At 36.2% G+C, this 144,179-nt stretch overlaps 2 protein-coding genes across 2 annotated transcripts; one reads left to right on the forward strand and one right to left on the reverse strand.

Annotated features, from left to right (window-relative positions):
• Nucleotides 1-491: 491 nt before the first annotated feature.
• LOC133814118 (uncharacterized) lies at nt 492-66,916 on the reverse strand. The gene is made up of 3 exons (XM_062247116.1): nt 66,691-66,916; nt 990-1,469; nt 492-796 (listed from the first exon to the last, which is right to left on the reverse strand). Exons 1-3 carry the CDS (start codon nt 66,914-66,916, stop codon nt 492-494), a joined length of 1,011 nt encoding a protein of 336 aa, XP_062103100.1.
• Nucleotides 66,917-67,202: 286 nt separating this feature from the next.
• LOC133817637 (xyloglucan endotransglucosylase protein 6) lies at nt 67,203-69,614 on the forward strand. Its single transcript, XM_062250209.1, has 4 exons — nt 67,203-67,494; nt 67,664-67,764; nt 68,414-68,607; nt 68,967-69,614. Exons 1-4 carry the CDS (start codon nt 67,218-67,220, stop codon nt 69,385-69,387), a joined length of 993 nt encoding a protein of 330 aa, XP_062106193.1. The 5' UTR covers nt 67,203-67,217; the 3' UTR covers nt 69,388-69,614.
• The last annotated feature ends 74,565 nt before the right edge of the window (nt 69,615-144,179 follow it).

The following is a 144,179-nucleotide window of genomic DNA, read 5'->3' on the forward strand; positions in this document are numbered from 1 at the left end:
ACATTAGGTACTTATGTGAGCTAAAAAAGTAAATGTTGAGGATATAATTGCTACAAAATAAATATTAAGAAACTAGGTGATAAAAGTTGTAAGGCTTGGGACCCCAAATGCTAATCACCCTTTGTTGAATTATACACATTAACTTATTAGTGCCAGACTTTGTTGAATTATACACATTATACATGGAAATAGTGAAAATTTGTAAGCTTTGGAGCCTTGCGCCGTGATTTCCCTTGAGGACAATACATTTGATTCATATCAAGAACATCAATATTGAACTTCATACAAAAATTAGAAACTTCTTCTACTAAGGAATCTCATCCATTGTCTCTCATCATTTGTAACTATTTCTTGCATATTTTGACTAAATCCATTGCATTCACAATATCTTGATCACCTTTTTGTAAGACTTGTGACAACTAATTTGTGATCCCAAGAATATTCTTCACCAAATGCAAGCTAAAGACAAAATCATATGTTTGCACCATTTGTTACATAATAGATGCTTCAAATTTTTTATCACTATTCAATCTATCATTTGTAATTTCCTCAAGCACATCAATAATAGATGAAAACATGATAGTAAAGCTTACCAAAGTACCAAAGTGTGATCCCCAACGTGTATCACATGGGCGCTTAATTCTGCTTTCTTGATTTTGACCTCTTCCACTCATAAGTTCTCCACCTTTTAAGGCTTTGATGACTTTGAGAGCTAGTTTTTCTCGGAGAATGTCACGGCGCTTAGATGAGGCTCCAACAACATTCACCACATTAGACACTACGGTGAGAAAAGTACCTATTTTTTCATAAAAATATAAATCGTTATATATATATATAAATTGTTTATGAAACAAGTATTAGTAGAACATGAATAAAAAGGAAAATACATATTAAATCATGTTTCTTTGCCACACCTAGGAATGCTAATTGTAGTTGATGAGCAAAACAATGGACAAAAAAAGAACATTCATTCTCTTTCATGATAATACTTTTCAAACCATTAAACTCTCCACTCATGTTACTAGCTCCATCATACCCTTGACCTCGTAATTTGGATATGCTCATCCCATGCTTTGAAAACAACTTATTAATTGCTATCTTAAGTGAGATCGCAGTGGTATTAGGAACATGTTCAATACCGATGAATCGCTCAATCACACACCCTCTCTTGTCCACATATCGAAACATTACAACCATTTGTTCCTTTATGGATACATCACGAGATTCATCAACTAAAATAGAAAAAACAATATCTCCCATATCTCTAATAATAACATTAATTGTTTCCATAGCACAAGCTTTTACAATGTCCTGAATCTTTGGCGAAGTCAGTTTAAGATTCTCAGGAGCATTTTTTAAAGCAACAGCTCTAACTTCCTCGTTATGATTAGCAAGAAACGTTAGAAGTTCGAGAAAGTTACCTTGATTATTAGACTCTTGGGACTTATCATGACCACGAAATGCAAGACCTTGTCATACAAGAAAGCGAATACAATCAACTGAAGCAATTAATCGAACACGGTACCTTATTCGATCTTTGATGTTCTTCTTTAAAAAAATGTGTTCAATTTGTTGTTTTCCATCCATTAAAGCTTCACATTTTTTGTAACACTTATAATGACTACTATTGTGATTTCCGACATGAGCTTCAAGTAGGCTCATTTTCTTCCAATTTGAAAAACCCTCACTAACAAATGTATTGCCACCAGCTTATTTTCCAATGCTTGATTTAAAAAGATAGCAACACAAACAAAATGCAAAATTCTTACTTATGATATATTCCAACAAAGTAGAAAATTGATCAAACCATGCAATGTTGAATCGACGTTTGTAATGCCCCAAATTTCCTAATAAGGTTTAGGACCTTGATTAGGAGGTCTGGAGGGCCATAATTGATTCATTATGCTATTTAATGTTAATATGCATGTTTATGTGAATTATATTATTATATGATGATAAATGCATGCATATGGGTTCGCATTTTATTATAAGAGCATTTTGGTAATTTGACCCGTTGAGGGCGTGATTGTGTATTTTCATGCATGTGGGTGAATTATAAATAATACTGCATTATATGTGGATTGGTTCGAGCCATTCTGCATGAGACGGTCATGGAATGCAAGTTATCGGTCTAGTCATAACGGGGCTAGTTTTGGGGCTCGGGGTGAGTCTCGGGGTAATTTGGTGATTAGAACGTTGCCAGGAATTAAAGGCTAACATGATATGAATTATTAGAATTTGAGAATATTGAGAATAACGGGAATTGGAGGGTGTTAATTATAATTAACGAGATAGGCAGGAAATGACAGTTTTACCCTTGGAGCTCTTTAGAGGGATTTAATTGACCTAGGGGCAATATGGTCATTTGGCAAAGGATATGTATCATTTAAAGGCTGTAGAAAATGTAAGAAAACAGAGCATCATCATCCTATCTCATCTCTCTCCCGTACCTCTCCTTCTCTTCTTTTCCTTTTCAGATTTTTGAACCTTACTTGAAGAACCAACCTAGGAAATCAAGGTTTGAGGCTTAGAACTTTGATTCTTCCATTGAAGAGGAGATAAATCAAGCTTGAGGTAAGAAATTCAGCCATGAAATTCTTGTTATACCCTGTTTTTTTCTAATAAGTTTTCAGTTGAGAATTCGTCGAAGTTTTTGAGTAAGATTGATTGGGTTTTGAAGAGGTTGTGATATGTATGAAGTTTAGGGGGTTGAATTGGATGTTTGGGATTGGTTTGGAGGCTTGGTTTCAAGGGAAATTGTAAGGATGGAAAACCCAAAAAGTTTTTGGTCTATAGTTGGCACTGCAGCGCCATTGCTGGCGCAGCAGCGCTAGGCAGGGCAGAGAGCTGGGCCTCTTTGACTTGAAATAGCGTCTCAACGCTATTTAATAGGGCTACAGCGCTGGTCCATTTTCCAGTAAGCTTATTTTAGGGCTCGGGATGACTTTTAAGGCTCGGGGATGGGTTCCTTTACCTCGTTTGGGTAGATTGAGATTCCCGAGAGTGCAGGATTGATACCGGAAGCATGGTTTTAGATTGTGAACCTCTTATTGATTTACTTTATTAATCGATTCTGATTGGTTATGACTAGGTGACCGCTAAGGGACTAAAAGGTTGATCGTTCTCAAGAGTCGTTCTTTTATTAATTCTCGCTCGAACCCGAGGTAAGAAAACTGCACCCTGTGTATATGTGACATGCATGGTTATTCTTGATGCATGTTGGATGTTTAAATGTGATGCATGTGATGCACGAGAAACATGTAAATAGGGCATGCCATGAATATTGATTATGAGATTGTTCAGAGCCTGAGACTCTATGTTTATGCATGATCCTAGTTATGCTAGCAATTGTTAAGTAAACATGCTGAATGCCTTATATTCAGATATTTGACATATGATACATGTTTGATAGCATTTCTTACTTGTGTATAGCACTGACTAGTCAGGGTCGGCATTGGTCGCATATCACTGACCTAAGAGCCGAAAATGGCATAAGCATCATGAACGCAGGGCCGATAAAAGATTAGATCTAATCGATATCAGCGTTGAATGAATCTAGGAGCATTAATGTTGGACCGACCCGAAGATCGATGAAAATTATAAGCGCTTGACTAGTCTAGGACTGTTTGTCAAATGGCTAGGGAGCAGAATCCCATGGTTGTGACTCTATGGTCATGCGATGGGTTATATTGGTGACTAGTTCATCGAGCACTTATTTTGTTCAAGCTAGTGAAATGATCACTTATCTATAAAGCCTCGGTGACCCTATCGTCACATGGCTAAAGGGAACGAAATCCACCTTAGTGACTGTTATATTATTTTATAATATAATGTTATATTATATTATATTATAATATAATGTTTTAGATTAAATAAATGTGACAAAGAGTGTCACATATTGCAACATATAATTGAGAGTTACAATATTTAGATATATGAGATATATCCAAATAATGTAACATATTTGGTGTTACAAATTTGTAACTTCCAAATATTACCCTATATTGTGTAAATTTTGTGTTACACAATATTGAGATGAATTTCATAAAGCCATATGTGAAATAGATGTTAGATATATGATTTTAATCCTAATAATGTGTTTTGGGAGTTACAAAATCATTTGGGAGGGTTTAGAACCGTTTGGAAAAACAGCACATTTTCAAGTGCTGAAACTGGGTTGTGGCCGTGGGCACTGAATGATGATGGCCGAGGCCTGGGGGACAGAGAGCAGTGGCCGCGGCCACTGATGTCGCTGGCTGCGGCCACAGGTGCATTTCAGGCCAATTTTTTAGTTTTTTTCAAATGTGTTGAACGGTTCCAAAAACCCAAATAACTCTCAATTCTCAATTTTAATTCTATATTAATCCAATTAAACATTGCTAACAGCCATGGGGGTTGGTGGAATTTGAAATTCAAAGGGTGTCTCTAAACTCTATAAATAGGAGCCTATAGTTCACTTGAAAGACACAACATTTCTATCCATTAGAGCACTTGGCTAGAAACACCTTGAGGCTTGACAATTCCATAAAGCATTTCCAATATCTGTGAGAGATCCCTTAGTGCTTGAGTTAGCGGGAAATAAGCTTTTGGACAAAGGTTTCAAACCTTGTTCAAGTTGGTGATCCCCAACACTCTTCACTTTGGTTGTGTGGGTGAGAGTTTATTGTTTTTGTTCTTATTTTCTTCTTTTTCTTCTTGCTCTATTTACTTGTACTTTTGTTTAAGAGTTGTAACCCTTTTATTTCCTTTGTTCAAACACTTCTAGTTTATTTGTATCTTTTGTAATATAGTTGTACTTTCTATTTCCATCATCTTACATCTCATTCTCCTTTTATTTGTATTTTCAGTTATAGAGTTGTAACACTCCTTTTAATCAATCATTATTTATTTGTAATATATTGCATAGAGTTGTATTTTCTTACCATTTCCATTTAGGCAATCTATTTTTTCCTAAAATTCAAAAGCTTATTCCTTTGTTTGTTTCAATGGAAGGTGAGACCATCAAAATCATGAATCAAGACCTAGTGAGGTTGGATAGGTTTGATGGGTCCAATTTCACTAGGTAGCAAGACAAGGTGAGATTCTTTTTTACCACTCTCAAAATCGCCTATATCCTAGAATCCACTCTAGAACCTCTCCCAACACCATCCGACAAGGACACTCCCGAGGAGGTGGAGTAAAGAAGGAAGAGGGGGGAGGACAATCTCCTTTGTAGGGATCATATCCTCAACACCCTATCTGATAGGCTCTATGACCTCTACACCGAGACCAAATCGGCAAAGGAGATATGGGATGCACTTGAGAAAAAGTTCAAGGCAGAAGAGGAAGGTACCAAAAAGTTTTTGATATCTCAATACTTCGATTTCAAATTTTTTGGTGATAAACATATTCTTCCTCAAATTCATGAATTGCAAATAATTGTTAACAAACTGAAAGTTTTAAAGATTGAGCTTCCCAAGGCCTTTCAAGTTGGTGCTATAGTGGCTAAATTACCACCAACTTGGATGAGCTACAGGAAAAGAATCCTTCATAAAAATGAGGATTATTCTTTGGAGGAAATCCAAAAGCATATTCGAATTGAAGAGGAATCGATATGTAGAGATAAACTTGTGGAGGGGCTAATGGAGAGACTTCCAAAGCAAATGTGGTGTCACAACAAAAACATCCCAAAAACAAAGGGAAAAAGGGTAACGAGAAACCTTGGGTCCAAAAACCAACCAAAACAAGTTTAAGGGCGAGAAAGGTCCTTGCTCTGTATGTGGGAAAAAGGGTCACTATGCTAGAGAGTGTAGGCATAGAAAAGACTAACAAGGACCTAAGGTGAACGCAACTCTAGAGGAAAACATAGTTGCTACCCTTAGTGAGGTGAATGCGGTCCAAGGTAAGGTAAAAGGATGGTGGTATGATACATGTGCCACCGTCCATGTCACCTATGACAAATCATAGTTCAAGACCTTTGAAGAGTCAAAGGGCAACCATGAGATTCAAATGGGAAATGAGGGCAAATCCAAGGTACTTGGCAAAGGTACCATTGAAGTCTTTTTACCTCCGGAAAGAAAGTTACATTAGTGAATGTACTTTATGTTCCCGAAATGAGTAGAAACTTGGTAAGTGGTGATTTGCTCGGCAAGCCCGGCATTAAAGCCGTTTTTTAGTCCGGTAAACTTAAACTTACCAAATCAAATGTATTTTTGGGAAAGGAGTACTCTTGTAAGGGTATGGTTAAATTGTGCACCAATGATGTAACTTTCAATGTTATCAATAAAAATACTAATTCCGCCTATATTGTTGAGTATGATTCTTTATTTTTGTGGCATCTTAGACTATCGCATATAGGTTTTTCAACCATGAAAAGAGTAGTTAAATGTGGTATGATTGCATGCAATATTAAAAACTATGGTAAATGTGAAACATGTGTGTAAGACAAAAATGATTAAGAAACAATTTCCTAGTGTAGAAAGATCATCTAATTTACTAGATTTAATCCATAGTGATCTTTGTGAATTAAATGGTGTTTTAACTAGAGGTGGTAAAAGGTATTTTCTTACTTTTATAGATGATTTTAGTAGATATACCTATGTGCTTCTTTTAAAGCATAAAGATGAAATTTTTTGTGCTTTTAAATTGTATAAATTAGAAGTTGAAAATCAACTAAATAAAAAGATTAGGGTGCTAAGAAGTGGTAGAGGAGGAGAGTACTTCTCTAATGAATTCAATACATTTTGTGAAGAAAATGGTATAATTCATGAGTGCACTGCACCTTATACACCACAACACAATGGTGTTGTCGAAAGGAAAAATAGGACTTATCTAGAGATGATAAATTCTATGTTGGTGTTTTCTATGTTGAAATTCAACTTATGGGGTGAAGCGCTTTTAACCGCTTGTCACATTCTTAATCGAATACCGATGAAGAAAAATGAGATATCTCCAAATGAGTTACGGAAAGGAAGAAAACCCAACATAGGGCACTGTTATCCAAAGAGCAGGCGTAGATGACGTGGCAAGCATTTTTTAACACGTGGTTGACACCTGGCAGAGGTTCTGTTCGACCATCGACCAGGGAGATTCCCCTAGCATAACATTTGGATTTTATATACGACCAGCTTGGTCGTATACTCTGTATATTTTGAGAAGATCTTGTGAAATTATAATCATATCTGAGATTATCTCCCATGATTCCTGAGTATTCGATTAATCAGGAAAGAATATCTGTAACAAATTTGTGTAATCTTCCTTGACCCTATATATAGAGAAAAATAGCTCAAGGAAGGAGGACACCTTTTGGCTAATTTGAGATTATGATTTACAAGAGAATTATAGCTATTACCTTTTGATTGTATTATTCATCCCTCTAAGGTTTGTGAAACTCGAAGAACCCTAGTTTTTTTATCACTCCTTTGAGAACTAATATCAATAATAGCTTAAGTGGACGTAGGTCATTACCAATTCGTGGGGCCGAACCACTATAATTCGTTGTGTCGTTTACTATTCTTTCCATTAGACCTATTTCAATACCTTCTATCACATCAAGCATTTGACTCCGTGTCAGTTGAACAAAACGAGGGTCAACAGGTACTTCAAAGTGTGGGGGTGTTTTGCATATTGCAAGAAAAACGAACCTTATAGAACAAAGTTAGGTTCAAGAGCCATAAAGTGTGCTTTTGTTGGTTATGCCAACAATAGTAAAGCTTATAGGCTATTAGACTTAGAGTCTAATATTGTGATTGAATCTAGAGAAGTTGAATTTTTTGAGAATATGTTATGTGACAACAATTCTCATGCTTCAACATCTCTAAAGGAGAATTTGTTATATGAGAATAATTCTCAAGCTTCTACATCCAAAGTTGATTCTCAAGAGGAGAATTCTCAAAAGGATGTAAAGCAACCCTTTGAACCTAGAAGAAGTAAAAGGCTTAAAAATCATAAAAGTCTAGTAGTGGATGAGATAGATTCTCAACGAATTTCATTCTACATGGTAGAAGGAAATAAAGAGGAAGTTATTAGGAAAATTCCTATTGTACTTCTCGTTGAGGATGTTCCTCAGACTTATAGAGAAGCTATGCAATCTAGAGATAGTGCATTTTGGAAAGAAGCCATCAATGATGAGATGGATTCTATTCTTTCCAATAACACTAGGGAATTGGTAGACCTCCCACCGGGGTCTAAGCCAATTGGGTGTAAGTGGGTATTTAGGAGAAAATACCACACTGACGGCACTATCCAAACCTTTAAAGCTAGATTAGTAGCTAAATTGTTTAGGCAAAAAGAGGGTATCGATTATTTCGATACTTATGCACTTGTTGCAAGAATAACTTCTATAAGAATTTTGTTCGCTTTAGCTTCTATACACAACTTGTATGTTCATCAAATGGATGTCAAAACGGCATTCCTTAATCGTGACCTCAATGAGGAGGTCTATATGGAACAACCCGAAGAGTTTGTCCTACCAAAATATGAACATAAAGTTTGTAGATTTGTAAAATCCTTATATGGATTGAAACAAGCTCCTAAGCAATGTCATGAGAAATATGATCAAGCCATCATGTCTAATGGGTTTAGACATAACAATGGAGACAAGTGTTTGTATTCCAAAACTTGTAAGGGATATGTGATCATTGTTTGCTTATATATGGATGACATGCTTATTCTAAGTAATAGCATGAAAGGGATAGAAGAAACGAAGAGGTTTCTATCATCAACCTTCAAGATGAAAGATCTTGGAGAATTTGACACCATACTTGGTATCAAAGTAAAGAAACATAGTGGGGGTTTTGCGTTAGGGCAAGCCCACTATGTTGAGAAAGTATTGAACAAACTTAACCATCTCAAGGTTAAAGATGCCAATACTCCATTCGATCATAGTGTAAAATTAGAGAAGAATGAAGGAAGAGCGACGACTCAATTGGAGTACGCTAGTGCTATAGGGAGTCTAATGTACGCTGCCCAATGTACTAGACCTTATATAGCATTTGCGGTAAGTAAACTTAGTAGGTTTACAAGTAATCCAAGTGTGGATTACTGGAAGGCAATTGGAAGAGTCCTAGGTTATCTCAAGAAAACCAAAGGACTAAGCCTTCACTACTCCAAATTTCCTTCAATTTTAGAAGGATATACAGATACAAGTTGGATATCTAATCTTGGGGACAACTTGTCCACAACTGGTTGGGTATTTACACTTGGTGGAGGTGCAATCTCTTGGGGTTCCAAGAAACAAACCTGTATATCTCATTCCACTATGGAAGCAGAGTTCATAGCTTTAGCTGCTACCGGCAAAGAGGCCGAATGGTTAAGGGATCTGTTGATAGATATTCCCATAATCAAAGATAATGTATCTATTATATCGATACATTGTGATAGCCAAGCGACATTGGCTAGAGCATACAACGGAGTGTATAATGGGAAGTCTAGACATATTAGTCTAAGACATGGATATGTAAGAGAATTGATTCAAAGAGGAGTCATCTCAATATCCTATGTGAGAATAAATGAAAATCTGGCGGATCCTTTCACTAAGCCACTAACGAGGGATTTTGTGGCTGCATCATCTCGAGGGATGGGACTTAAACTCCCTAAAGAGATTCACGATTGACGGTAACCTGTCTTAACACTAGTTATTCAACTAGTGTTAGGTTCAATAGGTAACAACAAGTCAATCAAGTTAATATTAGATGTACTCAAAACAAGTCCCATCTGAGATCTTGAGTACGTGTGTGTTACCAAGTTGAGGGTTAAAACTGAAAGGTTTTTTAATAGAATTCAGTCTTGTGAAGACAAGTATTTTTGGTAACAAAATATTGTAAGAATTCTACCTATATGGACCTAGGGGTGGTGCCGCCTCTCATGAGAATTGGGAGTATTCTCAAGAACGTCCATGAATGGAAAGTGCACATGGCCATTAATGGTGCAAAGCGAGACATAGAGGTCTCAAGTGAACATCGCAAATGTGTGTATGTTATCACCAATTTGTTATCATGAAAAGATGGTTCAATGCCTAGTGCAACCAAATTTTCGACAAATTTTGTGATAATTACACTATAGTAAAGTTCCAAGTTGAAAAACACTTTGCTTTATGCACTAATGCAATGACTCCTGTAAGAGATAGTTCTTATTTAATCAAGTGGGGGATATGTTATATTTCAAAATATAATGATTGATTAAATAAGTGTTACAATAGATTGCTATTTAATCTTGTGGGGGAATGTTATATTATTTTATAATATAATACAATGTAATATTATATTATATTATATTATAATATAATGTTTTAGATTAAATAAATGTGACAAAGAGTGTCACATATTGTAACATATAATTGAGAGTTACAATATTTAGATATATGAGATATATCCAAATAATGTAACATATTTGGTGTTATAAATTTGTAACTTCCAAATATTACCCTTTATTGTGTAAATTTGGTGTTACACAATATTGAGATGAATTTCATAAAGCCATATGTGAAATGGCTGTTAGAGATATGATTTTAACCCCAATAATGTGTTTTGGGAGTTACAAAATAATTTGAGAGGGTTTGGAACCGTTTGGAAAAACAGCACATTTTCAAGTGCTGAAACTGGGCTGTGGCCGCGGCCTGGGGGACAGAGAGCAGTGGCCGCGGCCACTGATGTCCCTGGCCACGGCCACAGGTCCATTTTAGGCCAATTTTTCAGTTTTTTCTAAATGTGTTGAACGGTTCCAAAAATTTAAATAACTCCCAAATCTCAATTTTAATTCCATATTAATCCAATTAAACATTGGTAACAGCCATGGGGGTTGGTGGAATTTGAAATTCAAAGGGTATCTCTAAACTCTATAAATAGGAGCCTATAGCTCACTTGAAAGACACAATATTTCTATCCATTAGAGAACTTGGCTAGAAACACCTTGAGGCTTGATAATTCCAGAAAGCATTTCCAATATCTGTGAGAGATCCCTTAGTGCTTGAGTTAGGGGGAAATAAGCTTTTGGACAAAGGCTTCATACCTTGTTCAAGTTGGTGATCCCCAACACTCTTCACTTTGGTTGTGTGGGTGAGAGTTTATTGTTTTTGTTCTTGTTCTTGTTCTTATTTTCTTCTTTTTCTTCTTGCTCTATTTACTTGTATTTTTGTTTAAGAGTTGTAATCCTTTTATTTTCTTTGTTCAATCAAACACTTCTAGTTTATTTGTATCTTTTGTAATAGAGTTGTACTTTCTATTTCCATCATCTTACATCTCCTTCTCCTTTTATTTGTATTTTTAGTTATAGAGTTGTAACACTCCTTTTAATCAATAATTATTTATTTGTAATATATTGCATAGAGTTGTATTTTCTTACCATTTCCATTAAGGCAATCTAGTTTTTCCTAACAGTGACTTGTACAATTGTCACTCTTTTATTTAGGGCTATAAAGCCCGGTATGGTTACCGGAACCACCAGTGTTAAATCACTATTCTGATTAGGATTGACTTGATAGTCATCCACTCAGGAGGGTAGGATTCCTTATCCTGGATACCCATCATTACGTGAACCTATTTGCCTGCATTGAATAGGGCTATATTTGATGACATGTTATTACTGTTCATGAGCATATTAAGTTTTCTTGCTGGGCTTCGGCTCACGGGTGCTATGTGGTGCAGGTAAAGGCAAAAGAAAGTTGGACCATCCTTGAGTTAAAGAGCTTAGGTGACGATGTGTACATATGCGGTTGCTCGACCACCACGGTCGAGGGTTGAAAGAGGAACTAGGGTTAAACCCTATTTTGCAGCTTAGATCGGCTGGTTGTACATATTTTCTTGTAATAGGCCTTTAAATTATATTTTTGGGATCCCAATGTATACAATAAACGTTCTAATGAAACGTTTTATCTTAACCAAAATTTTAAATCCCTAAACCGCTAATCATACTTAGTTACACAATTTTGGCCAAATGACTCGATTAGCAGGTTTAGCACTGTTTATAAGACACACCGTAACGCTCCCTGGAGTTTAGGGCATTACAACGTTCCTTTGCTCCATAGAATTTCTTAGGAAATTCATGACTTCCTTGTTGACAAGGCCCTTGCTATAGATAATGTCTACGAATTTCATCTTGAATATTTGGGTGGTAATTGGAAATCGGTGGTCGCAACCCAGGATTGGTAGGAAGATTAGTCATATCAACTGAACTTGAAGTACAATTTTTTTTTTTAATTATCAAAATCTACTTCAGGAAAATATGATATAATTGAAACTTTTTGTCTTTTTGAATTGTCTACTGACACATTTGAAGCTCTTTTATAATTTTTTTCCATATTTGTGTCAAATATAACTATAAAATATCAAGTTTATATCATTTGTATTCATGTGTATGTTATATATGCAAGTACACATATTTATATTAATTAAAATTATCAAATAAATATAGCTCAAATTTTTATATATAATTTGTATTCTTATGCATGCATGTAATTACACATTTATATCAATAAAATTATCAAGTAAATATAGAACAATTTTTTTTACATAATTTGTATTTATAAATTACACATTTATATTGATGAAAATAGCAAATGATTATAGGACAATTTTTTTTATGAACAATCACACATACATTTCTTACATAATTTGTATTCATAAATACACATTTATATTGATAAAAATATCAAATAAATATAGAGAAACAATTTTATTTTTACACAATTACACATACATACCTGAAGAGATATCTTTTCTTCAAATGATGAGTGAATCCCAATAATTCGTCTACTACAATTTTTTTAGATCATTATAATAATTTAAAATTAACTAAAATAAAATAAAAACTACACTTGTTAAAAACTATAAAAGTTTCAAAGAAGTGTTTTTGATAAGCTAAAACCGAATTTGGTGATTATATAGTTGAAAATTAGATCAACTTTAACTTCAAAAACAATGTGGGACTTTATAATTCTTTTTATTTTAGTGCTAAAAACATGTTTACATGTAATTAAATATTAGTTATGATTGTGTATCTCATAGAATGCAATTAGTAGGATGGCAAAATTGACTATATTTGGGTCCGCCCATGACTATATCTGTTATAAAATTGAAGTTTCTTTTATAATAATTGCTCTTAATAAAGTTTTAATAAAATATTATTAAGTAACCATAACTTAATTAGACTATTATACATATTTTGACATTGAACTTTCTTCTATAATAATTGAATTTTTCAAATATATCTTAATAAAATTTTATTAAATAACGGTAACTTAATTAGTATTAATAAAATTTTATTAAGTAACTGTATTACTATATTTTAAATCTTCAAAAAATATCTAATAACTATGTACTCACATTATTTTATTTGTTTTAATATATATCGAATTGATTTGAGAAGCAAGCTATTTGTACTTTCTTTTTTTGCTAAAGAAATTGTTGGATTGATACCAAATTTGTGGCGTTTCTTTAAAATAGTTGATTGAGAGTCATGAAAAGGAAAGACTAATGGAGTTTCTTACAGAAATTACAGAAAGACTTATAAAATGTATGGAGCTTCTTACAAAAAAGATTATAAAATGTGGCTGGAAAGATGAAATGAAATCTTTTTCTAGGTACAAATAATTCTCAATTTTTTTCTTTTCCAACTTTAATTAATCATTTAATTTGTGAGTTTTCAAAACGATTAAGGAATCAAACTATGCTATATCTATCTTTTTGTTAGGGTTAAATAAAATTTGAAGTGTGTTTCATGTGTTTATTTTAATGTATATATGTGAATGGAAATCTCTCTATAGATTTTATGAAGTTACACAATAAATATATATATATATATATTTATACATGACATGCTACAAAGTGACAATAATAGTTAATTGTGAACAATAAATTAGAGAAAAAGTGAGGAAAATGAAGAAATTGAAAATGGTAGGATATGTGTGAGCCAGCCAATTCCCTGTTAGCTTTATATATATTTCATGAACTTACACAATATAAAAATGGTTAATAAAACTAAATTAATATTATAAGGTATATATAATCACAAGCTTTTTAATTTGCTTGATTTCACATTATCTAATTTTCCCTTTCCATTTCACTATTGAATTCCATAATCTTTCTTCTTTAATATAGTGTTGAATTCTCTTACATTTAAATCTGTTTAATTTAAATTGACATGTTAGATTTTTAGTTTCGGTCTTATATATTTTTGTATAGTTGTATTCCATTCTCTTGTGGGTTCCATTTTTAATTAGTTTTACATCTCTAAATGATGCGTAATTAATTTAGGTGATTGTGTACCATATATTTGAGATTTATATATATATATAATGTGTACCAGCTAAAGGAACACAATAATTATCATCATTACTAATAATTTTTCAAAAGACCTTATGTGTAAATATATATTTTTGTAGTATATGTATCTATAAATATTTTTTTTACTTTGCTGATCTTTTTCTCTCTCTAGATGGATAAAGAAAAACTATGTATGTGTATTCAGAATCATCACTTTCATTGTTGTTTCAAGGAAATGATCAGGATCAAGGTACTTCGAATACCATTTCCATCACCATTTCTCACACAATAGGTATGTTCATTGAGTGTGATTTTGTATTTCATCGTTGTCTCTATACTTAGGATCAAGATCTCACCACTTTTATTGTTATTTCATTGTGATATTACTTATGATAGAAGATACAAGTATGTATAAATGTATATATTATCATTAACAATTAAGACTAAAGATCAATGAGGTTCACGAGTAGGTTTGTCATAAGTTTAGCAGGTTCTGGTCGAGAAAGAGGCTTTGTAGATGTGCAAAAGTGGAGGTGGTAGTGGAGGCAAAACTTTGCGGAGGATTCTGTATTTAGAGTTGAGGTGGAGAGGAATAATGGTATAATAAGATAATGTTTCACTTTCACGTGTATGATGCAAATAATGTATTATGTGAAATGTGTATATATGTTTCTCTCTTAGTAAGACAAAAAGAGAATTAGAAATGTTTGAAATATTTTCAAATATAACATTTACTTCTCAGTTCCTTGACTACCTTCTCTATGACTGTGAACCCATCTAGGGTATTATTTTGATCCATTTTGTAAAACACCTGGTCTGAATTGTCATTTAACAAAACAAAGGGGTCGATCGCTTATTCGGGAAAACATCAGGGCCTAAATGTTATTTTATCCAAAAAAAGCCATGCAAATTGTATAATAATAATAATAATAATAAATATATGAATAAAAGTATGTCTACAACAAGTTATTTTAACTTTATTTTTGGCACTTGAATTATTCATTTTACAATGAACAAAGTCATAAAAAAAACTGGGGTCAAGACGCGCCCACGTTTCCATATAAGGAGCATGTTATACGAGTATGGTGAAAAGACTCCTTACCACACAATCTCTCCAAAAAACTAATTTTAAAAATATATTTTTTAATCATTACAAAAAACTGCGCGAAGCGCAATTATGTTTTCTAGTATATATATAGAAATGGAAGATTTCTCAATGATTATTACCCATAGATGGATACCATAAATCACTAAATACGTTTTTTTATTATGAATGATTATAATGATAATGAAAATAAATAGATAAAATATATCAATAATTTCAAATTTTTTAGATTAATTAGACAATAAACATTAGTTGGAAAGATAATGGTCACATTAGTTGTTCCCATAAATTCAAAAATTATTTTTTTCCTCATGGAATGGATAAAAGGAATGAATCAAGAATGAAGAAGGAATATTAAATAAAATTCTTTTTTTATTTTTTAATTAATAAATATGTTACCACTATATCATCAGGTAACCTTCTAAAAGTTTGAAAAAGTCAAAATTTATTTTTAGAAATATTAATTAATAATTATAAATATGGACAATTGATCTTAATCTAATAGTTAATATTAAAGTAACAATCTATGGGGAGTAACCATTAAAAGTGCATCATATATATATATAATTTAAACAAAATTTCAAAGTCTTTTACATGAGACCTTTTACTTAAAAAAAAATTAAAACCTTTTTTATTGGAGTCCTTAGACATAAGTCTGATCCGTTATGCGGGATCTGACTTGGAGTAGGGTTAATAGTCAATTTTATGGATTGATTTTTTTTTTTTTTAGGAATAACAAGAAGTTAGTTTTTATTAAGATAAATTTAAACAAATTCAATGAGATATTTATTTCTTAATTTAAATTTGTTGGCGATGGACATGATAAGTATCTATACTCTTAGCTCTTTAAATACATAAAAAGATGAAGTGGACGAAGCTTCAGGTTTGTGTTCTTAGAGCACTCACAATAAATGAGGTAAGCTAGCTAATTTTCTAAAATATAGAGAAAAAAGGTAAAAATGAGCTTCTAATGAGATAGCTAAATTTGAGTTATTTTACATATATTTTACCTTAACGAATAGTCACTACAACAAAAAATGTTATTTGCGTCAGTTTCTAACTGGCACAATTGAGTTTTTGCGTCAGTTTTATGTGTGACGCAGAATCCCATGATACAAACTGGGCTGGTATTTGCGTCAGTGGGGCACTGTCACAAATCTGGCATTTGTGGCAGTGTCCCACTGACGCAAACGTCTAGCATTTGCGTCAGTGGAGAACTGCCACAAATGTCAGGTTTGCATCAGTTGGGCACTGACGCAAATGATATATTAAAAAAATTAAAAAACCACCAACAAACAAGACTATATTTATTTATTTCAAAACCAAACTCATAATATGAAAAAATACAATATCAAAATACAAAATAAATTTACAAACTCTAAGCAAATAACAATTTATACAAAAATAAGATATTCCCATAAATATTACAAGTCTTAATACCTCATAATTTTTACATTTTTTTTTCAAATATCAAGGGTTTACACAAACAAAAATTAAACAAAACAGAAAAATTTCTTCATAAATTGCCTCCACCGAGCACCCACCACCACCACCCAAATCATGAGCCATAACCATCACCACCATCTGCAACAGAAAAGATATTAGAAATAAAAAAAAATGAAAATGAGAAAATGAGATAAAGAGAGAAAGAGACCCACGAACCAAACTGTTGAGCCCAATCCAACCCCGCGACCCAACCCTTGTGTGCACCCAGCCTCGTGACCCCAACCCCCCCTTCGCGCACCCAGCCCGGACACACCCGGCCTCGCGAACCTCCCCCACCCCCCCCCCTCGCACACCCAACCGCCATACGCACCCAACCCCGCGACCGACCCCTCGACCCCCCTGCACACATCCAGCCCCGCGACCCAAGCCTCACAACCCCGAACCCAGCCTTGTCCCTAGTCGAGCCTCTATCGAAACCCACCACCATCAAAGCTGAAAAAACAAAGGAAAGAGTGAGATGAGATGAGAGAAATCCAAAAAGAGAGTGACCATGGAGAGAGACCGCGAGAGGGAGAGGCTAAGAGAGAGAGAGAGAGAGGAGATGGGAGCGGCTCATAGAGAAAGGGAGGAAAAAAGATGTTAGGGTTAAGGTTTTTGGCTGATAGGGTATGTGCCCATATTTAGTTAAACATTAAGAAAAAAATTAAAAATAACATTTGTGTCAGTTTGTAACTGACGCAAACAAGTTCATTTGTGTCAGTGCAAAACTAATAAATTTATATAATAAATTAAATTGAAATTTATATAATTAATAAATTTTAATTTATATAATTAATAAATTTAAATTGATATAATTAATCAAATAAAATTGTAAATCTTCATTAATGAAAATTTAGATTGTTTTACATGATAAGCAATATTTGTTAGACATATGCAAAATTAACAAATATTGCACTATATATGAAGAAAGCGATAAAATGTAAAAAAACCTAACAACGAGGTCGGTAACTTTGGATTATCAGTATCATATCTGTCGCCCACACTACAAGAAATTCGTCATTTACCTACCAATTTCTTACCTACCTATATTTATTGGTAGGTAAATGTTAATTTTACCTACCAATATTTAATGGTACGAACTAATAGTAGGTAAAAATTGAAAAAATGTTATAATATTTTAAATTTATGTTTAGCTGCCAATAAAAATTGGTAGGAAAAAGGTTTACCTACATATATATATTGGAGGGTGGAGCCTTTTTTTTCCCTGCAATTTTATTTTAATTTTTAACTTTTATTAAAATAAATGCTGATATGTCCTTGTGTCAATTCACATATCATTATATCACAATTTACAAAAACATTAAACCTTAACTTAAATATAATGTTTTAAAGCAAAACTTAATATAAACTTATCTCTCAAATCCCTCCTCACTTAACCCCTTCTCCGAACCCAAACCTCACTCTGCTCTTCTCTCTCAAACCCAGCCGCACCTCTAGGTTCTTGTTCTCCCTCAAACCCAGGCGAACCCAGGCGCTCTTGTTCTCCCGCACGAGTACTCTCTCCTCTCCTCCTCTCCTCAGCCGCACGAGTACTCCCTCCTCTCCTCCTCTCCTCAGCCGCATGAGTACTCCTTACTCTCCTCAGCCGCACCACTCTCTTCAACCGCACCTGCCACACCACCCATGCCGATGATTGCTCAGCCGTCGCCACCTCCAAATCTAAATAGTTGCCTTGGTTGCTAAGTTGTCTCAGCCCCTGCAGTCTTCTCCATCTTTGAATCGCTGCCTCCAAGTTTGAATCTTCATCTCAACCCCTGAAACAGCTACCCGATTTCAATTATTTTCTGTAGGTATGAATAATCTCTATTTAATCCTTAATTTCTATATTTTCTATGTTGTTTAATTGATTGAAAACTAATGGGTTTTAACACTTTGGCAAGGGCACATATTGTGATAGTGATTCTGTTTTGACAGAGGTACCATATTGTGATTGCTGTTCTGTTTTCTTGCTCGGGTGGTATGAAATTTTTGATACACTTGGCTCTGGCTTTGTGAGTTTCAGATTGTTGGCTTGGTGGTTTGGTGGCTCTGAGTTTCATTGTTTGCTGGTTGGCTTTGAGGTATACTGTTATGATTCGTTTTGATTAAATCCCCACTGTTCTGAAGGATTAATGATGATGCATTGTTTTGAGGCATTTTCAAGGATTAATTTGTATTTACTTGACTTAGATTTATGGTCTCGGGAATTCGTATTTTGACTGCTTTGAGTTTCATTGTTTTTTAGTTGTGTTTTTGTTTAGTCTTTAAGGGTGTTTCACTGTCTTAATCTGCTTTATTAGTTTCATAGTTCTTAGGCTTTGAGTTGTGATTCATTATTTTTGTTTTTTGTTTGATAATGATGCATTGTTCTGTGGCCTTTTGATTGTTATTTGCAGTGTGTATTTAGTATATGACTTAGATTTATGGTTTTGGGAATTTATGTTTTGACTATTTATGCAAAGTCTTTGAATTTCATTGTTTTAATACAGTATATGTGTTTCATTGTCTTAATGTGCTTTATTTTGTTTCATAGTTCTCAGGCTTTGAGTTTCATTGTTCTAATACAATATATTTTTTTGGAGTTGTGTTTTTGTTTAAAGACTTTGGCATTGTTTTACTGCATTATTTTGTATTGTACAATGTCTGCTGAATACATCATTATCTCATATTCCATCTTTTTTTTTTATGTTCAAGAATGAGTAATTTTTGGCTGTCATGATTTATGTTCCAAGGAATTGTCATTTGGTTTCAAGTTTTGTTTTTTGGTTTCATGTTTTAATTATTTTATAAATTTTACCATTGTGATTATTACTTCCTTTCTAGAATTTTTAAATGCTGAAGTTGAAAATTAGATTTTGGTCATTGATGTTCAATAACTGAGTATTTTTTGCCTCTGTCGTGTTTTATATTCCAAAGAAATGAAGCTTTCCTTTGTTTTATGCTTATCTTTTTTGGGCTATGATGTTAGAAAATGGTGATTATTATGTTGGTGATTATGTGACTTCTTGTGCTCATATTTATATATATATATATGCTAGTATATGAAGTCATATAAATGCCCTTAATAATCGATCTATTATAAAAATTCTGAAATCCTTGTGATGAATAAAGTGGAGATATTTTATTTGTAATAATTAAAATTATGATGTAGCATTGTATTAATTTTGAAGAACAATAAAGTTTAAATAATCAGAATATATATATTTTAAGTTTATCATTAGTTGTACAAGGTTGTATGTTTCAAAGGCCATCGTCATTGTCCACCTCCCAAAGCCATCATCGACATTCACAAGTTCAGTTAGAGAAAAATGAGCCTCTCGTGCAATAATCCCAAAGTGAAGAATAAGAAGAATATTAATAAAATGACATTATTGAGTTTGTAATGACTTGTAATAGACTTGTAGATATTTTTTTATGAAATGTTATTAGTTTAACACTCATCGTTAAGCAATGAATATTTTATAATATATGTTTGTTTATTTTATTATTAATGTTAAATAATTTATTTGAGAAACAATATTAAATATTTTTAAAATTAATTACTTTAATTTATTATTTATATTAATTTAATTTAAATATATAATTAAAACTACCTATCTAAAAATCTTTACTTACCAATAAATAAGTGTAGGTAAAAATAGGTATACCACACGTGGACCAATCATTTAGTGCCACAAAACCGATAAAAAGGGACAAATTATTGTTTGACACGTGGAGCAACCACAAGATGCCAAGTGGCGGTATTGACGTATGCCACGTGTATGCTACTATGGAAACCATGTCAGCAGACACGAAGGATGACACGTCGTCAAACACGTCATCTGATGACTCATCAATTGATTTATAACTTAGTGGGGACAGCTGATTCTTTTATCTACCAGTATTAATAAGTGTAGGTATCGACTCTTTCCCCACTAACTTTTACCTACCAGTCTCTACCAATTCAATATTGGTAGGTAAACAATATTACCCACCATTAGGCTAGTTTTACCTACACTTACAATTGGTAGGTAAATACCCTATTTTCTTGTAGTGTCATTATTGTTGCAACTCATCAATTTGTGCATCTGTATATGGCGTACTTGTTAGCTGCAAAAAAAATATAAAGTAAAATATATTAATTAATTATTTTATTAGATTTATATGTATGGCATAAAAAATCATTGGTAAATTTTAATTAATAATACTGTTCTCAAGAAATGTCTTAGACTCGCATGTTCAATCAAATCCTTCAACATCTTCATTATGTAGTATCCATATCTTCTCTTATTTCTATGAAAAACAAAAGAAACGACACTAAATAAGCACGTGATAAAGTTGAATGTCTATATAAAGCTAATTGTCTATAATCCTAAATAAAATCGGGCAACATTTCCCCTATAATAGTGACCTAACCATCTGCATGTGAATAACAAAACAAACAATTCAAACAACATACAATAATTTTATTCCTTATAGCTCCGCAGCACACAAACAAATTTCTCAGAACCTACTTCACTAAAACAACAAAGTTCTCAACCTTCCATTATCACTGCAACACACAATTTTAATCTCAGAATCTACTTCACTATGGATGAATATTTAAGGGCCTGATTGGTTGGGTATTCCAATACATTTTTATGATTTTGAAAACTTAAAATTTGTGGGTCCCACAAGAATACGCGATTGGTAGCTTGTTTTTGGAAACCAAATCCAAAACAATATCTGGATTTTGTGTTGTAAAATTGAAAACAGTAAAATCATGTTTTCTAACTTATTCCCCAAAACTCTAAAAACAATATCCTCTCTCCTCCTGTATCTCTCTCTCGACAGCACCCAAAGGAACAGAGCCCAACTCCACTTCACTTTGTATTATCCTATTCCTTTCTTTAAATTATTATTATTATTATTATTATTATTATTATTAATGTTGTTTTCGAAAGGGTTTATACTTTTTTGAACCCTGTGTTTTGTCTCATTACCTGTTTGGACCCTGTGTTTTGACAAATTACTTTTTGGACCCTATGTTTTGTAAAATAGTTAAAATAGAACCCTAAACTCAATTTTGATGAAGAAAAAATTGAATATAACAACACAGTTTTTAAGCTGAATGATTTTATTTTTGTTATAAATTGTTAGTTTGGTAAATTATTTGTGATTTTAGCTGAGAAAATATTGACCAAAATTGGGTTTAGGGTTCTATTTTATCGATTTTACAAAACATAAGGTCCAAAAAGTAATTTATCAAAACATAGGGTCCAAACAGGTAATGGGACAAAATACAGGGTCCAAAAAAGTATAAACCCTTTTCTAAATGATTATTATATATTGTTTGACTGAATATTGAATATATTATTATTGATTATTATATATTGTTTGACTGAATATATTGATGTTTTCAGTTTTATATATGGAGCATGGGTGATGGGTTGTGTTAGATTCATGCATTATTACTTTAATTTTAAAAAAAAAAACAAAATTAATGACAATGCAATATTATTATGAATTTAACTAATGCACTATTATTAAATTATAATTTATCAATATAATTAAATTTTAGTTAATTAAATATATTGATAAATAAAAATTTAATATTATACAGCCTATGTATATAAAATATATAAAATTAAAATAATATTCAGATTCAGCTGAACCAATCACGTACTTAGTTTCTGTTATATGTTCAAATTTAATACTGTAGAGTCCAAGAACTTTACTTAGCTAATTGTTTAGTAGTATTATAGTATGTTTAGTATTATCTTTGTAACTGTGGATTTTTTGTTCAGACCGGGAATTATTTGGACACTCATAGTAGTACTTGTAGATTTTCTAAGTTTAACCTATAGTTTAAGAATATTAATTTTAACCTAAGGTTGATTAATATGACTGATATTAATGATTATATTTATTGTACTATAAGGTTTAGATATCAACCAATAGGATTTTAAGCACATGTTATGAATGGTGATTAAGGATTAAGTATTTTTGAGGATTAAATTTAATAAGGAGTAAAGTTTGAATGTTATAGGGTCAGTCAGCAGCTTTGAATACGTTGAGGGCTTAGTCAAGGTTGTTTACTCCATTCAAACTTAGCTAAAAATGTGAAATTTCGTGTTTAAATATTCAGCGTGTGTCGATATATCGCAGCTATAGGGGGCGATATATCGCAGCACGTAGATACGGAAAACACGAATCGATGCACGGTCGCCTCGGGAACAATGGTCCAGGCTATATATCGCCTATAGGGGGCGATATATCGCCTCCTCCAGCATATGTTCAAACGTTTTTTAATTCTTTTCCTTTCAGCCATTCAAACTCCTTCATAAGTCCAGCATCTTTTGAACGAGTCTTCAGCCTCTGCTGAACGATTATTCAAATTATTTTCACCTAAAAAGCCATTATTTTTATTCAAGTAAAATCAAGATACTTTCATTCCCAAACTCTATAAATAGGACCTAGTACCCAGCCATTATTCACCTTTTGCTCTAAGTTCAGAAGCTGCAAGTGCTAGGAGAGTGTGAGAGTTAAACACTTGGGTGGGAAAGTCATAAGCTTAATCATCTTTAGCTTATCAAACACTTTGGGAAGTAAGGTTCTTTAGTATTTCGGTTGTGGTTAGATTGGTCTTGCAAGTCTTTGAGGTAAACCTGAAACTCTATTTCATTTGTTTCATGTTATTTTCTTTCTCAAAGCCTTCTACTCAGTCCCCTAACCTCATTCTTATTTTGGTTAGGGAATCCAAGTTCTTAAGCACATAAGTTGTGGTAAGAATATTTCTCAATGGTTTAGTCTTCCTATTCATTTTCATTTCTTCTTCTTCATAAGACTCACTCTTTCTCGTATGGTTTTAGGAGTGTTCCAAAAGTCCCAACTCAGTCCATCATATCCCGGTAACTTTGGTAAGGAAAATAGGATAGAATCTATATGTGTATTGCTTATGTGTTATGTTATGAAATATGATATGTTATGAATGTGTATGTTTGTAGGCTTGGGCTTATGCCCTATTTGACTAACAAGACCCCAAAAAGATTATGGGCATATGCCTACTTAGCTAGTAGGACCCCACTAATCTCATGGGCATAAGCTTGTTTAGTCTATGGGACCCCAAGTAATAATGGCCATTATAATAAGTGTATGTATTAAGTGTTATGATATGTCTTTACGTTTATTATGAAATTTATGTGTATGACTATGTGTTAGATTTTCCTTGCTGGGCATTAGGCTCATTCCTTTTTGTTTTATGTGCAGGAAAATAGCTTTAGAGGCGGTAATATTCGTGACGCTTAGAGGATGTGTATCGATGGTGAATGGAGTCAAGGGACCGAGCGTTATTCGATTCGATGATGTAGTCTCATTTTACCTTTTTATGGTTTTATATGTATTTTTCGCATTTCTTATGTAATTCTTTTCATTTAAATCATGTTTTTGTTTTAAAGACAATGGGATCCCATATCCTTCTTAGTATTTATTTGTAAGTAACTCTTATTTTACAAGTTACTCAATAAAATTATGGTATTTTCGTAAAAATGTAAGTTTATGTATAGTTTCGTTAATGGTCCAAAAAGTCTAGACTAGTGGGTCATTACAAATACTGTTCACAGATTCAGTTTTTTAAAACTCAAAAATAGTTCACTGACATTAAACCAATCATATTTTTATAAACATGTTTTTAGTCACTAAATTCATATTTTCATTTCAGAATCCCACTTTTCAAAAATACAGTTTTCTATTCGCGAACCAATCAGACCCTAAGATATTCAAACTTCTCTAACATTTGTTTAATAATATTAAAAGTAGAAGTAAGAGAATATATATGTATATCTTTCAATTAATAATCCAAGATAGCAAAATTACTTCACTTAGCAATCCACTTTGCTATTAAATCAACAACCAACAAAATTAAATAAATAAAATATCACTAAATATCTAACAATATATAACTTATTATTGTAATTTTAGAAACTTAATTACCTCAAATGTGTGATTGAAGTACAAATTTTGAGGCAAAAAATACCCTAAAATCTCCTCCAACAAAACCACAACCTACAAAATTAATTTAATTAATATATAAAAGAGTACTAAACAAATATCACTAAACAATTTCCAATGAGTCACTAATTAACCAAAACAAAAAATGTAGTATATAGAGCTTAAACATATAAACTCTAACAACTAAGTCACTAAAAATTCAATAATCAACAAAAAAACATATAACTTTTCATATATCTCAAAATTTTCAAATTATTTAAAAATTTTATTTTAACATATCTATATATAATCAACCTAGCTAAAATGTTAATAATAAAATTTAAAAATATATAAAAAATATACATAATTTTCAAATTAAAAAATAGTAAAAATTAAAAAAAATCATAAACATATAATCAAATCTATACACAACGTGATATGTAAAATTAAAACTAAAATTATTTTCTACATTGTCAACAAAGTTATTTTCTTAGAAACCCACTCAAAATCTCCAAATAATCACAACAAATCAAGAAAAATATCACTAAATGTCATTTTAACAATGATTTATACTTATAATTTTGAAAACTTACCTCAAATGTATGCTTGAAATAGAAATTTTGAGTCAAAATCTCAAGTTCCCACACCTCCTATATTCCCCAAGAAAAACCTAAAAAAATCTAATGAAAAAACTCATAATCATAAAATACTAACACAAAATCGCATATAAATATCATCTTAATACAAAACCTATAATTTTTTTAAGAAAATTGACCTCAAAACTTGATAATGGAGAGATTTTCGTAGGTTTTGAACCCTAAAAATTGTCAGAATTCTACCCCAATTCACCTCTTCCCACCTCTGTGTATCGCGCCTCTGGAAGAGAAGAAGTCAAGGGTAATAGTCAGGGAGGACTTCCAACGTCTCCCACTGGGAGACGTGCCACATGTCCTACGTCTCCAACCTATAATTTTTTTTTAAGAAAAATTACCTCAAAACTTGAAAATGAAGAGATTTTCGTAGGTTTTGAACCCTAAAAATCGCCAGAATTCTATCCCAATTCACCTCTGCCGACCTCTATGTATTGCGCCTCTGGAAGAGAAGAAGTCGAGGGTAATAGCCAGGGAGGACTTCCAACGTCTCCCAATGGGAGACGTTGGAAGTCCCCACTGGACTCGTGTTTAGACCCCAAGTTTTCAACGTCTTTCTGCACTTTTAATGTCTTACAATTTTAGTAATTAAAAAAAAATTCAATGTCTCCCAACATAATACATTTAAAATCCCTCCTAATTTTTAATGTAGGGAGTCATTGAATGTCAAAATTGTTGTAGTGCTTTCTCTTTTTATGTTAAATATATTTTTTTTTTGTTTCTTTCTCTTTTCTTTTTTTAGTAACTTAATGAATAAAAATAATACTATTAAAATGATGTAGAAAAAATATATAGAAATTAATTATGGGGTAATATAAATATTTGATATAAACTAGGAAAAGTAAGATTTTTGTGTTGCATTTGAAAAAATAGAGTAGAACTGTAGCACCCCAATTTGCTAATAAGGTTTAGGACCTTGATTAGCGTGCCTGGAGGGCAATAAATGAGTTAACATGTTTATATATATGAATTTAAATGAATATGTGATTAGAATGCATGTTTAGGTGGTATAAATATGCATGTGGGCCCCGTTTGCATGATAGGGGTAAATTGGAAATTTTAGCCCGTCGATGGCATAAATGTGATAATTGTATTATGTGATTTGTACGACGAGGGTGTGGTGATATCAGTGTGATGCACGTGCCGAGACGGTCCTAAGGAGCAAGTTAGTTTAAAAGTCACAACGGGATTAAATACCCGGCTCGGGAGGAGCCTAGGGGTATTTTGGGGATTTTGTAATTGGGTCCTTGTGAGTTAATGGTAACTGGTAATTTGGTTACTTGTCTAACTGTTAGTAACTACAAAGAGTAACAAATTTGGTTGAAAGAAGTGGTAGAATTGTAAGGAAATAGGAATGACAAAAAGGGCCTTGAGGTTTAGTTGGAATGAGAAATAGATGGAAGGGTAAAGTGGTCATTAGGCAGGGATTTAGATTATCTCAGCTGAAGGAAAAGGGGATACGTATTACATTTGGATATACTTTGGTTTATGCTGAATTTGGAAGAAAGAACTATAAAGAAAGGGGAAAGGAAGAAGGGGCTGAACTTGTGAGACCTAGGAAGAGAATTGAGGGAGTTTGAGGCAATCAATTCGAATTTGAGCAAGGATTGATCAAAGGTAAGAGCTTGAACTCTGTTTTTGTTGGAATTAAGCTTGAATTTACAGAGATTAAGTGTGGGAACCTAAAGGAAATATGGCTGGTTTTACCTGGAAAATTCAGTTAGGTTAACCAAAAAGGAAAGGGGCTTGAAGTTGGAATTGAGAAGAGTTCAAGCTGAGTTTGATTGAGGTAAGAATCCTTAGCATGCTTAATTTTCGTATTTGGTGTGGTTTAAGATTTTAGAGGCATGATTTATAATTTTCAAGCTATGGTTTAAGTCTTAGAAGCCATGGTTTAAGTTTCTGAAATTTGAAACTCAAGAGTGGATTTTTGAATATGATTGTGTGATTGGGGGTTGTTTATGGTGTTTATAGGTTGTTAAAGGGTTCATTTGGGGTTTTGAGTTGATTTTGGGACTTAGGTACTTGTTTGGAATGATTTGGAATGGTTTTAGCTTGGGGAAAACACAGGGGAAAACCCAGATTTCTGGGTTCGCGAAGGAGCGCCGCGACCCTGTTCTTGGGCGCCACGGCGCGAGGCTGTTTCTGGGCAGGGGAAGCTTTTTGTCTTGCTGGGCGCTGCGGCGCTAGGCCATTTTCAGAACATGAGATTTTGCAATTTTGAGCCTTTGCTCCGGGGGTTCGGGGGATGTCTTCGATGTATTGTTTTAGGGATTTGAGGGTTCCGAGAGTGTGGGATTGGCCCCAGAAAGTGGTTTTGGATTGGTTAGCATTAAAGGGTGTTTTGTATGTGTTGTGACTAGGTTTTCGGAGAGGCTCGGGATAGAGGACCGTGCTTGTGATCTTGCTGCATCGGAAGGCTCGGGGTACAGGTAAGAAAACTGTAACACCCGTAGAGCAGGGCGTGGCCCATAGTGTTGTTGTAGGGCACGGCCCTAGATTGTATTATTGCTAGGATATAGCTATAAATGTACAATTGTATGATTGATTGTTGATTGCGAATGCTATATGTGGTTATAGCTGAATGAACGGCGAAAGGCCGAGAACGGCAGTGGGGCCGGGAATACCACTTAGCACGTGGAGTTCCTGTGGTTAGGGTGAGACCCCAGTGGATACATGGGATATCCCTACGGTGAGGACCGAGATCCCGGGCTTTGGTAATGCCTCCGGGACGGCATGGCCGTACTTGTTTAGTCTGAGAAACTATCTGTGTTGTCTGTGGACTGTCTAATGTGTGGATTATATAATATGCATATGTTATGTGTTGTATGAGGTTTCTTGTTGGGCTTCGGCTCACAGGTGCTCTGTGTTGCAGGTAAGGGCAAAGAGAAGGTCAACCAGCCATGAGTATGGAGAGCGTGGGGGCGACGCGTACATGTTTGGCCTGCCCAACTGCTTTGGTTGGGGTATTATGAGAAATGGCTGTAAAAACCCTAATTTTGATAGTTAAACACTTGTAAACTTGTTTTGGAGTTGTAAATATTATATAAACTGTGTTTTGGGATCCCAGATGTAAGACACTTGAAATTTTCAATGAATTAAGGGATTTTCAAAGATTATAGCCTTAACTTCAGTTTAGTCACACTTTTATTCTAAAAACCTCATTTAACGAGTTGTTAGCACATTTTAAACTCACTTAGTAACGACTCTAAGGTAGTAGGGCGTTACAAGAACATCCTTTGAAAGTGTTCTTAAACTTCACTTTATTATACTAACTCTGTCTCTCAAATGTTAGAGATAATAAAATTGTCTCAATGGAAAATGTAAGATTCTTGCAACTCAAAGAAAAATAATACAATAGACAAAATTATTGATTAAATAAGTCATAACTCTATTGCAAAATGTACATGTAAATGTGAAAATATTTAGAAGAAGAGAGTAAAAGAAAATACAAATCTATAACAAAATGATACAAATAAACTAAAAGATGATGAACAAGAGATAAAGATGGAAATACAAATATATAGCATAAAGATACAACTAAAATGTAAATAGGCAAAATAAGAGATGAAGATAAAAAACAATAGAAAATGAAGAACAAGAATAAAACAAACACTCTCACTCACACAATCAAAGTGAAGAGTTTTGGGAATCACCAACTTGAACAAGGTTTACAACATTCGTCCAAATGTTTATTTCCCCTATCTCAAGCACTAAGGGAACTCTCACAATTTAGAAATAGCTCTCTGGAATAATCAAGTCTCTAGGAGATTTTCTAGCCAAGTGCTATCGTGGATAGAAAATGGTGTGTCTTACAAGTGAGCAATAGGCTCCTATTTATAGAGTTTTGTGACACCCTTTGAATTTCAAATTCCACCGACTCCCATGGTTGTTACCAATGTTTAATTAGATGTTTGTGGAATCTAAACATTATATTATAAATAGTATAACATTTCCCCACTATATTAAATGTTCACTATTGTAACACTAATTTAATCAATCAACATTATATTTAAAATATAACATTTCCCCCACTTGATTAAATAATAACTCTCTCATATAGAAGTCATTGCATTGGTGCATAAAGTAAAGTGTTCTTCAACTTGAACTTTACTATAGTGTGATCATCACAAAGTTTGTTGAAAATTTGGTTGCGCTAGTGTAACGTCCTAAATTTGCTAATAAGGCTTAGTGCCTTGATTAACGTGTCGGGAGGGCAATAATTGACCTAATTGTATTATTACATGATTAATTGTGATGTATGTGTATCAGTATGTGATTACTTGATTTAAATGATTATATGACTAGATATGCATGTTTAGGAGAATTAAATATGCATGTGGGCCCGTTCTTGTTAATAAAGGCATATTTATAATTTTGTCCCATTGAGAGCATAAATGTGATTATGTGTGTGTTGCGTTTGAGACCACAATATTGTGGAGATATAACTGAGATGTGTGGTCCGAGACTGTCCTAGGGAGCGGATTAGCGGAATAGTCACCACGAGGTCGAATACCCGGCTCGGGGTGAGCCTAGGGGTCTTTTGGGAATGTAGCACGTGTTCGGGGTTACCAGGTAACTGGTAGCTATTTAGCGATTATTTGGGTATGTCAGGATAAATTGGAGACTTATAGGACTACTCAAGGAATTAGCGGGAATGTGGCAAATGGAGGGATTGTCCTTTGAGACATTAAATGGCTAAGGGTTAACTTAGGGGTAAATTGGTCATTTTCTAAGGATAGACTTGGGTAAGACTCTAGACTCAATCAGAAGAGAAGCATTTAGTCACTCTCTCTCCCTCTCTCTCCACTCGGCTCCTTTTCTCTCCGTTGGTGTACTTGGAACCTTGGTGAAACCTTTGGAGAATTAGTTGAGGAATTGAGGATTTGAGGCTGGGAACTTGGAGAAAATCAAGCAAGGAGGAGGTCTGAGGCAGGTAAGGGTCAAAATCATCACTGAGGTAAGGTGTAATTCTTGATTTCTTGATGAAATTCTACTGTATTTTGAGGTTTTCTTGAGATATAAACTTTAGGTCTAATTTTTTATTTCGGTAAGTCTAAGGGATAGTTTTTGGGGTGTTTATACTGATTATGTTGCCTTGATATGAATTCTAGGCTAAATTTTGGGTTTAGGTGATGATTTGGGTGTGAATTAGTGACTTTGGCTCGAGAAAACGTAAGGGGATTTCTAAGTTTTGGAGCTCGATCTGCGGCCATGTTCTTCAAGCGACACAACCATCATGAACTCAAGAAGCTTGGGAGCCTCTGAAATCGTCTAGGAGCCACGGCGCAGGCTGAGGCGCGCCATGTCCCATGCCCCCCTAAAAGGAGCCTTGGGGCTCTCTGACTTGTAGCGCATCGCGGCCCTAGGGGGCTGCGTCGCGACTCAAATTAAGGGAAATGTCCAATATAGGCTTTTAAAATCGGGAACTCAAATTAAAGGGCTCGGGAAGGGTTCTACTACTCGGTTTAGTAGAATTAGAGGCCCTGGAGGCTAGAATATTATTTTGAAGATTTTAATTGGTTTAGGGCTTGATGGACTTTTATTATTATTATGTTGTGGCTAGGTTTTACTGTCAAGGCTCGAGTTTAGGGGATCGTGCTCGAGATCGCACTAGTCGGTCAGCTTGGGACACGAGCAAGAAAAATGTTTGTTTTCGTAGAGCAGGGCATGTCCTGATTATCTGTGTTTAATGCTATGTATGAGTATTTATAATTGTTATGCCATGTTTGTGTGATTATGACTGATCGGCGAAGGCTGGGAAGGACAACAAGCATGATGAATACAGGTCGAACGACAACAAGCATGTTGAAGGCAGGTGAGGGAAAGGGAAAGGCCGACCAAGCATGATTTGGAGGGCATGGAGCGGCACGTACATTTTTGGCCTATCTAGCCACCACGACAGGGGTCGCTTTGAGGGACATTGTAACACCCCCAAACTCCCTAATGTGGCTTAGTGCCTGGATTAGGGAGCCAGGAGGCAATAATTGTATTAATTATGTGTTTACGTGTTGTGAGCATGTCATTATGTGGATTATATTATAATATAATTATGCTTGCATGATTAGAACTAATAAATATGCATGAGGGCCCGTTTCTTATTAGAAAGGCATTTTCATAATTTTGACCGGTTGAGGGTATAATTGTGAATATCTGTGTGTTGTGATTGAGAACACATTATTATGTAGATATATTTGGGTTATTCGGCATGAGGCGATCCTAGTTAGCAAGTTAGCAGAAAAATCATAACGGGGTCAAATACTCGGCTTGGGGCGAGCCTAGGGGTATTTTGGTAATTTAGCGCATTAGCGGAATTTATCGGGTAATGGGAGAAAAAATGGTCATTACATGGAGGTAGTTGTGATTTATTTGGATATGTGAGTTTATTAGAAATTGGAGGGGTTGGTGATAAATGACCAAACTACCCTCATTGGCAATGGGGAGGAAAATTGGAGTTTAAGGGCATTTGGGTCCTTGGTAGGTTTTGACTTGGTTAGCCAACTTAGAAGGCTTTGGAAAAAACATGGGAAACACTCAGAAAATATTGAAGTAATTGAGGTAACAAAGCTTGGGAATTGAAGGTTTGGTGTCTAGGATCAAGCTAGGAGTAATTTGGGGCCATAATTCAGCTGTTGGAGGTAAGGATTCGTTCAGTTTGCTAATTTAATTTCTGGTGGTTTAAGTTTTGTTAGAATCTTAAAATTTGTTGGGTTTTGAGTTTGGGGTTTGGATTTGAGTTAGTTATTGGGATGTTTGGGCTGCATATGTTGTGTATTATTTCTTTTGGGACTCAGTTGGGACTTTGAGGAAACCTTGGGATGGTTTTTGGAGGTTTGGATTAGGAGAAAACACAAGAAAAACCCAGTTTCTCTGGGTTCGCGAAGGAGCGCCACGACTCTGTTCTTTCGTGCCGCGGTGCTGAGATGAACCAGGGCAAGGGGCCCTGGCTGTGCGCCGCAGTGCTAGGCCATTTTCAGGGCCCTTGGATTTTGTATTTTTAGAGCATGGGCCCAGGGGTTCGGGGGACGATTTCGCTACCCCGTGCGGGGATATTAGAGGTCCTGAAAGCACGGGATTGGACTCGAGGCTCTATTATTGAATCGAAGAATGTTTTTTGTGAGTTTTGACTAGGTTACCACTAGGACTAAGGAAAGGATCATTCTCAGAGGTCGTGCTTGCTTGTGTATTTGCTTGTGCTTAGACCAAAGGTAAGAAACCGGCACCTAGTATGTGTTATACATGATTAGGGCTTGGCCCGAATGCTGAACATAGTCTTGATTTGGGTGTTGGCTCTGTAAATGCGCATGAGTATGACTAGTCATGTGTATTTCTGTGTTAATGTATTGCATCTGTGTGTATCATGATTGTATTACGTGATTGTTTGTGATGACCAGGAAGCTCGGTTTATAAGCCGAGGATCTTTCTATTATATTTTATTAAAGTTTGACTTGTTAGTCAAGGATATATATATTTGGTTAAAATGGGGGATCGACTTATAAGTTGAGGGTTTCAATGACCCGACTTATAAGTCGAAGTTCTGTAAGACTCGGCTTATAAGTCGTGATTGGCGTTATGCACGTTGAACACAAGCCATTATGGCTCGGCCACCCCGTGAGTTCCTTATGCACTTGACTGGCTCGGATGCCATACGAATAAGTGGGAGAGCAACATGTACTTGTGTAACCCTATGGTCATTTATCTGAATAGTGAGCACGCATGGTGCCAGTTATTAAGATTAGGCATGATGTTATATTATGTGAACTGTTTGACTATGCTTTCTTGCTAAGTCTTTCGGCTCACGGGTGCTTTGTGGTGCAGGTAAGGGTAAGGAGAAACTTGGCAAGACATGAGTTGGAGAGTGATAGTAGTGACGCCTACATATGTAATTTTCTCGTTCGCCATGGCCGAGATGTCACAAAGGAGCTAGGGTTGGACCCTGTCTTGCCGCCTAAGCTGGCTTATTTTGTAATTCCTGGAGTGTAGCCAACTTTTAAACTTTTATTTTGGGATTCCATGTAAAGACAAAAGTTTCGTTTAATGGAAATGTGTATGTCTTGACCAAAATTTTAAATACCTGAACCCTTAGTAGCATAATCACATGTTTTTGTCCAAACAACTCTTTTAGCGAGTCCAGCACTAATTTAAAACACACTTGGTAACGAACCCTAATTAGCAGGGCGTTATAACTTGGTATCAGAGCTGTCAAGGTTTAAGGATTCTTGATGATGGACTAGGCATGTACACTTGTCGCTAAAGACAAGTTCGACTAAGGGTTGGGTAACTATGAATATAGTTATGTGTGTAATTACTTAAATGAAATATATATGCTCTACCTGCTTGTTTAAATAGAAAGCATGAGCCATTCTGATAGGGCTTGGCCCTTGACTGATGTATGTATGTTAAAGATGTGCTTATTAGCACAATAGTCGCTTGTAAATGCGGAAGGATTTCTTATAAGAATCATGGTTGCTTTCGAATGTCAGAAACACTTATTAGTGCTGCTATATGTGGTTGTATGCTAGAAATGCTTAATAGCACTGTGTTATGTTTATAAATGCCAGGAACGTGCTTAAAAGTGTTATTAATGCTTGTGAATGATGAGAACGTGTTTATTAGTATCTTGGTTAAGCATGAATATGATCGATATGCTTGATAGCATGAATGTTCATGTGTGAATTACTGGGATGCTTATTAGCATTGTCATTGCATGTGAATGCTTATTCGATCGGTTTTGAATTGTGGGTTGACATGAGATATTGTTATTACTGCATGATAAGTCGAGTCATTGATTGCAGATAGACTTGGAAGTATGCTTCTAGGGCAATCCAATGAGCCAGCCGACACTGAGAATGTAACGACCCAAATTCTCTAATAAGGCTTAAGGGCCTTGATTAGTGTGCTGGGAGGGCATAAATGGGATTAGAATGACTAATATTGATTTAAATGTGTGAATATGTGATTAATGATGATTATATGATAATTGATGACATTATGTGATAATATAAAATATTTATGTATGTGATATATGTGAGAACCACATTATTATGTGGGTAGGTTTGCAGAGCACGACTTGAGGCGATCCTAGTGTCAAATAGCGGGAAAGGTCACAACGGGACTTAAAATGTGACTTTGGACAAGTGAGGAGTATTTTAGGTATCGAGTATTGATTTAGACTATCGGGTCATGAAAATAAATATATGGAGATATATTTGAGGTTAGAATGTCTAGGCGGGAATATTGGGGGATTTTACCGTTTTGGCCTCGGGACGATTCCGGCACCCCGAGCCTCAGGATAAACTTAACAAGTAAGACAAACCTAGGAAGCCTTTAGAGAAAATTAGACCGACTCTATCTTTTCCCCTTAGCTGCTTATTCTCTTTCACTCTCAAGAAAAACAAAGGAACTAAACTAGAAACACACAAGGGAAAAAACAGAGGAAATTTTGGGAAATTGGAGCTGAAGGATTGCTGGAAACTTAGAGGAAATCAGTGGCAACTTAGAGTTAGCTCAGCAACAATCAAGGATTAAATCAGGTCTAAGGTAAGCATGAATTTCCTTCTTTCTGTGGTTAGAACTTGAGTTTCAGCTGGGTATTGAGGTATTGTTCAATTGATGATTAGGGTGGAATTGAGCTAGGAAAATCCTTGGAATCAGGTGGGTTTTGGCTAGAGGAAGGGATCAATCAAGAAAGTAAGCTTTGTTTCATGAATTGATGATTTGAGTTTGAGTTTTGACTGATTAAAATTGGGTGTTTATGTTCTTAGAGTTTCAAGGATTGAAAGTGAGTTTTCTATGGGTTATTGAGCTGAATTTATGTTGAATTGTGTAGCATAAGGTGTGTAATAAGTTGTGGTAATGTTGGGTGTTGAAATAGGGAGTTTAGGGGTGGTATTGGCTGAGGTTTTGAGCTTTGAAATGGTGGGTTTTCTGGGTTCAAAGGGAAGGGTCGCGGCTCTATTCTAGAACGTTGCGGCCCTAGGATGAAAATGAGCCAAGGAGGCTCGGCCAGGGGAGAGCGTCGCGGCAGCCATTGCAAGGGCCACGGCGCGTGTCTTTGCCAGGGTGACCTTGGTTCTGTTTTGAGGCTAGGGCCACGGCTAAGCTTCAAGGGCCGCAGTGCTTGGTTTCCTACTTGATCTTTTGGGGTTTGTAAGGACTTAGATCAAGCCTAGGAAGCTCGGGAACCATTCCACCACCGTGCTTGGTGGGATTTGTTTACCCAGAAGTTAGTTTTGTAATCGGAAACCCTAACTCGAGTTTTAATGAGGCCCTATACTTTGGTTGTGACTAGGTGATAAAGGCTTAGGCTCAGGAACGGATCGTGCTTGAGGGGCGTTGCTCGTAATTCAAAACCAAAAAGATTAGAGGTAAGAAAACTACACCCAGTTGAATATTTGAACGGGACTAAGGGCTCCCTGATATATATGATTGAAAGAATGGTATTATGCCATGAAAATTGTAAACCAACGGCCTAAGCGTGCCACGGTTAACTTGTGCAATTGGCACGGCTCAGACACTGGTATCCGAGGACAGCTTATTATGCACTGAGCTAGGTTTAAGCGGGCCGGAGTCAGTGGGTTAAATAAAGGGTGCGGCCTAAGGTGCCGGTCCTAGTAATTGTGTAAATTGAATGTTGTATTTGGCTATAGATGAGATTGTTGAATAATCTAAGTATAGATGAGGTTTTTTGTACTTTGGAGTATGCTTGTATGCTATGAATTGAGTGATTGAACACGCTTATTAGAATATCTGTTTGGTATTACTGTATATGTTGTGTATGTTGTTTTCTTGCTGGGCCTCGGCTCACGGGTGTTGCATGGTGCAGATAAAGGTAAAGGCAAGGTCGATCAGCCCTGACTGGAGAGCTCTGCATGGTGAATGTACATGACAGGCCACTCAGCAGCCACGGTTGAGGAGGTTACAGGGACAAGAGGACCAGAGCCTTGTATTTTGCCTTAGTATGGCTAATGTTTACTTTTAACTGTTGAATTTTGCAATCCAGCTTTTAAACACTGATGTATTGGGGATCCCTTCTGTAAACTGTTTATAATTTATAAAATGTATCTTTTGTGGCCAAAATGTCTTTTAACCCTAGAACACTTAAACTAATGACATGTTTTTAAGTTAATGACTTGATTAGCAAGTCTTGCACTTTATAAGTACACAGTGTATCGGTCCTGGCTATCTAGGGCGTTACAGAGAATTAGGTCGGAAGTAATGACCAGGATCAGAACCCACCGCCAATGTAATGCCCCAAAAACCCTAATGTGGTTTAATGGCTGGATTAGTAGGCCGGGAGGGCCATAATTGTTTTATTACGCCATTAAATGATTATATGCATGTTTATGTGAATTGTATTATAATATGATGTTAAATGCATGCATGTGGGTCCACATTTGATTACAGGGGTATTTTGGTAATTTGGCCCGTTGAGGGTATATTTGTATATTTTGTTGCATGCTTGTGATTAATTGTTGAGGCCACATTATAATGTGGATTTGTTCAAGCTATTCGGCATGAGATGATCTTTGAATATAAATTATCGGTTTGGTCATAACAAGTTTAAACTCGGGGCTCGGGATGAGTCTTGGGGTGTTTCGGTGTTTAGAGCGTTATCGGGAATTAAAGGGTAACGGGACAAGAATAATTGGTATTTGAGAATATTGAGAATAGCGGGAATTGGAGAGCGTTAATTATGATTAACGAGATAGGTTGAAAAGGGCGGTTTTATCCTTGGGAGACTTTAGAAGCTTTTAAATGACCTAGGAGCATTAAGGTCATTTGGCATGGATATATATGATTTATTGGCTGTAGAAACATGTAGAAATAATAGAACAAAACAGAGCCAAGCTTTCTCCCTCACGTTCATCATTTTCTCTCTTTTCTTCTTTGGAATTTTTGAAGCCAAATTGAGGAATTAAGCTAGGAAACTAAAGGTTTGAGCTTAGGAACTTGATTCATTCATTGAAAGGGATTCAAAACCAGTTTGAGGTAAGATTTTATCCATGAATTTCAAGAATTGCTCTATTTTTCTTATGGTTTTTAGTCAAGAGATTTTGATGTGGTTAGTTGGGAATTCATGGAGGTTTTTGAGAAAATTTACTTGGGTTTTGTTGTTGGTATGTTGATTGTGTTGTGGTAATACTTGGTTTTGGATTTGGAGATGTTTGAGTAAGTTTTTGGAAGGATTGAAAGAGGGAAAAAATGAGGTTTTAATGGGAGAAAACAGGGGATTTGGCTGCTGGGAGGCAATGCCGCGACGTTTGGGAGGCAATGCCGTGGCATTGGGTTCAGGAGCTTGAGGTTGTTGCCTCTGTTTTTTTTGGGAAGGGTCGCGGCACTTGAGGGCCATCTTGGCCAAAAGTGTGTTTTTGACTTAGGGATTCAAACCTTAGGCCTCGGGATTGATCCTACTACCCGGTTTAGTGGGATTCGATGTCTCGGAGGCTGGGACTTGGTCTGGGAATATTTTATTATTCATTTTATTGATGGAATCCCATAATTGGTTATGACCAGGTAACCACTAAGGGACAAAAAGACAGATCGTTCTCAAGGGTCGTTCTTATATTAATTCTCACTTGAACCAGAGGTAAGAAAACTGCACCCTTTGTATATGACATGCATGATTGTTGTTGAGGCATGTTGATTGGTAAATGTGGACATTGATTGCATCTTAAATGCTTAGCAGAGCTTGCTTACTTATGTATGGTACTGATTAGTCAGGGACGGCACTGGTCGCGTATTATTGACCTGAGAGTCAGAAACGACATAAGCATTATGAACCCAGGGCCGATAAAAGATTAGATCTAGTCGATATCAGCGTTGAATGGCTCTAGGGGCATTAATGCTGGATCGACCCTAAGGTCGATGAAACTTATAAGCACTTGACTAGTCTAGGACTAGTTACTAAGAGTCACGGCCTAAGGCCTAGGTGACTGCTTGTCACATGGCTAGGGAGCGGAATCCCACGGTTATGACTCTATGGTCATGTGATAGGTTATATTGGTGACTCGTTCATCGAGCACCTATCTTGATAAGCTAGTGAAAGGATCACTTATTTGTAAAGCCCCGGTGACCCTATCGTCATATGGCTAAAGGGAGCTGAACCCATCTTAGTGACTTGTGCGACTGTCACTCATCTGTTTTGGACTAAAAGTCCTAAATGATTATTATGATCATTATTGATATTATACTCATGGTTATTGTGTTTTCTTGCTGGGCTTTGGCTCATGGGTGCTATGTGGTGCAAGTAAAGGGAAAGAGAAGCTCACCCAGCCTTGAGTGGAGAGCATAGGTGGTGATGTGTACATATGCGGCCGCTTGACCACCACGGCCAAGGAGTTCTTAGAGGAACTAGGGGGTTTACCCTATTTTTGCCGCTTAGGTCGGCGGGTTGTAAAATTTAAATAGTAATGACCATTTTTAGTTGTAAATAACTTGTAAATGTTTTTATGGGCCCATGAACAGTTTAATGTATTGAATAAAATATATCATTTCCTTTTGATTGGTTTTCCACCTTAGCCTGTTAATAACACTTAGAAGCACGTTTTTAACCAAAGAACTCGGGTAGCGAGTTAAATTTCCGGTTCATCATTCAGTGTAATTGTTCTGGGGTAACCAGGGCGTTACAGGCAACCCCTGAAAACCGGCAACAGATGTTTGCTGATATGCAATCTAGACTGTAGAAACAGGATGAAGAGATTCGCCAGTTGAGGCAACAACATGTTCTGGCAGGGAACGCTACATCAGAGGCCCTATCTATTGCTCCAATACAGGTCGTACAGTAGCAGACAGAACTAGAGAACCGTTGGGAGTTAGTGTATGAACGGTTCAAGAAACAACACCCTCTGATTTTTTAGGGTAGTGCATATCCACTAAAGGCAAAGCAGTGGATGGCAATGATTACATCCACCTAGACTTTATGAGGGTGGTGGGCAACGAAAGAGTGGCTTGTGCCACTTACATGTTTCGGGAGGACGTCTGAATCTGGTGGGAGGTGGTGTCCTAGACTAGGGATGTAACCACAATCAACTGGGAAGACTTTAGAACTCCATTTAACAAGAAGTACTACAATGAAGCAATTAAACCTGCAAAGGCTAAGGAATTCAGTAGAATCTTGCCAAGGGAATATGTCAGTGACAGAATATGCCCTGAAATTTTAAAGATTAGCCAAGTTCGCTGCAGACCTGGTACCCACTGATGGGATGAGAAAGGAATTACGACAGTACCTGGAGTGACGACATATGCTCAGGTAGTAGAGAGCAAGCCCATACTACAGAGGATGCTGAGAACAAGATCTGGCGCGAGAACGCAACCAGAAGCGATATGAGGATGACGGGACCTCTTTTTATGGGATCGGGTAGGGGTGGAGGCCCCAGTGACCAGAAAAGAAAGACTCCAGATACTGTTTTGGCTTCTGGTCCTTATAAGAGGCCACGGGGTGTACAGATTGGCCGCCAAGGCAGCAATGAGAACTGGAGAACATATCCTGAGTGTGCCAGATGTAGAAGATGTCATCAAGGGGAGTGTCGGGCAAAGGCATGCTTTATATGTGAGATTGTGGGGCATTGGCATTGGAAGGAAATCTTTCATATCCCTTTATAAAGATATAAGCAGAGAGCATAATTGTGAAGCATGTAGAATGAATGGTTTTAAGAAACATGTTCCATTTGTTTTAAAAGGGCAAGTGGGAGTTTTTTGGGTTTCATGCCCTTATAAAACCATGTCGGACATGTAATGCAATTTTATATTGTCAGTAAAAGTAGTAGAAATCATTTAGTTTGACAACTGTGTTGCTTTCTTGTTTTATTACATGATTATTGAAATAATACAAACATTTATAAAATCACGAACATATAAATAGTTACAATTATAGTGACTAGGTCACAGTCGATTAAGATTGTAATTATATGTTCAAAATAACGAGTCCTAAGATTAAGTCAGTGCATTGGATTTTCATTGATCTGGTAATCTACGATATGATCTACTTACACATTCAAGGTGTGATGTCTTATCTAAGGCATTGAACAAGTTGATAAGATCGAATGTATATGGGTACATTTGACTAGGAACGATATTGATTATTGATAGATAAATAAGTATCGTTGTTATCGATTCTCATCAATATCACAACGTTGACCATAGGTCAAGTTGATCTTAATTCTGAGTGATAATATTCTGCTAATTATATTATTTAAATCTTTTGAATTATTCGTTACCAGCTTACCCTACGGTCTAGCCCATACTAACATCTTGGAGAGTTAGTAGTGTAATTGAGTGGGAGTATTAATCATAGATATGAAATCTATAGCTTCTGTATGAGAGGTGAAAAGATGACTTCCTTAATAGCTTAGTCTAAAAGGGTAAATGATTGAGCGCTCATATCTGTGATTAAGTTCACAGATTTATCATTTACAAGGGACTTAGTGGGAGTTAAAGATAAAATACAAATGAGGGGTATAACGGTAATTTGCACCCAACTCATTAATAAGTCATCGATAGAGAATTAACTTACTGTAATGGTTATAACAGTGGATAACGTATTTGTGGTTTGGATAATACGTTCTATGAATTCAAGAGCTCAATTCTGAATCTATAGTGGAGTCATGAGGAATTAATAAATTGTGAGATAATTTATTTAATAAATAAACTCACGGAAATTTATTGTCGATTGTATTCATGGATCCATGGTGTTAAGGTTTTATGCCTTAATTAAAACCAAAATTCTTTGTAATCTCATTTTATTATCAATAAAAAAAATAGAAATCATTTTTTGACTTGGTCAAACAAATTGCTCACATATTTTATTTTCATGATTATTTGTTTAATATAAACTTCTATTAAATCCCGAGCATATAACTAATCTTATTTATAGAAAGGAAGTATCATATTATTCGAGAATATGTGGCCAAGGGAGATGTGAAGGTTATGAAGATTGCAAATGAAGACAATCTTGCAGATCCATTTACAAAGACACTACTAGAAGCTACATTTGATAAGCATATCAAGGAGATGGGATTAGTAGAATTCAGGCATTAGTTTCAATTAGTGCAAGTGGGAGTTTGTTGGGGTTTTATGCCCTAATTAAAACTCAAATTCTTTGTAATCTCATTTTATTATCAATAAAAAGAATAGAACTCATTTTTTGATTTGGTCAATCACTTTACTCACATATTTTATTTTCATGATTATTTGTTAAATATAAACTTTTATTAAATCCCGAGCATATAGCTAATCTTATTTATAGTGACGTAATCACAGTGGAATATAAATATGATTATATGTTCAAAATAAATTAGTCCTAAGATTAGTCAATGCACCGGATTTACACTAACTTGCCAATCTACGATATGATCTACTTACACATTACAGTGTTATGTTCTTTCCAGAACATCAGAACATTAGCAAAGTAGATAAGATCGTATGTATTTGTTACATCGGGTAGGACCGATATTGACAGTTGATAAGATAAGTAAACATACCGTTATTATCTATTCTAGTCATATCATATAGTTGACCATAGGTCAATTCAATCTCAATTCTGAGTGGTTAGTATTCTAACTGATTGTATTATTTGAGTTCTTTGACTTGCTCGTTACTAGCTTACCCTACGGACTAGCCCATACTTTGTAGAGTCCAAGAACTTTACTTAGCTAAGTTAGATAGTAGTATTATAGTAATTATAGTATTATCTTTTTTACTGTGGATTTTTGGTTCAGACCGGGAATTATTTGGACACTCATAGTAGTAATTGTAGACTTTCTAAGTTTAACCTATAGTTTAAGAATATTAATGTTAACCTAAGGTTTGATTAATATGGCTGATATTGAGGATAATATTTATTATACTATAAGGTTTAGATAAGAACCAATAGGATTTTAAGCACATGTTATGTATGGATGATTAAGGATTAAGTATTTTGAGGATTTAATTTAATAAGGGTAAAGTTGGAATGCTCTAAGGTCAGTCAGCAGCTTTGAATACGTTTGAGGGCTTAGTCAAGGCTGTTTACTCAATTTGAATTAAGCTAAAAATGTGTAATTTCGTGTTTAAATAATCAGCGAATGCCGATATATCGTAGCTATAGGGGGCGATATATCGCAGCACGTAGATACGGAAAACACGAAACGATGCACGTTTGCCTCGGGCATAATGGTCCAGGCGATATATCGCCTATAGGGGGCAATATATCGCCTCCTTCAGCTTATTTTGAAAAGTTTTGAAATCATTTTCCATTCAGCCCTTCAACCTCTTGATAAGTCTAGCACCTTTTTGAACGAGTCTTCAGCCTCTGCTGAACAACAATTCAAATTATTTTCACCTAAAAAGCCATTATTTTTATTCAAGTCAAATTAAGATCCTTTCATTCCTAAACTCTATAAATAGGACCTAGTACCCATCCATTATTCATCTTTTGCTCTAAGTTCAGAGGCTGCAAGTTGCTAGGTGAGTGTGAGAGTGTAAACACTTGGGTGGGGAAATCATAAGATTGATCATCATAAGCTTATCAAACACTTGGGAAAGTAAGGATTTGTAGTATTTCGGTTCGAGGTTTAGATTGGTCTTACAAGTCTTCAAGGTAACCCAAACTCTAGTTCATTTCTGTACTTTTTCTTCAAAAGTTCTCATAGTCTTCTACTTATTCTAACCTTATTCTTATTTTGGTTAGGAAATCTAAGAACTCACACATAAGTTTTTGGTAAGTATTTTCCCAATGGTTTAGTCCTTCCATTCCTTTCATTTCTCTTCTTCTCTATACTCACTCTTTTTCAAATAGTTCTTAGGAGTGTTCCAAAGTCCCACCTCTGTCCTCTTATCCCGGTATTTTGATAAGGAAAATAGGATAGAATCTATATGTTATATGCTTATGTTATCTTATGTTTTTATGTTATGAAATTGTTAGGAACGAGTTTCCTAATACGCAGCGGAAAGGTGGTGTGGTTGGCCCAGTGTACAACAAAAATTTTGTAACATATTTAAACTACCTTTAAATATACGGATCCATTAATATACATACATTAATCATAAACAAGATACTAATAAAAATCATACCTCTTGAAGCCTATCAAGTGTCCTTGCTATCTTTTCGTATTTAGAACGATCTTCCTATCCAAGTCGCTCCACGTACTCACACCAAGATCTTCCAAAGCGTTCTCTACACCTCAAGAAATGTGTGGGCACTTAGAGAATGAAGGATAGTTTATTTGTGATTCTACTTGATGTACTTAACTCATGAGATCAAGAGAATAGGCCTGAGAATTGGTTCTTTATTTTCAGGGAGAGAGAAAACTATCGTTCTATTTTCACAGAGCGAATCTTCTGAGATGTCTCACACTCACACCTCTTATTTTCTTATCTGAATAATTTTCTGATCAGTCATACTTAACAGAAAAAATTCAAAATTTAAAAATTAAATCTGTAACCATTTTACAATTTAATTTTTAATTAATTAATTATTCCATTAATGAAAAAATCCAAAAAACCAATTTTTTGAATTATCCATTAATTAATTAATTAAACAAATAAAATTGAAAATCCCATCCCTGAAAATGCCAGCCCTTACACGCCACACACAGTCTTGGACTGTGTGTGAACGTGTAGCTTCCTAATTTCTAGGGATATTGGTTTTTCAAATTTTATTTAATTATTTATTCAAATTTCTTTGTCACATAAGATCTAACAACCTGATAGCTAATGCAAATTTGAATTCAAATTAACTATCTATTTAATTAATTATCAAATATAATTAATAATTTGAATAAATATTAATCTTTTAAATTCAAATCCAATTTGAACTTATCAGATTATTTTCTCCCACTCAAATAAAGATATTTAGTTAATTCTACTAATTAATTAAACCCAAAATTTTCGAAAATAAATATTTAATTAATCATAATTTCGAAAATTACAATTAATTAATTATTTAATTAAATTTCAAAAATTAATTTAATTATTTAATATAATTTCAAAAATTATATAATAATTAAATATTAATTAATTTGGTTAACTACAACTAATTTTTAATTAATTAATTAATCACTATTATCATATAATTGCATATTTGGCCTGAAGAACAAATTTCTTCCTAAATATGTCTTTAAACTATTTTCCCTTCATATCAACTCTTACCTTGAACAGTGTTGATAGAGCCGCTATGGGGACCTATGGACCTATAATTCCAAGCTCCAATAAATTTGAGATTATTAATTAAACTCTTTAATTAAATAATCTTAATTTATTAATCTCGTGATTATTCCACTATAAATATGAGATTGAACTCTTGTAATTATAGACATTTCATTTACTGAGTACTTTATAATCATAAAGCGTCCATTGATTTAATCATTGCATACAACTTGACCCTCTAATAATGGTTCATAATTAATCGGGAATAAAATTACCGTTTTACCCTTTTAATTATCTCTTGTTTCCTTAAGTATCATTGACTCTACTAGTGAAGGTTAATTCATAATAAATTATGAATTTGAGCTCAATAACCTTTCAGTCCCAAAAGTCAACCCTTAAGAGAACCATCATTCAATCTCTTGCGAGAAGGTATAGATTACATATCTGTATACTATGTCCCCAGCCATCTATATTAATGAGTTCCCAAAACAAAAGTTTTTAGCCTGATCATTCTGACAGACCCTAACAAGTGAATCAAAGAACTCATATAACATAAACAGGAGTTCATAGTAACCTCAGGATTAAGATCTATTTGTATATGATCATCAGTTGATATATTTAATTAATACTTCGAAACGGTATTTAACTAAGTATTAATAAACATATCTGGTCCAGTTCTATATATTCTCTAATATATAAAGCACATCCACTAAAGTGTCCTACCACACTAGTGATCCGGATCTAGATCACATGTATTCATAATACTAGTGGACCGTACTTGCAGTAATTAATCTAAAGATTCCATAACTTTATTTTACTGCGAACTATTCAAGTTCATTTATCTCAAACACAATCATCTCGTACTAATACGTGTTTGAGATTACATTCATGAACTTAGGAATTTTCCTGATATTTACATAATATTATCATAGAATAATATAGTCTATAAAATATATGCATAACAAATTCAATTTATTTATTTATTTCATAAAAACAATGTCTACTACATATGCTTTCAGGGCACATCTCCAACAGAAATGTGTTATGATATGTATGTATGTAGGCTTGGGCATATGACCCATATGATTAACAAGACCCCAAATAGATTATGGGCATATGACCTACTTAGCTAGTAGGACCCCACTAATCTAATGGGCATATGACTTGTTTAGTCTATGGGACCCCAAGTAATAATGGCCATTATAGTATGTGTATGATATAAATGTAATGTTCTGTTATGTTATATTATGTTTTTTTATGTTTCCTATGAAATTTATGTAAATGAACTATGTGGTAGATTTTCCTTACTGGGCATTAGGCTCATTCCTTTTTGTTTATATGTGCAGGAAAATAGCTATAGTGGCGGGTAAGATTCGTGGATGCTTGGGAGAATGTGTATCGGTGAAGAATGGATTAAAGGAGTCGAGAGTTCGATTTCGAGGATGTAGTCTTTTATTTATGGTTTATGTGTAACTTTTCCGCACCTATTTATGTAATTTCTTTTCATTTCAATTAAGATATGTTTTCTTTTTAAAACAATAGGATCCCATATCCTGCTTTGAGTTATGTAAGTTTTAACATTGGTTTTTACAAGTTTTTAATAAAGTATGATCTTTTTCACTTGTAAGTTCTATTAAAGGTTAGGGTCTATGTATAGTTTTCGTTAATGATCCAAAGTCTAGAGTAGTTGGGTCATTACATACTTACATCTTGGGAACTCGGTAGTATAATTGAGTGGGAGTGTTAATCATAGATATGAACATCTATAGCTTCTGATGAAGAAGTGAAACGATGGTTTCCTTTTAGTTTGGTTCAAGGTGTTAAATGATAGAGATCTCATTTCAGTAATTAAATTAGTTTACTGAAATATCATTTACAAGGAACTAAGTGTTTTAAGGATACAATACAATGATGGGTAAAACGGTATTTTAGTCCTATCTCATTGTAGACAGTCTATAGAGGATTGAGTGACAATTATGGTTGTAACAATGGAGAATTAATAGCATATCTATTTTTGTTATAGAGCGTTCTATGAATTCAAGAGTGCAATTCCGAGTCTATAGTGGAGTCACGAGGAATTAAAAAGTTCGTACATTTATTTGTTAGATTTATGATAACTTATTGGAGCTTGATTTCATAGGCCCATGGTCCTCATTGTACCTTGGATAAAATCATCTAGATAGTCTCAATTAATTGATTTAATTATCAATTAGAATTATCAAAGTTGACCAGGTCAATTTTGGATAGTTTCACAGAGTTATGTAATTTTGAGAAGAAAAGAGAAATTATGGCAGATTTATTAATTAAGATAAATTGGTATCTAAATTAATAAATAAGTTTAAATCAAGGTTCAAATTATAAATAATTAATTTGATAAAGGATTTAAACAATTAAATCAATAGAAAATAATACATGCATTGATTTTAAGTCCAATGAGCTTATAATAAAATGGGAAATTTCATTGGCCTAAAGCCCATGATAATTTCGACCTAGGGATTTAAAATGAATATTATTTTATTTATTTTTTAATTAAATTAAATGATATAATTGAGTCTATAAAAGGAGTGCTTAGAGAGAAGTCAAATACATAAGTCAGAAGTCCGATTTTCTAATAGTTTTAGATTCTCTCTAAACACAAGTCATTTTCTAAGCCTCTTTGTTATTTTTTCTTCTTCTCTCTATATCTATCTCATGTGTTGAAAATTTTCCACACTAGTCTAGGTGATTCCAAGGATACATTGGAAGACTGTGAAGAAAATAGAAGATCGGTTCAGTTTCTTGATAATACTCTGCGACAGAAAAGATTCAAGACTTAGAAAAACTGAAGGAATGACTCTTTCATTCTGCTGCGTATATTGTAAGTATTCTTGTCTTTGTTTCCTATTCGAATTCAATTTTAGAAACATGTTCTAGGTTATCTCATATTAATTTGTTTAATATTGATATACATGAAAATAAACAAAGATAATGTATAAGTTTTCCCAACAACTGGCCTCAGAGCCTTTGGTAATCTTTATTTTCATGCATGAACATGTTTAAAATTGGATTATTTGATATGTTTGAATAATTGGATGGTTTTCATATTTTTATGAAGCATATTGATTTTATGTGATTTTTAGCAATTTTTAGGTTATTTTGTTGTGTTTTCTATGCTATTAATTTTTATATATGATTTATTTTGTGTAAAACATGTTAAAAATTAATTAGAAAATTGTTTTGACTTGAAAAATTGCTCAAAAAAACTTTTGAATTTTTTTTTTGCATTGTCTGCAATGCACGCGCGACTCGCGCGCGCTTGTCCGCGCCCACGCGCACCAGCCACGATGAACACGGGTACTGTTCATCCTAACAAAAATTCATTTTTTTTAATTTTTGTGGAAATAAATTATTTATAATCAAAGCCAAACATATCATTTTTTTTATTTAAAATTATTTTTTTTAAATAAGATATTTTTGTTAGTTGAGATTTAAATAATTAAATATTTTCTACAAAGATTCAAATTCAAATTTAAAAATAGACTAACAACTTAATTTTAAATCTTTTAATATATTAAAATACTAGAATTAAGATATCAGATATTTTCATTTAAATTCTTGATTTTTTTTATTAAATCTTTATTTGAAAATATAAATTTAACTTTATTCTATAGTTTTTAATATTTGAATATTGTTAGTTAGATATTTTTATGAATATTTGAATTTGTTTAACTATTTAGAGATATTTTTGGATTGTTATAATTATTTATATTTTATTTTATTTTTTAATGGTTAAAATATTAGCTAATAGTTGTAACAACACAAGATATTTTGGAAAATAGTTAAGATATTGATTTTAAAATTTAAAATTGGTTAAATTTTGAAAAATATCATTTTTTCAGCCAATTATTAAAATATTTTTTTTATAAATGGGATTTAAATTAACTTTGGTTAATTGTTGATAAATCCTATTTAAATTAAATTAATATTTTTTTTTCAAATTAACCTAAACCAAGTTGATTGTTAATAAATGAAATTTAAATTAACTATTGTTAATTGTTGATAAATTTCATTTAAATTGACTTATTTTTGTAAAAAATTAAATAATTCGAATTTTTTGATAAATTCTAGATAATTAATTGTGGTATTTTTGCAAATGAAATAAATTGTGGTATTTTTGCATAAATTCATAGAATTGCTCATATAGTAACATGATTAGACCCATCCAATTATAATATATATGTTTGCACTATATGTGGTATTTTTGCAATTGGGCTTAGATGCATATAGTGACCCATATGTTTGTTAGATATATGGTATTTTGCCAAATAAAATATTCATAAAATGATAGGCTTTATTTGGGCCCATTAGAAAATATAAAGTTTAAATTCATCTCTTGTGGGTGGTTCCACTTATGAAGGCCCATTTGCTTTTGCATGACTATAGTGGGCCTAATCAATTAATAAAACGAATGTTTAAATTCCTGTCTTTTGGACCTTGTATGGAAGATAGGGGGCCTTCGTAGTGGGAACGACATACTGGATCCAGCCCTCCTCCATACAAGCTCAATTGTTAAAGCCCATTTACCTGAGTTGGACTTAATTGTATAGGTTCATTATATTAGTTAAACCTAAATATTGATTAGCAACAAATTAATTCTAAATTAATTGAATTTGTTTTAATGTGACACTTTAGAATTAATAGGAAATTATAGGACTTTGGTTTTAAAAAATTTAATCTGTTTAATTTTTTTTGGGAAAACCATAGTCATTAATTTTCTAAAAATAAATAATAAAAATACTATTTTTAATTTTATAATGAGCTTATTTTAAGATTTTTATTCGATCTCCACCGTTGGTTTAACATAGTCAATAGCTTAATGGGGCCTCGAGGCACTTTGATTCGTCCTCCTACGGAAGGTGTTCGTTAGTTAATTTGACAATGTTAGATTTCGAAAGATAGATAATTATAGGTCAAATTTTACTAGATTCACCCCTACGGTGACTACTAGGACTAAATCTATGATTATTGAAACCGTGGGTCTAGCTCATAAAATAAGAGATTTTATTTTCTTATTTTGATCGAATAGTAGGTTGTTAATAGTTGTGTCCATTATTAAATGAGTTTACAACTCTATTTTACTAGTGATATTTTTTACTCTCGCCAACTGGGACAAGGATATCATAGATTAGTTAAAAACCTAAAGAAATAGAGATATGATTGTTTTTTGTATTTTTTTCTCATATCTTACATATTTTGGTATATGTTGTGCTATTTCTTAAAATTTGTGTGAATAGAAGTTTTATTGAGCAAATGTGATTGATTTATATTTTATTGATAATTTGTAGTTTTAAGCTAAGTAGTGTCTGTGTCTACTTTCATCCTTTCTCAACTTTCGATGGAGAAACTCACTAGAGAAAACTTCCTTAATTAGAAGCAGAATATCAACATAGAGTTTATTGGTGACAACTCTGAATTCGTCATGATTGCGGAATCCCCAGAACGAGCACCGTGTCCGCACGTTAGTGATGGCACCGTCAATGCTCGTGATGGTACTGTAAATGATGCACGTTCGTGATGGCACTGTAAATTCTCGGATGGCACCGTGTCTGCACATTCGTGCTCAACTCAACTATGGTCTGACATAGGTCATGAATGAGCTTTAGATTATTGAACCTGTCATGGGTGGACCTAGTAAAGGAAGTGAAAATAAGACTACTATGTTGTTGCTGATCTAGCTAAGGTTGGAGCTTATCTGGCTTCGTCTTCAAAAGCTGGAAACAAGAGGAAAGGTGGACAAATAAACAACCCCAAGCCTGTAGAGGCTGCAAAGACGAGTGCACAACCAAATGCACAAACGCCTAAGGGGAAGAACAAGAAAAACAAGAAAGGTAAAGATAAGTGCTTTCACTGCAAAGAGAATGGGCATTGGAAACGAGATTGCCCTAAGTTTCTAGCAGCGAAAAACAAAGGTAATGATTATAGTTCATTTATCTTGGAAACATGTGTTTTAGAGAATGATAACTCTATTTGTATTATTGATTCTGGATCTACTAACTATGTTTGCAACTCTTTACAGCTTATTGAATAGTGGGAGGAAGTGAACGAAGGCGAATTAAAGCTTAGAGTTGGGAATAGAGAGTTCGTTGCGGGCCAAGCTAGAGGAAGAGCTCGTCTGAAGTTTGGAAATAAATTTTTAATTTTAAAAGATATATTTTTTATTCCAGATTTTAGTAGAAATTTAATTTCAGTTTCCATGTTTCAATTAGAATGATTTGTTATGACTTTCACAAGTTTTAATATATTTATTTCTTTCAATGGATCACAATTGTGTATTGCATTTTTGGAAAACAGGCTTTATATTCTGCGACCTAACGAACCCCTCGCTCTTAATAATGATTTATTCAAAGTAGCTAAAACGAGGACCAATAAACGTCAAAAGACCGATAACAATAATATGACGTATTTATGGCACTTGAGACTAGGTCACATTGGCTATGATAGGATTCGAAGACTTACAAAGGACGAACCTTTGAGGGAACTCACCTTAGGAGAATTACCTATCTGTGAATCTTGTTTACAAGGAAAACTGACCAAGCGTCCATTCTCTGCAAAGGGTGATAGGGCCAAAGAACCACTTGGTCTTGTGCATTCAAATGTTTATGGACCTTTGAATGTACAAGCCAGGGGTGGTTTTGAGTATTACGTCGCTTTCATTGATGATTACTCAAGATACTCATATCTTTACCTAATGCATAGGAAATCAGAAACAATTTCAAAGTTTCAGGAATTCCTAGCAATGGCTCAGAACTAATTAGGTAAAATGTTAAAGATCTTGCGATCTGATAGGGGTGGAGAATATTTGGATATGAAATTCCAAGATCATTTAACTGAACTTGGGATTTTATCACAACTTACTGCCCCAGGTACTCCGCAACAAAATAGTGTAGCGGAACGCCGGAACAGAACTTTATTGGAAATGGTTAGATGCATGCTTAGTTACTCAACTCAACCAACTTCGTTCTCGGGACATGAAATTGAAACCGCGAACGACATTCTCAATGTCGTGCCGTCTAAATCAATCCCCAAAACACCTTTAGAACGTTGGAATGGTCGTGAACCTAGTTTACGCCATTATAGAATCTGGGGGTGTCCCACTCACGTCCTGAGGAAAAAGGAGTGAAAGCTAGAACTGCGAACTGAATTTTGCATGTTTGTTGGCTATCCTAAAGGTACTCGGGGTGGACTTTTCTATAGTCATTCAAAAAATAAAGTGTTTACTTCTACAAATGCTACTTTTCTGGAAAATGACTATGTCCAAAACTTTATACCTCGCAGCAAAGTAGTTTTAGAGGAGATGGTTAAAGAATTGACTCCAACCAATGTTCCATCGTCATCAACGCAAGTAGATGATGAAATTCCCACTCTTTACGTCCAATCGACACAAGTCGATTTAAATGAAGAAAGTACCACTGTTCCTGAGCAAACAGTCACGAAGCCTCGTCATAGTGGGAGGGTTTCTAGGAACCCAGATCGCTATGGTTTGGATGGTGAAACCAATATGGTTGTTGGTGACACTAGTGATGATGATTTGTTATCTTTCAAACAAGAAATGGCTAGCCCTAAAAAGGAACTATGGCTCGAAGCCATGAAACAGGAAATGGAGTCCATGTACTCAAATTCCGTCTGGGATCTTGTGGAAGCACCTAGTGATTTTAGGGCCATCGGGTGCAAGTGGATCTAGAAGAAGAAACGAGGGGTTGATGGAAATATCGACACTTATAAAGCTCGATTAGTGGCAAAGAGTTATACCCAAAGAGAAGGCGTGGACTATGAGGAAACTTCTAGTCCGGTAGCCATGCTCAAATTCATTCGCATCCTCCTATCCATAGCAGCCGCTCTTGACTATGAGATCTGGCAAATGGACGTCAAGATAGCTTTTCTTGATAAAAAGCTTGACGAAGTCATTTATATGGATCAACCATAAGGATTTAAGGTATATGGACAAGAAGGAAAAGTTTGCAAGTTGAATAAGTCCATCTACCGACTTAAGCAGCTTCTCTGTAACGCCCTGGCTACCCCAGAACAGTTACGGTGAACGGTGGACTGGAAATTTGACTCGTTACCCGAGTCCTTTGGTCAAAAACGTGCTCTAAGTGTAATTAACAGGTTAAGGTGTAAAACCAATAAAAAAGAAATGGAGATTTTATTACAAACTGCTCTGCAGAGCTAAACAGAACATTGACAAGTGGTTCTCAGTACAAAATGGTCATTACAGTTTTAAATTTACAATCCCGCCGACCTAAGCGGCAAAAATAGGGTAAACCCCCTAGTTCCTCTGAGAACACCATGACCGTGGCGGTCAAGCGGCCGCATATGTACACACCACCACATCAGCTCCCCACTCAAGGCTAGGTGAGCTTTTCTTTCCCTTTACCTGCACCACATAGCACACATGAGCCAAGGCCCAGCAAGAAAACATAACATTTCTCATAAACATTATCAAACGATTATCATCATAATCATACTGAACGTAAAGCTTTCAACAAGCAAATGAACATCACATGATTTTAGCGGGAGAGTGGCTGTTAAGTAAGCCACTAGCCTCCAAGCTCTGTTTTCCAGCGGGAGAGTGGCTGTTAAGTAAGCCAATAGCCTCCAAGCTCTGTTTGTTCATCGACCCTCAGGGTCGGACAGGCATTAATGCTCCTTGAGTCATTCAATGCTAAAAATCGATTTGATCTAATCTTCATTGGCTTGCGTGAACCACGCTAAGTCCATCCTTGACTAATAAGTCAGCGCTAAGTGACCAGTGTCCAGTATCACCGCTGAACTTGACTAGTAAGTCACAGCTTCTCAGCTGACGCTAACACCTTTGCCAATTCGGACTGACAAGTCAGTGCATCGTGACCAGTGCCCAGTACCACTGCCGAACCTGACTAATCAGTCACAGCCTCACAGTTGATACTAGCCCCTTTGCCAAACCTGACTAATTAGTCAGTGCTATGCTCAAATGAACAACATATGCTAAGCATTCCATGTTCAAACCATGTCCATATTACATAACCAACATGCCTCACAAATATCCATGCATGTCACACTTGGGGTGCAGTTTTCTTACCTCCGGTTCGAGCAAGAACAAACAAAAGAGTGACCCTGAGAACGATCGACCTTTTGGTCCTTTAGCAGTTACCTGGTCATAACCAAATTATGGGATTCCATCAATAAAATGAATAATAAAAGGTTCCAAACCAAAACCTAACCTCCGGGACCTCAAACATTACCCAAACGGGTAATAGGTTCAATCCCGAGGCCTTAGACTTGAATCCCCATGCTAAAAACTCCTCTTTGGCCAAAAATGCCTTAAGGGCCGCGGCCCTCCTTGGCCATGCCGCGGCCCGCCCCTCAGACAGAGGCGCCTAAACCCAGCAGCTCCCAAGGGCTGCGGCTCACCCCTGCCATGCCGCGGCACAGCACCCATTTCAGCCAAAACCCCTGTTTTTCCTCCCTTACGTTTACCCTTGAAACCAACCCTTCAAACCCCATTTAAACACCACCCAAACCTCTCTCAAACACCCATTCAAACCTCCAAACATCACCCATAACTATCCCTCATCATAACCCAAGTAAAACACCTCAAGAACTCCCCTTAATTCCAACTTTCCACACCTAAATCAAGAGCTGAAATCCATGAACGAAAACAGAGCAAAACTAGTAAAACAATGGATAAAACTCACCTCAAACCTGGAATTGAACCCTCTCCAATGGCTGAACCAAGTCTATAGCTTAAGCCCCCTTGATCTCCTAGCTTAGTTCCACCCCTTGAGCTCAAAATCTCCAAAGGAGAAGCAAAGAAAATGAAGAAAAGGGAAGGTACGGGAAGGATGAAGCAAAATCTGTTTTGGGTTCTGTTTTACAGCCTTCCATACATCATATATATCCATATACCAAATGACCATTATACCCCTAGGCATAATAAAGCTTCTAAAACCACTCAAGGGCAATTTTGACATTTTCCACCTACACCGTTAATCATAATTAACGCTTCCCAATTCCCGCTAATCTCAATATTCTCAAACACCAATATTTCACATCCCGTTACCCTTTAATGCCCGGTAACACTCTAATCATTTAAAACACCCCGAGACTCACCCCGAGCCCCGAGCTTAAGCCCGTTATGACCAAACCGACATTAAACATTCCTTGATCGTCTCATGCCAAATGGCTCGAACAAACCCACATCATAATGTGGTCTCAGGATATATCACCAACATGTGAACAAATAATTAATTTACCCTCAACGGGCCAAATTACCATCACACCCCTGTAATAAGAAATATGGACTCACATGCATGCATTTTACAACATATCATAATATAATCAGCATATACATGCATTTAATCAATTAATAGCATAATTAAACAAGTATGCCCCCCCCCCCCCCCGGCCTACTGTTCACGCCATTAACTACATCAGAGAATTCGGGGCATTACATTCTCGTTCCTGGAATCTTAGGTTTGATGAAATAATCAAAACCTATGGCTTTGAACAAAATATTGATGAGCCCTGTGTTTACCAACTGAAGGCAAATCAAATAGTGGTATTCCTAGTTCTTTGTGTAGATGATATCTTACTCATTGGAAATAATGTTAAGAAATTATCAGATGTGAAGAATTGGCTGAGCACTCAATTCCAGATGAAGGATTTGGGTGAAGCAAGTTATGTTCTAGGTATCCAGATCATTAGGGATATAAAGAACAGCCTCTTAGCTCTATCTCAAGCAGCTTACATAGATAAAGTGCTTAAACGTTTCTCAATGACAAATTCCAAGAAAGGGCGTCTACCATCCCGCCATGGAATTCATCTTTCAAAGAAGTAGTCTCCCCAAACTCCTGAAGAGGAAGATGCAATGAGAAAAGTTCCTTACGCATCTGTAGTTGGAAGTCTGATGTATGCCATGTTGTGTACTAGACCAGATATCTGCTATGTAGTGGGAGTAGTGAGCAGGTATCAGTCAAACCCAGGACCGGAACATTGGATAGCAGTTTGATAACTCTACAAAATAGAGTTATTTTACCACTTTTTATGTGCTAATTGTTGCTTAATTCTTGAGTTTTTAATTGATTTATTAAGTTTTTAAGTAATTTTGAATTTATTAGTCTTATCATGATTTTATATGTTTTTGTGTGTTTTTATAGTTATTTTATTGTAGTTTAATTATTTGAATTATTGTTGTTTAGTTTGAGGTAAAAAAATTGTTGTATTATTGAATTTAAATGTAAAATATAAATTAAGTTATAATTAATATTTTCAAAGAATTAACTTGATTTATTTTATAGTTGAAAATATTTTATTATGATTTATTTTATATTTATTTTGTAGGAAATTGGTTTATTGTTGGTGCTTAAAAATTAATGAGAGCAAAGAAGAGAAAGATGTATTTTTGAAGGAAATAGCATGAAAATTGGCATTTGTCCTCCTGCCTCAGCCCAGGCCCAGCCATTCGGCCCATCAGCAGCCTCCAGGTTGTACACTCCTGAAGCCTTCAACTCTCCACCAACTTCTGAGTGACCTGCCCTTTCAGTTCTGCCCATCACCCAAGCCAAATGACCCTGCCTCCAACCGAACCATCACCAAAGCAGCCAACGCCTGGCTATCTCCAACTGCCGCCACCTGTCCCAGCTGGTTTCTCTCCATTCAGCAGCATCAAGTTTTCCCTCATCAACAAGAATGCTACTTTCAAGCAGCCCAGGCCCTTCGGCCAAGCCCGCCTGGCCCATTGCCTCAGCTACCTCTCACCCCAGCCTGCTCCACCAGTGCGCCCAAGACTGCCAGCAGCCTCCAACAGTCACCACCCCACGCATGCCTCAAATTCTTGAGCCCAACAATGTCTCTTTGTCCTTGTGTCTAAAAATGCCATATTTTTACCCTACTTTCTACACATTTTTACCCAAACTCATCATCACTCCTACAAATTTACCCCTATATGTCATATTATTCATTATTTCAAATTTAATTTAATCAATTTAAATTGATTATTTTAAACACTTTTTTTTGGCTATAAATAAAAGAGTTTGTGTCCATTTTAGGAGAGGTTACCATACCAAAAATTCTACACATTTCAAAACATCTCTATTATCTTCATCTTCTTCTTCTTTTTGGTTTCTTTCTATGTATTTTTAGAGGAGAAATTCGGGGGTTCATCCTCCAAATTTTCCTATTTATGTTGTAATTTTTAGTTTGTATTTGCTATTCTAGTTATGAGTTTCTAATCTTTTTAAGATTATTAAGGTGATAATGAAACAATATGTAACTAGATAATATTTATTTTGTATGTTGATTTCCCATTTTGTGCAACACAGTTTATGGATTTTTCTTGTTCAAATGTCTTCTTTCATCTTAAATATCATGTATTTTGGATTGTTAGCACATATTTACACTTTGTTCTTCATTAGTGCAAAAACATAATATTATTTGTATAAGATGTGTCATTAAATTGTACACATCCATGCTTAGAACAAAAATATTATGTTTTGCCTTATAAATAATGTTCATTGATTTATTTTTTATTTCATTAGATTGATTCACACTAAATACTTTGAAATTATAATTTTGAAAAGTGAAGAAAAATCCTATCTTTTTAGAAGTAATTTGTGCTTAAAATTATACATCTATTTGGAAAATGATAGTTTGATTTATTTTAACTATCACTAAAACTTGGGAATCAATATACTAATAAATATTATTAAACTTACATTTTGTGGATTCTAGTATCTTAATAATCTTTTCTTTTAACACTTATTTTCAAATCTTTATTGCTTTATTTTTATTCTCTTAAATAGCTTTATTTTTCAATCTTTTATTTTATGTTCATAATATTAAAACTCATCAATCTTTGGAGCTTGGTTAGAATTTATTACTTTTGATTTAAAATAGTTTTCTTTTTTGATTTTAGATAACTCCTTTGGGTTCGACCTCGTGCTTACACGAACACTATTCTATAAATACGATTCGTGCGCTTGCGAGTTATAAATATTTAAGACATACCCGTTTTGGGTCCATCACAGTTAAGCATATTCTGAAGTATTTGAGACAGACTAGGGATTATATGTTAGTCTACAAGGGTGGTGTTCTGAACCCTGTAGGCTACACCGATTCATATTTTCAGACTGGTATCGATGCAGGAAGTCTACTTCTGGAATGGTGTTTACTCTTGGGGGTGGAGCTGTGATTTGGAGAAGCGTAAAGCAATCTGCAATCTCGGATTCCACCACGGAGGCTGAGTACATAGCAGCGTTAGAAGCAGCTAAGGAAATAGTCTGGCTAAAGAAGTTCTATTCAGATCTTGGTGTTATTCCAGAAATGGATAAACCGCTTATGTTGTTTTGTGACAATACAGGAGCGATAGCCAACTCGAAAGAACCTCGAAGTCACAAGAGGAGTAAGCATATAGAAAGGAAGTATCATATTATTCGAGAATATGTGGCCAAGGGAGATGTGAAGGTTATGAAGATTGCAAATGAAGACAATCTTGCAGATCCATTTACAAAGACACTACTAGAAGCTACATTTGATAAGCATATCAAGGAGATGGGATTAGTAGAATTCAGGCATTAGTTTCAATTAGTGCAAGTGGGAGTTTGTTGGGGTTTTATGCCCTAATTAAAACTCAAATTCTTTGTAATCTCATTTTATTATCAATAAAAAGAATAGAACTCATTTTTTGATTTGGTCAATCACTTTACTCACATATTTTATTTTCATGATTATTTGTTAAATATAAACTTTTATTAAATCCCGAGCATATAGCTAATCTTATTTATAGTGACGTAATCACAGTGGAATATAAATATGATTATATGTTCAAAATAAATTAGTCCTAAGATTAGTCAGTGCACCGGATTTACACTAACTTGCCAATCTACGATATGATCTACTTACACATTACAGTATTATGTTCTTTCCAGAACATCAGAACATTAGCAAAGTAGATAAGATCGGATGTATTTGTTACATCAGGTAGGATCGATATTGACAGTTGATAAGATAAGTAAACATACCGTTATTATCTATGCTAGTCATATCATATAGTTGACCATATGTCAATTCAATCTCAATTCTTAATGGTTAGTATTATAACTGATTGTATTATTTAAGTTATTTGACTTGTTCGTTACCAGCTTACCCTACGGACTAGCCCATACTTACATCTTGGGAACTCGGTAGTATAATTGAATGGGAGTATTAATCATAGATATGAACATCTATAGCTTCTGATGAAGAAGTGAAACGATGGTTTCCTTTTAGTTTGGTTCAAGGTGTTAAATGATAGAGATCTCATTTCAGTAATTAAATTAGTTTACTGAAATATCATTTACAAGGAGCTAAGTGTTTTAAGGATACAATACAATGATGGGTAAAACAGTATTTTAGTCCTATCTCATTGTAGACCGTCTATAGAGGATTGCGTGACAATTATGGTTGTAACAATGGATAATTAATAGCGTATATATATTTGTTATAGAGCATTCTATGAATTCAAGAGTGCAATTCTGAGTGTATAGTGGAGTCACGAGGAATTAATAAGTTAGTAAATTTATTTGTTAGATTTATGATAACTTATTGGAGCTTGATTTCATAGGTCCATGGTCCTCATTGTACCTTGGATAAAATCATCTAGATAGTCTCAATTAATTGATTTAATGATCAATTAGAATTATCAAAGTTGACCAGGTCAATTTTGGATAGTTTCACAGAGTTATGTAATTTTGAGAAGAAAAGAGAATTATAGCAGATTTATTAATTAAGATAAATTGGTATCTAAATTAATAAATAAGTTTAAATCAAGGTTCAAATTATAAATAATTAATTTGATAAAGGATTTAAATAATTAAATCAATTGAAAATAATACATGCCTTGATTTTAAGTCCAATGGGCTTATAATTAAATGAGAAATTTCACGGGCCTAAAACCCATGATAATTTCGACATAGGGATTTAAAATGGCTATTATTTTATTGATTTTTTAATTAAATTAAATGACCTAATTGAGTCTATAAAAGGAGTGCTTAGAGAGAAGTCAAATACATAAGTCACAAGTCAGATTTTCTAATAGTTTTAGATTCTCTCTCAACACAAGTCATTTTATAAGCCTCTTTGTTATTTTTTCTTCTTCTCTCCATATCTATCTCATGTGTTGAAAATTTCCCACACTAGTCTAGGTGATTCTAAGGATACATTGGAAGACTATGAAGAAAATAGAAGATCGGTTCAGTTTCTTTATAATACTTTGCGACAGAAAAGATTCAAGAGTTAGAGAAACTGAAGGAATGACTCTTTCATTCCGCTGTGTATACTGTAAGTATTCTTGTCTTTTTTTTTTATCTTTGAATTCAATTTTAGAAACATGTATTAATTTGTTTGATATTGATATTGATATACATGAAAATAAATAAATATCATGTATAAGTTTTCTCAACACATGGTCCTCGCATTACCTTTGAGTAAATCATCTAGAATGTCTCAATTAATTGATTTAATTATCAATTAGAATTTTTAAAGTTGGCTAGGTCAATTTTGGAAAATCTTACAAAGATATGAGATTTAGAGAATAAAAGAGAATATTTGGGTAAATTTATTAATATTGATAAATTGGTGTCAATATTAATAAATAATATTAAATCAAGTTTCAAATTATAATGAGTTAATTTGAATAATGATTTAATTAATTAATTAAAACTAAATAAATAAAAGGTTTTGAATTTTGGCCCAATTAGGATTTAAATTAAAAAAAAAAAAAGATTGGGCCCAAGTCCATTTGTGGGAACTCAATGCTTTTATTTTTTTGTTTATTAATTTTAATAAATTTCAATTTAAATAAAGTCCATTAAGTTGCCTATATAAGGAATATGATATCTAAGGTTTTCAAATGTTAGTCTCAATTGATTCATTGGGTAAGTGAAAACATAGACAATCTAATCCTTTCTTGTCAATTTTCTCTCTTCTTCTTTTCTAGATCTCTAACTCATGTATTAAGAACCAGCACACACTAGTTCTAGGTTGATCAAATGCTTGGTGAGGAAGATTGTGTTGCTAATCTAGTTCAGTCTCTTGATAATACTCAGCTACAGAAATGAATCAAGGGTTAGAGAGATTGAAGAAATGAGTTATTTTATCTATTTCTGCTGCGTATTCGTAAGTTTCTACATCTTTGTGTTTATGTTAATTTATGAATCTGATGTTCATATGTATGTCATGTTATTCTATGTTTCTATTATGTTTTTGGAAAAATAATAGGAACCATACATCTAGATTTAAATTCCAAGATCCTACGTGATCTACTTGGGTTTGCAAGTTCTTTCTCAATCTTTTTTAAGTCTCTGTCAATCAATATTTTGTGTAGATTCTATTTGTTTTTGGTGGTGTTATCTCACTCTCCCCAAACATAAGCGTATGAAGAAAGCGTACAGATAAGACATCCATCTAACTCTGGAGTGAGCAGCTCAAGTCGAACTTAACATCTTACGACAACCACATAGTCTCCAGAACGCCTCTTGCGCCAACAACTTAGTTCGAGATGCGTGATGGTCAGGTCACCTTCTAGAAACTCTGAACGTGACATATGTTAGTTTAGGTTAGCTCTTCGACATCCAGTTCGATGGAAGTGTTCAACTCGCGGAAGCCTGGTCATAAAGTACAGTGAATGATCCCAAAAGACTCTGAGATTCCATATAAACTCATTAATGCTCATATATTATTTTGTATTCATTACTCGATTTTGGGGTTATAGAATCAATAGGCATTAATGTATTTATGTAAATGAGATGTTACCCAAAAATATATGTTACCATCTTTATGCACGGTTACGCAAAACTGTCCATGCAGAATTCTCTATAAATACATGAGATAATAGACAGAAAGGGAGAGAATATTTGATATACTGAAACTCTTGTGAAATTATGACAAACAATTTCACGTTGAGAAACAAGCATATTAGTAAGAGTGACTCGTGGACTAGGTGAATTTTAACTACTGAACCACGTAAAAAGTGTGAGTGATCTTAATACTTTTTTTATTTATCCAATTACGGTTTAGTAAAAGCGTAATATCTCTATTTTTCGGATTTTTTAATCCATTGTTGCTTAAAACCGCATCAACACATGTATAATTACATCTCGTCATAAACCTTAAATCACTCTAACAAAAAAAATGAACACACCGATTATACATTCTTACAAAAACAATTTATTCAAGCCATTATCATAATTTAATAGTTGATATTTTTTATAAATGTTAGGTATTTTAAGAAGTTTCTTATAAGTGGTAGGTAATTTATGGGACAAGTCTTTTTTTGTTTGTCAGATAGGATAAGTCATATTTGATTTTAATGCGTGAAATTAGTTATAGTTAATTAACATTATTTTAATTAATTTGGTTATATTATGTTTTTATCACAAATTTGTGACAATATTACTATATTAGTGGCAAGTTTGTGACAGCTACAAAATCGAAGAACTTGACATCTTCATATAATTGAAGTTGGACTTTTGGATTTAAAGTGACGAGAATAGATGATTATGATTATTAAATAGATTATTTAATAATTTTAATTAGTTGCTTAGAAGTCATAATACATCAAGGCTAATTGGCAAAATTGATAGATTTTGTCACCATTTGTAAATGAAAGGTAAAAGTGCTACAGAAAAATAAAAATAAAATAAATGATGTGATCATGAAAGATTACTATCCAAATCAAATTGGGAGATATTTTTTTGCGCACATATAAAAAATCTAACATTAGAATAGGTTAGGTGATAGATAATTTTGGAATTTTATTTGACACGGTTTTGTTTTTGTTGAATAAAAGGTCCCACCCGGAAACGAGAAATATAAGAAAAAACAAGAGTTAGTAAAATGCATTTCAAACAATGTTGGGTGGTTGGCTCTCATTTATTATAAAATGTCTTGGAGTAACTGTAGGTTTCCGTGAATTCTCAATTACCTAAAAGAAACTTCCATTACCATTAAATCCCACCTCATTTTAAATATATACATCAAAATGGGAGTAGTACTATTTAGTACACTGACCAACTACATCAACCAAAATACAATTACAATAAAAAATGCTGGAAAGTGAGTGATTTTTTTTTCTTCTAATTGATCGGTAATCTGTAAAAACTAACTACTCTACAATTTTTATAGATTATCAACCAATTGAAGAGTGTTCTGCTAGTAGTAAAAATAAAAATTATGCAATTTCCAACTCATTAGATCCAAAACGACACACGACCAATCCAATTATTTCACAAAACGGCAGACAATGCCACTTGATAGTGAGGAATAGGAGTGTGCAGCTTAGCGTAGTGTTGAGTAGCTAGTGTGAATGTGTGTTTAGTGTCAGCACGTGACCTCCTAATATATTGGGCATGAAATTCCACCACGCATATATATTTTATTAGAATCACGTGCGTGTAGGATTTTCGATTCAGTTTTGGCATTTTGCTTCCTGTTTTCAACAAAAACAGCCGTCACTCCCATCACCAATATCTCAAATTTCATCACCAAATTTCACGTGCTCCCTATTATTTTCATCTTCTTTTGATTCTGTTGTTATCCTATGCAAACCATACCATGTTAAGCCTTATTGAAGCACCATCCTAAGATTTTTGGGCTACGTGTACGTATCTTATTGGTTTGTCACAGAGCCAAATGGATGATGTTCCCCGAGTACACATACCAAAACAATAATAGTGAACTCAGACTCATAGTAAGAAATTCTTATCGAAAGCCATTCTGAAAAAGAAAGTAATAATTAGCTTAGGAGAGCTCAAATGTGTCACAGACTAAGAGAGAGTGAGTATTAAAGGTATCATCATGATGGTAGACATGTTAACGTCAACAATGCGTGTACTCTACTCTACCACCTATACTCTCTACATCTATGCACCTCTTCCATTTTTCATTAATTTTTTGTATTTTAATACACTGGATCACATCTAATTCAACTTTTTTCCTTTATTAAATAAAGTCAATAAATACGTCATCAATTATTGTAAATTATAATTCTATCATTCCTATCCAAATGAACCCACAAGAAAGGTTGTATATATATGGTCTATTTTATGACTCACATGCAAAATGTTATAGTTATGGGATACAAAGTAAAGTAGACATTTAGTCACATTCGAATTAAAAAATAAAAGACACTGCAGCTCACCCTCCTTAAAGGGGATCCAAACTAAAAAGAAGAACAAAATAAAATAGACAAAGTAATTAAATCACTATAATTAATATTTAACTTAAACTATAAAGATTTTAACCCTTAACCTCTTCATCTATCATTTATCATGTATTCGTGTTTGGTCATTATTATTGTTGAATGTTAATAAGATGTCGGCTAGATGCCAATTAGCGCTTATTTGTGTAAATCACAACCTCATTTCACAGTAAAATGATACTGAAGTTAAAGTGACATCTCAATTGAGTAGACAGAAAATGAATAAGGAAAAAAAAAGTGTAGATGAAATTTTGAAGTTTGTAGCATCAAATTTTGCCTTTTAAAACATTAGTTAAGTTATTTTTTTTCCGGAGAGAACTAACAATTTATTTATCATGTGGTGAGAACAATTCTAGATACATATAAGGACATATAATGTTACACTTTTAAAAGTTTGGTTATACAATCTGTTTGATTTCTTTGTTGATAATCCCTAAAAAAATGGTGGTCCATTATATATGTTGTATGGATTGGTTTGCTTTTATTTTACATGCAAGTCAAATTTGGCAGTAGATATTGGATGAACTACTCTAGTTAAAAATATATACCTATAAGATGAAGGTGTGACCCCACTTAATATTATAGAGCACTAGTAGTGTATGCACTATGTATATATAATTATTACATAGGCCCTGAAAATGTGATGAAATATGGTAATCATTTTAAGGCTTGTTTCATCATGATTCATGATTAATGATATATCCATCTATAATCATATCCACTGCAACTCAACTTACACAAGAAATCAATGCAATTTGGCTATACACTTATCAAAGTGTGTGGTTCAGTCACACCAAATTGACAGTCTGTAATGAAACCTGCTTTAAATGTTATCCCAAAAAGCCAAAAGAAAATGAAAGGAAAAAAGAAGTTTGGATGAAGGAGATTTAAACCAGCCGAGGCCAGGCTCCAGCTGTGCCAATTATATCCAACGGCTCACTGTACTGAAAATAGCCCCACAAAATAACCTCTCTCACGTGGGATCTTTATGTATTATTTTCCTCTCTCTTTAATTTTCAAAATTATAGCAGTGAAATGTTTCTCTTTAATTGTACTCTTGTTTTAAAAAAAAATATAATAAATATAAAAGGGCTTTCTAGGGGTGTGTGGAACACTTCTTCTTTACTCTCAACTTGTGGTACAAGTAATTCGTGCAAAACACCGTACATATTACTGATATTTTTAAACCTTTACCAGCTAAAAGACATCTTTTCCAGATATTTATGCATTATTTTCTTACGAGAGATATTTTTGCATTTGATAAATTATTACTCTAATATCTATGGTCTCTATGATATTATTTTCTCTTCAACTTATAGTACACCCAAATCTATTAAACAAGTTTTCTCTAAAACAAAATGTTATCCAAATTATATCCCCTAAAAGCTCTTGCAACTCCGGTGAATCGTTTCATTAAACAAAACATATTTGAAAGATATTAGAGTTACACTGAGACTGAGTTTGTGAGTGTCTTAACTGCTTAGCTTCTTAATTAGTTACAAATTAATTGTTAAGTACTTTTTGTTATGCACTATGTTGCATCTTCATTTCACTGTTTACATATATGACATTAGACCTATTTTTGTAACACACTAAATACTAGTTCAAAAAAAGCAAAGTCTTACTTTTTCTCTGTATTTCTCTGTTTCATTTTCACCCAGTGCTTGTGCACTAATAAAAGAAAGAAGTGGAACTATAAAACATATTTAATATTTAAAAAAAAAAGTAGAACGAACTATTCTGTAAATGAGATCTGAGATTTGTAAAATATATTTGATTGATAAAAAGAAATCTGTTAGTTAGAATTAGTTACGACGAGTTTATTTATTTATTGGTTGCCGAATCTTGCTGATATAGATTAATTTAAAAGAGTTTGATTGTATTTTATGACACTTTATTTTCTCTGGTCACGTATTTAATCAGTTCATGTTTTTATACAATTATTACTAACTTAATCATCTAATAAATTTCTGTACGTGCTTGGAAATTTACACATTCTTATATTTTGTTATTGTTTATGCAAGGAATTTTTTTTATTAGATTTTTAGACATAATATTAACTAGCCTGAAGAAGTTTTTTAATTGACTTGAAAAAATAGTGAAGTGTTATTTATTTAGTTATGCATTAATTTTAGATCTATACACATGCGGGTTCACTATAGGTATTTTTCAAAACAAATATACTAAAAACAAATTCTTCAGATAACCTCAAATTGGATGATCATCTTGTTTACTAATAATAAAATGTTTAGCTAATTTTTTTTTGCCATTTTCTTCTTTACTTACTATGAGATTGGAGGATTATGTAAAGAAATAAACTTTATTAATTTTGAGATGAAAATCCTATTGTTCAAAGTTTAGAAAATGTGAATTATTTTCACACATTCTGAGATGAATCATGCAAGCAAAAATATCTACCCAAAAGTTAATTAATAAATAAACAAAAGAAAAGTAACATTTTCATAATTTGGTGTGTGGACCATAACTTTATGGGTTGCCAAATCTGTCACATACCAATTTTGCAGACCCACTCACCAACTTCTCAACATCCTCGCAGTCTGCAAAATTTTCCATTGGTCTAGCAAGAGAATTGAAAAACCATATTCTATATTATAAATCTTCTCAATTATTTCCCACATCCCAATATATCATATTCTTTAGTAAATAGAAATTTTAAATTAATTTTTATTAAATGTTAATCTCAAGAAACAATTTAAAAAATATTCTGTTTTTTTTTGGCTTTAACAATAACAATAATAAATGTAAAAAATGTGTGGCTTTGTACAGTGCGATCCAACTATCCAGCTGGCACTTCCTCTCTCTCACTCCCCCAAAGTAAAAAACAAATGACAAAGAAGATAAAGCGATACGACACCGTTCCTGGCCCACCTACATCGCACTGCAACTGTTTCACCACTCGCCACAAAACGCTCGTCGTTTCCGCATGGCGAGTACACAACGTATCTCTACTCGCGAATGGATTGGTCGGATTATTCCAAAGCCATGCAGCAGAAGCTTTGCGAGGAAAAGAGGGAGCCCCTTTTAACTCGTATCGCCAGTGACAACTGGACAGCCTGGCCAACCAGCTGTTAATCGCAACGTGGAGCGTTATCATTGGTTGGAATCTGCACTCATTGTGCTGGGCTAAGTGCCGTACACTGTGACCACTCGCACAGTGCCCAGCTTTTGTCCAGCTAAGTGGGGAATTTGGTAACGGCTATATTTTTTTAATTTCATTTCTTTGTGACCCCTACTCGGATTTTTTTTCCCTCATCTTACGGGAATTTGTGTACTACGTGGTTGTCCAGCTGGGACATATCTTGATGACGTGGCCAATGAAATGGCCAATTCGAGAAGAGAGAGAAACCAAAGGGGCTTGTGAAAGAAGCCAATAGAATTGGCTATAAAAGCCGGTGATGTTGCTTGTCCCTACAGATCATCTTGGAGAAGTAGAAGAAACTCTTCTCTCTGCTCTGCGTTCTCTTCTTCCTCTGCTCTTCATTCTCTTCTCTCTCTCTCTCTCTCTCTGCGCTTCTCTTATGGCAGCTTTAGTTGTTTTGTTCGTGGGTCTTGTGGTTTTGGTGGGCTCGGTTAGCTCTGCAAAATTTGATGAGCTATTCCAGCCCAGTTGGGCGTTAGACCATTTCTCCTATGAAGGAGAGCTTCTCAAGCTCAAACTTGACAACCACTCTGGTACTTTGCCATAACCTATCAACACGTTATTAGTAATATAATCCATTTGGGAAAAGAATAATGCTTTAAGTATCGTTTAATGGTTTTATCTCTTGGTTTTGCTGTGTTTGTTTTTTGGTTTGATCACTCTTTAAACTGACGAAATTGTTCTATTTGGGGGTTTTTTCAGGAGCTGGATTTCAATCAAAGAACAAGTATTTGTTTGGGAAAGTTACCATTCAGATAAAGCTTATAGAGGGTGATTCTGCGGGAACCGTTACTGCTTTCTACGTAAGTATATATATTAACAAGTTTTTGCGTTCTTATTCATTTGAATCTTTCCTTAATGCTGTTATTACAAGTTAAGTGCTCACATTTAAGCTTAAGTACACTTAACAAATGTTGATGGCCTCTTTCATTGGTGTTACCATATTTGAGTCCGCTGATTATTCTTGAATAGACCTTCGTTCGTATTTTGCAATGTTGTGAGGACAGCTCAGCTGATAGTTACTTTATGTGGTCCCATGGCTGCCTTGGTGGGGTCCCCCAATTCAATTATTCACAAACAGAGATTACTCTATTGTTTAGAATCATTTTTTCCCACTTGCAGTCAATTTTATCTTGGATTTGTTTGATATAATGAGTAGGCTACTACCACTATCACTATTACTACTAGAGCCTACTTGCCTTGTATTTTTCTTCTTGTGAATCTCTGTATTGACTTAAATTCAGCATTTATTATAAGTTATTGTTTTTGTAATCGCCTGTAACTACCAACAACGTGTACCAAAATCTTTTAATGCTTATAAGATATATTAATATATATGTGATTATGAGTATGACTGAGATTAGTCAACCATCGAAAGATCTAATTAATACATTATTGCAACCTGACGATCGTATGTTAATCTTTTGTTTGTTGTTTTGTCTTTTGATACAGATGTCATCAGAAGGCCCAACTCACAATGAATTTGATTTCGAGTTTTTGGGAAACACCACTGGAGAACCTTACTCAGTTCAGACCAATCTCTACGTGAATGGAGTTGGTAACAGAGAGCAAAGATTGAACCTCTGGTTTGACCCCACTACGGAATTCCATTCCTACTCCATCTTCTGGAACGAGCGCCATGTTGTGTAAGCCCTTTGATTCAACATCTCATGTATGCATTTTGTGTTGATAGTTTTTCATTTGTGCCAATGTCACATCATGCGTGAATAGTGAGTTCCACTGCTTCAAATGCTAGTTTGTATTTTTAAAAAAGAAGCTTTAACCATGAAGAAAAGGCATGGAATCTTGTATCGCTGTCGTCTAAAAATGACTTAATGAGGTCCCCTACTATTGATCTCCGAGGCCTATCATCTTACCAGGCTTTACAATTAAAGCATTTATTTTTAGATGATTTTCACAGAACTAATACCGAAAATGGTTTAAAACTTAACTGTGTATTTGTTTGATATTTGAATCTAACATGTTAGCTTGATTTTCCTCTCAGGTTTATGATAGATGAGACCCCAATTAGGGTGCACACTAACTTGGAAGAAAAGGGTATTCCTTTCCCAAAAGACCAAGCCATGGGGGTGTACAGCTCCATATGGAACGCAGACGACTGGGCCACACAAGGGGGTCGGGTTAAGACAGACTGGTCCCACGCTCCATTCGTCGCTTCGTACAAGGGTTTTGACATCAATGCCTGTGAATGCCCAGCATCGGTTACAGCTGATGACATCGCTAAGAAGTGCAGGAGCTCAACCGAGAAGCGGTTCTGGTGGGACGAGCCAGTGTTGTCCGAACTTAACGTGCACCAGAGCCACCAGCTCATGTGGGTTCGTGCCAACCACATGGTCTATGACTACTGCTCTGATACCGCTAGGTTCCCAGCCGTTCCAACTGAATGTATCCACCACCGCCACTAGTCCATGTTGGTCTTGGGGCATTGTAAAAAGAAGAAAAAAGTGGAGCTGGGATCGAAGTTATGCATGTCTTGTGTATAAAAACATGTTTCTCCATGTTTTTTAATTTTTGGTTATGTTCGTTCTTTTGTTGGTTTACTCTTCCTTCTGATGGGTGGTCTATGTAGTTAAAAATTCAGGGTTGTATGATATGATTAGTTTTCAATATGATTTAGTTTCTACTTGCAAAAGTCTTTATTAACTTATTATCGTCAAGGGAAAATAATCCCACACCATTGGATAAGGAGAAAACACACAACAATATGAAATTTTGGTTAATGGGGTAGGTGGGAGATGGGTATGAAACACTTAAAGATTGGAAAAAATTAGGCGGAGTGGTCCTGGAATGTTTAAATGGATGTTTTTGGGGGGGACTTTGAGGATTTATCATTAAAGAGAACTTACTTTGGCAGAGATAATCAGAACCAGAGATAATCAGAACACAAACCCCACAACGATAAAGATAAGTTCATATATATATATATATATATATTTTCAGAGAAAGCAAAAAAAAAGAGGGGAAAAAGGAAAATTGTCGAAGAAATTATACGAGGCCTTGGAAAAGAGGGGACCCTCAAATCATCTAGTGATGAAAGAAAATGCTTTCGGCCATTCATATTTGATGACAATTGAATTGTCGTTTTAAGCCGAATAGAGCCCCCTTCTATTGTCTTAATATGACACTATCAATCAATGTGGTTCAAAGAAATATAATAACTAGACACTTTTTATGAGTAATAGATATAAATGTGTTGCACATTATTAAAGAAGAATAGTTATGACTGATACTAATTTCTAATTATTGCTTGAGTAATGTGATATGCCGCCACCAAGTCCCAACCCCATGTATTCTGTCTTTAATGACCTTTTATTGAGACTAAACACACCCACATAAGAAATGGTTTAATACATATGTTGATGTCATTAACTTTTGTATTTGTTGTGATCCCAAGTTAATTTAGCAAAATCTTATTACCTTTTTCATCTCGATGAAAGAATATTATTAAAGTAAGGGAAAATTAATTGATTAATGTGTTTCTTCAAAGATAATCACCCGACAACGCAAATTCCAATATAAACATGTGACATTTTGGATGTAATGTAAACTTATCACTAAATAATTTACTTAACACTGTTAAAAGGTATGCTGGACCATGTCGGTTGCTTTCACGATCGATCAATTAATTAGAGTTGATTTTGTTTTGTATTTTTTACTCTGTAGTCCGGTCTACTCTGCTTTTTAAATGCTTTCAGCTTCAATAATTCATTCCACATATTTCATTGAGAGAGAGATGAAAAGGGTGGTTGGGAAGGGAATCATGATTATCTTCAAACATCAATAAATAAATATGATGGGCCATCTTAAATGATGATAAAAGGAAAGTAAGACTTTTTCTCTTGGGGATTAAATTGATACTCAAAAACTAGCCCTCGTTAAAGTAAAACTCACAAAATCCCACCAAAAAGAATAATATATGGTATATTATTTGTTTGTGTAAATTTGTCAAACACAATGTATTTAGAAAATGGTGCCATAGCAAAGCCAATGAAAAGGTGACTCATGCTAGTATGCTACCATGCATCATCTAGACATTTTTCATGTGGCTTTAAACTAATAACTAGCTAAACGAATCAAGACATATACTATCACTTAAAAAAAACCTTCATGTTTGAGAGCTTTGAATTGAACCTTTTAAGGCCAAAAAAAATAAAAAAAACAAAAACAAGTGAAGTGTCATTGTCCAAGCAAGACACAATAATAATAATAATAATAATAACAATGAAGCTAATTAAAACCAAAATTATGAATGGCTGAGCGTAATGGGGAATAAAAAAACCAACTATGAATGGATAATCTCCTGTGCTTATCATATTTTAATTAGGGTCATAAACAAAGTGGTACTCTCCAATAGTGTCCAGCCGGCTGGAACTCCAACCAAAAGTTTTCAGCAAATCACTTTTTTCCACCTATATAAAATATCAAAAAGCAGTCATAATAATTATGATATAAATAACAATCATTAAGCGAGCAGTAGATTAAACTTTTTTCCTCATTAAATTTTCAATAAAAAAATTATGATCATGTATGATGTGTTATCATTAATGCTAATTACTACTCATTTTCAAAGTTTTGGGGACCTTATGTTATAATATGGGTAATTACATAACTCTAAGTAACAGGTACTCATAAGCTTCTGAGATTAGGTACGCATCATAATAGACTATAATGATTATGGTATGAAAGCTCCATGAAATCCATATGGAACTCTACATGGCAATGTAGTTTTGGCAATTGGATCACCAGAAAACTTCTCTGTGTCCATGAGCCACCAAAATTGACAATCTAACTAGCCAAAATTAATATTTAACATAAAATGAAAAGGGATCCAAGTAATGGAAAAGTTTATTACTTGGGATATGTCAGTCTCTTCATTGTGAACAAAAGTGATAATCCAACCATCATTGTAACGTCCTGGTTACCCCAGAACAGTTACAGTGAACGGTGAATCGGAAATTTGACTCATTGCCTGAGTCATTTGGTTAAAAACGTGTTCTAAGTGTTATTAACAGGCTAAAGTGAAAACTAATAAAAAAGGAAATGATATGTTTTATTTGATACATAAAACTATTCATGGGCCCACAAGAACATTTACAAGTTATTTACAACTCAAAAAGGTCATTACTGTTCCAAAATTACAAACCCGCCGACCTAAGCGGCAAAAATAGGGTAAACCCCCTAGTTCCTCTGAGAACTCCTTGGCCGTGGTGGTCAAGCGGCCGCATATGTACACATCACCACCTAAGCTCTCCACTCAAGGCTGGGTGAGCTTTTCTTTCCCTTTACCTGCACCACATAGCACCCATGAGCCAAAGTCCAGCAAGAAAACACAGTATTGTATGTAAACATCATCAAATGATTATCATTATAATCACATAGAGCTCATAGCTTTCAAACAGATGAGTGATTATCACTTGAGGTTCTGGTAAACCATACTGAGTGACTGACAAGCATGTCACTAATTCAAATGGAAGAGTGGCTGTTGGGTAAGCCACTAGCCTTCAACAAATGAGAGACTGATGGGTAAGTCTCTATTTTAACAAACGAGTGACTGATGGGTAAGCCACACAAGCGCTTATAATGTTCATCGAACTTGAGGTCGGTCCGGCATTAATGTTCTTTGAGTCATCCAATGCAGAAAGTTGATTATATCTAATCTTTATTGGCTTGCGTTGAACACGCTAAAGCCATCCTGACTAATGAGTCAGCATTATGTGACCAGTGCCCAGTACCACTGCCGAACCTGACTAATAAGTCACAGCTTCACAGTTGATACTAGCACCTTTGCCAAATCTGACTAATAAGTCAGTACCATGCACAAGTGGGCAACATTTGCTAAGCATTCAATATTCAATCCATGTCCACATTTACACAACCAACATGCCTCATGAATAACCATGCATGTCACACATGGGGTGCAGTTTTCTTACCTCTGGTTCGAGCTAGAATGAATAAAAGAACGACCCTTGAGAATGATCAACCGTTTGGTCCTTTAGCGGTTACCTGGTCATAACCAATTATGGGATTCCATCAATAAAATGAATAACAAAGGGTTCCTAAACCCAAACCTAGCCTCCGAGACATCAAATACAACTAAACCGGGTAGTAGGATCGACCCCGAGGCCTAAGACTAACATCCCCGAGCCAAAAAGCCATTTCTGGCCAAAAAGCCACTAAGGGCTGCGGCCCTCCTTGGCCATGCCGTGGCCCGCCCCTCAAACAGAGGCAGCCAACTTCAGAACTCTTCAAGGGCCGCGACCTTCCCTAGCCATGCCGTGGCCCAACCTCCAGTTCAGCCAAAATCCCTGTTTTTCCTCCCTTGCGATTTCTCTTGGAACCAACCTTTCAAACCAAGCTTAAACACCATTCAAACCTCCAATACAACCCTTAAACTTGATCTATAACACCCCCTCATCAAAACCCAAGTGAAACCCCAACCAAAACTTCCATCAATTCCAACTATTCACAACAAGATCACAAGCTGAAAACTAACATCAAAACAGAGTATACCAGAAAACTAATGGCTGGAAACTTACCTCAAACTTAGGTTGTGCTGCTCTTCAATGGTAGAACACTCTCCCGAACTCTCAAGGTCTACTTCCCAAGCTTGAATCCCCAACAAGAGCTAAAAAATCACAAAGGAAATGGAGGAGGGAGAAGGTACGGGTAAGCTCAAGAACTTGCTCTGTTTTTCTCATCAACTTTACTGCTGAACTCAGTTAATATCTATCCCAGGGGTAAAAAGACCATTATACCCCTAGGTCATTCAAGGGTTTCTAAAGGCTTCCAAGGGCATATTTGTCCTTTCCAACCTATCTTGTTAATCATAATTAACGCTCTCCAATTTCCGCTATTCTCAATAACCCCAAACACCAATAATTCATATCTCGTTACCCTTTAATGCCCGGTAACGCTCTAATCATTAAAATCACCCCGAGACTCCTCCCGAGCCTCGAACTTAAACTTGTTATGACCAAACCGTTAATTAACATACCATGGTCGTCTCATGCCGAATGGCTCGAACAAACCCACATTATAATGTGGTCTTAACATATATCACCGACATGCATACAAATATACAATTTACCCTCAATGGGCCAAATTACCATCACACCCCTGTAATTAAAAATATGGACTCACATGCATGCATCTAACATCATATTATAATATAATCCACATATACATGCATTTTATCAATTAATGGCATAATTAAACAAGTATGCCCCCCCCCCCCCCCCCCGGCTTACTAATCCCACCATTAAACCATATCGGAGAATTCGGGGCATTAAAATCATCTTCCCCATCACCTCCAATTTTAGGGATAAAAGTAGCTCCACTGCCAAATGTGTTCTTCTCGAACATTTTGTATACTTTTGTAGAAGAAAATCTTGATTCTTGCTCAAAATGCAACTTTGCTAAACCTCCAAATTTAGCACTGTTGACCCGAGTTTTGGTCAACGACACGGAGTCTAGAAAATGATAGAAAAATAATATATAGCTTGAGAAAATGATCTAATGGAAAATAAAGAACACAGAGAATTATAGTGGTTTGGCCCCAGTGATTGGTAATACCCTACGTCCACTTGATACTATTATTGGTATTGGGCTCCAAAGGTGTGATCAAGGAACTAGGGTTCCTGAGTTTCACAGACCTTAGAAGAAGAAAACAATACAAACAATGGATAATAGTAATACAATTCTGAAAAAGAGAAAAAGATCCATTCCTTGAGCTATTTCTTATGTATTTATAGGCTAAAGAAGGATTAGATGAATCGAATGATAATATATTTCCTTAATAAATGGATCTTCAGGTCATAATGAAGAGATATTCTCGTATATCATTACAACTGTACAGATCTTTACATAAATGTACGGAGTATACGACCAGTCTGGTCGTATATAAAACTTGATCTTCGTATGCAGAAATATTCCTGGTTGATAGGCGAGAAATATCTCTGCCATGTGTCGGAAATTCTTGCCACATCACCAACAACTGTTTTTTGGATAAACATTTTCCCCCCAAGTTTATTTATTGCGACCAGCAATAAGTAAACTTAGAAAACTAACTTTTCGTATGCCCCACGAAATCTGTCAGAGCCTCTCATGCGTTCTTGAAAACTGTGATCTAATCACGTCCAATCATGCCTTTTCAGTTTCCAAGTAACCTTTCTGACGGCTGTTACACTCCCCCATGCCTTGAAAAAGGTAACTCATGATCACCCATTTTCAACACATCTCAACTTCTATAAATAATCCTCTCATTCACCTTTTAACCTTTTACTCGCCATTTCCTGCAAGGAACTCTCAAGAACTCCATCCCAGAGCTCAGAACTTCGAAGGTCTCCCGTCACTTTGCTTAAGGGTTCTTTGTTTGCAAGCCCAAAGTTGTCCCATTTCAGAAACTCCAACTTTCATCCAGGTAAATTTCTTCATCTTTTAAACCCTTTGAGACGCCATGCATACTGCTTTTCAGTTCTGAAACTTTTGGTGTTCTTGGGTAGAAATCTGTGAGGATATTGTATATACCGTTTGATGCTTGATAAGGTAGTGTAGCGTTGCTCTGTAGAAGTTAGGAATCAGTTTTGATAGTCAGGATCATGGGTTTAGGGCGTAAAATCGAAGTAAAAATTCAATTTTTAGGCTAGCTGAAAAACTGGGTTTTTCCCGCCCCTTTGGAGTTGAAAATGCTTTTTTCAGAAAAAACTTTGTACTTATACTTTTTGATCCATTTTTCAAACTGTTCACATAAAACTTAGTGTTTCGGTTAGAATGCTGCTGGTCGTAGATGCAAGCAACGTTATTCCTACTTTCAACATAAGCTCCCAGGCTGTGCGTCTTATCTCCTCCTTTGTCTGTTTGCAATTTACATGCAAGACCCGTGGGGAGGAGAAAGACCCATCGACGACGATTTGCTAGCTCAACTGCTCGAGGACGAAGAACAACCCTCGTCTTTGATACCCGAAATTCCATTTTCTCGTACTAATCCAAACACTTCCCCAATCTTGACCTGAAATATGGCTCGCACCAAATCCAAGGCCTAGAAAAGGAAAACCTCTGACCCTTCTCATCAACCTGCTGCTTCGGCCGATTCTCCCTCGACCAGTGGTCGAGATGAAAATGCTCCCGACCTTAACATCCAAAGACATGCCCGCCCTCGACATGCCATTCAGCCGGATGTTGAGTGGTATGTAGTTTCTGAAAGCAGGGTGACGATCAGAATGATCGCCAACTACTTAAGGAAATACGGTCTCCCAGGGGTGACCTTAGTCAGACCCAAACCAGACCAAAGGGCGAATCTGCCTGGAGGTGCCTTCAACGCCTGGTCGAGGTTTCATATCGAGGCAGGGGCGACCTTGCCTCTTCACTCATTTTTTCAGGGGGTGGCCAACTGTTTTGGAGTTGCCCCCGTTCAAATAACCCCAAACGGATATAGGATGCTCGCTGCACTCTATATCCTGTACAACCAAAAGAAATGGCTCGTGCCATCGCCTCATGAGGTCAACTACCTGTTCGACCTCAAATCTAACCCCAACCAAGAAGGCACGGGGTTCTTCCACTTCTGTCATCAGGAAACTGGGCGCACCTTCCCGACTAACACAACCCACATCTCAAACGTGGGAAGGTACTACCAAGAGTACTTCCTTACTGCTGACATGGTTGCGGACAAACTGGCTTTCGCACGAGGAGGTAAAACTTTCCTATCACTGGCTGACCTCTTCACTTAGTGTTCTCCTCCACAATGTCTTACACTGTTAATGTTTTCTAGGCCTGTGGCTACGACCAAACCCAACTTCGGACATGGAGTTGAGATCTGCGCTCCTCGCCGGCATGCCTGATGCAGAAAGGAGTGTAATGCCCCAACTCTAGGGACCGTTACGGTGTGCCTTGTAAACAGTACTAAACTCGCTAATCGAGTTATTTGGCCAAAATCGTGTAACTAAGTATGATTAGCGGTTTAGGGATTTAAATTTTTTTGGTTAAGATGTAACGTTTCACTAGAACATTTAATATATACATTGGGATCCCAAAAATACAATTTCAGAGTCTATTACAGAAAAATATTTACAACAGGCCGTTAGATGCGGCAACACAGGGTTTAACCTTAGTTCCACTTTAAACCTCGGCCATGGCAGACGAGCAGCTGCATATGTACACGTCATCACCTAAGCTCTCCAGCTCAAGGATGGTCCAGCTTCCTTTTGCCTTGACCTGCACCACATAGCACCCGTGAGCCGAAGCCCAGCAAGAAAACACAATAAAGCATGATATAATATCAACAATGGTCATAATAATCATCCAGGACTATCAGTCCAAAATAGATAGGTGACCGTAGCAAAAGTCACAAAAGTGGGTACAACTCCTTCTTGCCATGTGACGATAGGGTCACCAGGGCTTAATTGATATGAGAACCTTTCATAAGTTTGAACAGGATAAGTGTATGGTGAATGGTCACCATCATAACCTTCCTCCCGACTCTAGAGTCGTAACTATGGACAGCGTCCCCTAGCCATGTGACAAACAGTCACCAGGGCCATAATCATCTGGTCTTAGACCAGGCAAGCGCTTATAAGTTCATCGACTTTAGGGTCGGTCCAACATTAATGCCATAGAGCCATTCAATGCATGTTCATCGACTTTAGGGTCGGTCCAGCATTAATGCCATAAAGCCATTCAATGCATGTTCATCAACTTTAGGGTCGGTCCCTGACTAGTCAGTGCCATACACAAGTAAGTCATGCCACCAAACATATATCACATGTTCAATATTCATAAACAAGGTATTCAGCATGCTTACTAAACAGGTACTAATACAATTAGGACCATGCATAACCCCAGAGACTCAAGCTCTGAACGATATCAGACTCAGTATACAAAGCATGTCCTAATCACATGTTTCTCATGCATCATATGCAATATATCCAACAATCCAACATGCACCAATAATAGCCATGCATGTCACGTTCAATAGTCAACCAACATGCATCAAGAATAGCCATGCATGTCATGCTTAATCATCAACCAACATGCATCAAGATTAGCCATGCATGTCATATATACACAGGGTGCAGTTTTCTTACCTTAGGTTCGAGCAAGAATTAGTAAAAGAACGACCCTTGAGAACGATCAACCCTTTGATCCTTTAGCGGTCACCTAGTCATAACCAAATATGGAAATCCCATCAATAAAATAAATCATAAAAAGGTTTATAATCTAAAACAACACTCCCGGGATCCATCTCGCACTCTCGGGAATCTCAATACACTCAAACGGGGCAAAGGAACCAATCCCCGAGCCTTAAGGATCATTCCGAGCCCTAAAATAGGTTTGCTGAAAAATGGACTAGCGATGCAGCCCTATTAAGTGGCGCTGCAGCCCTATTAAATGGTGCTGCAGCCCTATTAAATGGTGTTGCAGCCCTATTTCCAAGTCAGAGAGCCCTGCTCTCTGCCCTGCCTAGCGCTGCTGCGCCCAGAATGGAGTTGCTGCGCCAAAAACAGACCAGAAACTTTCTGGTTCTTCTTCTTTGCGATTTCTCTTAAAACCAACCCTCCAAATCAATCCCAAACACCACCCAAACATCCAATTCAACCCCAAATCATCATCTATATCATACCCTCATCAAAACCCAATCAATCTTACACAAAAACTCCCATTGATTCCAACTATCCACATCAAAACTATAAGCTGAAAACTATAAAGAAAAACAGAGTATGGCTTATATTCAAGGATGAAATCTTACCTCAAGCTTGATTTAGATATCCTTCAATGATTGAACCAAAGTCCTAAACCCTCAAGCCTTGCTCTCCTAGCTTGCTACCTCAAATTGGCTCTCAAAAATCAAAAGGAAGAAGAAGGAGGAATAAGTACGGGAGAGAAAGAAAGATGAGAATGATGATGCTCTGTTTTCTTTTCATACATTTTCTACAGCCTTTAAATGATACATATCTTTTGCCAAATGACCATATTTCCCCTAGGTCAAATAAAGGCTTCTAAAGTCATCCCGAGGGTATAATCAATATTTTCCACCTATCTCGTTAATCATAATTAACGCTTTCCAATTCCTGCTAATCTCGATAGTCTCAAACACCAATAATCCATATCTCGTTACCCCATAATTCCCGGTAACGCTCTAATCATCAAAATGACCCCGAGACTCACCCCGAGCCCCGAACTTAAACTTGTTATGACTAGACCGAACACTTACATCTCATGATCGTCCATGCTGAATAGCTCGAATCAATCCACCTTATAATGTGGCTATATTAATTAATAACAACCATGCACCCAAAATACACAATTACGCCCACAGCGGCCAAATTACCAAATTGCCCTTATAATTAAAAATACTCCCATATGCATGCACTTACCATCATATAATAATACAATTCACATGAACATGCATATGATCATTAAATAACATCATAATTCAATTATGGCCCTCCCGGCCTCCTAATCAAGGTCCTAACCCTTATTAGGAAATTCGGGGCATTACAACTATCCCCTCCTTACAGAAATTTCATTCTCGAAATTTACTCAACAGCTCGGAACAAGAATTCCACTCACTTGACATAAACTTCCAATTCTCCGAGTCGCTTCCTCGACTTCACCATCTCTATAGCCTTACCTTAACCCAAGGTACATTCTGTTCAATAAAACCTCATCACTTATGTCACAATCTGAACTGGATATTTCTTGCCGGAATACTTAACCTAACCTTCAGATTTTCATAACTCAACTCATAAGTTCCTTTAACCCATGTCCACTGCATGGAAGTACATAACTCGCTGTATACAACTGCTGATGCTAAGATACAACTGATCCAGAATCAGCCTACTCAGATCTATTCAGGATCCAACTGCTGAAACAAACTAGGGCTTAACTTGTCTTAATTCCTCACCCATTTTTCCATGGTGATACCTTAGAGAAGATACATTCTCCTACCTGGAATTCCACATTCCTACTTTCCAGTTCAATAACACTTCCATTTATTCTGAGAAATGAGCAACCAAGCTTCAATCTCCAGCAATCTCATTAATCCCCTGAACCACCTCAGGGTCCAGATATACATTAACACATTCATCTTATAAGATGTTCCTCCAATAATAATTGGATAACCCTCTCTCTCTGATTTTCCATCAGTCTGAGAGTAATAAACTGTACTGAGTGTTATCTCTATTCTCATGGCCTTCTAACCTTTCCAAAACTTGGAAGTCACAATAAAGTCTTCATCTAATAAGATAGACCTTGAATTCACGAAGGCATTCTATCCTTCTCACAAAGAGACTCGAATACTGATCAGCTGTACTATTTGCTTATCCTTGCTGATACAATAAACTCATGTGGACTACTGATCCACAATAACTTAATGCCAATTCATACTGATCCATCAACCTGGGAATCCCACCGCAAAACTCATCGCGATGCCCTCTTATTCCCACTATGAAATACCCAAAGGCTGTAATGGCCTTGCTGTTTCCTGATATTCTGTCTTGACCTGCTAACAAGCTAAGAACTTTACACACATCTCATTACTTCCCTCTTCATCTCAAGCCATCACTATAAAGCTTTCATAACCTGTTACATTCTCACGATGCCTGAATGAAAAGAATAGAAGAATATCACAAGATTCATCCGGAATCTCCCAATTAATCCCAATGTCCATCGGATTCCAAATCCGACCCTTATACCCCAGTAAATTCTTATCTGTCACTGTACAACTCTTAGCTAATCCAGCTAAAGTATCCCATCTGTGGCTCACTTAACTATCTCTTCTTTTATCTTTCTTGAGACGATAATCTCAACAATGAACTGGCCACCTGGCCCACTAGAAACTCTATTCCAGTCCTGGTCAAATCCTTTAATCAACACGTTGCATAGGCAATCTCTTCTCTCAATTACTGGAATGTCATAACAATCCACCAACTGATCTTGGTCTATAAAATACCCAACACACTATTCCAAGGCACCTGAAATATCTTTACCATCCATGGACACTCCTGTCCCCAAGGCACTCTTCATTCTTGGCAAGTCTCTGCAGAGAAAGTACCACAATATCATCGTCCAAGACGATCACAAATCCCATTAAAAAAAACCTTTGAATGCACTACTCATCTTATTCATAAACACTAGCATTAAATCAATTCTCAAGACATATTTAGCACTCTCAGTGCTCTAATCTGATACCAACACAATCCTTTATATAACTTCCTCTCTCTGACCTCTAACTGGTACTAACCAGATCCAAGATCCACCTTAAAGAATTCCATCTTACTCAGCAACTAAGCCTTTAATTCCTATAACTCCACTGAGCCACTCAAAACAGTGTTCACATCCAATTCCATCTCTGGCACTAAACCAGTCACCATTCTAATCTTCTTTTATAACAAGAAACCCTGGCAGACCACCTGGAAACACATTTAAAAACCCACAGACTAATCCAGTCTGTCCTGGTCTCACTAACACGATCTAGGTGGTATCCACCACGCTAGCTAAGAGTTCCATGCACCTCCCTGCACAAACTCTAGCTCTCACACCTGGTATCATAAACATACCAAATCCATGCACAGTGCCAATTGTCACAAGACTTTCCACTCACAAGCCCAAGAATTACTATACGTTCCTTGCCATTCAAGACTATTCTTTAATTACTTAACCAATCCATACCCTGGATCAACCAAAGCCAGTCATAACTAACTCATGAAAACTACTGATGAGTCCTTTTATCATAACCCAACTCACCTCTTAGATTGTCAATACCATACTACATTTCCCATCACAACATAACCATGTGATCTATATACACCATCCTTATACCCTTCTCTATACACATACCAACAAAAGAATAGCATGGCACCAAAGCCAAACAGCACAATTCAAAACTCAGAACTAGAAGACTGACATGTCACCCCCGAGGAACTAGTCTCGGCCTCTGACTCTGATTGCTCTAGAATAAATACTCAAGTTGGAATCGAGCTATCTATCCCCTTTTCCTCATCCTTTAACACAGGGTGCCTCTTCACAATATGCCCAACCATACCACATGCGAAACATGCCTTTGCTCGGCATTTTCCTAAATGATGCCTCTTGCACCGAGCGCATTTTGGACGAGTCTTCCAGCTTTCATTCTTACTTGCTCCAATAGATGGAGATACCACTGTCTGAGCTCCATGCCTCGTGGCACTCTTTTCCTCATCTCTGATGCTCTCAACAGCAAGAGCTTGCTCTACCACTTGAACATAGGTAGAGACTTCATACAAAGCGGCCAAACAGCTCGAGCTGGACTTGATCGCTAGCAGGTAGGAGACAACAACTCTGGAGGGTCGGGTTGAGGAGTTGGAGAAGACCAACGCTGACAACTTGGAAAGGTACAAGAATGCCACTCTGAGATGCTTCTACGATTTCTGGAAGCACAATCAGGGTGCCAACTTCGACTACCTTCCCGAGAATGCGAGGGATGACGAGCTTGCTCGCTGTGCGGCTCAGTTGGTTGAGGAAGAAAGATCAAGGGTCCCTGCTTCCCCCGAAATCTCATTGGCCGCTGGGATGGACGGTGCAGACACCGAGGCTGCGGGCGCTGTCGACCAGAACCTTCCCCAGGATCCTCCAGCTCCTCAAGCTCCTTAGTCTTTTCTCTTTATGTTTTTTTTTCTTTTTTAACTACACGACCTACGGGTCGTGATGTAAAAACAATATAATTTTTTGGTTTGCTGCATGGGCAGCTTTTACTTTTACTTGAACAATTACATCCAAGCAGTTACTGCTTGCGGTGTAAAAGGATTCGCTTTGATATTATAATATATTTGCATATTATTATAACATTTATCTGTTCACATGACTGATCTTAGCATAGCATTTTGGTTTGATTTAACAAAATATCAAAATTTTGAAAAATACTCTAAGTGCCCTAGCATGCTTTCACTTATTTTGCTCATGTGTTTTCATACCTTTTAACGATATGCTTTGGTTACTTGTACCTTGTATGCCCCCCAAGTGATCGGGGAGCTTTAGGTCCTTGGTCACTTGCCTTGACCAGAACCTGTTCGAACATTACTGCTCGTAGCAATATGATTAGAATTATAATTCAGCAAAACAACACACACAATGAGCAAATACTTATAATAAATACAATAGTTGGCAAGAAATGACTGGCTGAGCACAATCCCTTTTATTTCTCATAATAAATGGACTGAACATGTCTTTACGAGTGATCAATAAGATCTTACATTTTCCAAAACTTGTAAAAAGTAAAATTTATATAAGCCAATTCTTTAAGAAGAATTGTTCATTGATAATACTTGCGCAGGTGTTCTCCATTCCAATAGCGAGGAACAAGATCTCCGTTTAAGCGTGCAAGTTTATAAGTGCCTGGGTGAAGGACTTTGTCAATTTGGTAAGGCCCTTCCCAATTTGGCCCGAGTACTCCAGCAGCTTGGTCGCGGGTGTTAAGGAAAACCCTTTGGAGTACAAGATCTCTGACATAGAATTTTCTTTCTCACACTTTAGAGTTGAAATACCGGGCGACCTTCTGTTGGTATACAACTACTCGGAGCTGGGCTTGTTCACGCCTTTCATCAATCGAGTCCAAGGATTCCATCAGTAGCTGGCTGTTAGAGTCCTGGTCGTGTGCTAATCTGCGGTGCGAGGGTGGATCCAACTCAACAGGCAACATGGCTTCATACCCGTATGCTAAAGAAAATGGGGTATGACCTATTGCTATTCAGTGGGAAGTTCTGTACGACCAAAGGACTTCAGGCAATTGTTCTGGCCATGCTCCCTTAGCTTCTTCGAGTATTTTCTTTAGGGTATCCTTCAGCGTTTTGTTAACTGCTTCGACTTGCCAATTTGCCTGGGGATGAGCGACTGAAGAAAAGCTTTTGATAATATCATGACGTTTTGCAGAAGTCTGTGAATAGATCACTGTCAAATTAGGTGCCATTATCTGAGACTATCTTCTTTGGTAATCCATAGTGACAGATGATGTTTTTGACTACAAAATCAAGCACTTTCTTAGTCGTGAGTGGCTCAGCTTCGGCCCATTTGGTGAAGTAGTTGACAGCAACCACTGCATACTTTACCCCACCCTTTCCTGCAGGCAAAGATCCAATTAAATCTATTCCCCAAACTGCGAAGGGCCATGGACTCTGCATCTGCTTTAATTCGTTGGGAGATGCTCGTGAGATTTTAGAGAATCTCTGACACTTGTCACATTTTTGCACGAACTCCATTGAGTCTTCATTCATGGTTGGCCAGAAATATCCCTGCCTTAAGATCTTTTTTGACAGGCTTTGCCCCCCAGCGTGGTTCCCACAGAAACCTTCGTGCACCTCTTTCATTAACCCTTTGGCTTTCTCCTTTGTAACACATTTGAGAAGTGGCAATGAGTATCCCCTTCTGTACAGGATTCCATCAACCAGGATATACCTAACAGCTTGCCGTTGAAGGGTCCTAGCTTTGTTTCTGTCCGCTGGTAGCACGCCGCTTGACAGATACTCTTCAAATGGTGCCATCCATGTATCCGCCATCTGGATGACCAGAGTGGTATCTGCTGCTTGGCTCTGATAGTCGCTCGACTGGCACTATGTTCAGAGTATCAGCATCTTTTGCACTTGCCAACTTCGCCAAAGAGTCCGCGTTGGAATTCTGATCGCGAGGTACTTGTTGGAGACTATATCTGTCGAATTGGGCTAACAGATCCTTTGCTTTGTTCAGATAGGCGACCATCTTCAAACCTCGCGCCTGATACTCTCCCAAGACTTGGTTCACCACTAGCTGAGAATCACAATAGACGTCAAGCGCTTTTATGTTCATATCCTTGGCCAATCGTAGTCCAGGGAGCAATGCTTCAAATTCAGCCTCATTGTTAAAAGCAGTGAACTCAAATCTTATTGCACAGTGAAATCGATGCCCTTCCGGTGTTATCAATATCACTCCCGCTCCTGCGTGGGATTCGTTAGATGATCCGTCTGTGAACAATTTCCAAGAGGGTGCTTGGATTTGACATTCAGGCTCGCTGGGCTTCTCAATTGGCTCGCCACCCGCGGGCTCTGTGAACTCGGCGATGAAGTCTGCTAAGGCTTGTCCTTTTATCGTTGCTCGCAGTTCAACCGCCCACTTTAGTAATCTTCCGGCAGCCTCTGGCTTCTGCAGAACTTGCCGAAGAGGCTGGTCAGTCAATACCGTAATCGGATGAGCTTGGAAGTAAGGCCGCAGCTTCCTTGAGGCCAAAACTAAGCAGTAGGCTAACCTTTCAATGGGGGGATACCTCAATTCTGATCCGATTAGCCTTTTTCTTACATATTAGACAGCCTTCTGCACACCCTCTTCTTCTCTTACAAGAACAACACTAGCAGCGTAATCCGTGATTTCCAGGTAGATGAACAAAGTCTCCTTATCGACCGGCTTTGACAGGATGGGTGTCTGCGCCATATGCATTTTTAGTGCTTGAAAGGCCTGTTCGCACTCATCTATCCATTCAAATTTCTTATTGCCTCTGAGTAGATTGAAAAATGGGACACACTTGTCTGTTGATTTTGAAATAAATCTACTTAGAGCAGCAATCCTTCCGGTTAGGCTTTGGACATCCTTAATCTTCACTCGCGACTTCATCTCGATCAGGGCTTTTATTTTCTCGGGATTAGCTTCAATTTCTCTTGAGTTAACTATAAATCCCAAGAACTTCCCTGATCCTACTCCGAAGGAGCATTTAAGGGGATTTAGCTTCATCCTATATTTATTCAGGACGTTGAAGCATTCCTGCAAATCCCTTACATGCCCTTCTGCTTTCTTTGACTTAACCAGCATGTCATCGACATAAACCTCCATGTTTGCACCGATCAGCTCCTTAAACATGTGGTTGACAAGTCTCTGGTAAGTCGTACCAGCGTTTTTCAAACCAAAGGGCATCACTTTGTAACAGTAGAGCCCTGTATCAGTTCGAAAGCTAGTGTGATCCTCATCAGGGGGATGCATACTGATTTGATTATACCCATAATATGCATCCATGAATGAGAGGATCTCGTGTCCTGCAGTGGCATCGACCAGCTGGTCGATCCTTGGGAGTGGGAAACAGTCTTTGGGGCAGGATTTATTTAGGTCTGTAAAATCCACGCACGTACGCCACTTGCCATTCGACTTGGGCACGAGTACGGGATTGGAGACCCATGATGGATAAACCGCCACCCTGATGAACCCCTTCTCCTTCAGCTTCTCGACTTCCTCTTTCAAAGCCTTTGATATGTCTTTGTCAAGTAGCCTTCTTTTTTGTTGCACAGGTGGAAAGCTTTTGTCAATGTTCAGGACATGGCTGATGATTGCAGGATCTATCCCGACCATGTCTTTATGCGACCAGGCAAAGACATCCTGGTTCCTCCTTAAGAACTCCACCAGTGCTTGTTTCGTTGTTGTCTCTAAGTTTTTACCGACTTTCACAACTCTGGTCGGATTTTCCTCATCGAGTTGGACCTCTTCAAGGTCCTCGATGGGTCCCACTTCTTCTTCAAAATCCCCAAAGCGAGGATCTAAGTCTCTATCCTCACTTTGGGCAACGCCCTATTTGGTGAGATTATCACCTGAGCGGGCTTGAACATCAGTTGCCATTTGCAACTCTTTCCCGGTGGCATCTCTCAATACACCCTTCTTTGCCTTGGTGATCGAGGCGTTGTAGCACTCCCTCGCTTCCCTTTGGTTTCCCAACACGCATCCTATCCCTGCATCCGTTGGGAATTTCATGGCGAGGTGCCATATAGAAGTGACGGCTCGAAGGTCGACTAGAATTGGTCTCCCTATCACAACATTGTATGATGAAGGACAATTAACTACTATAAAAGTAGTGAGTAACGTCCTATTAGCAGGCGTAGTTCTTGCTGTGACTGGGAGTTTAATTGACCCTACTGGGGCGAGCCCTTCTCTGGAAAAACCATAAATGGTTTGGTTGCATGGCTCTAGGTCCTTTATGGACAATTTCATCCTTTCCAGCGAGGACTTATATAGGATGTTGACCGAACTTCCTGTATCGACCAACACCCTTTTCATCATCATATTCGCGATTTGTACATCCACGACCAGTGGATCGGAGTGTGGGAATTGCACATGCTGGGCGTCGTCGTCAGAGAAGGTGGTCAATTCCTCCTCTGTTCGAGTCTTTTTTGGTGTACAATCCTCGACACTCATCATCTCGATGTCCTGGTCATGGCGTAGGGTTCGAGCATATCGTTCCCTCACTTTCCCACTATCTCCTGCAAGATGTGGGCCTCCGCAGATGGTGAGTAGGGTACCTGCCACGGGAGCTGGCTGTAAAGGTGGCGAGCGTTGGCATGCAAGCGCCGACTCATTGCCACCTTGAGCCTCTCGCTGAGAACCTCTCGTGGCTCGTACATGTCTCCTTAAATGTCCCTATCTTATCACGAACTCAATTTCGTCCTTCAGCTGGTTACACTCATTGGTGTCGTGCCCATAGTCGTTATGATAACGACAAAACTTTGTTGAATCTCTCTTGGAGATATCTTTTCCTATTGGTGCGGGTCACTTGTAGGGCACGCTCAAGCTGGTCGCTTGGTAAACCTCGGCTCGGATTTCAACAAGGGCGGTGTAATTGGTGAATTTCAGTTTGTACCGATTACCTTTGGGGCGCTTACTCTCGGAGGTCGAGGGTTCGTTGATTGCCCTCTTTCCACCATTCTTACCATTGCCATTCCCATTGCCTTTGCCGTTGCCATTGGGCTTAGACCCGTTGGCGGCTTTGGCGGGTTCTTCCTTGGGCCCCTTGTCTTTTGCTGGCGATTTTCCTTCGTTGGCAATCGCGTCTTCGAGCTTAATGTACCGATCAGCCCGATCTAAAACTCCTGAGTACTTTTAACCCCATGCTTTCTGAGGCTACTCTAGAGGGGAGAATGGTGCCTAACCACAGCGGTTAGGGCCATCATCTTGCCTTCATCGCCCACAGTCTTGGCTCCTGCTGCGGCTCACATGAAGCGCTGAACGTAATCCTCCAAAGGCTCCCCCTCTTTCTGGCGTATCTCGACCAGTTGGTTCGCCTCGGTGGGGTTCACACGACCTGCGTAGAACTATCCGTAAAATTCCTTCACGAACATCTCCCAGGATACTATACTTGTAGGAGGGAACTTAAAGAACCACTCCTGGGCGGCATCAGAAAGTGTTGCTGGGAAGATCCTGCAGCGAGCATCTTCAGAGACTTTTTGTATGTCCATCTGTATCTAAAACTTATTAACGTGAGATACCGGGTCTCCATACCCGTCAAAATTTGGCAGAGTCGGTATCTTGAACCTGCTGGGGGTTTCTGCCACAACAATAATTTGTACGAAAGGGGTGCCTCTCCTCCAATCGTACTCGATATGCGATGTACGCCCCCCAACTAGCTGCTGCACAACCTGGTTCAGGGCATTGATTTGAGCCTGAACGGCTTCTGGAATTGCTGGGGCCTCTGGTGCCGGGGGAATGTACTCATGTGCCTTTCTCGGCGGTCATTGAGTACATCCCTCAAGTTGTCGTCTCTTCGCCGCTGCTTGCTGGCTCCGAGCCGGCTAAAGACATTATTTTGTCTGGGCTGCCCCTCAGCGTTATGTCCTTCTTGTCGGTCTTCTCTAGGAGGGGGGCTACTGCCTCCTCCTCTTTCTTCGTTCCTCCGACCAGCATTTCCTCTGCTTGAGTCGGCCTCATTGTATCCGTGGCCATCTCTGAACTGTGACTAGCTATGATGCGACCGACTATTTCCTCGGTTACCTCCTTGGGCTGGCATTTCCCGAGTGTTAAGGGGAGACCTGCGTTGGTCGGTGGGTCCCCGTGCATTGTCATGTCGTGGGGGCCCCTGACCGCAGAGCGTGTCTCTGAGTTATTTCTATTGGCAGAAGGATGCTGCCCCCTGCTCGGTGGATTCGGCTCTTCACCCCCTGGGCGTCTAGGGCTGCGGGGCTGTTGCCCGGCCCTATTCTGCCTCGGGTGCGGGGGATTGCCTCGACCAGCCTGGGACGGAGGTTGCGTCTCAGGATCCCTAGGCGGGTTATCATCCTGAGGCATAGGCGGCTGCTCCGGCCTCTGAGGGCTTGTTGGCTGGAGCGGAGGGCTAGGATTCGGACCCCTTTGAGGTGGCCCACTTGGGGGTTGATCAGGCTACGAGGCTAGCGCGGCCTGATTCCTAGCCAATTGGAGGGCTGCTTCAAGCGCTGCCATGGCATCCCTCTGCCGACAGTCCATCTCCGCCTGCCGCTCGCTCAGCTCTTGGCGCTGGCGCTCTATCTCCATCTGCTGCGACGCCATTATCTCGGTAGCATTCTCCTGGTTGGCCCTCAGATTGGCCAACTCATCTTACAACTCCCCCAGTGTTGTCTTCATGGTCTCAGAGTCCAACTCCTCCTCATCAAACTCAAAATGAGGTTCGTCTTCAGCCACATTTGGGGGAGGAGGCTGGGATGGTGCAGCGGTAGCCTGTCCAGTCTTCTTGGTAGTTTTTGCCATTAGATCTTCTTGAGTTCAACTCTCTCAACGAAAGCACCAGAATGTTGACCCGATTGGCCCAAGCAAATGCTCAAGAAAAGAGCTTAGACAGCAATAGGAGGAGGTCAACCGGAGACATCGTGAAGCAGCACTTGCTCTAGAAGCGGCTACCCAATTGGCCCAAGCAAATGCTCAAGCCACAGCACAAGCAGCCACCCAGGGAGAAAGAAATAATAACGTTGGTCGGAGGACCACTGACAGAGACGATTCTCGAGGACCGAGCAGAAGTAGGAGTAACCCTCCTGGTCAGGACGATGATAGGGACCGATCCAGAACTGCCTTGACGCAAAGGGAGCACTCTAGAACCCCCTCCAGGAGCCACCGATCAGAGACTTCTAGATCAGGGAGTCACCGGTCGGGCAGTAAAAAGACTCCACCCAGGCATGATCAGACCAAGACTCCTCGAGAGAAGAGGACTTCACAATTCAAAGATGGGCACGGTCGTGATGAGGCTGATAGTCATCACACCGATCAGTCAAAGGAAAATGAGGGCAATGACCAACAAGGAGGAAAAGACTGTCCGGGGCGTACCGAAAGGCCTCCACTGCACCCTGGCCAGCAACGTAGTGGGAGAGAGCAAGTCCTGCGCAGTAAGCCCTTTGAAAAATCGAAAAGTACGGTGTTTGAGCGGGCAAGAAAGCATGCTTCCTAGAAGGATCTGAGAGACGTTATCACCAACAATAGGAGGACCGTCCCGGTTGAAGGGCAAAATCTGGACCGCCTTGCCAGTCAAGTAGAAATACTTGACGATGGCGCGCCAGATGGTAATGCCCAACCAGGCGGTCAAGACCTTGGAACCTCATTAGTTGCACCAGCCATCCAAGCCCAGCTTGACATGCTAACAGCTGCAGTGCAAAGTTTGTCAAAACGACCTTCCGAGATAGATGCGATAGACCACCGGAGTGGCAGCCCATTTTGTGCCCGGATTAGAGCAGCTCAGCCACCGGCAAAATATAAAGCACCGGTTCTGCCAGTATATACAGAAAAGGCAGATCCCATCAGACATATTGGGAAGTTCGAGGACCAGATGGAATTGCTCGGAGTAAGTGACGATTATCGGTGTAGAGTTTTCCCAACTACATTGACGGATATTGTGCAGGAATGGTATTGGAAGTTTAAGCCAAACTCCATTACCTCTTGGGAAGCATTCAGGAAGGAGTTTTATAGACAATTAAACACTGCCCGGACTCCACCAGTTTATGCCAACCACTTGGCAGATATCAAACAAGGAAAAGATGAGTCTCTAAAGAACTATATACAGAGATTCATGAGAGAAGCCAATAGAGCAACTACTGTAGGAGACGAGGGGAAGATGGTTGCCATATCTGCTGGGATAACTTATCGGAGCCCTTTGTGGGACAGTATACATAGAAATCCAATTTCAACACTTCAACAATTTCTTGACCGGGCGGACAAGAATATGAAATTGGATGATGCAATAGAGAAAGAGGAGAATGGCATAAACAATCCAGGCGGATCAATTGACTCTAGTGGAAGGAAACGTGGAAATAACGGGTCTGACCACCATGTGGAAAAGAAAGCAAAGTTGAATTCAAGTGAAAAGTCAACCAAGTATGAGCCTCAATTCACTAACTACACCACTCTCTCGGCCAATCGAGCAGAGATATATCTTGCTAGTCATGAAGAGGCTCCCTACAAGAAGCCTCCCCCCATCAGGAAAGAGATGAGGAAGAGAGACTTGAATAAGTTTTGTCGTTTCCATGGAGATTATGGTCACGACACGAATGAATGCAATCACCTCAAGGACGAGATAGAATTTCTTCTCCGGTCGGGCAAGTTGAGGAAGTATCGGGCAGAGGCACCCCAAGGAGAAGGAGGTAGCAGCAATCCAGGTTTCAAGCGACAAAGATCTCCACCCTTGCAGCCCGGACCTGTGGACTTTAATTTAGACACTATATGTGGAGGTCCACACTTGGCTAAGGAAAGCAACAAAGCAAGGGAGAAGCATGCTGAGCGGGAGTACTAGGATCAGGAGCCACTGGAGCGACAAGCATCGAAGGATATATTATTTCTAAATACTGCTTTCAGAGTGGTAGCTTGATTTCGAGTTGTTTGACTTGTTATTTAAGTTTGGTTTATGAGCTGGTTATTTGCTAACCAATCATTTTATTTTTGAACAATTTTGGTTGTTTAAGACTCGTTATTAGACATGTTTTGTCCTTTTTAATTTACGAGTAATAAAAGAGACTACGCGTAGCGTGGTCGATTCTTGCTACAAATATGCATGTGTGTTAGTTATCCGAGCAGTGTTCAACTAGTCGGTAAAATCGAACAGTGTTCAACTGGTCGATACGTTCAAGCAGTGTTCAACTGCTTGAATATTTTCCATATATTCTATGTGTTTCACGAGTAATTATCTGCACGAACAGATTCGGTCAAGTAGCAAGTGACTAAGGATCTTTCAACCCTTGATCACCTAGGGGGCACATGGTGTATACTGGTATATAATTTAACACAGGCAATAAGAGCACGAGTTAATATATCTGTTTTTAGGCTAACTTGTAAAATTTTTGAAGTCCAAAAAGGCCATTAAGCTAACTTGTTTGACAAAGCTTAAGTAACTTGGAATTTTTTTAAATTTCAAGTTAAAAGCAGATATTCGTGTGACAATAAACATTATGCTCATAAAATGTTAGAGCAATAAGAGTGTGAGAAAGTATACTTAGTATGGACTTATGAAATGTATAAAATTTCTAAGTTAGAAAACTAAGTACTCATGCGAAAATATAAGGCACACGTCAGAGTGACTTTACTATTCACAAAAAACTTATAACTTTTTAAGTCTAAAAAGACTTAGAATGTTTTAAGTTAACAAAGAAAAGTAAAGTATAAATGCCAACAGCTCGGTTGTACGAGAAAATATCAAAGCTGCTAAGCAACAATTGTCTTCACAACAAAAAAGAGTAAACTACTGGCAAGGTACAAAGTCTAGCTGATCAGGTGCAACGTTTTCCTGGTCGGGAGGGATACAACTTCCCTGGTCAGCTGAGCATGTATCACTAGTCGAGTAGGAAACGCTATTGTTGAGCATGACTAACAGCGAAGAGTCGCTACTTGGAGGAGTATCACTTGATTGCGGGATGAAAGTATCAGAATGCGTGTGGTTATCACCTCCCCTATAGTCGAAGCGATTCCTCTACAAAAAATAAAAATGGGAAGGTGAGTAACTATACAAATATAATTCAATAGAGCAGTGTTTATTTTTCTACTTAGAAAAAATTTATCTAAGAAGAAATTTTTTAGCATGCATGGGAAAAAATAAATTTAGTGCCTAAGAGTGCCTAAAAAGTGACCCATGTGCGTGGTGTCTGAGCGAACACCTTAGGATGGCCCAGCGTGTATGAGCGGCTTGCATGGTGTCCGAGGGGCACGCTGAAGGTGTCCAACCAGCAGCACTTGTGTCTGAGGGGCTGCGTCTGGGTGCCGAGCTGCTGCCGCGCCTGTCCGAGCGGATGCTGCGTGCCATCCGAGTTGCTGCCGCACTTAGGTCTGAGGAGATGCGCGCCTGCTATCTGAGGAGCAGCGTGTGGTGTTCGCTCGGAGCTGTGCGGCTAGTCCGAGGAGATGCGCGCCTGGGGTCCGAGGAGCTGCGCCTCATCTGAGTTGTGTGCCTGGTCCGAGGAGCTGCACACCTTGTGTCCGAGGAGCCAAGGGCCCTAGTCCGAGCCCATGCTTAGGCATCCGATTGGACTAGAATTTCCGAACAATTCCAAGAACAATGGCCAATCGGCCATACCCCAACATACCATAAACCCATTCCGAAAAGCAAAGCCCTAAATTCCATCTAGCACAAACACCATTTCTCATCCAAAACACATACTGCAACAAGATCAAAAAATAGAATTTGAAGAAATCAAAAGGCAAGTTCAATCGTGGGTTTACGTGAAAGTTATTGACCGGATAGAAGCTTTTGAATGACCTCAAGAACATTTTGCTAGAAGAAAATTTTATCACACGAGAAAATCGTATAATAAACTTGGGGGGCAAATGTTATCCCCAAAAATTGAAGATCAATGACGTGGCAATAGAAGTGACAAGTGGCAGTGCATGGTCCGTAAACGACACATTAATAGTCAATAAATATATTGGCTCCTCAGAGTTGTGATAAAGTGATCTGGCTTAGGAGTGACCCGATAGACAAATGAAGAATTTTGACTGGCCAGTCAAATGTCATGACCGACCAGGCATGACCTTATTCGACCAGTCATATGATTGTCTGCCTAGGCATGACCTTGTCTGCCCAGGCATGACCTTGTCTGCCCAGGCATGACCTTGTCTGCCCAGTCATGACCTTGTCTGCCCAGTCATGACCATGTCCAACCAGTCATGACCATGTCCGACCAGTCATGACCTGGCTGCCCAGCCAAGTGCATGTCTGCCCAGTCAAGTGCATGTCTGCCTAGTCATGACCATGTTCGACCAGTCATGACCATGTCCGACCAGTCATGACCTGTCTGCCCAGCCAAGTGCATGTCTACCCAGTCATGACCTGTCTGCCCAGTCAAGTGCATGTCTGCCCAGTTAAGTGTGTGTCTGCCTAGTGAAGGTTTGGCTGACCAGACTGAATGTGATATGGATCGACTAGATAGAGCAGGACTACGTCAAGATTCCCAGAAACGCCTTCAACAAGAATCAGTCTTGGCATACGCGGGAGTCTCTCAATTTATTCCACAAATTTAGTGTATTGTTATATTTTGAATATTATTGTAATTTTAATATAATGAGAATAATAAAATATCCCGATTATGGGGGATATCATCTGTACGATCCTGAGCCTATAAATACAAGGCTTATGGCATCATAGAGAGGACTTTTGGGATTTTTGAACTTTTGATCTGAATTTTCTAGAGAGAGAGTATTTGTATTTGAGAGAATTCTTGTATTCTTGTAATCTACACTGAAGAAACTTAGTTGACTCAGGTTCATCTGATCTTGAGTGTAGATCTATAATCACAACTCTAAGTTGATTAGGCTATTACCATCACATTGGGGCTGAACCACTATAAAATCGTCTGTGTCGTTTATTTTCTCTTGAAGGTTTTATCGTTTTTGACGTTCACACGTCGTTGGCCAAAAACGCGGTCAACAATTAGAAATAAAGATAGAATAAAGTATGATGTAACAATAGGTAACAAATAGGAAGGATCAAGAGTCACCAATATGCATACTTATTTATTTGGATCTTTGATTCACAAAAATTACACAAATGAGTAGTATACATCCCAACTATTCATTTGGAAGATTTAGCACTGATGCACAAATATGTTTCACAAAAGGGTATTCAAGTGATTCGTATTCTTTACCATGAAAGGATGAGGTAAATCTTATGAGAAATCTAAAAATGACATTATACCATTGGCAATAATGCAATAAAAGATTGGACATAAAACCTAACACAAATATTACTTTTACTATTTATAAAATACATAGAAAAAGCATGACTAATTCTATATAGATTTAGCGAAAGTAAATATATATGAATGAGATGGAAAAAATGATAAAGATATTATCTATATTATTTTCACTAATTTGATAATACATAGAACATGCTTGACAAAATCTATGTACTATTAGTAAACATAAATAAAGATAATAAGATGAAGAAATAGAGATGAAAGAAAATAAATCACTCAAATATATGAACTTTAAGCACATGGTGAATAAAAAATATCAAACAAAGTCATAGTGCATATATGATCATCCTAACCTTCCTAAGAAGGTTAGCCTATTATGCTAGACATTCTCATGAAATTCTAGAGAGAAAATATGAGAAATGAGACTAAAATTTGGTAGAGTTTTGCTACCTAAAAATTACATACAAAATATGAAATGAGAGTCCCTATTTATAGAGGGAGAAAATGACTAAAGAGAAATTAAACAACAAAATGGGGTTTACAAAATAAATCTGAAATATTAATAATAAAATATGATTTTGAAAAATTAAATCTTATTATAAATATTAACCTAGTTATTTTGGTGTATGGTCAATATGCCCTTTTTCTAAAATACCACAAAGTGTGAACTTTAAAGCTCAAAATAGCAATTTTGCAAGGCTCAATACCCACAAAACATGGGTTGAAAGTCGCTGGTGGAAGAGGAGGGTTTTGACCCATTCCCAGCCAATGGGGATGCACCACGTAGGCACTGGCTGGGAGGGTTAGGCTTGCTATGTTGGAGTTTGGTTGAGGCGTTGGCCTGCCTGGGTTTGGTGATGGGCTTCAGCTACGTTGAAGGAGGAGCTTTGTTGCTTTGGGCCTAGACGCTGCATTGGGCGTTGGAGAGGGACGAAAGGCTTCAGATGGTTGAAGGGGGATTATGTTGGGCTATGGAGGCTGACAGGTGGCAAGAAGCTGAAGGAGGACACATCGCACACGCTGGAGTGCTGCTGGGATGCGTGGCACGAGGACAAGGCACCACATGGCGCTGAAGGTGGAGAAATAGGCCAGCTGGCCTGGGCTAATTTGGGCCGAATTTTTCAATGTTTAAGTTGCAAAAATGCCAACTTTTCCTCATTTCTTCAATTTTATTTATTTATTTCTTCTTTGTTTCCAAGTGCCAAAAATATCAATTAAATCCTACAAAAAAAACAAACTAAATTAAAATTAAATATTTTCATTTATAAATTTAATCATATTAATTTGATGAAAATATTAATTAAAACTTAATTTATTTTGACTATTAAAAACAATAAATGTGTATTTTTGAGCACTAATCACAACCCCCAACTAGCTTATTGCTAGTCCCTAGTAATTAAAGCGGATAAAAATTATTACCAAGATGAATTAGTGAACTAAATTATGCAAAATCACTTAGCAAAATGTTTAGTGAGAATTTAGAAAATGTTATTTAAAACAATCAAAGTTGTAATTCAAGAGTTTTGTGTGTGCACCAAACCATATCGTTCTTTCCAAAATTTATAACACGAACAATATTGAAAAATCACCAAAGAATAAAGTCTCAACTCTAAATCCTCACAAAGGTATTGAAAGTATTTTTTATGGGAGATGGTTGACACTCTTGGAGTTGGAAATTTATCAATTAACACTAAAAAATGGATGTTATCGTTTTAGGACAAACAATGTTAACGAATATTGATCAAAAGATAGGTTAATCAATTAATTGGAATCTAAATGACATAGGAACCTTCGAGATTTTACAAAATAATATTAAGAGCCAAAATAAAGAATAAAAATAAAATACACAAACTTTTTTATTTTTCTTTTTCTGTTTTTTTATGACATAAATTGAAAATAAATGTAGTAATGTTGATTTTTTTTTATTTGACAATTTTTTTCCTTTAACAAAACTACAAAAGATGAAGATGAAAAATGTTGCTCTTGTTCTCTTTTTTTTTTCATTCATTTTTTGTTAATGTATTTCTTCTTTTTCTTTTTTTTTTCTATAATTTTTTTTTGACAAGAGACAACATAAAAATACAAGAAATTTAAAAGGAAATTACAATACAACATAGGCTCTTTAAAACAAAAATTATCCCTGTAGTAAATGTCATGTTTTAAATCCCAAAAATTAATTTTACCAACTCAAATGATCAATAGAAGTTTTCAAAGTTTTTTTCTCATTCTCACATCTCACAGAAATTAAAAGCTTTAAACTTTATGATTTTTCTCAATTGAATGTGTACGTTTTTTTTCAATGTTTGGTTGTGCATGAAATTACTCTTAAAAATTACTTTCTAATAGTAAAAATAGCAAAAACTATCTCACCAAGATTTTGTTGTCATGAATTTTGCAAAAATTTAACTCAAAATTTCAAAATGGTAATTAAAATATATTTCAACGCATGAATATGCATACTACCCCCAACTTTAAATGAGATATTATCCTCAATGTCTAACGTTAAACTAATTGTGCGAGAAAAAAGGAATATTATAACCAACAAAACTTTAAAAAGTAAAATTCGCAACATAAAATAAAGACACAAATTAAAATAAAACATACTAAAATGAAAGATAAAACCTGATCAGTCTTTGGTAGACAAAAGTATCGCTCTCAGGTAAGTCTACCAACTGCATGTTTGCGTGCTATCCTGTATCGAAAATGAATTTTCTTTTATCCTGCATCTAAAAAATAGAAGCGTTAGTAACATTTTCAGGATAAAGAAAATGTTTGGTATCAAAATTGTGGAGGAAATTGGGTAAATGTTTCATTGAAAATATGTGTATGATTTCCTCAACGATTAAGTCTATCACATCAGTATGATAGCTCTCATTTTTCATTGGAGTGGTTGGAAGGATTTCGGTATGGGAAAGAGGTTCACTCCAAATGCTAATAGCATCATCCTTATCAAGTTTAGAATTGAGAATATAGGATGGTGTTATGGCCTCAGGTTGAGACGAGAATTGACTTAAATTATATAAAATAATAGCGTTGGTCAATGCTGAAAGTTGAGTACTAGTTTCCCTCTATAAATGTGTGTAAAGTGTCCTCTAAGGAATTCGTATTAGTGCAAACATTATATGGAGGTTCATGTGGGAATTTAGGAAAATTTTGCTCAAAATTCATGTGAGGGTGCATGGTAGTTGTACTCAGGCTTACAACTAAAATCTACGGGGTTTGGCCCAACTAGAATTATGATTCCTATGGTCAACTCTTTCAAAGTCACAATAACGTTTATCATAATTTATCTCGGGAACCTCGTAACTTTCTCTTTCAAACTTAGTTTCTAAGACCTCAAGTTCTCGGTATTCTCTTACACTAAGTTTGCATACACCTCTAAAACGGCTAGTACCCTCAGTAGCACTAGAATTATGGATGTTTCTAACTGAAGGATAATACATTGACAAATACAGCTCGAAACATTTCTTCTCTTCATCATTCATTTTTTTTTAAAATTTTGTTTTTATGGTTTTTTTTATTTTGATCTTTTGATTTTTTAATTTTTTTTTGTTTTACTTGTTTCTAGGTCGATTTGAGGTTTTTAGAACGGTCTCACTTAAGATCCACACTTTATCTAGAACTCCCTGAGGTTGCTAGATAATTGTGGAGGGGTAACAATTCATAAAAACGGTCCTCTTACAACCAATACTTACTAGAACTCCCCGATGTTACTAAGTAAGCATGGATGGAACTTTACTCAAATTGGCCTTTAAGCAAAAATTGCTTATGTTGACAAAACAAACTTTGTTTTTATTATTATGATTATTTATTTATTTTGTATTTTATGATTTTTTTTAAGATTTAAAACCTAAACATAAAAAAAAACTAATAACAAAAAAAATAAAAATAAAGAGACAACCCTAGAAATAATAAATAAAAAAAATTATCTAAACACAAGAAATAAGATACTCACAAAGCCTAAAAAAATATTATAGAAAAAAAATTAAAACAAATGAATAAAAGGGCTAAAAAAAATCTAAGTAATATTTTTTCAAAGATCAAGGAAAAACTAAGTAAACAAAAAAATTAAAGTAATCTTACAAACACATAGAAAAAATAGTACCAAAGTAAGACAGAAAATAAAAAAAATGTAACTAATCCTAAACACAAATAATTAAAATAAAAAAATAAATGAAAACTAAACTAAGAAAATATAAGCAACCAATTTATATCTTTTTTTTTTAGTTTGTTTTTTTTATTATATTTTTTTACTACAATAAAAAAAAAGAGAAAAATAGAATAAAATAAGATACCAAAAATAAATTTAAAAAAAAAGACAAGTTTTTTTTTTTTTAATTTCAACATTAATAAAAAAAAGAAAAATAACAACAAAATAAAATAAAATAAGTTACAAGAAATAAAACTAAATAAAATAAGCTACAAGAAAAAAATAACTAAATAAACACACAACAAGCTTTTTTTTTGTACAACAAGCTTAAATTAACAAGGAAAGAGAGCACCAAAAAGAAAAAATGAAATAAGTTACCAAAATTAAATTAACAAGAGAAAATACACCACAACAAGCTTTTTTTTTTACAACAAAAATAAATAAAAAGAGAAAAAGAAAAATAACAAAAGAAAAATAATAACAAAATAAACCAAGAATAATACTAACAAATCCTAGAAAATAAATTATAGCAATTTTTTTTTTCTTTTAGTATAACAATGACAAAAAAAATGACAAACTAACTAAAAATGAGCAATAAAAAAAATGATAGTGATTTTTTTTTTTTACTTTTTTTTAGGGTAAATAAGATAAATCTAAAAAAAATCTTAGAGAAATATACAAAAAAAGACAAGGATAGAATTACTTACCTCTTTTACAAAATTTATTGAAAAACTTTTTTTTTCACTATTACCTCCACGGCAACAGCGTCATAATTTGTTTAACCCCCAAACGTGACTTCCACTTGGCGGTAATCATAGTATAGATGGGCGGTCGATTCCACAAAAAGGCAAATAAATAAAGTTAATCAATAAATAAAGTTTAGAGATAAATAATATGATGAAAATAGAACAAGTGATATTTTTGTTGTTTTTTAGATTTAAAGATTATAAATAAAGATAGAATAAAGTATGATGTAACAATAGGTAACAAATAGGAAGGATCAAGAGTCACTAATATGCATACTTATTTATTTGGATCATTGATTCACAAAAATTACACAAATGAGTAGTTCACATCCCAACTATTCATTTGGAAGATTTAGCATTGAGGCATAAATATGTTTCACAAAAAGGTATTCAAGTGATTAGTATTCTTTACAATGAAAGGATGAGGTAAATCTTATAAGAAATCTAATAATGACATTATACCATTGACAATAAAGCAATAAAAGATTGGACATAAAACCTAACACAAATATTACTTTTACTATTTATAAAATACATAGAAAGAGCATGACTAGTTCTATATAGATTTAGCAAAAGTAAATATATATGAATGAGATGGAAAAAATGATAAAGATATTATTTATATTATTTTTACTAATTTGATAATACATAGAAAATGCTTGACAAAATCTATATACTCTTAGTAAACATAAATAAAGATAATAAGATGAAGAAATAGAGATGAAAGAAAATAAATCACTCAAATATATGAACTTTAAGCACATGGTGAATAAAAAATATCAAGCAAAGTCATAGTGCATATATGATCATCCTAACCTTCCTAAGAAGGTTAGCCTATTATGCTAGACATTCTCATGAAATTCTAGAGAGAAAATATGAGAAATGAGACTAAAATTTGGTAGAGTTTTGCTACCTAAAAATTACATACAAAATATGAAATGAGAGTCCCTATTTATAGAGGGAGAAAATGACTAAAGAGAAATTAAACAACAAAATGGGGTTTACAAAATAAATTTGAAATATTAATAATAAAATATGATTTTGAAAAATTAAATCTTATTATAAATATTAACCTAGTTATTTTGGTGTATGGTCAATATGCCATTTTTCTAAAATACCACAAAGTGTGAACTTTAAAGCTCAAAATAACAATTTTGCAAGGCCCAATACCCACAAAACATGGGTTGAAAGTGGCTGGTGGCAGGGGAGGGATTTGACCCATTCCCAGCCAATGGTGATGCACCACGTAGGGGCTGGCTGGGAGGGTTAGGCTTGCTATGTTGGAGTTTGGTTGAGGCGTTGGCCTGCCTGGGTTTGGTGATGGGCTTCAGCTACGTTGAAGGAGGAGCTTTGTTGCTTTGGGCCTAGACGCTGCATTGGGCGTTGGAGAGGGACGAAAGGCTTCAGATGGTTGAAGGGGGATTATGTTGGGCTATGGAGGCTGACAGGTGGCAAGAAGCTGAAGGAGGACACATCGCGCACGCTGGAGTGCTGCTGGGATGCGTGGCACGAGGACAAGGCGCCACATGGCGCTGAAGGTGGAGAAAGAGGCCAGCGGGCCTGGCCTGATTTGGGCCGAATTTTTCAATGTTCAAGTTGCAAAAATGCCAACTTTTCCTCATTTCTTCAATTTTATTTATTTATTTCTTCTTTGTTTCCAAGTGCCAAAAATATCAATTAAATCCTACAAAAAAAACAAACTAAATTAAAATTAAATATTTTCATTTATAAATTTAATCATATTAATTTGATGAAAATATTAATTAAAACTTAATTTATTTTGACTATTAATATCAATAAATGTGTATTTTCAAGCACTAATCATATAAGATTGCTCATATGCATATATTTCATTTAATCTAACATTTGGTATCAGTCGCCATAATTATCTCTGGCTTGTTAATTTTATCTACATATATATTTATTTGCTTTATATATGCCTTTATATTCATATTTATATATATATATATTTCGTTTTAGTTTGCCATATTCATAACAGTTTTTTTTTTTTTTAATTTTGATCGAGAGTTTTAATGCCTCAAATTTTTTGAATTTTTGTTTCAAAACTAATTTTCAATATAAGTGCCATTAGAAATCCTTCGATTATTCTTTCTAATGATCTATGTTTCCAAATCAATTTTTGAGAATCCAAAATCAGTTTTGAAACTTTCATGTACCTGATAATGGCCAGAAGTTTTCTTTGATATTAAAGTTCGGTTTCTATTTGTTTTTAAAGCAATAAAACGTCTTGAATCTCTTTAGACATTGTTTTAGATCAAATATGGGCGAATGTCTATGCATTTGGATGTAAAAATCGTTGTTTTCCATCGGGTTTTTTTTCGTTCGGACCCGTTTATGGCCGATTTTATTTTTTGAAATTCAAGCCCGATTTTAGTTATTGTTTATGCAAAATAATCCCATGAATATCTTCATATAAGTTTTTCTAATTGATCTAGGCTTTAAAATCTTGAAAATCGACGTCAAAATGGGGTTTTCCAGTCGGGTTTGTAGACCGGGTCACGTGACCCGTTTGCAGGAAACCGGGTCAAAACGACCCGGATTGGTTGAAGAAGATGACCAAAACGACATGTCGTTTTGGTCTTTGCTGCAGAAAACGACCCGTCATTTGACGGGTCCTACGACACCAAACCGGGGCCTACTACAGAAAAATGACTCGTCGTTTGACGGGTCATACAACAATTCTAAGGGCTTGTCGTTTTCCCGTGGCTGATTTTAAAAAAAAAAAAAGAAATTGAAGAAAATTCTGAAAAATTACATTTTTTATTTATTTTGGGATTTTATTATTTTCTTGATATTAATGCTTATTTAGACACTAAATTTCATTTTTAATTCTTTTGCCAATTTAATTCAAACATATAATTTTTTTATATTATATATATGGAAATTAATTAAAATGTGCAATTACTTGATTTTGGTGATATATTTTCATTATTCATGCAATATTAAATAATTGTGCTATTTTAATAATATAATTACATTTGTATTTTACAATTAAGTTTGTGCAATTATTTTATTAATGCACCAAATCAATAAATGATTTTATTATCTTATTTAGATTTTTCTGCCATTAAGTATTTATATGGAATTATTGTATTTATTTTCGTACAAATATTTAATTATGCTAATTTGTATGATTATTTTGTTACTATTCATGCAAAATTTATTATTAGTATAATTATCTTTAATTTTATATGTGTGACTTTATAATTTTAAATACATTATATATATTCCATTATTGTGCTAGATATATTTAGATTATATTCAAACTTTAAGATAGGTTGAATAATATTTAGCACATTAATCTTCATAATTTATTCATAAAAAATTTAGGGTGAATAAAATTATGAATAATTCATAAATAATCTTGTGGTTGACATAAAAACGCATGAAACTGAGACAAATGCTCAATCTAGAACGGTTTTTAATGATCTTCGGACGACCACACTAGGAGCACTACTCTCTGTGATTGCCTATTATGTTATAACGAAATTGTTATTAGCTCTTCCTAGAGCCTAAAACATAATGTCTAGTGAACCATATAATTTTAAATAATTAGGGAGTAGCCACAACATCTTTAATTATATAAAATTATATATTAATTTGAAATGATCACATAATGGACATAAATTGTGATTGATTAAATAGATATAATAATTTTACCCCACGGGGAATTTATTATATTTATATAATTAATTAGGATAATATATTAAATTAATTTTCTTAATTAAGCCACAGGAGTTATGAAAATTAATTTAATATTTTTATCATAAAGTTTAATAAAGATAGAAGTATCAAACCTTAATTTATCCCAAATAATTCGTTTGAATAATCTATCATCCTATACATCTAATTTTATTAAAAATTTAGCTCACAGGCAATTTTTGTTCAATAAAATTTCATTCTTCAGCATGTTATACATTGGTAAAACATGACTTCATTAAGCCTCAATCTTCAAAATCTAAGTTTGTATCCTATTCATGCAGCTTCTTCATCATCCTCTAGTTTCGCTGAAATCCTTACCGAAATTCTTGAGCTTAGGGGTGATAATTTCAAAATCTGAGTTCTTCTTCATTTAGGCTGCGCCGACATGGACTATGCAATAAGGAAGGATGAACCTGCTGCAATCACTGCAACTAGCACAGCTGCTCAGATCGCACTATATGAAAAATGGGAGCGATCCAATCGCCTCAACATCATGTTCATTATGTCCAAGATCCCTTTGGGAATGCGTGGATCGGTGGAGCAACCTGAGAAAGTCAAAGACTTGATCAAACTGATCGATGAGCAGTTCGACACTTCGGACAAACCACTTTACAACAACCTCATCCACCAGTTCTCATCCACAAAACTCACTGGTGTCAAAGGAGTTAGAGAACATATTTCAAAGATGAGGGACATTTCTGCTCAACTAAAGAAGCTCGATGTAGTCATTCCTGAAACCTTCCTGGTCCACTACATCCTTAACAATCTTTCACCTCAATACGGGCCTTTCAAAATTTCCTACAACACACATAAGGAGAAATGGAGTATCAATGAACTGATAACCATGTGTGCTCAAGAAGAAGCAAGGCTACTGTAGGAACAAGGTGAAAATGCTCACATGGCCACCCAAGGCAAGAAACGTAAACCATCCAAGAAGGACAAGGGGAAAAATAAAGTGCCTCCCCAAGGTGAAATAAAGAAGGATTCCATCAAGTGTTTCTTCTGCAAAAAGAAGGGACATGCGAAAAAGGAATGCGCCAAGTTCAAGAAATGGATGGACGACAAAGGTAATCCAATTTCATTCGTATGTTATGAATCTAATATGGCTAATGTTCATATTAACACATGGTGGATTGATTCTGGATCAACAATTCACATTTCAAATTCCTTGCAGGGTTTACAAAACCTAAGGAAGCCAGTGGGAAGTGAGCAAAACATCTTATCCAGAAACAAGATGGGCTCACATGTGGAGGCTATTGAATCGTGTCGTTTAGTTTTAAGTAGCGGTTTTGTTTTAAAGTTATAAAAGACATTTTATGTACCAAGTTTCTCTAGAAACTTGATTTCCGTTTCAAGACTTGTACCTTTTGGTTTTTCTTTTACATTTTCAGACAAATCTTTTAATTTATATAATAAATCTGAATGTGTTGGAAATTGTATTTTGTCTGACGGTCTTTACTGCCTTAATTTACAAAATAATACTGCTTATAATAATGTGTACGTTCACGCTGGCAATAAAAGATGTAAAAGATGGGGTACTCAGTACCTTAGATTTTAGTGATTTTGATACTTGTGTGGATTGCATTAAGGGAAAGCATACCTCCAAGTCTAAGAAAAGTGGTGTCCATAGGAGTTCCGACCTATTAGAAATCATACATACTGATATATGTAGTCCATACATGGACTCATATGGTCAGAAATACTTCATCTCTTTCATAGATGATTACTCACGCTACATGTATATCTACTTACTTCATAACAAAAGCGAAGCGTTAGATGTATTTAAGATATTTAAAGCTGAAGTAGAGAAACAATGCAACAAGCAAATTAAGATAGTGAGATCAGATAGAGGTGGAGAATACTATGGTAGATACACTGAAGATGGACAAGCACATGGCCCTTTTGCAAAGTTTCTTCAAGAAAATGGGATTTTTGCCCAACATACCATGCCCGGTACACCCGAGCAAAATGGTGTTGCAGAAAGGAGAAACCGAACATTGATGGACATGGTGCGGAGTATGCTTAGCAGCAACCCTAAACTTCCTAAATCCTTGTGGACTGAAGCTCTAAAGACATCCATGTACATATTAAATTGAGTTGCAACCAAGGCAGTCTCCAAAACTCCTTTTGAATTATGGAAAGGTTGGAAACCGAGTTTGCAACATGTACGCATTTGAGGATGCCCATCTGAAGTTAGAGTATACAATCCACAAGAAAGAAACTGGACCCAAGGACCATAAGTGGATACTTTATTGGATATGCTGAAAGGTCTAAAGGTTACAAGTTTTATTGTCAATCTCATAGAACTAGGATTGTGGAATTAAGGAATGCAAAATTTCTTGAAAATGCCTTGATTAGTGGGAGTGATCAATCCAAGGACTTAGGTTCTGAGAAAGATCCTTTAGAACCCTCTACCTCAAGAGCAAGATTGATTATGGTTCATAACACCCCTGAAGTTCAAATGGATGTTGAACCAGCACATCCAATTGTTGAAGATCCACAAGTCAATGTTAAAGTTCAAATGGATCAAGTTGTTCAGGAGTTGCCTATAATTGTTGAACAACAAGTTGAACCACCCGCTCCTCTAGAACCTACTGGTGTAGCCTTAAGAAGATCCACTAGGACAACAAAATCGGCAATACCTAGTGCATACATTGTGTATTTGCAAGAATCTGACTACAATATTGGAACCGAAAATGATCTAGAAACGTTTTCACAAGCTATGAATAGAAAAGAATCGAAACTATGGTACAATGCCATGAATGAAGAAATGAATTCTATGAAGAGCAACAAAGTCTGGGATCTTGTTGAGTTGCCTAATGGGGCGAGGGCTATTGGGTGTAAATGGGTCTTAAAAACAAAAAAAAGACTCATTAGGCAACATTAAGAGACACAAAGTGTAATGACCCGAATTTGCTAATCGGGCTTAGGGCCTTGATTAGTGTGCCTGGAGGGCAATAAGTGGTTTAATTTGCCTATATGTGAATTTATGTGTATATGATTATGATGCATGTTTAATTGAGTTAAATGTACATGTGGGCCCCATCTGGATATTGGGGGCATAAATGTGATAAATGAAATATATGTTGTATACGTGTGATATGTCTGTACAGCACGATCCGAGACAGTCCTGGGGAGCGGTTAGCCAGAGAGTCACAACGGGGTTGAGATTCGGACTCGGGGCGAGTCGAGGGGTAATTCGGGTATTAGTTGAGTTATGGGATTATCGGGACATGGAAATAAATATTTGGAGATATATTTGAGGATAGAATGCCTAAGTGGGAATATTTGGGGAATTTACCATTTTTGCCCTCGGGGACGTTTTGACACCCCGAGCCTTGAGGTAACCTTTAGACTTAAGTTATATAAAACAATAAAAGAAAGGAACTGTTTAGAAACCTTGAGAAACCGACTCATACTCTCCTAAGAACTGAAGTTAGCTTTTTGCTCTCCTTTCTCTTACACTCTCTAAGGTGGAATTCAAGAGGAAACCTAAAGGAATTACCAAGGAATTGAAGGGATTTCAGCTGGGATGCTTTAGGAGCTTGAAGCTCTGGGATTGAGGATCAAAATTCTGTGATTAAGCTCAGCAAGGTAAGCTCTAAACATTAAAGTCTAGTCTTTAACTTTCTGCTGGTTCTAGAGGGTTGCATGTAGCTAAGCTTGCTTAATCTTTGGGTGTTTTAGCTAAGTTTTGGAGCATACTTTGATGAGGTTTTAATGTTGTTTCTGTGCTGGAGTAATTATGTTGAATATCTAGGAGTCTTAACTTGGTTTTGGTGGTAATTGGCGTTAGGAAGGGATGAAAAACGGATGGAAAATCTGGGTTCGTCGTATGGAGCCGCGGCCCTAGGAGGGGTGTGTCGCGGCCCGCATGCACGCGCAGCCATGGGAGGCTGAGAAAATTCAAGCGCGCCGCGGCGCACCGCGACCCGCGTAGGGGTCAATGGAGAGCTAGCTTCTGTTTTGAGGCTAGCCGCGGCTCTAGAGGGTGGGGCCGCGACCCTTAGTGTCAGTGAGGATTTTAATGATATTTTTGACTTGGGAACTTAAAGGGTAAGGCTCGGGATGGATTTTATCATTCGGATTGATAGAATTTAAGATCCCGAAGGTTAGGGTTATGGATTGAGGTTATTTGTTGGGTTGGAATTTGATGGTCGGATATTGTTATGTGTTGTGACTAGGATTTCGGCGAGGCTCACGTTAGTGGACTGTGCTCGGGGCATCGATGCTCAGGAAGCTCGGAACTCAGGTAAGAAAACCCCTGTATCCATAGAGCTTGTGTGCAGGGTTGAGCCCGATATACTGAATAGAAATGACATGCAGGGCCGAGCCCTATATACTAGAATTGCAGAGCATGGCTCTTTATCTGTTTATGCTTGAATTCTGTGCTTGTTGCTATATTGTGTTTGATATTATATGTGTGATCGGCAAGAGCCGGGAACGGTGAAAACCGGAAACGGCATCAAGCACGATGAGTGCAAGGCCGAGAACGGCTTGAGGCTGGTAACGGCGTTGAGCACGTGGGGTGCAAGTTGCCAGGGCGAGTCCCTAACAGGATACCTGGGATATCCTAATGGCATGGTCCGCGAACCCAGGGTTTGGTAAACGCCTGTGACGGCTAGGCCGTACATGTTTAGCCATTGGTGGCCTGCCTATATGTTTGATTCATGTATTGCATATCTTATCTGTTATGGGTTTTCTTGCTGGGCTTCGGCTCACAGATGCTCTGTGGTGCAGGTAAGGGTAAAGAGAAGATCAACTAACCATGAGCACAGCTGGCGTGAGGCGGTGTGTACATGTCTGGCCAGCCTGGCTGTCACAGCTAAGGGATTTTGGGAGATGCTTGTAAATGAACTTAGATTTTGTCGTCTAGTCGAATCTGATTAGTTTTGTGTTGTAAATATTTTCTAAGCTATGTTTTGGGATCCCAAATGTAAATTTTTATAGTTAATTGTGAAAAACTACTTTCTCTAATGTTTTCTTTTTAAGTATGGCTTAGTGACACGTTTTGAGTTAAAACCTCGATTAACGAGTTGATAGCACGATTGTAAACACACTTAGTAACGATTCTAAGGAGGTAGGGCGTTACAATTTGGTATCAGAGTGAGCCAAGGTTATTGGTTCTGGAGATTGACCGAACATGTACACACGCAGTCAGTGACAGGCTTAACTCAGGGTTGGTTGGTAAGAATGGTTGGAATGTCTGAATATGTGTTTAAATGCCCTGCATACCTGTTTATCTTGTATAAAGTATGATAAATTAGTTAACATATGCATGATGCTAGGGCATGGCCCGCTGTGTGTTATATGCTATATGAGTTGTTTTGCGTGGGTTACTGATGTGCTTGGGAGGTGGTTCTGGATGTTGTTATCTTGCCTAATGAGCGGCGTCGTTGGTTGCAGGCATATTTGTTGAGATGCCTCGTCAATCAGCTAGACTCCGCGGCAGTAGGGCCGAGGATGACAACCAGGGTCAGGACCCTCCACCTACCCCACAGAACTGGCAACAGATAATGGCTGAAATGGAGGCCAGACTGCAGAGAACAGAGGAAGAACTGCGACAGATGAGGCAGCAGGTCCCGCCTCAGGTTACTGGGCTGCCAATGCAGCAGGCTGCAGTGCCAGTGCCTGTTCAGTCTACTTTGGAGAATAGGTTGGAACCTTTGTATGAAAGGTTCAGGTGTTGACCCAAACTCTTAAGTCTCCTTATTTTGATGATTAACAAATATTTGATTATTATTTGTTACTAATGATTTGTTGATTTTGTAGCAAAAACCAAAGTGAATTAGTACTTCAAAGTCAAACTTATGACTAAGGGCAAAATGGTCATTTTACCAAATTTTCCGGAAATGACCCGAAATGGACTTCAAGACTCAAGAAACTCAAGATAAAGGTTTAATTTCATTTCTTAGTCTTGTAAAGTGATTGCAAGTATACTTTAAGTCATAAGTATAAAATTTGGCTCACTCACGTACTAAAAAATGGTGATTTTTTAAAATGAGAAATAAATATCCTAAATTCACTTTTAATAAAATACATCCCGATACGGTCGTAACGCAATTGGAATTTTTGAAATCGGATAAACGAGCTAAAAGTTATAAAGAATTGAAAAACGGGAAAATAGGCATAATTCGGATTTTGCTCTGTGTTTGCCATCCGGAATTCCGGATTGGCAACTGGAATTCCGGTTCCCCATCCGGACTTCCGGTTCGCGGCAGACAGCTTCGAAAATTAATCCCTAACGGCTATAAACGGCTAGTTTTTTCCCAAACTCTATATAAACTCGTTTTTCACTCAAAGTTGGAGGTTGGCTGAGCATTTATTACATATACCAAACCTAATCCATTGATTTCAAAGAGCTCTCAAAGTTTAACTCATCCAAACACATATTCACACACTTGAGCCAAAATTTGTATTTATTTCTTCTAAGTGTGCTTGCTAATCACTCTAGGTTTCTCATTGTATCATCATACTTCTAGAGTGATTTTTGCTTGTAATATCAAACACATTCTCATATTGTGATTGAGGTGAGGTTGGCACTGGTTTTGTAAACAACCCGGTTAAAGTGAGATTGGCACTTCAACAATCCGAAAAAGAGGTTGATAGTCCTTGGTGGTGGAAAACTATTGTACGAGGTTTGGAAATACCTTGGTGAAAAATTCCCGGTTGTAAGGGTTAGTCAAGCCCGCTAACTTGGCTCGATAGTTGAACTCAAAGCTAGGTCTATAGCTTTGAAGACCAAGGACGTAGGTGGCTTAGTTCTACCGAACCTTGTAAAATTCGAGAGTTTGCGATTTCTTAACCTTCAACTCTTTACATTACAAATTTGATTATTTGCTATATATATATTTGATTGCCATATTATTTGCTTTTACTTGATTAATTTGATTTATTGCATAATTTGGCATATTAAGTTTTAAATTTCCGAAATTAGTTTAAATTTCCAATTCACCCCCTCTCTTGGAAACATATCTTGGGTTAACAATTGGTATCAGAGCAAGGGCTCATTTATTTGATTAGATTTCACAATCTAGAGCATGGCGTTTCCAAGTAATTCACAAAATAATATGTTAGAAGGTTTAAGCACAACTAGAGCACCATTCTTCAATGGAGTAGACTTTCCCTATTGGAAAATTAGGATGGAAACTTATCTTCAATCTATTGATTATGATTTGTGGCATATAGTGTCTAATGGTCCTTACATTCCTAAACATGTCATTAATGGTGTAGAAGTTATTAAGACATATGAGGCATATGACGAAGAAGATAAGAAAATGCTTTCTAAGAATGCTAAAGCTAAATATGCACTTATATGTGGTTTGGATAGAGATGTGTTCAAAAATATTGAACAAGCCTCTACCGCTCATGATATGTGGAAAATGCTTGAAGTCACTCATCAAGGAACAAATGCTATGAAGGAAACTAAAATTCAAATTTATTCTACTCAATATGAGAACTTTAAGATGAAAGCGGATGAAACTATTGCTAACATGTATACTCGTTTCACTACTATCACTAATGGTTTGAATTCTCTTGGAAAGGTACTTTCACAAAAGGAGATGGTGACCAAGATTTTGAGAAGTCTCACCAAAGCCTATCAAGGCAAAGTGATTGCCATTCAAGAAGCCAAGGATCTCTCAACACTTCCCTTGGAAGAACTAATTGGTTCACTCATGAACCATGAAATTTTCATGAGCGCACAAGATGAAGAGGAAGTTGAGAAGAAAAAGAAGACTATTGCATTCAAGTCTTCCTCCTCTCGTGCCATTAGTGAAGATGATGAGGATAGCCTATGTAGTGACATGGAGGACTTGGCACTCTTCTCAAAGAAATACAAAAAGTTCATGAAATTCAAGAAGAACTTTGGGAAGAAGCCACAAAGAGGAAGTGATTCAAAAGAAAAAGAAAGAAAGAGCAAAGATGATCCACCAATTTGCTTCGAATGCAAGAAGCCCGGTCACATGAAAATGGATTACCCAATGAGGAAGAAGAATAAATACAAAGGAAGGGCAATGTTGGCGGATTGGCTCAATAGTGATGAGGAGGACTCCGACAATGAGGAGAAGAATGAAGTAGCAAACATGTGCATGATGGCACTTGATGATGGGGAATCAACAAGGAAGAGCAAAAGCTTGTGGTTCTTGGATAGTGGTTGTTCCAAGCATATGACCGGTGACCCATCAAGATTTTCGAGTTTTAAGAGCAAGGAAAGTGGCTTTGTCACTTTTGGAGACAATTCAAAAGGAAAAATCTTAGGCATTGGTGATATCAGTAACATATACTCTCCATGTATTAAAAATATGCTTCTTGTTGATAACCTTAAACATAATTTACTTAGTATTAGTCAACTATGTGATAAAGATTTTCGTGTTGTTTTTTAATCCTCAAAATGCTCCATTGAAAATGCTTCAACCAATGAAGTTATTTTTGTTGGAGAAAGGAAGGATAATGTTTATGTTATTGATGTTGATTCCTTTGATAGCAAAAATAAATGTTTAACCGTTATGAATGATAATTCTTGGTTGTGGCATAGAAGATTAGGACATGCTAGTATGGATTCTATTTCAAAGTTGGTTAGAAAATATCTTGTTGTTGGTTTTCCATCTATTCCTTTTATTAAAGATAAACTTTGTGATGCATGCCAATTTGGAAAACAAATTAAAACATCTTTTCATTCCAAGAAAGAGATTTCAACCTCTAGACCTTTGCAATTGCTTCATATTGATTTATTTGGTCCTTCAAGAATTGCTAGTCTAGGTGGTAAATACTATGCATTTGTGATTGTCGATGATTTTTCTAGATTTACATGGGTTATATTTTTGAAACTCAAAAATGATGTTTTGGAAAATCTAGTTAAATTTTGTAAGAGTGTGCAAAATGAAAAAGGGTATTCAATCACCTCCATTAGGAGTGATCATGGTGGAGAGTTTGACAATGATGCCTTAGAATTGTTTTGTGATGAACATGGTTTTAACCATAACTTTTCGGCTCCAAGAACTCCACAACAAAATGGAGTTGTCGAAAGGAAGAATAGAACAATTCAAGAAATGGCTAGGTCAATGCTCAATGAAATCTCATTACCTAAATATTTTTGGGCCGAGGCCGTTAATACTTCTTGTTATATTTTGAACCGTGTTTTCATTAGGCCTAACATGAATAAAACCCCTTATGAGCTTTGGAAAGGGAGAAAACCCAACATTGGATATTTTAAAGTTTTTGGATGTAAATGCTATATTTTGAACACCAAGGACAACCTTGGAAAATTTGATGCAAAATCCGATGTTGGAATTTTTATAGGTTATTCAACACATAGTAAAGCTTATAGAATTTATAACAAAAGAACTAATGTTGTTGAAGAATCTATTCATGTTGCATTTGATGAGTCTAACCCTCCTACAAGCAAAAGTGTAGATGATGATGTTGTAGGTTTGGGAGAAGAGGTTCAAAAGCTTGACATTGGAGAATCATCTAACGCTCCATCACAAACTCCCAAAGAGGAACCACCCGAGGAAAAGGTAAATGAAAGCAAAGGTATGGATTCTAACCTTCCTCATGAGTGGAAGTTCAAAAGTGCTCATCCTATAGACCAAATTCTAGGTGATCCTTCACAAGGAGTCACAACTAGAAGCTCCCTTAGAAACTTATGTAATTTCATTGCTTTTATTTCTCAAATTGAACCAAAGAATTTTAAAGAGGCTGAGTTCGATGAATCTTGGCTTCTAGCTATGCAAGAAGAAATAAATCAATTTATTAGAAATGATGTTTGGGAGTTAGTTCCAAGACCGTCACACCAATCGGTGATTGGAACAAAATGGGTCTATAGAAATAAGGTAGATGAGCATGGGGTCATTGTGTGTAACAAGGCTAGATTAGTGGCCCAAGGTTACAATCAAGAAGAAGGAATTGATTATGAGGAGACCTTTGCCCCGGTAGCAAGACTTGAGTCCATAAGAATGTTATTAGCTTTTGCATGCCACAAGAATTTTGTCTTGTATCAAATGGATGTTAAAAGCGCTTTCTTAAATGGATACATTATGGAAGAGGTTTATGTCTCTCAACCCCCCGGTTTTCAAGATCACAAACACCCTAACCATGTTTATAAATTAAAGAAAGCTTTATATGGTTTAAAGCAAGCTCCTAGAGCTTGGTATGATCGTTTAAGCACTTTTCTTATCTCAAATGGTTTTTCAATGGGAAAAGCGGATAATACACTTTTTATTAAAAGGAAATCAAAAGACATTATTATAGTACAAATATATGTTGATGATATTATTTTTGGTGCTACTAATGATGCTCTTTGTGAAGAATTTTCAAAGTGTATGCATAGTGAATTCGAGATGAGCATGATGGGAGAGCTCAACTTTTTCCTTGGACTTCAAATAAAGCAACAAAAGAATGGAATATTCATAAGTCAATCTAAGTACATCAAGGATCTACTTCAAAAGTTTGACTTGGCCAATGCAAAGTCCATGAAAACTCCTATGAGCACCTCCATAAAGATGGACAAGGATGAAAGTGGTAAGGATGTTGACATCACCAAATATCGAGGTATGATTGGTTCATTATTATATTTAACCGCTAGTAGACCCGATATTTTGTTTAGTGTTGGACTATGTGCTAGGTACCAATCATGTCCCAAGGAATCCCACTTAAGTGCCGTTAAGAGAATATTTAGATACTTGATAGGTACAATGAATCTAGGGCTTTGGTATCCCAAGAACTCAAACTTTGAAATCATTAGTTACTCGGATGCGGACTTTGCCGGTTGTAAGTCGGATAGGAAAAGTACTAGTGGAACATGTCACTTTCTAGGAAACTCTTTAGTATCATGGTTTAGCAAGAAACAAAACTTGGTAGCCCTATCCACAACCGGAGCCGAATACATTGCCGCCGGTAGTTGTTGTGCTCAAATACTTTGGATGAAACAAACTCTTAAGGATTTTGATGTTGATTTTGAATGTACACCCATAAAGTGTGACAATACTAGTGCCATTAACCTCTCTAAGAATCCAATCTTGCATTCTAGAGCCAAGCATATTGATATAAGGCACCACTTCCTTAGAGACCATATCCAAAGAGGTGACATTATGCTAGATTTTGTGAGCACCAATTTCCAACTAGCGGATATTTTCACCAAGCCTCTTAGTGATGAGAGATTTAGTTTTATTAGAAGAGAGCTAGGAATGACCAACATAAATGAAATTTAAGGTTTACTAGCTACTTGAATATCATATCTCTCCTTACTTACTTATGCATGTATACTCTCACTATAATATGATTCTAATGCATAAATAAGCAAAGTCTTTTAATACTTGACCTATTAGATATATGTCTTCGAGGATAACAAATTATAGGTCATGGTATGAATTTTTGGTGAACTTTGAACTCATTTTTGATTCAGTAAATATGTGAATTTTTTCATATGTGTTTAGTATATGTGTTTATGTGTTTGAACATGTCTAAATAAGTCTATCTAGTATGCCTATAGGGTTTCTATGTTTGAATTACTCTTTGAACAATTTTTAGGTATGCTAAGTATTGAAAATTGGTTAGTTTTTGCCTAAATGAGTGTTTTTCGCCAAACTTACTCAATTCTTAACATTTTTCAATTCCGTCAGTTTGAGCACCTCACATTTAACACATTTGAACTATTGCAAAAAGAATTTTTCGATTTGGTTGCATAAAACTCATTTTGGGCAGATTTCCACTTTTCAAGGCCTTTTAAGGCATTTTTCGAAAAATCTACCCTAAATTCTCAATTTTCAATATTTTTTGATTCCGTCACTTCACACACCTCATATTTAATATTCTTGAACTGCTGGAAAAAGAATTTTGCAATTTGGTTGAACAGATCTCATTTTTGGTAAGTTTTTAGCTTTCTTAAACTTTTTTGAAAAGCTTACCGTAAATCGTCATTTTTCAACATTTTTCAGATTTTCTTGTTTGAGCATATTCATTTTCTCATATTTTAGGTGTTAGAAAAAGTTTGGGGTCAATTGGGTTAAAAACGGAGATTTTTGGCACATTTTTGAAAAGGGGGCTGGGCTGGTGCACCAACCGGAATTCCGGTTGGCTGTGCACAGACCAACCGGAATTCCGGTTGGCGCCTGACAGCAGCCCATAAGTTTTTTTTTGGCCTTTTTAAAATGCATTTTTTCCCCATAAAAACCCTACCCACGAGTTTCATTCCCCCATTCTTACTTTACAACCTAAAATACCAGCCACCACTCTCTTCCCTCTCAAAAATCACTCCCTCAAACCCTCACTTCATCCTCCATTTTTCCACAAAACTCTTATTCTCTTCTTGTTTCCACCTAAATGGCTTCATCATCCAACCCAAGGAAGAGCAAGAGGGTTGCCACTGCTGAACAAATCAGGCAGAAGAGGGCTAAATGCAGAAATGAACCTACTCTTTTCTACAACCAAGAGGACTTCACTCGTTTCCATGATTCTTTCTCCTCTAGGCCTATTATCAAAGGTAAATTTTGTGCCCTTCCAAGCCTAGCTTGTGTCAAATTCAGCTATCATTTTGAAATGTTAGGGTGGAAATCCTTTATCAATATTAAGACACCCATATACCCTAGGTTGGTTAGAGCTTTCTATGCTTGCATCAAACCTAGCAATGCACCCTTAGGAGTTAGAGGCACTCTTAGAGATGTCCCATTTGAACTTGATGTAGAATCTCTCAATAACTTGCTAGGAGCACCAAATGAGGGACTCTTGCTAGAGCCAAAAACCACTCTTAAGAATGATGAACTTTTTGCCATGAATGAGTGTTCTAGAGTCCTTTGTGGAGAAGGCCCTATTTTCATCAAACCAAAGTTTCACAATCTTACTTTGGAAGCCAAAATTCTCCAACTATTTATCATCAATAACCTTGCTCCTAGGAGTGGTCATAAGGATGAGGTGAACAACATAGATATACTCATTTTATACCTTATCCTAACCAAAAAGGCACGAATCAACCTAGGCCATCTCATTCTTCGATTTATCGTTGATGTGTATAAACCGAACATGGTCAAGTCACTCCCTTTTGGCTTTCTCCTTAGCTACATCCTACCTCTCTTAGGAATTCCCATCTCGGATGAAAAGAAGGTTGAACCTACCGAAGGAGATAAGCTAGGTTCTAAAACTTTCACAAGCTTGGGGTATGCCCTTATCAACAATAAGTGGGTTTTCACTCCCAAAAGAGGCCAAAGAAAGCAAGAGGACCTTGAAGTAGGAGAAGAAGACGAGGAAGAGGAGAGCTTTGGGTTACCCGCTGGTGAAAGTGAAGAACAGGAGCAAGCCAATGAAGAAGAAGAAGCTCAACCCTCTAGCCTTCCAATGCCTCAAGCATCTCAATTCAACCTTGAGGAGGCCTTTGCTCGTCTTCACACCGACATGAACACTCAATTTACCAACTTGCGGAGTGACATGGAATAAGGCTTCCAAAATGTTCGTAACGAAATGGAGGAGATGAAGGCCTACATGAGGCGTTTTGGGGGGCCACCATCTTAGGCATTTGCATACTTTCTTTGTTTTGCACTCTTTCATGTTTTACTTTTTCTTGTGTACTTGTGTATTTGCATAGATTTATGCCTTATGTATGAATGCTTAAAAATTTTAATCTATGTTTGATTGTGTTTTATTTTGTGAATTCCTTTGCCACCCTTTTTGATGAATCAAAGGGGGAGAACTAATTGAGATTATTTTAACTTTGGCAAAAACCTCAATTTTTGGACTAACGTTTCTTTCACTATGAGCAATAAATTGAGGGGGAGTTTACAAAATCATGCAAGGTAAAAATCAAAGGTAAAGTTTAAATTAATTTAAACCCTTGCACACATTAAGGGGGAGCTAATCTAATACTCATATTTAAAAATATCTTCTTTCCCTTTTAAAATAATCAAATATTTGATATCATCAAAAAGGGAGAGATTGTTGACCCAAACTCTTAAGTCTCCTTGTTTTGATGATTAACAAATATTTGATTATTATTTGTTACTAATGATTTGTTGATTTTGTAGCAAAAACCAAAGTGAATTAGTACTTCAAAGTCAAACTTATGACCAAGGGCAAAATGGTCATTTTACCAAATTTTCCGGAAATGACCCGAAATGGACTTCAAGACTCAAGAAACTCAAGATAAAGGTTTAATTTCATTTCTTAGTCTTGTAAAGTGATTGCAAGTATACTTTAAGTCATAAGTATAAAATTTGGCTCACTCACGTACTAAAAAATGGTGATTTTTTAAAATGAGAAATAAATATTCTAAATTCACTTTTAAGAAAATACATCCCGATACGGTCGTAACGCAGTTGGAATTTTTGAAATCGGATAAACGAGCTAAAAGTTATAAAGAATTGAAAAACGGGAAAATAGGCATAATTCGGATTTTGCTCTCTGTTTGCCATCCGGAATTCCGGATTGGCAACCGGAATTCCGGTTCCCCATCCAGACTTCCGGTTCGCGGCAGACAGCTTCGAAAATTAATCCCTAACGGCTATAAACAGCTAGTTTTTTTCTCAAACTCTATATAAACTCGTTTTTCACTCAAAGTTGGAGGTTGGCTGAGCATTTATTACATATACCAAACCTAATCCATTGATTTCAAAGAGCTCTCAAAGTTTAACTCATCCAAACACATATTCACACACTTGAGCCAAAATTTGTATTTATTTCTTCTAAGTGTGCTTGCTAATCACTCTAGGTTTCTCATTGTATCATCATACTTCTAGAGTGATTTTTGCTTGTAATATCAAACACATTCTCATATTGTGATTGAGGTGAGGTTGGCACCGGTTTTGTAAACAACCCGGTTAGAGTGAGATTGGCACTTCAACAATCCGAAAAAGAGGTTGATAGTCCTTGGTGGTGGAAAACTATTGTAAGAGGTTTGGAAATACCTTGGTGAAAAATTCCCAGTTGTAAGGGTTAGTCAAGCCCGCTAACTTGGCTCGATAGTTGAACTCAAAGCTAGGTCTATAGCTTTGAAGACCAAGGACGTAGGTGGCTTAGTTCTACCGAACCTTGTAAAATTCGAGAGTTTGCGATTTCTTAACCTTCAACTCTTTACATTACAAATTTGATTATTTGCTATATATATATTTGATTGCCATATTATTTGCTTTTACTTGATTAATTTGATTTATTGCATAATTTGGCATATTAAGTTTTAAATTTCCAAAATTAGTTTAAATTTCCAATTCACCCCCTCTCTTGGAAACATATCTTGGGTTAACATCAGGAAGCAGCAACCTCCTACCTTTGAGGGTGGTTCGGATCCACTGCTGGCGGAGCAGTGGATGAACCTGATTTCTGTGATCTTGGATTTTATGAGGGTCGAAGGACACGGCAAAGTTGATTGTGCAAGCTATATGCTCAGGGCTGATGCTCGCATCTGGTGGGATGTGGTGAGCCAGCGGAGGAATGTTGCGGTTATGACATGGGAGGAGTTTAAAAGTGTTTTTAATGAGAAATATTACAGTGTGGCAGTGCAAGCTGCGAAGGTAGATGAGTTTATCAACCTGACTCAGAATCGATCGACAGTAACAGAGTATGCAATCAAGTTTGATAGATTGGCGAAGTTTGCGCCAGATCTAGTGCCGTCAGATGCGGCCAGGAGGGATAGGTTTGTGCGGGGGTTGAATGTTATGATTGCCCACGATGTGAACGTTACCTTGGATCCAGCGACTACCACTTATGGCCAAGCGGTGGATAAGGCCCTTACTGCTGAGAGGGCTGAGGATCAAATATGGAAGGACAGCGCTGTTAGGCTCGATGCCAGGAGGACAGTGCCTCCTTTTGTTGGGACCAGTCGGGGCAGTGGCCCCAGTGAGGAGAAAAGAAGAGCTCCAGATTTATTTACTCCTCCTAGTACTGATAGGAGAGTGCGGGGTGCTACCACCGGCCGACAGGGTGGCGGTGATAACTGGAGGAGTTTTCCTATGTGTCCACGGTGCAGGCGTCGACACCAGGGTGAGTGCAGGATCAGGGCCTGCTTTGTTTGTGGGAGTGCCAGCCATTTGAAGAGGGATTGCCCTCAGGTTAAGAAGGAGGAGCAGAAGCAGAGTGACAGTCTTGCTCCTACCAGGGTATTCACTTTGATACAGACTGAGGCGGAGGCTAGCCCCTCAGTGGTGATATGTCAGATCTCTAGTGCTGGTTCTTTGTATTCTGTATTGTTTGATTCAGGGGTTACCCACTCATTTGTATCTACTAGGGTGATAGACCAGCTTTGTAGACCTAGTGGTGTGTATGCTAGAGGATTTCAGACTTTGTTGCCAACAGGAGAGTTGGTAGTCTCTAGGAAGTGGATTAGGGCATTGCCTGTGGAGGTAGATGGTAGGGAATTGTTTGTTGATTTGATTGAGTTGGAGATGGATGATTTTGACATGATCTTGGGAATGGATTGGCTATCCAAGTATGGGGCAACGATAGACTGCAGGCGCAGGATGGTGACTTTTGAACCAGAAGAGGAGGTACCCTTTGTGTTTGTGGGGACAGTTAGTGGACCGCGTGTACCGATGATTTTAGCCTTACGGGCGAGGGACCTGATACAGAAAGGTTGCATAGGATTCCTGGCAAGTGTTGTGGATACTTCTAGGGTGGTGTCGGTTGGACCGGGTGAGACAAGGGTGGTGTGTGAGTTTTCGGAGTTGTTTCCAGCGGATCTGCCAGGGTTGCCGCCTCAGAGGGAGATTGACTTTGTTATAGAGTTGATACCAGGAGCGGAGCCAGTATCTAGGACACCTTATAGAATGGCTCCAGCGGAGTTAAAGGAGTTGAAGATTCAGCTGCAGGAGTTACTTAATTTGGGGTTCATTAGACCGAGTTTCTCGCCATGGGGTGCTCCAATGTTGTTCGTTAAGAAGAAGGATGGGTCCCTCAGGATGTGCATTGATTATAGGGAGCTGAATAAGTTAACCATAAAGAATAAGTATCCATTGCCTAGGATCGATGATTTGTTTGATCAGCTACAGGGGAGGACAGTGTTCTCCAAGATAGATCTCCGATCAAGTTACCATCAGCTAAGGATCAAAGAGGAGGACATACCAAAGACCATTTTCCGAACGAGGTATGGACACTATGAATTCCTGGTTATGTCCTTTGGATTAACCAATGCCCCAGCAGCTTTTATGGATATGATGAATAGAGTTTTCAAGGACTATCTGGACAAGTTTGCAATCGTGTTCATCGATGATATCTTGGTGTACTCTCAGACGGAGATGGAACATGAGCAGCATTTGCGATTGGTACTACAGCGGTTGAGGGAGCATAAGTTGTATGATAAGTTCAGTAAGTGTGAGTTTTGGTTGCCACAAGTTACATTTCTGGGCCATATCATTAGTAAGGAGGGGATTCTGGTTGACCCAAGTAAGATTGAGGCGGTCAGAGATTGGCCTAGACCAAGTAATGTTCCTGAGGTGAGAAGCTTTCTGGGTTTGGCAGGGTACTATCGGCGATTTGTTGAGGGGTTCTCCAGAATAGCTACGCCATTGACAGAGCTGACAAAGAAGAAGACCAGGTATGTCTGGACGGACAGATGTGAGAACAGTTTTAAGGAACTTAAGCGGCGATTAATTACTGCGCTAGTACTTAGCTTGCCGACAGAGAATGAGAAGTTTGTGGTCTATTGTGATGCGTCTAGGCAGGGTTTGGGGTGTGTGTTGATGAAAGCTGGCAAGGTGATAGCCTATGCACCAAGGCAATTAAAGGAGTATGAGCAGAGGTATCCTACACATGACCTAGAGTTAGCAGCAGTGGTGTTTGCACTTAAGATTTGGAAGCATTATCTTTATGGTGAGAAGTGCGAGATATACACTGACCATAAGAGCCTAAAGTATTTCTTTACCCAAAAGGACTTGAATATGCGCCAGAGGCGGTGGCTGGAGTTGGTTAAGGATTATGACTGTGATATCCTTTACCATCCTGGGAAAGCTAAAGCTAATGTTGTGGCAGATGCATTAAGTCGGAAGGGCCCAGGACAGTTGTTTAGCTCGAGGCAGATATCTGATAAGTTAGCTGAGGAGATGACCAGAGCGGGTGTAGAGTTGGTGGTTGGTCAGTTAGCCAACATCACTCTTCAGTCTACACTCCTTGAGAGAACCAAGGAAGCGCAGGAGAACGATTCTCTGTTGCGAGGTCATAGGGAGGGTGCTTTAGTCGGAGCGACAAAGGACTTCTCCATTTCAGAGATGGGATTATTGGGATATAAGGGTCGGATCTGTGTCCCAATGGATTCTGATCTCCGGCAAGAGATCCTGAATGAATCGCATGCCACTCCCTATTCTTTGCACCCGGGTACGACGAAGATGTACCAAGACTTGAAAGTTTTATATTGGTGGTCGGGTATGAAGAGGGACGTGGTAGATTATGTGGCTAAGTGTTTAACTTGTCAGTAGATCAAGGCTGAGCACCAGAGGCCAGCGGGGTTATTGCAGCCTTTGGGGATTCTGGAATGGAAGTGGGAAGATATTACCATGGATTTTGTGGTTGTTTTACCGAGAACTGTGGGACAGCATGACTCTATGTGGGTGATTGTGGATAGGTATACCAAATCCGCCCACTTCTTGCCTGTTAGGACAACCCATACTGTTGAGCAGTACGTTGAGTTGTATGTAAAGGAGATTGTTTGACTTCATGGGGCTCCGAGGTTGATAGTGTCGGATAGAGACCCCACCTTCACTTCCAAGTTCTGGGAGAGCTTGCAGAAGGCTATGGGCACGCAGTTACGGTTTAGTACTGCTTATCATCCTCAGACGGATGGGCAGTCTGAGAGGACGATTCAGATATTGGAGGATCTGCTGCGGGCCTGTGTGCTTGACTTTGGGGGATCGTGGAGTAGGTATCTTCCTTTGATTGAATTCTCGTACAACAATAGTTATCAGGCGACCATCGGTGTGGCTCCGTACGAGATGCTTTATGGAAGAAAGTTTCGATCACCTATTCATTGGGATGAGATAGGTGAGAATAGGTATTTGGGTCCAGATATGGTTCAAAGGACCAATGAGGCAGTTGAGAAGATCATAGCGCGTATGCTTGCCTCCCAGAGTCGACAGAAAAGTTATTCAGACCTGAGACGTAGGAGCGTGGAGTTTCAGGTGGGTGATCATGTATTCCTTAGGGTTTCACCCATGAGGGGTGTGAAACGATTTGGTGTTCGGGGTAAGTTGAGCCCCAGGTTTGTTGGCCCCTTTGAGATACTGGAACGAGTTGGTGAGGGAGCTTACAGATTAGCGATGCCTCTAGCTTTATCGGGGGTTCATGATGTATTTCATATATCTATGCTCCGGAAGTATATGTCAGACTCAACGCATGTCTTGAGTTTTGAGAATTTGGAGCTTGATCAGGATTTGTCCTATGAAGAGAAGCCAGTTCAGATGCTTGACCGAAAAGATAAGGTCTTGAGGAGCAAGACCATCGCCTTGGTGAAAGTGTTGTGGAGGAACAGCAAGGTTGAGGAGGCGACGTGGGAACGTGAGTCAGAGATGAGGGAGCGGTACCCCGAGTTGTTCAGGTAATTTCGAGGACGAAATTTCTGTAAGGAGGGGATAGTTGTAACGACCCGAATTTGCTAATCGGGCTTAGGGCCTTGATTAGTGTGCCTGGAGGGCAATAAGTGGTTTAATTTGCTTATATGTGAATTTATGTGTATATGATTATAATGCATGTTTAATTGAGTTAAATGTACATGTGGGCCCCGTCTGGATATTGGGGGCATAAATGTGATAAATGAAATATATGTTGTATACGTGTGATATGTCTGTACAGCACGATCCGAGACACTCCTGGGGAGCGGTTAGCCAGAGAGTCACAACGGGGTTGAGATTCGGACTCGGGGCGAGTCGAGGGGTAATTCGGGTATTAGTTGAGTTATGGGATTATCGGGACATGCAAATAAATATTTGGAGATATATTTGAGGATAGAATGCCTAAGTGGGAATATTTTGGGAATTTACCATTTTTGCCCTCGGGGACGTTTTGACACCCTGAGCCTTGAGGTAACCTTTAGACTTAAGTTATATAAAACAATAAAAGAAAGGAACTGTTTAGAAACCTTGAGAAACCGACTCATACTCTCCTAAGAACTGAAGTTAGCTTTTTGCTCTCCTTTCTCTTACACTCTCTAAGGTGGAATTCAAGAGGAAACCTAAAGGAATTACCAAGGAATTGAAGGGATTTCAGCTGGGATGCTTTAGGAGCTTGAAGCTCTGGGATTGAGGATCAAAATTCTGTGATTAAGCTCAGCAAGGTAAGCTCTAAACATTAAAGTCTAGTCTTTAACTTTCTGCTGGTTCTAGAGGGTTGCATGTAGCTAAGCTTGCTTAATCTTTGGGTGTTTTCGCTAAGTTTTGGAGCATACTTTGATGAGGTTTTAATGTTGTTTCTGTGCTGGAGTAATTATGTTGAATATCTAGGAGTCTTAACTTGGTTTTGGTGGTAATTTGCGTGAGGAAGGGATGAAAAACTGATGGAAAATCTGGGTTCGTCGTATGGAGCCGCGGCCCTAGGAGGGGTGTGTCGCGGCCCGCATGCGCGCGCAGCCATGGGAGGCTGAGAAAATTCAAGCGCGCCGCGGCGCACCGCGACCCGCGTAGGGGTCAATGGAGAGCTAGCTTCTGTTTTGAGGCTAGCCGCGGCTCTAGAGGGTGGGGCCGCGACCCTTAGTGTCAGTGAGGATTTTAATGATATTTTTGACTTGGGAACTTAAAGGGTAAGGCTCGGGATGGATTTTATCATTCGGATTGATAGAATTTAAGATCCCGAAGGTTAGGGTTATGGATTGAGGTTATTTGTTGGGTTGGAATTTGATGGTCGGATATTGTTATGTGTTGTGACTAGGATTTCGACGAGGCTCACGTTAGTGGACTGTGCTCGGGGCATCGGTGCTCAGGAAGCTCGGAACTCAGGTAAGAAAACCCCTGTATCCATAGAGCTTGTGTGCAGGGCTGAGCCCGATATACTGAATAGAAATGACATGCAGGGCCGAGCCCTATATACTAGAATTGCAAAGCATGGCTCTTTATCTGTTTATGCTTGAATTCTGTGCTTGTTGCTATATTGTGTTTGATATTATATGTGTGATCGGCAAGAGCCGGGAACGGTGTAAACCGGGAACGGCATCAAGCACGATGAGTGCAAGGCTGAGAACGGCTTGAGGCCGGTAACGGCGTTGAGCACGTGGGGTGCTAGTTGTCAGGGCGAGTCCCTAACAGGATACCTGGGATATCCTAACGGCATGGTCCGCGAACCTAGGGTTTGGTAAACGCCTGGGACGGCTAGGCCGTACGTTTTTAGCCATTGGTGGCCTGCCTATATGTTTGATTCATGTATTGCATATCTTATCTGTTATGGGTTTTCTTGCTGGGCTTCGGCTCACAGATGCTCTGTGGTGCAGGTAAGGGTAAAGAGAAGATCAACCAACCATGAGCACAGCTGGCGTGAGGCGGTGTGTACATGTCCGGCCAGCCTGGCTGTCACAGCTAGGGGATTTTGGGAGATGCTTGTAAATGAACTTAGATTTTGTCGTCTAGTCGACTCTGATTAGTTTTGTGTTGTAAATATTTTCTAAGCTATGTTTTGGGATCCCAAATGTAAATTTTTATAGTTAATTGTGAAAAACTACTTTCTCTAATGTTTTCTTTTTAAGTATGGCTTAGTGACACGTTTTGAGTTAAAACCTCGATTAGCGAGTTGATAGCACGATTGTAAACACACTTAGTAACGGCTCTAAGGAGGTCGGGCGTTACACAAAGCGAGACTCGTTGCTAAGGGATTCACTCAAAAAGAAGGAATTGACTACACGGAGACCTTTTCTCCGGTATCTAAGAAAGATTCCCTCAGAGTTATCCTGGCATTAGTTGCTCATTTCGATTTAGAGTTGTAGCAGATGGATGTGAAAACTGCCTTCCTAAATGGTGACCTAGAGGAGGAGGTATACATGAAACAGCCATAAGGATTCTCCTCTAGTGATGGTGAGCATTTGGTGTGCAAGCTTAAGAAGTCCATCTATGGTTTAAAACAAGCGTCCTGCCAATGGTATTTAAAATTCCATGATGTAATCTCTTCTTTTGGATTGGAAGAGAATGTCATGGATCAATGTATATACCAGAAGGTCAATGAAAGTAAGATTTACTTTCTTGTTTTATATGTGGACGATATTCTTCTTGCAACCAATGATAAGGGCATGCTACATGAGGTGAAGCAATTTCTCTCAAAGAACTTTGAGATGAAGGATATGGGTGATGCGTCTTATGTCATTGGCATTAAGATCCATCAAGATAGATTCAAAGGTATCTTAGGTCTATCTCAAGAAACCTACATTAACAAAGTTTTAGAGAGATTTCAGATGAAAGAACCAAGTGTTGCTCCTATTGTTAAGGGTGATAAATTAAATTTGAGTCAGTGTCCAAAGAATGATTTTGAAAAGGAAGAAATGAAGAACATCCCACATGCTTCTGCTGTTGGAAGCTTAATGTATGCTCAAGTGTGCACAAGACCCGACATTGTCTTTGCTGTCGGAATGTTAGGAAGATTTCAGAGTAACCCGGGGTTAGACCACTGGAAAGCTGCAAAGAAAGTTATGAGGTATCTTCAGGGTACTATGGATTACAAACTCATATTCAGACTAATCGACAACCTAGAAGTAGTTGGCTACTCAGATTCAGACTTTGCTGGTTGTACTGATTCACGTAAATTAACATCTGGTTATGTCTTTATGTTTTCCGGTGGAGCTATATCATGGAGGAGTAACAAACAGACCTTGACTGCTACTTCTACTATAGAAGCCGAGTTCGTTTCGTGTTTTGAGGCTACATCGCATGGTGTATGGTTAAGAGTTTCATTTCAGGCCTTAGAGTTGTAGATTCTATATCTAGGCCATTGAGAATGTTCTGCGACAATTCAGCTGCTGTATTCATGGCTAAGAACAACAAGAGTGGTAGTCGAAGCAAGCACATTGACATCAAGTACTTAGCCGTGAGAGAACATGTTAAAGAAAATAAAGTGGTTATTCAACACATTAGCACTGAATTGATGATTGATGATCCTATGACGAAAGGCTTGCCACCTCATAAATTCAAGGATCATGTAGTGAACATGGGACTTGGTTCCCTTATGTAAATTTATTGTACAAACTAAAGTTATTATCAATGAAACTCTTATTTTTATGTTTTCTCATATTTATGCGCATCTTAATTTTATTTGAGAAAATTTTATCTTCATGAGGACCTGAATAAACATAAGCTTTATTCGTTTAAGTACATAGCCACATAAATTACATTGTTATGTAATAAATATATTGTAATACATGAAAGATAATACTCGTCATAAAAAGAGGACCTATCTCCATGATTCATGTGTTTATTATCTAACAGAGATGGTGGTCGGCCTTAAGTAATATATTAATTTAAATACTGATCAAGTGGGAGAATGTTAGAATATTTATTTATTTGGTATATAAAATCAATTAGTTGTAACAAATTGATTTAATATATTAAAGTCAATATTTAATTTATTGACAAAATATTATAATTAATGGTCAACATTATTTGTTATCTGATTTTGTTGTTACCCGATTTTGCATATCTCAACTGATTGAGAGATCTCAATCTGTGGCAGAGACTCTGATAGTAGGTCTCACTCTATAAATATAGAGTACCGGTCCCCAAGCTCACTGCTCAATTCTGACTATCAGTAACTTAATCTAAAAGAGTTAGTGAGAGCTTGGAAGGTTGTGTACTCGTTCTAACTTCTGTTTGTTTTCTTTTGTAGATCTAAAGCTAGATCGATGTTATCAATTGTAATGGTTGGAGGTATACAATATTCGATCTTCTATTTGTATATGTTTATTATATATATTAATTCCGCCTACATGTATAGGATTGTTCATATGCATATATTTTAATCTAATAGATTGATTATACATTAGACATATAACAATCCATCACTAATTGAGGTATCAAAATTCTGTTTACTTGGGCCTGTTGGTATCACTGATTCAAGGGTTCTACAACCCCAAACCACAACCTACAGACTCTCTTACATATGTTCGTACAAATTAGAATATACTCTTCAATAATTTAATTAATTGGTGTGTGATCTTTGCCAAAATAATTTGAATATAATAAGATCATTGTTATTATAAATAATTAATACCTCGTCTTCTCCATCTTCAAAACAATTGAAAAGGTGAAACGTGCAATTTGGTTCAACATCAAACCATATTATTGAATGTGAATTTCCATAACGTGGCATGACGCCAATCCTTGCATATTCATTCTTGTCGAACTTTATTAATCTATACAATTGAAAATAATATTATATGTACGGATGCTATATTAAAGTGGTTGAAAATATGGACTAATTATATTGTTGTTAAAGTTACTCACGGCCTCCACAGACAAATCTCATTGCGTCTATAGTGAGTGGAAAATCCATAAGCACATTGTACCTGAAAACCAAACCCACACATGAACAAAATATATGACTTTTTTTTTCAAATGGAGAAAAATTATTTAATTAAATAATATGATTCCATGTTGATTTTTTTTAGTTTTTTTTTTTACCATTGTGTAACTCCAAAGTCATGGCAAAATGTAGAGTTTAAAATCAATTTCATTTCCGTCAGCTGAAAATGAATGGCGAACAAATTTAAACTTTAAAACCTTTAATACAATCAAATCTCTAATCTGTAAAATAAAAATAATGATGCCTTTTATAATATTTATATTATATACCTGAAATTACTCCTAATTCAACATAGAGTTTTATTGCATTCATCCCAATTATAACAAGCTCCCCGGTCCCCCTGGAGCTCTCTGTATACATATGTAACATTCAAATATATAATAATAATAATAAAAGTTAAATTAACACGTATGTTGTTGTAGTGTACTAGCAAGTTAGGCTTGCAAATAATGTTCCAATCTTTGGAGAGATCCCAATCGCCTAATGTTTGTAATGTAGAAATGTCAATTTCTTGAGGAACATGATTTTCTGCCACGGAATACAATTTTCTGCCACATTGGTGTTGCTCGTGTATTTGTCCACTTTGCCAAATCTCAGCTGGAAATATATAAATATATTAATAAAGAGTCATGTAACCTTGCAATATTCTTTTCAGAACATTTTCTTGTAATGCTATTGCATAATGGAATGTTATATGAGAGTCATCAAAATTAATGGGAATGCCGTGAAATCAAATTGAGCAAATGAATTATAATAAATTGGAGATAGAAAATGCATGTGAATGTACTAATTGCTAATACAAACCAAATTGAGCAGCAAAGCAGCTATAAGAGCAGGGGAATCGCCTTGTACGATGGGAAGAAAAGATGGCTTGTTTCTTTGTATTTCAAGGTTGAAAGTTTCGGTTACAACAAAACGATTGCTGCAGTGAGCACTCCAATAATTGATGACTTCTTTCTTGAAATACAAAGCATGAAGCATTCCTTCGCCTCTACCCAAATATGGCTTGACTTTTCAAATACAGATTTTGTTGACTTCAGTCCTCCAAACAGAGGACTTGCTCCTGCCATTTTTAAGGGATGTTTATGTTAGTATAACTAAAATATATATATATATTTTTAAAAATAACAACCCAAAAGCAATAGCAAAACAAAAATAATTACAAAAATCTAAAATAATTTTCTTTGTATATACCCAATCTATAAGTAAAAAATTTAGTGATTTTTACACAATATATTGCAATATTATTTTTAATTACTATAATAATACTAATTAATATAATTTCATTTATATATACAAAATTTAACCAAATTTTCATTTTAATTACTAAGATTGTCTTTATTATTTCTTATCAAATCTTACCCAATAAATTATAATGCGTGATACAAGAGTATGTATTTAAAACTTACCATTTTCAAATCTTTTCACTTTTTGTTTTATTTCAAAAAAATTTAGAACTTTTGCTATAAAGCACATTTTATATACATACCCCAAAACTATTCACATTTTCCCAAATTCAAAATCAAACCCGCAAACATCTGCATCTCTCCATTCCCAACCGAAAACTCATACACCCAAACTCATTTCTATTTTTCATCTTCCAAACCGATGGTCTCAACGAGGAGCGTCGGTGATACTCTTTCCATAGAGTCGCCGAAGAAGGAAAAAGAGATGACGGTTGAGTCTGAATCCCTAAATAAATAAATAAAAAAGAATACATAACAATAGCAGGTTATAGTTATATAAAAGTTTTTGTTAATTTTTTGTTCAAAGAGTTCTTTTATATAAAATAGTTTTATGTTAAAATTTATAAAAACATTGTTTATTTTTCTTTCTTTATAAGAGTTATATACACAGTTGTCAAATTTGTGTATCCTGTTTTCAAAAAATAAACAATAAGTTATATGTTAGATAATAACCCTTGTATTATTGATCGTTTTTATTTTTTTTCATCATGATATCTAAATATAAACAAAAGTATTTAATTTACACAGATGTGTTATATAATTTCACATATTTTTTTTAAAAAAAAAACATCTCTAAATAAATAAATTAAAAAGAAAACATAACAATAACAGGTTATAGTTATATAAAAGTAAAATTTTTTGTTAATTGTTTATTCAAAGAGTCCCTTTGTATTTAATAATTATATGCTAAGATTTACAGTAGCATTGTTTATTGTCTTTCTACATCAATGTTTATTTTATTTTGTGTTTTGTTTAAATCGTTATTTAAGTTCTTATAATTATTCCTAATAATGCAACAAAACACACAATTAATTGTTCATGTGAACGTCTTACAAAATAAACATATCAGTATATTTTTTAAAACGAATTAAATTGATAAATATATCTAAATGTGTTGATCGAATCCATTATCATTCAAAGTTTTCAGTTTTAAACGTAGTCAATTTTACTTCAAAAGCACATAAACTTATGTTATGCACATCACAATATTAAATTAAATACTTTCAAACAAAAAAGAGATATAAATTATGTGAAAAACTTATTTTGCTGAAAAAAAATGTCGGCTTCAAAAATAGATATAATTTTGTAAATAGTATAAGTGATGTTATTATAGTAATTTCTTTTACTTTTGTTGTATGTAGTTGAAAATTGCCCAAACATTTAGAAGTAATAACACATCCCAAAAACTGTGGGCCGAATTTCATAAAATGTGAGCTTTGGCAGCTCAACATAAAAAAAGATGAAACAAGATCACAACCCCTAATTTTTTTATTTTCGAGATTTTAAAAGCTACATTTTTAATTGCTTAAGATACTATTGCTAATTCTCTTTCAAAAAAAAAAGATACTATTGCTAATTTAAAAAAAAAAAAAAAAAGAGTTTAATTTTACACTATATTATAATATCTTATTAGTTAATGCCTTTTTATTTACTTTAATATAATTATTAGTTACTTTAAAACATACCTTCATTTTTAAGACCTTCAGGCCTAGCAAGGTTATTATTTAGGATACTATATACTAACTTAATTGTAAAATAAAAATACGTCTTTTTTGTAGCCTCATGGAATTTACGTTTGAATTACACTAGTTTTTTTTTAACCAAGCATAAAAATTACTTTTGATTCATAACAAAAATACATATTTTAGTGATTCATTGAAGTTAATTTTTTTGCTTAATTAACCAACTTATTCAAATCTTCTTAGTTGACGACAACAAGAAACATATACTTACCATATACCAAAATAACTCCCTTAAAGAGTAGGTCGCAATGTTACTACCTTGAGGCCAAATGATTGGTGGTTCACCGAAAAAAGCTTCTAAAGTAACTTTTATATATATATATAGAAGATTTTTCAATGGTTACCACTCATAGATGAGTACTAACAATTATGATGATTTGATAACATAGTGACTTGGTATAGCAAGTCACCAACATGGAAATATATTTTTTCTATATTAATTTCGAATTTAGTTATTTTTCTTTTGTCATAATTAATGTTGTGTCCAACCAATGAGAGACACTAGCTATATTTAAAAATTAACATGTATTTGAAAAATGAAAGATTTACAATATTATATTTTCATAATAAATACATTTTTTTCATCAAGTAAACCTTCCAAAATATTTGAAAAATCAAAATTTATTTTTAGAAATGTTAATTAACAACAATAAATATGGATCATTGATCTTAATCCAATGGTTAATATTAAAGTAACTGTCCATGAGTAGTAACCATGCATCAATTCATATATATATATAGGCCCCCGATTCCAAACCGCACATATTGTTAGCGGAATGACTTCCGCTCCTTCAATCTATTATATCTCAATTGTTTTATTGAAAAAGTATTGGGTCAAGTACACTTATGTGTACTATTCTGACAGCAGCTTAATAGGGTGAAGACCTACTTTTTATTTTAATATACAATTTTATTCATAACAACCGGTTTTGGTTACCGGTTGGATTTTTTTATAATAAAAAAGTTAGTTAAATAGGGATATAAATATCTTTCTATACCATGTATATCTTTCCATATAAAAATAGCTATCTACACATTATTTACAAATGTTAGCACATGGATTAAATAAAAGGTACACAACTTTTACTATAGGATGCACATTTATATTTTAATATTTTTTGTTGCTAGAACTCATGGCCTTCAACGCTTATATTAATTTTTTTGACTTGAAAGATGATTATCTGCTATTTATTTATCTTTTTTAATTTTTGGAAATACATGGTTAAATTATTTTCTTATGAGATTTTGATTATAAACTTGTTATTTTAAGTTTTAAAATTCAATGTTCCAAATCATATAGGAATTGGGGTTATTTTAAAAAAAAAAAATTAGTTTATATTGTATGCAATATATTTATATTAAATTTGACAATGTATCATATTAAATAATTGAGTAAGTAACACAACATTCAACATGTTAGTGAATATAATTTTTCCGTATAAAAATAGTTATTTGCACATTCACAACAACAAAAATCACCATTACCGGCGGAATATTTCTTAACATAAATATTTATTACTTTTTAAAGCAAAACATGGTTAGATTCCAGTTAAAGCATAATTTTACATGTGAAATAAGATATCACATATATATATTCAAGTGAAAAATACAGCTAACACATAATAAATAAATCCTTAGCCCTCTCCAGTGAAGAAATCCCAAGAACGTGTCCCTAAAATATGATAATACTAAATATAAATGCATTTAAAAAAAAAAGACAAATATATATTAAAGATAAATACGAAATACAACTAACGAAAGAATTATATCTATTTCAACACTTATTTATATTCATGGTTATTATCTCTTTTTACTGAGAAGAAGCAAGAACAGTTTAAAACAAAACAGAGATGCATGAAGTAAACCCACCAGAAAAAAACAAAGAACTAAATAAAAGTTATTACAGTCTAGCAGAAACAAAGTGCAACAAACCCAGGATAATACAGAGGCGATCTATATATACCTTCGTGAAACAAAAGATTGAATATATATATATATGTGTGTACAGAGATCTTGCTTTTAGATCAAGTTTTAAAGTTTAAGATTCAATAAGCAAATCATATCCTAAATATAGAGTAGATTATATAAGGACAAAAATTAATAGAAGAAAGAAAGAACAAAACCCAAACAGATATATTGAGAGAAACTCTCACCTTTCACCGACACATGTATGGAGAGAGGAGGGTAGTGCGAAAGGAGTGGACGGAGGGTTGGAGAACGTCGCGCGGTGGAGTGGCGGTGCGGTGATGCGGCGACTGCGAGTCTGAGAGATGAGAGATGAGGAGTGAATAAAACTAAGAGTTTTTTTAACACACATCTATAATAGTATTACCGGCGGGTCTCCGCCGGTAATACATACATCACCGGCGGGGTCCGCCGGTATTACTCCGCCGGTAATACAGCATCGGCGGAGGTCCGCCGGTATTAACCCGCCGGTAATACAGCATCGGCGGAGGTCCGCCGCTATTGCCCCGCCGGTAATACAGCATCGGCGGAGGTCCGCCGGTAATACAGCATCGGCAAGGGTCCGCCGGTAATACAGCATCGGCGAGGGTCCGCCGGTATTACCCCGCCGGTCTTAAACTATTACCGGCGGGTTCTGCCGGTATCACCATACCCGCTGCCCCGGCCCGCCGCTATATCCCTTATCCCGCCGGTAAGATGGTCACCGGTATTAAATTTGAGAAGTCAGTTACGGGTATTTTGTATTAGCGGCGGACCCAGTACTCCGCCGCTAATATACTGCACATTACCGGCGGAGTTAGTCCGCCGGTAATAATTCCGCCTCTAAAAACTATATTTCTTGTAGTGATTATTTACAAATGTTAGCACATGGATTAAATAAAAGGTACACAACTTTTACTATAGAATGCACATTTATATTTTAATATTTTTTTGTTGCTAGAACTCATGGCCTTCAACATTTATATTAATTTTTTTTACTTGAAAGATGATTATCTACTATTTATTTATCTTTTTTAATTTTTGGAAATACATGGTTAAATTATCTTCTTAATAATGAGATTTTGATTGTAAACTTGCTATTTTAAGTTTTAAAATTCTAGATATTTAAAATTCAATGTTCCAAATCATATAAGAATTGGGGTTATTTTTTAAAAAAATAAAATTTAGTTGATATTGTATGCAATATATTTATATTAAATTTGATAATGTATCATATTAAATAATTGAGTAAGTAACACAACATTCAACATGTTAGTGAATATAATTTTTCTATATAAAAATAGCTATATGCACATTATGTACAAATGTTAGCACACGGGTTAAATAAAAGGTACACAACTTTTACTATAGGATGCACATTTATATTTTAATATTTTTTTGTTGCTAGAACTCATGGCCTTCAACATTTATATTAATTTTTTTGGCTTGAAAGATGATTATCTACTATTTATTTATCTTTTTTTAATTTTTGGAAATACATGTTTAAATTATTTTCTTAATAATGAGATTTTGATTGTAAACTTGTTATTTTAAGTTTTAAAATTCTAGATATTTAAAATTCAATGTTCCAAATCATATAGGAATTGGGGTTATTTTTTAAAAAATAAAATTTAGTTTATATTGTATGCAATATATTTATATTAAATTTGACAATGTATCATATTAAATAATTGAGTAAGTAACACAACATTCAACATGTTAGTGAATATAATTTTTCTTAGTTATATTTATTGCAATTCAATATAAAATGTTATTACATTGAATTACCTTATTTTTCTTGTAGTTAAATAATCGACATCCACGCAACTCATTACGCGTGACCGGCATCCACGCAACTCATTACGGGTGACCAAGGGAATCGTTGGGGTGATTACCCAAGATCTGGACTCGTTTCGATTCACTGAGACAGGGGTTCGGTCTGGAGTGCCGAGCTGGACTCAATCGGATTGTCTCACGTATTAGTGTGACTAACATCGTGTCGGCGCTCTTTCGGGTGCACCGACATCCACGCAACTCATTACGGGTGACCGAGGGACTCGTTGGGGTGATTACCCAACATCTGTAGTCGTTTCGATTCACCGAGACAGGGGTTCGGTCTGGAGTGCCGAGCTGGACTCAATCGGATTGTCTCACGCATTAGTGTGACTAACATTGTCTCGGCGCTCTTTCGGGTGCACCGACATCCATGCAACTCATTACGGGTGACCGAGGGAATCGTTGGGGTGATTACCCAACATCTGGACTCGTTTCGATTCACCGAGACAGGGGTTTGGTTAGGAGTGCCGAGCTGGACTCAATCGGATTGTCTCATGCATTAGTGTGACTAACATTGTCTCGGTGCTCTTTTGGGTGCACCGGCATCCACGCAACTCATTACGGGTGACCGAGGGACTCGTTGGGGTGATTACCCAACATCTGGACTTGTTTCGATTCACCGAGACAGGGGTTCAAGAGTAGTATAAATGTCTTTTCATATAAAAGTAGTATGTTGAAATTGTTAGTATACATACAATGTAATAGCCAACCGCACATTATTTAAAAAATTTAGCGCAAAGATTTAATAAAAGTTACACAGTTGCTCTAGGATTCACATTTATATATATATATATTTTTTTGCTAGAACTCATGGCCTTCAACTTATATATTAATTCTTTTGACTTGAAAGATGACTAACAACTATTTATTTAACTTTTTATAATATTTGAAATACATGGTTAAATTATTTTCTTAATAATGAGATTTTGATTGTAAGCTTGTTATTTAAAATTTAAAATTTAAAATTCTAGTTATTTAAAATACAATGTTTAAAACACAAGCTTGTCACGCATTAGTGTGGACTATGTTATCCATACATTTAAGTCCATTTTATGCCTTACTTTTTGCAAACTTCATGAGTATGTGGGTTATATTTTAAAAATTGTTTTTAATAACATTTTGCAAGCTTGTCACGAGCAAGCCCAATTCGATTTATACTTTTGCTGTTCCACATAATTATAGATTAAGATGAAGAAAATGAGAGAAGAAGTACTGAAGCGAGACCTGAGTTACTATCGAGCCAGATGGTCAATGAGTCTTGGTTAAGACATTAATGCTTAGAACCGAAAGGTTCCTAAAGGCTTGATCAAAAGTAATTGAACCAAATTTTAAACTTGGGTTGTACCCAGGAGAAGGTGGGCGCAGAGCTTGGCTTGAGGAATAATGGAAATGGTAATCGGCTCTCTCTCTCCAGCAATACCAATGTTGAATTGAAGCCACCCCTACTCCCTAGTCTATAACTGTCAAATTAGTGACAATTGCACAGTCTTTTGCGCAGGCCACTCCCCAATCATAGATTACATAAATGATCACGATGAAAAGTATATAAAAGCACCAGAACTATTGGATCAATTAAATTTGTATTGGACGGCTGAGATTGTAAAAACGGAACATATTTTGTTGTTGTCCAAGGCACGACAGAATCGTGGCCCATATATATATATATATATACCCACAAACTCATCAAAAATCAACGACAGTATAGACAAAATAGGTGTTTTGATTTTATTCCTCTCTAAAAGTTCATTCTAATAGTACCATCCCTTTGCCTTGGAGTAGGCAAAGCTAGGCGAATAACACTTTCAAACTCCATGTGGCGACATCTTTGATTGGCAAGTGTGGCGGCATCCGACAAAATTTGGGGGCAATATTTCGGCAACAAGCTTGTGAGCACCTCCTCATTCCTCTAGTATGGCACATGTTGTGGTTGGTGTTTGAGGCTGGGGTAGTTTCGACATAAAAAATAATAGAGAAAGAAAGAGAAAGAGAAAAAAAAAAATAGGAAAACTTGTTTATTTAATATTAGTATTTTTGTATTCTTGTAAATATTTTTTCATATTTGTAAATAAAATGGGATTTGTAGTGTGAGATGTACATTTCTTTAAAGGTTATTCGTGATTTTTGCCCCCGAACTATGACATATACATTATTGTCCCTCTGATTTTTTCAAATTATTAAAAAAAAAATTAACCTCGAATTATTCACAATATTATAAAGTGAGGCTTCTGTTAAGTTTTATCATCTGTGACTAAGAGATTACTAACGTGGCAATTTGGTCACTGACTTATCATTGATACGTTAGCACTATGTGTATAATTTAAAATTAAAAAATATATATTTCTTATAAAAAAAAGACGAGTTTTGGTTTTATTTCTTTTAATATTTGAAAATTTTATTTAATTGATCTCTTAAAAAATTATTCCAAAAAAAGTAATTTTTTAGAATTGAGAAGAAAAAATTATTTTTTTTATTTATTTTTAATTTTAATTTTTTATAATAAATATATTTTTTAAATTTTAAATTATATTTTATTTTAAATTACACATGACACTGATGTGACAAATAACAAATCAATGACCATATAGTCATGTCAACAATCTGTTAGCTACATATGATCAAACTTAATAGAAGTCTCACTTTACAACACTACAAATAATTCAGGGATATTTTTTAATGACTCAAAAAAATTAAATAGCACAATAATACATAAGATATAGTTAGAGGCCAGAAATCATAAATATCCTTCTCTAAACAAACTATCACATTCCCGCCACACTACAGACATAGTTGGCATATTTATTCTGGCATTAATAAGCAGTGAGGCAGTGAGGCAGGATTATAATTTGGTAGGCTTTTATTAATAAAAATATAATAAAATGTACACATGTACATGCATGTATAACAATTTCTACTCTATTAAATAAAATAATATCCACGTTTTCAAGCATTTATGCTTGAAAAATAGAAAAACATATATATATATATATATATTACTTAATATTATATTTAAACTAAAAAGTTTTGCATAGTTTTTGTAATGATTAAAATATATATATATTTTTAAATTTTATTGGGAAGATTGTGTGGTAATGAGTCTTTTTCACCTTACATGTACAACATGTTTTTTATATGGACACGTGGACTCATCTTTGCCCCAAATTTCTGTTATCATTGTGTTTATTATATAACGAATAATTAAAGCGCCAGAAACAAAGTTCAAACAGTCATTTGTACACGTAATTTTATTTATATATTTATTATTATACACTTTGCATTTTTTTTTTATAAAAAGTCTAAATTATGTATAAAAAAATTTATGTTTTGTGTAAGGATTATTTTGATTGATTGCCCTTTATTTTTTAAAATTAACTTTTACACATCGTGTTTTGTCAAAAGGTTAAAAATATGAATAGTTAGACTAATTATTTGAACACTCTATTTTGACCGATTACCCGTTTTGAACTTTTATTTTTAAAAATTAACCTTTGGACCATATATGTATTCAAAAGGTTCAAAATTCATTATAAAAAGTACATTATAAATAATATGCTTTGTGATAGGGTTCACACCATTTTGAACCTTCTGTTTTAGCCGAGTAGTGGTTCGGACCCTTTATTTAAAAAAAAAAAAAAATTAACTTGCGGACCTCGTGTTTTATCAAAACGTTAAAAATAGGAATATATATATATATATAGATAGATTATTTGAGCCACATGTATTTTGGTCGATTATTTATTTGGACCCTTTATTTTAAAAAAAAGGTAAAATAAATTATTAAAAATTTATCAAACAAAGAGTTCATACTGAATATTTGGAAAAAATATTTGACTAAAATAGAATAGATATCAGAATATATTTTCTTTTATATAATTGGGTTGTAGTTTACTTTTTAAATTATTTAAAAATATATTTATATATGCATGCATGTTTCATTTTAATTATAATATATATATTTTTAAATCTCTTATTTATAAAGACACTTAAATATCTCTCATTTAAATTAGTTAATTAATGCATCATTATATATAGATAGATGTTTAGAAACTAAGATAAAATAAAATAGAGTTAATTGTAATGACCCAAAATCACCAATAAGGCTTAAGGGCCTTGATTAGTGTGCCGGGAGGGCACGATTGGATTATGTGTAAATTAAGTAGTTCAATGCATGATTCTGTTATAAGCATGCTTGTATGGTTATATGAATGTATATGTGAAATGCATGTCTACGAGTATTAGTATGCATGTAGGCCCCGTTTAGCTTAAAGGGGTATATTTGTAATTTTGGCATGTTGAGGGCGTAAATGTGATTATACGTTATAATTGTGAGGACCACATTATTATGTGGGTAAATTTGCAACATGCGACTTGAGGCGATCCTAGGGAGCTAGTTAGCGGGAAAGTCACAACGGGACCTAATACTTGAGTTGGGGTAAGTCAAGGGGTATTTCGAGTATTAGATGGTTATTTGAGTTATCGGGTTATGGAAATAAATAATTTGAGATATATTTGAGGTTCAGAAGTTTAGGTGGGAATATTGGGGAATTTTACCATTTTTCCCTTGGGGACGTTTTCGGTACCCCAAGCCTCGAGATTGACTTAATAGCTTAAGGATAGACTAAGTAAAATCTAGAAAACGGTAGAACAAAAGCCAAACCGACCTTCCTTCCTCTCCTCTTTCTCTCTCAAAGAAAACCACAAGGAACTAAGAAGAACTTGGTTGGAACTCAGAGAATTAGAGTTGTGATTTAGGAGGTTAGCTCAAGGATTAGCTAAGGATTCAATCAAGAGTTAAGGTAAGTAAGCTATGAGTTTTATGTTTGATGGTTAAATTCTGTGATTATGGCTGAGTTCTAAAGTGTTTATGGGTTTTGGCATTAAAGGTTGAATTAAGGCAACAAGCTTGGGAGTTAGCTCAGTGAGTGTTTGGAGGATTGATTCTTCAGTGAAGGTAAGCTCTAATTTATGACATACTGCTTGAATTCTGGGTTTTTCTGACTAGTTTTGGTGTTCTTGAGTGTGTGGGTTTCAAAAATTAAAATGGTGTTTTGGTGAGTTTTTAGATTAGGTTTTTGCTGACTTATGCTTTTGAAATCATGCAAGAATGTTTGAGATAATTGGAGTATATTATTGGGATGGTTATGGGAGGTTTTGAGTGTTAAAAATTGTGGTTTTTCTGGGTTCAAAGGGGACGGGCCGCGGCATAGTTCTTGGTGTGTCGCGACCCTCTGAAGCTGATGGGCACTGGTGATGGAGGGCGGGCCGCGGCATGGGGTATGTAGGGCCATGACCCGTGTCAGCTTTCGGGCGAGGTTGAGCCTCTGATTGGGGCCATGCCGCGGCATAGGGAGCTAGGGCCGCGGCCCTTAAGGACATTTGTGGCCTTTTGGAGTTTTTAAGCGCGGGAACATAACCTAGGGTGCTCAGGATCGATTCTACTACCGTGTTTGGTGGAATTCGATGTCCCAGAGGCTAGAACCTTATCCGGAAACTTTTTTACAATTATTAATGGTATCCCTTATCTTGGTTGTGACTAGGTATAAGCTAGGGCTCGGGAAACGGATCGTGCTCAAGAGACATCTTTCGTAATCAGTACACCTGGAAATTAAAGGTAAGAAAACTGCCTGCACCCAGTTGCGAATTTATAATGGGACTAAGGGTTTCCTATCTTGTATGCTTTATGAAGGATGGTATTATGACATGTGAATAATGAACAAACGGCCTAAGAGTGTCGAAGTTTACATTGGCGCACAGGGCGCGACTCAGCCACTGGTAGCTGAGGACAGCTTAATATTCATTGAGCTCGGTTTAAGCGGACCGGAGTCAGTGAGGTAAACAGAGGGTGCGACCTAAGGGCGTCAACCCTGCTTATCATGTGATTTGATTATTATTATTGATTGATGAACTTGTCATGCTAAATAGCTGGATGTTGGTTTGTAAATTCTCTGGTTATGTCTATGAACTATATGATTAATGTGGACTGTTAAGTGTACGAACATGCTTAAAGAGTTATCTAATTGTTATCATTGTTTGTGATAAGATGTCATGTTTTCTTGCTGGGCCTTGGCTCACGGGTGCTACGTGGTGTAGGTAAAGGCAAGGGTAATCTTGATCAACCCTAAATCGGAGAGCTCTGAAGGCAGAATGTACATGATCAACTGCTCGGCCACCACGGTTGAGGAGGAGACAGGAATAGGAGGGCCATAAATATCTGTTTTGCCCTTAGAGTGGCTAGTCGTTGTTTGTACTCTGGAAATTTTGTAAACTGACTTTCAAACACTGTTTCTTTTGGCATCCCTTGTACAAAATGTTTAATTATATAAAATGTATCTTTTGTGACCAAAACGTTTTAACCCTAGTTCATTAATGGTTTCAGTGACACATTTTTAACAAAATGACTTGATTAGCAAGTCCTGCACCTTTATACATACACAGTGTATCGGTTTTGGCTATTCAGGATGTTACATTAATAGTATTAATTTAATATTATATATAGAAACTAAAATAAAATAAAAGATAGTCAATTACTATTATTATATATATTTAAAAAAAGTAAAATACAAATATATTGTTTTTAAAAAAGTTGAATAAAAAAATAAGAAAATTAAGAAAATAGATAGAGTAGTTTAGAGCAATTATAGAGTGTCACATCATTTCATTGGGACTCTTATTTATATAAATACATAAATTTATAATATTTAAAAAAAAAGAATATAATATGAGTAAGGAAATTCTAATTTTTTTTTTATAATGATAAGAAATTATAATTTTTGTATACATTTAGTAATTCTTCAAATTTTATTTAATGTTATATATATTTGTGTAACTCCCCCGAAAATATATATATATACATATATTAGATCATCACTTAAAATCTCATAAATTAATTTTTTTCTTCAATTAGCTAATACTTTTTCAATTTACACAAATACTAGCCCCAACTAAATTATAAATATAACATACTGAACATACCAAAATAAAAATTAATACATAACCAAATACTCCACTTTTTCTAGGAAGGAAGTTCCCCCCTTCTCATTTTCTTTCTAGTTTTGTCTTCTTTTCTTTATGATGTTTTCACTCTCATGCGAAGCTACTGCAATGTAACAAATACTGACTACAAAAATCCAGAGCTCCACTCACATGCAACCCCATGAAAGAGAATTCATCGACGACCTGACTATCCAAAGCGCGCCATAATATAATGTTGAAGAAAAGCTCATGCATCGGTTAAAGTTTCCGAAGGCATGACTTTGATTGTACTTTTTGACTAACTCCGGTCACTCCAAGATCGAGGGTGATTGTAACGTCCTACTAATCCAAGACCGTTACATTGTGTGTTAAAAATAGTGCTTAACTCGTTAAGCAAGTCATTAGGACTTAAAAATATAATTAAGGTTAAACAAAAATTTTGGTATTAAAAAGTTTGGTCAATGAAGTTAAACTTTTCATTAAAAAAGTTTGACTAAATAAAAGTACAGGTTTATCAAAATTACAGAAGTAGCCAACCTAAGAGGCAAAATCAAACTAATGACCATTGTTCCTAAAAAAAAATCTCGACTGTGGCGACCGAGCAGGCTGAGTATGTACGCGTCACTCCTACAACTTTCCAACTCATGGCTGGTCTATCTTTCATTTACCCTTACCTACACCACAAAGCACCCGTGAGCCACATCTTAGCAAGAAAATCCAAACAAGTAAAACTGATATCCAGATAGACATTAACATGTACTGCATACTTTATAATCAACACATGTTCACATTAATTTTCCAATCAGTATACGACTCATGCCGAGTAGATGCATATCGCACCCTTGCAATGGTCCCGCCACTACGATGCAGATTACACCCCTGTAATGGCCTCGCCACTACGGCCTACATTACGCATGAAATGCCGATAATGGTCTCACGACCGATCGATCACAATCACAATCAATCAGTACAAGCAATTATAACAACATAGGTTTATAGAAAGCATACATTTAACTTTAATCATATTCATGACATGGTAATACCCATGCCCTATAATCAAGGCTCATGAACTACACTCGGTGCAACTTTTGGTTTTCTTACCTTAAGAACTAGCAATAAAGCGAGGCGACCCTAAGCACAATCCTTTACTCCCAAGCCTAGCAAAAACCCCTATTCATAACACATTAAGGAATATTCATCAAGAACTGAATTGATGAAGGGCTTCAATTCCAAGCCCTAGCCCTCGGGACGTCGAATTCCACTAAACAAGGTAGTGGAATCGTTCTCGAGCCCTTTGATTCGATTTCCCAAAACTCAGATTTAACACATTCTAAAATCCCCATTTAACACTGCGATGCCCCACATTAGGCCGAGGTGCCACCCTAAATTTCTAAGCATTTTGCGCTGCTGTGGCCACCACTATGGGTTGCAATGCCCCACTTGGCAAAGAGATAACCCATAAATTTTCCCCATTTTGTGTCGTGGCACCCAGGTAGTCTGAGGGAAATCAACCCTCGAAAACATTCAAGCGGGTTGCGATGCTCAACCCAAGCACCGCGACGCTAGCATGAAAAAACCTAGAAATGCGATTTCAGAAATCATAAACCAAATCAAATCACCCCCAAAACAGGGTTCTGACTAGTTTTGAGTCTAATCCCGACCACAGTTCAGTAATACAGCCCACAAACACCCTAAATTAACACTAACATATGCCAAAGACCCAACAAAACCTAATTCTCAAGAATTTTCCCCCAAAACAAAAATAACTCAAAGAAAGGCAGCAAGCTAAGGGGATTACCTCATAATTTCGAGAATCTTAGGTTGAATGGTAGTCTTTAACAACTTTCTAATCCCACTGATATCTCCAATCTCCTCCAAAGACTTCCAAAAATTGCTAGAGATGGCTCCAAACCAAGCCTTGTCTTCTAAACCCCTTGAGAGAAAACTAGATTAGTGAGAGAGAGAGAGAGAAAGAGAGAGGGAGAGTAAAAAACGTGAGTGACCTCTCCCCTTGACCCTCAGACGAATCCCATAGTCATCTGGTCAAAAGACCATTATGCCCTCCCTTAATAACTTCTCTTCAAAATGCCCCAGGAGCGAAATGGTCATTTAGCCTAATTTTCCCCTAAACCATAAATTACACTTAAAATTCCCAATTAAATCCACTAATCTTCCTAATACCAATATCTTTCTCAAATATATCTCATATCCCAATAATTCCTGGTAATTCAACAAATTACCAAAATACTCCTAGGCTCACCTCGAGCCGGGTATTTATTCCCGCTGTGACTTTTCCGCTAACTAGCTCAAAAGGACCGACTCGTGTTGAATATCTTAAATATATCTACATAATAATATGTGCTCGAACATATAACACATAAAATTGCAGATATATCCTTAATGGGTCAAATTACGAAAATACAATTTTTAACATAAAACGGGCCTATAAGCACATTTAATACTCATAAGCATGCAAAGGCAGTCATATCATAATACAACT

This window comes from Humulus lupulus, chromosome 2, assembly GCF_963169125.1.
Source record: "Humulus lupulus chromosome 2, drHumLupu1.1, whole genome shotgun sequence".
NCBI classification, from domain to species: domain Eukaryota; kingdom Viridiplantae; phylum Streptophyta; class Magnoliopsida; order Rosales; family Cannabaceae; genus Humulus; species Humulus lupulus.

Excerpts from the sequence above, each read along its gene's own strand:
- LOC133814118 (XM_062247116.1), bottom strand. The coding sequence starts at position 66,916 with ATGATAACGCTCCACGTTGCGATTAACAGCTGGTTGGCCAGGCTGTCC. Across the intron at positions 1,470-66,690 it reads ACAGTTGCAGTGCGATGTAG|GTCTTGCATTTCGTGGTCAT; the intron begins GTGGGCCAGGAA and ends TTGTATGACAAG. Across the intron at positions 797-989 it reads AGAGTTTAATGGTTTGAAAA|GTACTTTTCTCACCGTAGTG; the intron begins GTATTATCATGA and ends ATGAAAAAATAG.
- LOC133817637 (XM_062250209.1), top strand. The coding sequence starts at position 67,218 with ATGTTGCTTGTCCCTACAGATCATCTTGGAGAAGTAGAAGAAACTCTT. Across the intron at positions 67,495-67,663 it reads CAAACTTGACAACCACTCTG|GAGCTGGATTTCAATCAAAG; the intron begins GTACTTTGCCAT and ends GGGTTTTTTCAG. Across the intron at positions 67,765-68,413 it reads GAACCGTTACTGCTTTCTAC|ATGTCATCAGAAGGCCCAAC; the intron begins GTAAGTATATAT and ends CTTTTGATACAG.